The following is a 144,179-nucleotide window of genomic DNA, read 5'->3' on the forward strand; positions in this document are numbered from 1 at the left end:
TCAGACAGAGGTGTATATATATATATACATGCCTATATAGTCTATGTCGACATACATATAAAGGGACTGTATATCTGTTACCTAATATACAGATCTCTGTATATGGAGACTATATCTAAGCTACTTTTAGATAAATATATATAGAGACTATATAAGCACGTATGTATATGCATATACAAGCGTGTGCCTATCACGCAGAATGTGTTAACTCACACCATTGGTTTTTATGAATACATATCTATATATAAGTATGTGCGTCTATATGACCGCACACTAACCTCTTTTAAGGCACTTTGTAGAGGCAGGAGTACGCTCGGGCAGTGCCTGCAATTCGCAGGCCCATTCCCCTCCGTATGTACTGGGGGTAGGAGCCGGTGCCTGGGTGCCAGTGCACCCCTCGGCGCCGGCCCTCTCCCGGCCCGAGCACCTGCCTGCGGCTGAGACCCGGCCCGCGCCCTGCTCCCCGGCAGCCTCCGCCAGCGGCCGTTGACTGGCGGGGGGAGGCGGCGGGGCCGGTCCGCGGCTTTGCCCCGCGGGGGCGGCCCCGGGGGCGGCCCAGGGGGGAGCGGGACGCCGCGGGCGGCTGGCGGCGCCGGGCCCGGCCTCGCCCAGTCACCGGGGAGGAGGCGGAGCCGGCGGGGCCGCGGCGGCGACAGGTGCCCGCGGCGGCGGGATGGTGGCGGCGGCCGGCGCGGGGCCGTAGGGCAGCGGCGCGCCGGTCCCGGTAGCGGGGAGGCCATGGGCAGCCGCGGAGGCCCCCCGTGCCCTGCCGCGCCTCGGCCGCCGGCGCTGGCTCTGGTGCCGGTGCTAGCGGTGCTGGCGGCCGGGGCGGCAGAGGCGCGGGCCACCTCGGAGAGCCATCTGCCCGGCGCGTCGGCAGTGGGCACCGGCACCCCGCCGAGCCCCAGCGGCACCACTTTCGAGGAGACGCGGCTCCACGTCTTCACCCTGGACTACCCCCACGTGCAAATCCCCTTCGAAATCACGCTCTGGATCCTGCTGGCCTCCCTCGCCAAGATCGGTGAGCGGGACCGTCGGGCGACTCTCCTTCTTTTCCTCCCTCCCTGCTTCCCTCTACCCCCCGGCCGGCAGCCGCAGCCGGTCCGGTCCGGTCCGTGTCCGTGTGCGGGGCCTGAGTGTGATGCTCTGCGCGGGGCGGGATGCACGGGCGTGATTTGACTGGTAGGAAACCGGGTTTTCTCGGTTAGGGAACGCGCGGGGGAGAAAAGAAATTCCCTCCAGCCCTCTGCGGCAAGGCGTAAACCCCGGGCTATAAAAGACTGTACACCCCAGCGCTCACCCCGTGCGCCTCTGCCTTTTCCTTGTGCTGTCATTTGAGCACTGTCTTCTTTTTCTTAAAATAACGCCGGATATAATAATACTTTAAGAACAGAGGAAGCAGATCGATGCAAAGCAAATTATTTATGGGGATAGAGTAAGTCTCCCTGTCCTACTTTCCCACCATTCACTTATGTCCCGAAAAAGACAAAAAAGCACTGCATGAGTAAGGAAGGCCACCTCTTCCCTCATGTGGAAAATATTTGTATTGCATAGTTTCACTGTGTTTTGTGGAGCTTATATATAATGTTTTTAATTAGCTTTTTATGTTCCAAGCAGAAACGTGAGTACAATGTAATCATCTAAAGAATGGCAGGTAATGGCGTACTAGAGAGCTATTTAAAAATTGGCACATCTCTGTAAGTGATGTACTTTGTATCTTACCTAGAAGGTAATCTTAAGGTAAGAAATAAAGGCATGGGAGCCACAACAACAAAAAAGGTTTACTCATACTACAGTTGTTTGATTCGGGACTCTGATTTTGCAGTGAAGAGTAGAGTTCCATAAAAAGTTATGATCATGCTCATTCTGATAAAACAATTTCATAAAACATGCAACCTTGACTTCTGATGATAGTGATATTTAAATAGACTATGTCACGTTCTGGTTAGTGATCAGGTAATTAGGATTCTGCGAGAAGAAAGATTTGTACTAACCTCCCATCAAGGCTGGTGCTGTATTTGGGGGCCTGATGCTCTATCCAAACAGCACGCTATGGCTTTACTACTTTCTGCAGAAATGTTGCATGTTGCTCCCATTAAGGATACATGTATCTTGATACATGTATTATAACACATTGAAGATGCATGCTTAGTCCTGAGTATGTATTTAGGTGTTTGCAAATCAGAACATTATATACTCAAGTATACCATGGACTCCAGTAGCCAGAAAATACAGTTTGCTAAAGAACTTAACCAGCTGAGGATTGTAACATTGCTCTGGCTTCTGAGTATGGATCCAGCAAGAACATTTGAATAAGCTAAGACTAGTGAGAAAAATTTGTTTTATTAAAGATTACAGGGAAGCCATTTGAAACATGTAGACACACAGACATACACAGTAGTATATAATTTTCTGTAGGACTGTATTTTCTAACTATTATGATATTTCATAAGTGCATAGGCATCTAAGAAGTAAAAAAAAAAATAAGTTACTTTACAGCTTTAATTTTCTGATGGCTGCAATGCAGTAAACAAACAAACAGCACAGATGAGGGAAAAGTGCATGTAATGTTTAAATCCCTTCAGTTTCAAACTAAAGCTAATGTGGCTAATCTAGGGCATGGTGCTAGAAGTGTGCATGCGCTAACCAATGAGGGCTGGATCCAGGAGAGGCCCTAGGTGTGGCAGTGTTCGGCTTTGCCACACCTATCTGCAGGCACCCTAACTCCGGGACTGGAATTAGGAACATCCAGTTCTTTCTCCTGGAGCTGTGTCTGTGATTCCTTATCCAGTGAGTGCATCAGGTAAACCTTCCCAGGACAGACTTGTCGCTCCTAAGCCACATTCCTACAGCATCAATTTTTCACTCGCTTGTGCTTTCTTTTGTACTGCAGGTAGCCCGGATGGGCAGCTCTCTAACCACCAAGATGCAGAAATGTAAGCTCTGCCACCTCCTACTGTGTTACAAGGAGTGTGCCGTGTGTCTCAGTTCAGAGGGATGGAGGGGGGTTTTCCAGCCCATCTCACTGCCTATAGCCCCAAGAGAGAGGCCCTCTGAGAGAGGAAGCTCTCCAGTGCATTCCTTTCCCCAGCTTTTCCTGCTGGGCAGCACTGGCATCTCGCCCCTCATGCCAAGCAGCATGAAATCTACCTCGAGACTCATGCACTGCCCAGGAAACTTTGGTGCTTAATCTGGCATCGCAAATTCCTTTCTGGGGCTAGGCACTGAACGCTTACGCTTGGCACTGCCAAGTAGCAAACCTTTATGAGTGGAGCCCTAAGGTCTTTTCAGCTGCAAGAGCCCAGAAGATAGGGTCACATTTAGTAACAGCCCTCACAGTGCATGAAGGATCCCCAAAAAAACCTTTATCGTAGAACCCGCTTATTGCCTGAAGAGTCTTTTTGAACAAATGTGTTTTTGCAGAAGGGCAGTTTTACTTTAGCTGAAATGTTCCAGCATTTCCTAATTTTTATAGTGGGTTTATCTAAGAGGTTTCTCAGACTCTGGCTGTGATTGTGTCATTATAGGCTAGGTTTAGAGGGAGCAAGAAAGACAGCATGAGAAAGGAAAACCTGAAGCTGGCAAGCAGAACTTGAACATTTTGACAAGGTACATTTTCGTGAAGACATTAGAAACATGGTGCTTTTTATTCCAGCATAGAACAAGGGCATGTTTTGAAATCAATTTTCAAGAATTTGCCTTGAACAAAATTGTTATTTCCTGGCTACGTCTACTTATTATGTGTTGATACAGTATAGATGGTATGTTACTCCATGAGTATGTTAAGTGGGACCCAGTGCACCCAAAGTATGCTGCAGTGTCTAGGCAGTGAGACTAGTCTATTTACCTCCCAGTTTTGCTTAATTCTTGTGCTAACTGATCTAGCAGATCCAGATTCCCATCATTTCTACATTTAATCACAAATGCACAATTAGAAGTGTTTCTTCTGGGAACTGAGCTGATATCCTTCCAACACTTCTCTCCTTAAAAATGGCTTAAGCTGTTCAGAGGGCCCTTAGAAAACTCCCTTGTAATGAGAAGTACAGATCTGAGTGGCATTTCCAGCATCAGAGAGCACTGGATTTCACCCAAGAAGTAGGATACCAGGACTCTGCAGACTATTATCTTGAAGAATATTGAACTTGCATTTTAGGCAGATTGCCTTCTGCCCAAAGGCCTCAGGGTAAACATCTTCCATGCTGTTGAAGCTGGGCCACTGCATGGTCAGGAGCCCCAGAAAAGGGTCAGAAGAGGGGAAAGTAGTTGTAGTCCTGGGTTCAGCATAAAAGTCTAGTTTTCATGTACTGCAGGTGCTTGTGACCTAGGTGCTTGTGACCATGTGGCTGCTCCTAGGGCGCTTGTGAACGTGTGGCTATTGATCATTCAGAGCAGGGAAGATGTCCCTCATCTTGCAGGGCACCTGAGTCTGATGGATGTGCGCTGGATTCTAAATCCAGCTCTCTGCCCTTAAATAGGAAACCACAGCCTCTCCCTGATCACCTCTGAATGCTTTGTGTGTAGGCAGGCAGTCTTTCAGGAGTTTTAATGCTGCTTACATGGATAAAAAGCAGGTTTAAGTTAGTGGGAGCCTTTCCATTACCTTTAAAGATGAGGTGAAGTCACAAAAGTTCTGAGAGGGTATGAACGTTTCAAAGGGTGACTTGTAAAGAAGAAAAGAAAAATATTTTTATTTTTATATTCTCAATAGACATTTCATTGCCATTATGTTCCAACTGGATGGGACAGTGTTTGCTTACATTAAAAGCTGCTTTTACAAAAATCTCCTCCTTTTCAGTTTTTATGGCGAAAATGATTTAAGGTATTTTGAAAGGCTTAAAAACACTTTTGTCAAAATCTGTTTACTCAGGGGAAACATCAGTCACTGTATTGGAAATTTTGGCATCCTGCCACTGCAGAAACTAAGACAAACTATAAAATTTTTATGTGGAAGTGGTTGAAAGGTGAAGAGTCAAGTCTTCAACTCAAATTATTGTATTTCCAGGGTCATTGCCTGTTCTGCCAATATGCAATATTGGTGATTCTGGTTTCGAAGAATGACAGAGAATTTGGCAAAACTTCTGATGAGTCACATAGGCCATGTTTCAAGATACTGAAAAGCAGTCTGTGTTCATCCAGAAAGGAAAGAAATGCAGCTTGAACTGCTTACTTTTAAAAATAGCTTTAATAGTTACAGAATACACAAGTTAAAAACCTGTAGATTAAAACAGCTTTCCCCTTGGTCCTTCCTAACCATTTGTTTTGGCTCGTAGTAAGTTCAGACTTTCTTTTACTTGGAAAAAATCTGTGATGAAAGGAAAATTAACAAAATAGGTGTTACAAGATACAGAAGCCTGCAGTTGGGAAACTAGATGTCAACTATAGCAAACTTACACTGGTTTAACTGTTTCCACGACAGGTGTGATTTTTACTGAAATAGTTTTACTGAAATAGATGCCCGTTATTACCACACCCAGTGTTTCCATGCAGCTCTCATTTAAAATGATTTAAATGCTTTTTAGTTAGGCAGGAATTGTGGGATCTTGTGGGTGTGTATAGTTTTCTATATAATTATGTGGGCCAAATATAGATAAGGAGGAGCCTGGAAAAGATTGGCATCGCCAAGACCTGGAATGTGACCTTGGTGCATAAGGTTCATCATTCCATTAGATTGTCCAGAGTAAGTTCCTTCAAAACTTACCCCATTCGTTACCAAAATTATCCTTACAACAGCCAACTTTTACAAGTAACAAGAGTCTTTAAATCAAAACTGCATAGCTTTGAGAGTTTTAATAGGCTAAGGAACATTCAACCATTAAGTCCTCATTCAGAACCTTTTTTTCAATTCATTTTTTTCAGTACTTTGCACAGATTTTTATGAGAGCCTCCTGACACTTCTAGAATGAATATAATCCAGAAGAATGAGCATAATAACAAAGGCTACAGCTTATTGTCACTTTATGGAAAACATGCTGCTGCTTCTTGTGAAATTAATTTGGAGACGCCTCTAAAATTAAAATAATTGTGTCTGTAAATGCTTCCTCATGGTGGCTGGGGAAGTGACCATGGGTGACTGGGTGCAGGTCACATGTACTAGTTCCCCTCCCTAGCTTTGAGACTCTAAAAGACTTCTAAAAATGAAATGAATGTACTTTTTAAACTCCTTTGTGAAGCTGTGCAATGAGGAAGGGGTGGTTAGCATGAGTATTTTTTTCCTCTATCTAGATGTTGTCTGCCCTAGAAAAGTATTTGGATTGTGTTTCTGGAGGATGCCACATTACAAAATACCTACACTTACAGAAACAGAACACTTGCGCAGAGTTGCTGCAGCCAGCTTAGCTAATAACTGGAACGTTTATCTACTAAATTGTCTGTCCATCAAATTAACTGAATTAACTACCCTAGCCAACAGATTTGCCTTGACCTGTTGTGGCTGTCCAGTTCAGTCTTTGCAATTAAAATGAAATTGCTCTGTGATTGGTGCTTGCTTGCGATAGAAGCTAAGGTAGCAGAATCCAGAATAATCTTTTGGATTCTGTATAAATAACCATTCCACTTTCTTGTGTTTGAATTGTCTTTGAAGGCTTTCATCTTTATCACAAGTTGCCCTCAATTGTACCTGAAAGCTGTCTCCTAATTCTGGTTGGATTGCTTCTCGGTGGGATTATTTTTGGAGCAGAGGAGAAGTCCCCACCTGTAATGAACAGTGATGTTTTTTTCTTGTATCTTTTACCACCCATTGTACTTGATGCTGGATATTTTATGCCAACTCGTCTTTTCTTTGAGAACTTTGGTACCATATTCTGGTATGCTGTGGTGGGCACGCTCTGGAATGCCATCGGCATTGGGATGTCACTTTATGGAATTTGCCAGATCAGTGCATTTGGTTTGACTGATATTACACTGCTGCAGAATTTGCTCTTTGGCAGCCTCATTTCAGCTGTGGATCCCGTGGCGGTGTTAGCTGTTTTTGAAAATATTCATGTCAATGAGCAGCTTTACATCCTGGTGTTTGGAGAGTCTTTGCTGAACGATGCTATCACTGTGGTAAGTTACTTGATAAATGATTAGTTGATAAAAATGATAAATGATTGTTTGCATGCCACTCTATCTCTTTGAATCTGGTTATTACAGTTTGCTAATAGACAGAAGTCAAGGAGTGCTAATGTATTTATGTAATTCTCTAAACTTCAGATTTAGAAAGTATGGTAGTCTTACTACACCAGAGTAATGTGTAACAGTAACATTTACAGATTTTACTACCTGATCTCTTTAGTTTCTGTATCTTTGAATTCTCTCATTTGTGTAAAATGAAACTGGAGGTTTTCCTCACCTGCAGAAATGTCTTTGGACAATAGAGGGAAAAGGCACAATGTGGGGTGTCCCAGCATGTTCACAGGAGTGGGCAAATCATTGAGATGGCACAGAACAGTTTTGCATCTGCCCATCCAGTTGGAAGTACCCTGCACTTCTCACAGGCTATCGATGAGATAGGGCAGCCATCTGGAAGCAGTAATTTCTAATCATTAACTAGATGAACTTGGTTTTTGGTTCTGACCTAAGGGCATCAATCTTCACATTACATTAACACCCCAGTGCCCCTTACTTGTACCTGATGACAACATGTCTCGGACATTACTCCCATTTATCCATGCCTTACTTGAAAACCTGCCCATGACAGCTATGTCTTGGCATGCTTTCTGTTTTGTGGGACATGGAGATTCAGTTTTTCATATGCTAGAAGGATCAGAAAGATTATTAATTGGGCCTGCACCTTCTCTGTCTCTGGCGCTCACTTCTTAACCCTGTTCCGTTCTATGCACTGTTGTCCTTCAGTTTTCCCTCTTTCTAGGACTTTGCCTCATGTGCTTGACACGTGTATCTCATCCTTTAATTTGAGCCTTTGTACGGACCATTTCTTGTTTGCTCATGGGAGTCCTATTTGTTGGGAGTACTGTTTTTTTTCACTTAGGCTTCATGTTGTACCTGATTCTCTTGCTATCCAGTCATCTGAATCACCTTCTCTCTTATGGGCTTGCCTTAAAGCCTAGCTTTTCTCCCTAGCTTACAGCTGAAACTACCTGGTACTTAAGCCAGTCCTGAAAATTAGTGAATGTAAATACCAGGTTTCAAAACACTTACCAGTTCAGCCATGGCTGTGTCTTCTCACTCCTAATGGCCACTTCTGTGGTGGAACTCTACATGCATGTTTTTCTGGGGGAAGAAGGTCTGTTTTTATGTGAATGTAAAACTTTTTTTTTTTTTTTTTTTGTGCATGTGTGTATTTTTCCAACCAAAATAACCTTTTTCCAATCGCAAAAATCAGTCACATTTCCACTGGAGCAGTAGTTAATCCAGCAGGATTTGCTAGGAAAACACTTCATCTTGATGGTGGAATTATTTATGCATGCCATAATTCAATGGCAAATTACTCCAAAACACCATTTTTATAGGTGCTAGCATAGCAATTTAATAATCATGATTCATGGCTTTCCTGTAGGTGTTATTACTGCCTTCTTTGGAGGTAGTCCTTTCTGATGGCACGCTTGCCCAGATGCTCTAGCACAGGGGTGGTACTCTGAGGAGTCTGTAGAGCCAGCCCAGTAATGCACTGGCCATACATATATTCATGAGGGAGTGAAAGGAATTTAGAGTACCTTTGGTCTTACTTCCTAGCTATCGCTTAAAGGTAGCACTTGGCAGAAGATCAAGTGATGTCTACCTGCTAAGCAGTGGTCTGCTAATGGTTCCTTGTTATGATTTTGCACACCTGCAATCATGTGATTATACTTAGGACATGATCCAGGCTGTCACACAGATTGCCCATGGGGTGTCCTTAAAAGACCTGGAACCCCATGCCCATAGCAGTGTTGCCAGACCAGTCCTTGCTGACAGAGTTACTCAGTTACCTGCTCAAAGGAGATGCTGTTTTGTAAATACTGTCTCTTTATTTGCCCTTGTTGTGTTACTGGGACAGCTGATAAAACCAGCTAGAAGAAAGCGCAGAACCTTCCAGCTTTCATCTGCTGGAGCCCTTGAATTTCACCTGCCCTGCCAGGTGGCTCCAGTGGGGTGCAGAGGAAAAGCAGGAGCAGGGATGAATGCTGACCGGCCATCCACAGAAGCTGCATAATGCCTACAGCCACTGCAGTATCAAAAAACCCAGGGGCTGCACAGATGGGCAGTGCAGAACAGTGTGGCTTTAGTAAACATGCTTTCAAAATACTTTAAGCCCTTCTTCCTCCTATCCGCTTGCACTGTCTGGCTGCGCCTAGTAAAAGTGTTTATTAGGATAGCAGTGTCATCTATGCTTTCTCTTTTCAGAAAACATACTACCACATCTGCATTTTAGGTACAAAGTGAGATGTGTTTTCTTAGGAATCTCAGCTCTTCTGTGTTTCTCATGTGGTCTTTCATGCCTGGTAGTTTTTGTGATATGCCTGTGTGTTTGAATGATCCTTATTCCCCACTGATGGAATTTTGGAGCTTGAATTCAGATGAGGACAATGCTTGCTAGTTGGCTTCATGTTCAGAGTCGGTGTGTTAGCGAAAGACTGGATCAGTAATAACTAGCACAGTGATATTAAATGGCAAGATCATATTTGAAGTGGAGCGTTAGCAGTTCAAATTCCAGTCCTAGGTTTAAAATCACAAAGAAGGAGCCAGTGTAATTACAATAATATTATTCCCATGTTAGAAAACATTACAGCAGTGTGCTGTGTTCTGCCTTTGCTGAAAACATTACTTTAGAGTGCTTTAAAGTAATTTCAAAATGAAAAACTAATATCCAAGAGCTGATGAAAATAAGCAATTAGTCTCTAGGTAGAGCATAGCTAGTGTGAGACAAGATTAAAAAGTGCTTGTTGACTAATACTTCTTGGTGTAACCTTCAGTGAGTTCAGCTGAAGGATGATGAGTAAGTGCAAATCTTGAGCCTGGAAAAAAAACAATGTTCTCAGAACAAATGCACTTCAAATTGTGACCAGAGTTGATGTTAACTCACCTGAAAGTTTAGAGAGGGCTGTAAAACTGAACTTCCATAGAGTAAAAGGGAAGTGAACCTGATTTTTATCTCATTTACAGCAGTGTAAATAAAGAACAATAGGAGCGTGATTAAAATCATGTTCGTGACGTTCCATAGCCCTAGCTGCTGCTTCTATCATGGCGGCCTGGTTTTGATCCGAGGTACAAAAGAGAACATTGCTTTTCTTCTTTCAAATAATTTACAACAGCAGGTTTGAGATTTATGGAGATGTCTGGATTTGGACACAGTAGGCTCCATTCTGTTTGCAGGGTGAATACTATGCTGTGAGGTTGAAGTGATGTTATAGAAAGGCTATTGCTTGAGTAGATCAAAATTATGTGCTTCTTTACAAGCAGCTCTTAGTGTCCTTATTTTGAAGACTTGCCTTTATATATACTTAAATAGTTACTTTTTAAAATGTAAAAAAGGCTGTTTAAAACTCCACTTAAAGAAAATAATAATCTTCCATGATGCATACCAAGGAAGTATTCTGCCAGGTCAAATTCTGTAGATGTGTTGAAGAACAGCATAACTCTGGGGTGGTCCCAAGTTTCAGCGAGTAACTCAGGGGAACTCCTCTCATTCCAAACAATGCAACTCAGCAGCATTTTTTCTTTAGTCTATGATTCAAGGCATCCTGGGAGTCTGTGGACTGAGAGGTCCTTGTAGAGTGACCAACAAAGGCACACCTGTTGCCAGTAGGTTTAATTCTGGGATGATTAATGCAAATCCGTAAGGCCCACAAATCAAAACAAGGTGGAAAAAGGGCATAGCCTATGACATTACTTTCCTGTCCTGCATAGCATGTAGTAAGAAGGAACAGGGCAAAAAGACTGTGAGTCTGCCTCAGAACAGCAAGGTGAAGGGGTTTGTGCAGGTGAAAAAGGATACTACCTGCGCCTAGCTGCACTTGTCCTGAGGGCATCATTGTTATCAATTAAATAGTTCATGCTCCTGCTCTTGTCCTGTTTGTTGCTTTATAATGAAAATGACTGGTGGCCATGCTGCCTTTGATTTAACCTTTTTTCATGCTTGCTCTGGAGTATATTTTTTTCTTTTCTCTTTCAGTTCCTTCCTTTCACTTAGCCCAAAGGACCCATAATAGGCCATGCCTTTGCAGTAATCTATAGTGAGATCTTTTACCTCTATAAGACCAATTTTGGCCAAGAAGAGCCGCACAACTTACTTTCTGTCACGTGAGAGAGAACAAGACTGAAAACATAACAAATCCTTCCCAGTGACTGTTCAAACACCTACATTGTTGCCACAATGCAAGTACTGATAAAATATTGTTCTCTCAAATGCCATGTCTGATAAAGTAACTGATTAGGTTTACTAAGAAGTCCAGAAAGAAAGTGGAGGTTTAGCTCCTGCAAGCTGTCCAAGATGTTTAAAGTGTTTATTGTGACCACAGTGGCTTAGCCTGTGAGCCCACTGTAACATAAACTAGTGCCTACGACCAAGCTTAACTCTGTACAAGTGACCTGTGTGGCCCTCATAGTATCTCATGGCTAGGAGCATACATGCAGCACCAGGTGATGCTTAAATCTCCCAAATAAGTCTGCAGATGGGGAGACCCTTTAAGGTTTCTTTACGAATAACTGGTTCCATTGTTGTCTGTTTTGTAGTAACTGAAATACTTGATATTAGAGAAATGCGGACTTTGCACTGTTCTGTTTCCTGTGTAAACCATAAAGGCTGTCTGGCTAAGAAACTATGGTAATCCTATGGACTCTGTTTTGGAGGATGTTTGCAAACACTTTGAAAATTAAACTGGGGAAACATGCAGTAACAGGTCTTCTAATGGGAACTAAATCCCAATCTCTAGAAGTAATCTGAAGTTCGAAAAGTCTGAACTATTGGATTCCTAGTGGTTAATTAGGAATTAGTTAATTAATAAGAAATTAATTAGAGAAAGAGTACTTCATGGATGCCATGTTTCTTGTTTCATGTTTCTTGTACTCCTTGGGGTGATCACTGTCCATCATCTGTCTACCTCACCCCATGCCAGATGAATCTGTATGGTTCAGTGAAGTTCTGCAGCTCTCAATGTCTCATGTGGATCAGAATAATTTGGAAAGAACTTGATTTCTTGATTTTTCACTGATTATGGAACTGTATTTATTTTCTTTTTATTTTATTTTATTTTATTTTAATCTGGAGAAAATCTGAAATGGCCATTTGTGGAGAACTTAGAGGCTCTGCAAGTAAATGGATTTAAAGAAAGATTAGATAGATCTATGCTCCTGGCCGGCAGAATGGCACGGGTTAAGAAACCTGTGCCATTTGCAAAAACTGGGAATAATTATATTTACCCTTCTTTGTGGACAGAGCCTTGGGTGACATGGTTTAATGGGAGGTGTCACTGCCCATGGCAGGGGGGTTGGAACTAGATGCTATTGAGGTCCTTTCCAACCCTAACTATTCTATGGTTCTGTAATTCTATATGTCCCTGATGTTTGTGGTGGACAAGTAATATGCCAGAGGTAAACAACAGCCTATCTTAAAAGTAACCTCAAGATAGACAGAAAAATTCAAAATCTGACATTGAAGCAGAGGAATGTAAAAGCATAAAGAGAATGTAGAAGTTCAGAAACATAATGTGCTTTTTTTTTCCTCATAGGTCCTGTACAATTTGTTCAAGTCTTTCTGCCAGATGCACACAATTAAGGTTATTGACATATTCGCTGGGATTGCTAACTTCTTTATAGTGGGGATCGGTGGAGTATTGATTGGAATCCTTTTGGGATTTGTAGCAGCCTTTACCACCCGTTTCACCCATAAAATCCGAGTGATTGAGCCACTCTTTGTCTTCCTATACAGTTACTTGTCATACATAACAGCTGAAATGTTTCATCTCTCAGGCATCATGGCGTAAGTACCCCGAACTTCAGTACTAATAGTACTCAAGTAAGAACGTCAAAGGAAATTCCTGAATGGTCCAGGGTTTGTAAGCTTTGCCATATGGCATCATTCCACCATGCATAGCAGTGATGCTGGCTTGAGGATTTCCGGCCTGTCCCCTCCCGCTTTCATCCCATTTTCTTGGCTTGCCATCACACCAGCTGTGTCACTAAAACTGGTCATGGCATCACACCATAAACCATATCTTTGAAATGTTCCAAGTTAAAAATAATCCCTTGTATTTTCAGTGGAATTATTCTTAAATCAGTTTGGTGACCTGTGTCCTCATGTGACCTTACAACTAGTCACAAGGGCATGGCTGAGGGGTAGCCCACAGTGATGTAGGGGCAGCGATGACTGGGAGGGAGTGGGAGTGGTTGTTGGGAACTTTGTGAACTGGCTTCACTTCTGATGCCATTGTGAAACTACATATTGTGAAACTACGTCTTAACACTTAGTCATGTGAGCATCCAGTAAGTACCATTCAATGAAGACAGTACGTACATCATTAAGGCAAACTCCTGCTGGATTACAAGCACAATAAGGATTGAGTGAATGTAAAATTTTCAGAGTCTAGTCTTGTAGTGATATAACCCTTTAGTTTAGTATCTTGATACGTGTGCCTGTGTGTTACAATGCTCTCTCTACACATCATTATGTATAAAATAATATTATTCTTCCCACTTCCAACAGATAAAAATGTTTTCACTCCTGTTTTTTCACTCCTGGGCTTCAGTCAAGAGAGAACATAGCCTCTAGCTTGATGCTGTTTATACTGTAACAACCTCAACTTTAGAAAGAGCCTTTATGACATTTGATATACTTAAATGATTTGCTCTGATTCCAAGTAATATTTTTAAAGGCCAACCTTCTTCAACGACTTTGTACTGTTCTAGTGGCAAATATGAGTCATTCGGGAATTAGGAGCACAGCTTTTTATGAAAACTCAGATGCTACTTCTGAGTATCACTGTTAATACCTTATCTGATGATTATCTTTTAGGAAAGTGAATGACAGGTTTGGTATTATAGATGTGCCAGTATAAGGTTTTCTGGGACTGGGAAGCAATTTACATGGCCGTTTACAGCTGATGATTTCAGTGGTATAAAAATAGAGCTGTGCCATGAACCAAGAAGGGTTAGTACTTTAATATAAGAAGTAAAGATTGCATGGGTTTCTTTCTCTGATATAAGTCTAAATAAAGCAGCATATGCATCCACTTTGACCAAGTTCATAAATATGCCATCTCTTTCCCTAGCTTCTATTCATAGCATTTGTGTGGTTTCTAGTTTCCTCCGCTTCTGAAGTCAAATGTTCTTGACATCCTATGATCAAATACTTAAAGGGCTTCTAAACCAAAATGTGTGGCTAAACTGTACATGGAAAAGATTGTGGCAGTGTGCATGAAAATACTGATTTGGACATGCTGCACCCAGGATACAATGGAAAGGGCACACTGGGTCAGCTGGTGGCTCAGTGGACCCACTGCATGCCAGTGCCTGCAACCAGCAGGCCGGTGCTTCCAATGGCACCAAACAACCTAGTCGTTTTCATTTGTAATCCTGAGTGAGTGCAAAACTGAAAAGGAAACACAAAGTATTTCTTTTCCCTCCAACAGTGCAATAGAAAATGTTATCTTTAAAATGTCCTGTATGTTTTTTAACTCTAAATGTGTTTTGTAACAGCTAACAGAGCTGGATACATCCGTAATGCCTTAGGGGGGAGCAGGAAGGGCTCTCTGCAGCCACATAGTGTCTCAGCTGTCAAGAGACGTAAAGCGTGCCCCCTCCCAGCAGTGTTCCAAGCGCCTGTAATCTCTGCATCCACTTGGTGTAAATCTACCCCGTGCTTTTCACATTTCACTGGGCTTTGAACTGTAGAGAATATTTTGCTCTGTGTCACAGTACAGTATGCATCAGTATTGAGTTCCCTGTCGTTTTCTGCAGTGAGTCAGGATTGCTTGGGACTGACTTCAGAGTCAGCCCTCCTTTGAGCATGTAGTTGGACCAAATGACCTTGGAGCGTCCCTTACAACCCAGATTGTTTATTCGTTATATGCTTCTGTGGCCATTTATAGTTCAGCCTATAGGGAATAATTGCCTGATCTCCCCTTTCTCACCAATATTCACGTGAGTCTGTTAAACTACTGATTCCCACTTCCTGCATCAGCAGGTTTGTAAAGATACTCAGCAAGATCTTGTGGTTAGGTTTTCTACCATACTTTAGGGGAAGAATATGAGCAGGAATGTACAGTGTTACCTAATAAGAAAGATAGATACACCAAGTGCAAGTAGGAATTCACTGGCAGAGGAGCAGAGGGGAATGTAAGGTGCTTGTCCCTCTTCTGATAAGTCTATGTACTCATTCTGAGGACAAACAATTCCTGAAGCATCCCTGTATAACCCCAGCACCAGATTACCTGGCTGAAATAGTGAAGGGACTGAACCATGTCCCGATGAGCTGCAGGGAGAAAATCCTTTTCCAAAAGGGAGGAAAGAGCTTCTACTGTAATTAGAGCCAGGTCTGAATCAGGATCAGGGGTGTAAAACATACAGATGTGACTCTGAACTTTATTTGCTTGCTTCCATTTCTAATTACAATGCTGCATTTTCTGCTTACTAATTTCTCGTAAAGGCTGTGATGCAGCTGAACTAATCATATATGTGCCTTTTGTTTTGTTTTGTTTTTTTTTTGTTGTTTGCAACAGTGAATTAGCAGGCTGAAAGGAACGAACATTGAAACTACTGTAAGTTTAGTAGGTCAAGGAAACTTGAGGATTGAACCCAGTGGCCTAGTTTATTGCAGTCATGACAGAAACTGTACTGTTTGCACAGGAGGACTTTTATTCTTCAGAAGCACAGAAAGTTGAAGGTTAATTGCAACTAACTGTCCGTCTCCCCCCCATTCTTGACCAAGGCAACTACCTCAGGTCACAGAAGTAGAAGCCACAATTAATGTATGTGGTTAAGAAATGTAAAATAAAACACACCTAAGCTTTTGTTTTCATTATGGTGATAGTAAAAATTTAGTTTGGGAAGAATGCATTATAATAATGTGCATAAAATCTTGCATATTCAAAGAAATTGATTTTATATTAAACTCTAACACTACACTGCCATTTTATTTTAAAATTGAAGAGAATTCAACAGGGTTAGGTTTTTTTTTCTCATGTAAATTAGTACTCTGAGGAGATACCAGATTCATAAAGTGAGCAGTGATAGCTGTGGAATTTTACTTAACTGAAGAGTAACAAATACTGTACAGCACTATTTGTTATACTGCTGAACCAATTCATCAATTAGTTAACACTAATTTAATGAATGCAAAATGTGTCTGAAAATAATATTATCAGAGTGTTGTCCCTTTAAATTCTAGTGGTTAAGCATAGTAGATGTTTTAAGTTACAGCTTGCAAGGATCCTGATTAATCTGGTGGCAGATTCTTATCAGACATCTATTTACAGTGTCTCCATTACCTCAGGATCCAAAAACAAACCATGTCCAGAGCATGCTTCCCCATTCCCCAAGCTGCAGGGCTTTCCTAAGTGACTATAATAATGAAAACTATTTATTTAAAAAGCTAATTAGCGTTTTGCAGTGCCTTTGATGCAAACCTGACAGCCCTAAATGCTTTGGGCAGTGAGCTGCAGCTTTGAGACCCTGAAACTGCAGGTCTGGAAATGGCTGTTTTGCAGCCTACCCACTACATTCTTGCTACATTGCATTTGCTGCCCCTGCACTTGCCAGCTCCACTGTGTGCACAGTTGGCTGGAGGTAGCTGGGATGCATCAGACTTGTCATACTTGTGCAGATAAGCAGTGCATACACAGGAGAGCTGTCATGACATAAATGGAAATATTTGTAGGTCTATCAGTGCAACCTGTGGCTTGTGAAAAGCTGGTTTGCCACTGAATATGTGAGTTCTGGACAGTGAAAGTGTTAAGTAGATTTGAAACCCTTCTTTACGTATGCTTTTGAAGCTGGCCACCAGAGCTGTCTGTAAACTGAAGAACCTGGGAATGTTTGGCAGCTCCCGGGCTTGGGTGTATGTCCTGCCAAGTCGTCGGTCCTTCTCAGGACAAAATCCATGCATGGCCCAGGTCCTCTCCCACTTTCTTCCTGACATATGCAGGCACATATGTTTGCGGGATCTGTGACAAATACCCAGTTTGGGCAACTGTAAGACAAGAACAAGGAGGAGAGACATTGGCAGTCTGTCAGTATTTTCAAAAATGTAGGACCTCTTTTGTCCCAATCACATGCTCAAACTAGAAATATTACCTAAAGCCACTGAGTATTGCAGAGAGGAAGCTCACATGCTTATCTGATCTGCATCCTTTCTTCTCTGGTGGGACCCATATTAATATGATGAGCTCTGCTTCACATGCATCATGCTACTCTTGGGCCACAGAGGATGTGTGGTCTAAAAGGTCTTTTCCAACCTAAATGATTCTATGATTCTGTGAAATGCAGATGGGGCTCTGCGATAGGTGTAGTCAAGCTTTCCTTTTTCTTAGTCTTGGAGTTTGCCTAGGGTTGGAGCTAGGTTTTGCATGGCAATGGCCATTTTGTGCTGAGTAGATCTGCAGCCCTATGCAGAGGCAAAGCAAAGAGTGGCCTAAAGTGGCAGAGGATGACACAGTATCTGTAGCCTTGCTTCTTAGTTTGCCTGGGAAGAGGAGCTGACTACTGTCACTGTCACTGAGGAGAGGAATGGTTTAGTGAGACAGCTGCTAGTGGGAAGTGAGGGAAGCTCTGCCCCACGACATGCAATGTTGAGGAACATCCTGTCTGGTGTTCCTCAGCAGCAAGAGAAGCAGCACCCTGTTTTCCAGGGCTGCCCCTGGCTCTCCTCAGCTCTGCCTCATTCAAAATACAGAGTTTGTGTGACACCTGCACAGATATGTGGATTTACTATGGCAAAACTCCATACCTGATGCCTTCTCAGAAAACTCCCCACTGTGGAAAAAAACTCTTGTGCCCAAAACTGTAGGTTCAACACACCTATATATTTGAGATTGGTTATAGAATAAGTTATGCTTTTGTATTTTAAAGACAACTATGGAAAAGTGAATAATATTCTGTAGTTATAAGAAAGACAAAAAAAAACCCATTAAAACAGTGAAATAACAGGGTAATGTTTGCCTTTCAGTATTACAGCTTGTGCCATGACCATGAATAAATATGTGGAAGAAAATGTTTCTCAAAAATCCTATACAACAATAAAGTATTTCATGAAGATGCTGAGCAGTGTCAGTGAAACATTAATCTTCATCTTTATGGGAGTGTCTACAGTTGGAAAGAACCATGAGTGGAACTGGGCCTTCGTTAGCTTCACCCTCCTTTTCTGTTTAATCTGGAGGGCACTAGGTAAGCAATTACCAGTCCATGCATCAGTATTCTTTTCAAGTGAAACTTTTAACCTCTTGTCAAGTAGAAAATACAAAAAAATAGAGTCCCATCAACTTATAAGAATGGTTTTCTTATTGGCAATGTGTCCTAGACTGCAGGGTCAACTTCCACATTCTACCCGAAATGAAGCACCAAAATCAGTTTTGTTCTGACCCTGCCCATCTTAAGTGAGAGGCAGTCTGCTGTATTTTTACATGCATTAAGTACATGTACTTAAGTACGGTATATGAATTTAAGTATTTTTTTTAAATAAGCAAATTTGTCTTAAAATAATTAGCAGTTGTACAACAATTAAGGCTCATAGGTCTTAAACCTGCCCCTCACTCCAGTTTCATCTGTAATGATTCAGTCCCTCCATGTGTCAAGGCAGGTCATGTTCTGATCTGCCTCTGCACCCCTACTTCCAGCTCCCAAGTCTCCCTTCAGTGTGGAAATCTGGATTATTTTCCCTCCTGCACCTGCAACCCCACAATACCTTAGGCTGAAAAGCAGCCAAGGAGCCTGACTGCTCCCTTACTTCGTGGCCCCCAATCTTTACCTGCCTTTATACGTTTGCTCCATTCCACCACAACCTTGGAGTCTTTGCCTTCAGTACACCTGCATGCTCTGGCATCTTTTCCCTCCATTGCCAGTCCTGCATCCTTTTTGTCTATGCAAGTAAAATCAAATAAGTGAATAGAAGTTTTGAGGGTTCAAAGCACAGACTGATGGAGGTGACAAGCCAAAGGGTTCAAAAGCACCTCAAATCCTATTAAAAGAAAAAAAAAAAAAGAGTCTTGGTCTATACTGACACTGAGAATTATTGCTGTTCTAGAGGTGCAGTGTCTAGCAGATAGCTGTCTTGTGGGGATTAATTAGCCCCTTCAGGTCCTAAATCCAGCTTACCAAAAGTGGTTAGCTCACTAAATATGTTTAAGATGATGTTCTGTAGTCATTTTAGATTTTTCTTCCATGGTGTTTTCAAGCTTCTGAGTAATATTTCATTTCTTCAATAATACATAGGTAAAAAGCAAAGTGTTTAAAAACAAATATTAGCATTGTGGAGGCTTTCTTGTAATTTAATTTATTTTTCTGGTTTGTTTTTGTTTTTTTTCTTTCAGGTGTTTTTGTTCTGACTCAGATCATTAATGTGTTCCGGACAATTCCTCTCACTTTTAAGGACCAATTTATTATTGCCTATGGAGGCCTCCGAGGAGCTATTTGTTTTTCACTTGTATTTCTGCTTCCTTCTGCTGTGTTTCCCAGGAAGAAATTGTTCATCACTGCTGTTATTGTGGTGATATTCTTTACCGTTTTCATTCAGGTAATGCATTTTCTCTTACGTTCTTCTTGGACAGTTTGTAAATAAGCATTGCATAAAAATCCAGATGTACTGGAAGGAACATACTTGAAGGTACTCTTTGTGGTCATAGTTTAAAAGAAAATGCTATGCAGACCGCTGACAGGTAGCAAAGGAATGCCAGATATTAAGTACTTGTGCTAACGTGTAAGTAGCATTAAGCATTTAAGACCTAGTGAGGTTGGAGTAGAGATAAAGCATAATCTCGGTACAGCCCCAGCACTAATTCCTTGTTAGAATATTTAAAGTTGTGCATTTCTCAGGAGTTTGTGTTGGATATGGTGCACAGCGAGCAGGGGATTGAAGACACAGAGCACTGAGAGATGAACTGGAGTGTTTGAGTCTAGGTATTAGGCAGTGATACTGCAAACCAGCTGGACATCCATCCAAAAGTGCCAGGTGTGCAGAAGAAAGTAAGGAACTGGCCTCTGGTGTCAACGTGGCCATGGAGGCCTGGTCAAGGGTGACCAGGAGAGAGGGAAATGATTGAAACCAGCAAAACGTAGAGGAGGCAAAGCCCCTCAAATAAACATCTCAGGGTAGTCATTATCCAGAGAGGTGAAAGCGATGTGAGGGGCTAGTACATGGAAATACAGGTCTGTGGGAAAAAAATTTTTAGCCTTTTAAATGGATAAATGTGCCATGGGAAGTATCTGTGCTTATGCTTAGGAAAGAGGAAAAGGTGGCTGGAGCAGCTGTAAATCTGTTAGTTGACCTTAGCATGTAAGCTGTGAAACTTGATTTTAGAGGGTAGAATAATTTTAAATATAGACATAAATGGAATGCGTTATGAAATGTAACGTGGTTTACCAAAGGGAAGCCTGATATCATTCTTTAATAAGCCAGTTTATATTCTAGAGTAATCTCATCCAACTTCACTATTGTAAAATCTTTGGGGAAGGGGACTGCATCGGAGATTGTTAGTTTAACTACTCATTAAACTGAGGTTTTGACATTAGTATAATTGTAAAGTGAATGAGGAAGGGGCTGACAGTTTCTCCTTTAAAGGGAAAGAGAAGCACATGGTTCTTTGGGTCAGAAAGACCTCTGGGGATCTCTAGTCCAACCCTGTGCCCAGAACAAGGACACCTTCAAAGCTAAACCATGTGCTTGGGGCCACATCAAGTTGAGTTCTGAATATCTCTATGGTTGGAGATTGCCCAGCCTCTCTGGACATTTGCTCTAAAGTTCAACCTGGGTTCCTGGAGAAGGTTTAGTTTAATATTCTCATTACTAACCATAGCACATGAACACAGGAATTTTTTATTGTTCGTGTTTCTTGAGTACAGGCTTTGGAAGGTGTTCTTAGGATGCCAGTGAGATAGGGTGTTATGTAGAAAGAAGAGAATAACAGAGATAATATGGTAGAAACAGAATAAAATTTAGCAGTAATAAGTGCAAACATCTTGTTAGGACTCTCTTACTAGGGGTTTCTCATATGAAATGAGAACCTTTCATTTGGAAAAAAATAGGGAAAAAAACATTACTTGATAATGGGGTAGAGTTTAAGCCACCAATATCATGGGAGCAGAATAAAGGCATAGTTGATCTTAAGACGTACTGAGACATGTATTTCCATCAGAGAATAGTGTAATGTTCTAGAGTGATTGTGGGACTGGGAGGCCTGTCATGTGAAAGGAGACCAGAATGCCTTGGCCTTAGCAAATTGAAGAAGAGGCAATATAATTAATGTTTATATGAGGGAGTGAACACCCAAGGAGGAACACTGTTTAAACTAAAAAGACAAATGCTGGCACAAGAACAAAGTGGTTACAAAGTGACCATGACGCAATTAAGAAGCAGCTTTCTAATTATCAGAACAATGAAGTTCAGGATGAGTGTTCTAGTATGAGCAATGGGGCAGAGAAACCTAACTACTTTAAGATAAAGCTGGATTCAGTTATGAGAAGAAATATGTGACCTGGTTGTCTGGGACAGTAGGGACTGATCTTAACACCATGATGGATTCATTCCCCTCCCTTGTGCCAGTGCACCTATACGAATAAACAAATTATGTCAATTCTTCCACAAATAGTTATTAAACACCATTATATCATTCTGGGATAGCCAAAACATTCTGTTCCTTCTCTGAGAATAGTCAGACAAAGACAAAAGCATTAGTGTCATGATCTTGAATAGAAATTTTAGTGCTAATGTTGACACATCTTTGAGTACCTGTTTTGGAAGTAATCACTAAAACAGGGACTTCTATGCTTGTTTTGGAATGATGTGGGATCCATTTATTAATTCAGAAAAAAAGTGAGGGTTTTTCTAACACATAACAGAACTGAAAAAAGCCTCCAACAAACCAAGTTTAAAAATACTGTGTATGGGGCAAGTATATTCTGCACGGGGTTTGCCAAGTTGCCTTTATTGGACTTCTTAGCTCTAGAGAGCCCCATCCTTCCTTCTGTTGCATTGACGGAGTCTGTGTTACGACAAGGACTTCCTAGCTAAGTGCACACCTGATGATGACAAGAGTAAATTCATTGTTATAATTACTGTGTCAGGCTGGATTTTGGGGTTAGGAAGGTGAAAGTGTATCCAGAGCTAAAAAGCTATCTACAGCCATTTTCAGTGCGCTGGCAGAGATGGAAGAGACTGACAGGCTTATTTATTTATTTATTTATTTATTTTTATGGAAAAGCCGTGTATTTTTTTTCTCTTTACAGGGAATAACAATTCGCCCACTGGTGGAGTTTCTTGATGTCAAAAGGTCAAACAAAAAGCAGCCAGCTGTCAGTGAAGAAATTTATAACAGGGTACGTTGCAGCTCCAGTGTCATAGATGAAACCCTCTTACAGATGAAATTCCAGGTGTCTTTCAGTAAGACAAGGATTCAGTATACAGTATTACAGAGAAGCACATGCTCTTTTAGGTTTGCTAGCTGTTAATACGCACAAAACCTGTAAAGCTTATGTTTAACTTTTGACAATTACCAAAATTAGCATTACTGCGTATCACTGTTTTTGAATCTTCACTCTCTTAATTGTTCACTTCTTGAAGCACATTAAATTTCTGTAGTTTGTTTCACATTATGAGGTACATGTTGTTTTGGAAATTTGTTACACGAGGAAACATTTGCCAAGGCAACTACATTACATTGCATTTGGGTTAGTTTAACTAAACAAATGCAAACTGCTAAACACTCTTAGATGTAACTCTCCCATCATCAGCCTCTTTATGGATTTGTATTTGGTATGTGTACATCTCCAGTTATTGAGGTTTATTAGCTATGTATATTCTTGAATGTATGTCTCCTTGCAGCGTAACTGTGGCAGGTGGCTTGGAATTCCAAAAATGAGGAATAATAAGGGCTGCGTTCAGCAAAGAAGTTAATCTAGGCATCTAAAAGTGTTATTAGAATTTATCCTTTGGGCCTGTGTACCAGGATTTCCCCTGGAGTTTAAGAGATACTACTATAGTACTTGGATTAAGAGTAAATGAGCTGCCTCTGGGGATCAAGTAAGATCTTAGCTGAACTGATTCACTCTTTTGTAATTCGTAATAGGCTGAGGAACAATGTGTTTCTAATATTAGGTAATGAGGATGCTTTGAGGTGAGGCTAAACCATGGTTCCCTAAAATAAGAGCTCAGGACCTGAATGCTGGATGTCTCAGCCCTATTCTGTGCATCCCAATGGGCCGGTTCTGATGTGGGGAGCTGCTGCCCACTCAAGCTGTCTCCTCCACAAAGTCATACCTGGTTCACTTGCAGCCCTGGGGAAGTCCCTGGAGAGGTCCCAGGCATAGCCTTGAGGGGTTAGGGAACTTAAGTAAAAATATGGGAAAAACCTTCAGATTCAGACAAAAGCTCAGCAATATTGACATTGAGGATATTAGCAGCTCACTTCTGTCCTTTTGGGGCTGTGAACTAAAGGAAGCTCCAGGGGCAAAATCAAAGTCTGCCTGAGTTTGATTTGACTGCATTTAGTTAAATTGAAGTATTGTCCTGAATTCTGACCAGTTGCTTGTTTCGAAGTAAGTTAGAAATTAATAATGTCTGAGGGCAAGCCAGGTGATGTTTATAAATTTATGTAATGAACCAATGTTTCCCTTTAGTTCTTTGACCATGTGAAAGCTGGAATTGAAGATGTGTGTGGACACTGGGGTCACAACTTCTGGAGAGATAAGTAAGAATGGCATTTAAACCTCTGTTACACAAGAGAGGCTGAACTGGCTCAGCAGCATCAAATGAAGGCTTTTGGGCATCTTATTTCATTTTCAGCATTTTATTCTTGAAAGTGGATGGTTGTTTTTAGAACGTGTGGGTTACAAAGGAAAAGCAGCAAAACAATGTCCTTTACTAAACCACAAGCAAGTAGAACAAAGTCTCCGGCTGGGAAGAAAGGCAGCCCTCTGATCCCAGGGTGAAGTATGGTACCTCCTGAGGGTGTGTGTCCTTTCTATGTTTCTGACTGTTTCAGAGCATTTCCTGTATTTCTGTGGAGCCTTTCATCCCATCCAGCTTTCCTCCTACAAATTGTATGTCTTTGCAGTGTTAAGTGAGGGGTTAGTTTCCTGTTTGATGGGAAACATGCAAAAGATTTGGGACTTTCTCTAGGAAGATAAAGCAGTAGCTGGCATGAGGTACATGAGACATGCTAATGACAGGCAGCTCCACAGTTCTTGATGGTGTTATTTAAGACTTAGTTAAGAAGATTACTACTGTCAATACTTGAATTGTTCATGTTTCATTTTAGTTGCTGAATCATCATCATCATTGGTTTGGATCTAACTCCCTTTTCTCAGGAGCACACTCTTTTAACACCCAAATCCTTTAGACCCAAAGCGTGGGCATTACTCACCCACCTTCTAGTCACTGTTCCAACAAGAATTAAGTGGTTTATACACAGAGAAACAGCACCATCAGGAAGGATGGAGAAGAACCCTCTCCAAATGGCTTAAGGGCAGCACAGTGAGGACACTCCTGATAGGTGCAGGACATGGGTACAACTTTTCTTTACTCAGCCTTATTCTTCTTCAGTCTGTGTGAGATCTTTAATGAACAGATTATGGAGCAAAGTATTGCCCCACCTCTTCATGACCTTCAGATGCAAATTCAAGAATAATGTCAAAGTGGCCAGAGGGCAGAATACCTTCTGACATACAAAATCACCCTGGCTGTAATGAATGTTTTTTCTCTAAGCATCCAAGAGGGTTGCAGTTGCTTTGGAGAAAGGGAGAACTTCCAGAACAAGCTAAATTTCAAAGAAAAAGCAGCAATGCAAATTTAGACCTTCTATTTGTTATTACAGTAAATATTTAATGTTCTCTTTGTCTCCAAGAAAATGGAGAATTAAAATAATATTATCTAATAACACAGAATACCTGAAAGTTAGCTAGGGAGACTGTCCATTAATGTATTAACCAAAACACAGGTTAAGACTATCTGAAGCAAAGATGAATTTGATCCTTTTTTTATGTTACTTAGCTGTAGGTTGTTAATATGAACAGACACATTCCCAGGTAAGAAAAGCCTTCACGATTGCATTAGCTACAGTATATTGGCTTTGCTTAATATGCACATAAAAATTAAGTGGTTGGGTTGGTTTGCCTCACATACAGGTTTAAAAAGTTTGACAATAAATACCTGCGAAGACTTCTAATCCGGGAGAACCAGCCCAAATCCAGCATTGTTTCTTTATACAAGAAGCTGGAAATCAAACATGCCATTGAGATGGCAGAAAGTGGAATGATAAGTAAGGTCCCATCTTCAGTGTCTCTCAGGTAAGTAAGCAATGCCAGCATGGCCAAGCATTTCAGCTGGGTCATGTAATGTATTTCACAGCCCAGTCTGTAGGCAGAATAATCAATCACTTTAACTTGGGACACTTGTGTCCAAATGTCACCTGAAGATTAAGCGGATATGAAACGAGCATTTTGCCTGCAGCTCACACATGGAATGCTTGGTGAGCTGTGCTCGTCTGGAGTGTGTAATTTTACAAGGGCAGCTGCTTACGGGAACATTGATTTGCTGTGTTGAGCGGAGCTGGATTTGAACCAGTGCCTGCCCATCTGCTGTGAATAGCTACAAGGGAAGCCCGAGGGGCATTTGAAACGTACCTTATCAAATTTAGAATTGAATGTACTTTTTATCAAATCTTGGAGGCTGAGTTTTGAGCCTTACAACTGACTCAAATGAGATAAAGCTTTCATTCCTAGACATGTTATGTTTTCACCTGTTCCTCAGTTGCTTTGAAATGCTGTTTCCAAGTCTAACAAAGGAAATAGTTCAAATGTAGTTTTCAATCATAAAAATAAAATTCTTCCTCTCTCTCTTTCTGTCCCACTCTCCTCTATTTTCCCTTTTTTTTTAATCCTGCCACAGTGAATATCATGAAGGAAAGATAAAGCCACTTTCTCCCACTGAAATGGAAAATATGCGGGAAATACTAACAAAGAATCTCTACCAAATACGACATAGAGTAAGGATGAAGTTTTGCATACTTAAATATCCCACTATTCTTTGAATATACTGATTACGCTTCTAACGTATCTTTGGGCTGGTACCTCTGCTGTACCGTATCACAATAATTAGTGCTGTTACTTACTTTATTGCCTATGAATCCATATCCTTTCATATGTACAGAAACTATTCATACTCCTTTATGTAAATAGCTTACTTGATATTATACTCTTGATACACCTTAATTTTTTTGTCATATTATCTGCAATCTACTCACATTATTTAAAGAGAATCATAGGTTCAAATTCAACCCAACACTGTCTACTTACATCAGTATTTTGGGCACTTCATGATTTGGGATTAGATTTTCCATTTGCCTCCAGTGATGAAGTTGTTTTTATTAAGAGCAGAGGTGATGAGCTGGAAAAATAGTGAAATAAAAGCAAAAGGACATTTCACATTTATCCTCCTGGGGCTAAAGAGTTTGAATGCCTGAGCCCTTGGAAAACATTCAAAAGTGGAGCAAGCTTCAGTTTGCTGGAGGTAAAAATGACTTGCCCCTAGGTGACTCATCGCTTTCCGAAGTGCATCCGCTACTGACATACTGAATGAGCTAGTGAGAATAGGGGGTGAACACTGTATGAAGCCAGCTTTTTCATATTTCTGTTTCATTATAAAGATCAGCAGGTTAAAAAAAAGTGACAAACAAAAAAACTTGCTTGTGAATGGGATGACTAAAAAAATGCTGGTGTAATTACTGTTCTTGCTCTTAATCATCTGCAGTGTGATTTTGTTCACAAGGATTTATGATGCTTATTAAAGCATTAAAGCAAAAACCCTGTTTTGCACTGGGTACATAGCTCAATGCATTTGACATTATGCTTTTCAGAGTGTGACCACTGCTTTTATTTTTCAGACAATGTCATATAACCGACACAGTCTGGCTGCAGATGCAAATGAAAAGCAGGCCAAAGAAATCCTGATCCGGCGGCGGCACAGCCTGAGGGAGAGCCTGAGGAAAACGAACAGCCTGTCAAGAGAAAGACCGGTACTTGCATTTTGGTTGTTTCATAGAAAGCAGTTCTTTGTAGCTAAATGTCATACAGAAAGAAAATCTTCTGAAATGCAGAAAAAATAAATCCTGGATTTGGAAGACAACTGCACATATAATGTCACACTTACATTTTGAGTTGCACACATGGACTTCTTGTTGACCCCTTCAGCAAAGCTTCAGTCTTGTAGAATGTGATATGGGAGTGGGATCTGCTGACATAATTTTAACTCGGGGTTGCTGAACAGGCTCTGTACAGAGTGTACTTCTAAGGTATGGTCAGTATTCTCTATCAGTATTTTGATGAAGAGGGATGATCAAGGTCAAAAATGACTTTCAGATACACAAAGCTACTGCTCTAAAATACAGGAAAGGGAACTTTCAATTGAGTCAGAATGAGCTTTTCACTTGAAAAATGTTATGGGCTCTTTAGTATTCATAAAATGTAGTCAGGACTTCAGGTTTTGACAGAGAATAGGAAAACCTCTAGGAATGGTATCGTATGATAATATTTGGCTCTCTGAGGCAGTCATGCAATACCTTCACTGTAAACTTCAGACTATATTTGAGTGGAGCACACTGGTTCAGGAGGCAAGCTGATCCCTGAAATTATTTTCCCATTTTGTGTATCAGGGAAATTAACCATCCTATGAATATGTATTTTTGTGTTACAGAAGTACTTAGTGACTGTTGTCCTCATTGATACAGTTGCCCTTCAGCAGCTGAGGCTGCAATGATGTGCCCGATAGGCGCTATATCTCATTTGTGATCATTATCAGGGCTACTATGGTGTCAATTGTGACAATAAATTTATTCCTAAAGTATTTTTTATCTCTGAACCACAGTTACATATTTTGCCTTTGTCATACGAATAAATTATTTACTAGGTGGAATAATGAAGAGACTCAGCAGGATTGAGACGTTTTTGGGGCAGGGAGAGAAACAGGGTATCCATCAGCTTTTTAAAATGCACAGGCTGTAATTTTAAAAGTAATTATCCGTGTGTAAATCCACCACGGAGGGAAGCAGAGCGGTCTTGAGCAGCACAACAATATCCAAGGTGGAAAAATCTCTCATGGAAAATAACTTGCAGGTTCCCATTGATGTGCAACAAGCAGAGGAGAGCTGGTAGACTGTAAAGGTTTTTAAAAATCTTTGTAAGAAAGAATGCCCTTGAGAAACATTTGGCTTTAAAAAAAAATGCAGTCTGTCCTGGAAAGTACCTCTCATGTTCCAGGAAGTATGAGGTGTGCTCCCACAGCCTTTACAGCTTAGTCTGGGGAAAACAACAATTTTATGTCCTGAACTGGTAAATGGTCATGCTGGTACCCAACTTCCTCATCAACACCAGTGTGATTAGTCAACTGTATAAAGTCATTTATATGTATAAAGTGCTTGCAGGATCAGAATACAAACTAGTGCCTGAGCTTCAGCCTCAACCCGATTTTTGCAGCTGACTAATAAAAAGTTTCAAACTGGAACTGCATGAAGTAATGCCATGTTTGCTTCCTTAGGAAAACTGGTACATGTAAAGTTGAGGTTAGAGAGCATACATTTATAAACTTTGATCCCAGAGGGCATATCAGTAGGCTTTTCTTTGATTAAGATGTTTGAGATTATTCAGTCTTTACCTTAGTTAGCACAGATGTCAACCAGCAATCAGTGTTAACTTGAGTGTGTAGTAAAAGATCACATATTAGCTAATCTCCAACTCTTCAGCTACATAAACCTGCTCAAGCCTTAGTCATGTATTTTAACATGCATTATGCAGCTACTTCAGTCTGCAATAGCTTAACATTTCTTATATTTCTTTCCACACAGGCTGCTGCAAATACAAAAAGATTCCTTTCACTTCCTAAAAACACTAAACTCCCAGAGAAACTACGAGTGAGAAATAAAACATCTTCCAGAGGTAATGAAAAAATTTCTGCTGTCTCTTTTGCCTATTTAGAAGACAAGTTTTCCAGGGGTGACTTGGGGAAATCACCATATTAATTTTTCAAATAAATACAAAATATTTTATGTGTATATGTTTTCATTCTAATGCTAATACCTTCATAGCATATTTCTAGGTTTGGATGTTTAGCAGGGATCTTAGAATATTAGAAGTTATTCGTTCTAAACCAGGTATTTGAGTGTAGAGAAATGCCCAGCAAGCTGAGTTTTGCAGGGCTTTTCCAGTTCAAATGCTGTAGTCGTGTAGTCCTCCCAGCACATCTCCTCATATGAGCAGGCAGCAGCCTGACACACTTCAGCACCAGAAACAGTGCTATGGCTCATTCTCCTTGTCTTTATCCCATAATGTCCAGATCTCCCTTCTGGATTATAGGCTTATTTGGTTTCTTTTCTCACAGGGGTCAGGGTAAAGGACAGTGCTCTGAGAACCAAACCAGAGAGGAGAATGAGGACATGAGATCTGGTTTGTAGTTCTCATGAAGAACTTCTCAAAATGCTGTGGTTTACTACCAAAATGTTATATTATTTTTTCTGCCTAAACTCACAAATGCTTTATATTGGAGTTCTTGAATTCTAATAACAACAGCAAAAAAGAAAACTAAGGCAACCATTTGATGTGAAAACTTTGCACAGTTCTATATATTACTTTTGATTATTACTGGTTGCATTGCCGTGCACTCCTTAGGAGTGCTTCCTTTCATGACAAGCAACCATCAAGATCTCTTGCTGGGAAGATTAAATCTCTGCACAGTCACTAAAATTTCCTGATCCCCACCCCAATATTTTCCACTTTTCCAAATTAATCGAGCAATAACCATGCTTTTGTCTGTTAATAATTACATTTTTGCTCTCCTCGGGGTAGGATGCCTTTTATTCTGTAGTTATGTCTGCAGAGGTCACCTACTGTCACCTAGAATTAAAGAGGAAATGTGCCTCCAGGTTACTCAATTGTCAAAAAATACATTATTTGACATATTTAGGGGGGAAAAAGCCTGCAAAAACAATCTGACAAAGAACCTCCTTGATATATAATTATCTGGGTGAATGGACAATTATGTGGTGATACATTTTTTTGACCTCTTCCTCACCTTTCTAAAAGAAATAAAATGTAGGCTACCAATGGAAGATGTTCCTGTGACAGTTGCACAGTACACAAGTCTTTGCTTTGCTATATTTAAAACATCATATCTGACTTAAGTCTAAGAATAGATCTGAGGCAGTCATAAATGATTGTTAAAATGGATATCAAATGACTGAAGTGTGCAAGTTTTGATGAAGATATTTATCAATTTAAAATAAGTCTGATGTGCAAAACACGTACATGTGCGCATCCAGAAAGTTGTCAGCTTGGTTTACCCAATAGTGATCATTTTAGAGCCCTAGAGCCTTTATGCCAGCTTGTGATTATGCCAGCTTTCTCCTGACCATTTTCTACCCTGCTGTGAGGGGAGAAGGAGTCTGCAGCACTTTCAACTTGTGAGATTTGCCCTGTGGATTTTCTGTGATATAGTACATTCAGGAGTATTGTAGTGGTTTAAACCCAGACAGACAGCTTGTTCACTCACTCCCCCCAGTATTAACCAGTATAAACCACTACAAGTATTAAGGATGGGGTGTTTCCTCCCATCTGTACGCTGACCTTGGGAGATCCTTTGCTCAGTGGAGTATAGACACTCCTTTTCCAAATTCAGGTTTCTACATCCCCTGTACATGTTGTGCTCTGGAAAAGCCTCAGATTAGATTTCCTGGGATATGAGGGTGAGAAATCTGGATTTTGTATCCTGCTTGGACATAAGCAGGGACTAGAACCCAGGTAACTCAGAGAGAGACATGTCCAGTTTTTCCATGTTCAGAGCCAGAACTGGGGAAATGTCAACTCAAACAGGGAGAGGCACTTGGTGATTAAGGAGCAGCTGAGTAAGGGCTTTCTAAAGAGCACAGTTTTGAGGGGAAGGATATTTGGAAGTCAAATCTATCCTTTGTCTTGGCAAAGTTAACTGTCTATTACTAGTCTAATCAGAAAGCACTGAATTTAGTACATAGGGAATCATTCTTCTATGGATGCTAGTGCTCAGTATACTGTTTTTCAGATATTCCTGAAACAGTAATATTCTGCACCTAAAACTTTAATTTTGTTTTCAATTAACAGTGGGTGACAGCAGTGACTCTGAGATGGATGCTGCTACCACAGTGCTCAATCTAAGACCCAGAGCAGGGAAAATCTTGAGAGACCAGAGGCTGAGACAGCAGAGGCCACTGCCTGAGTTTAGGGTGGAGTGGAAGAATGAAGTTGATGGGAGCCAGGATGGACGAGGAGAGCAGCAGGAGCCAAGTGCCTTGCCTCAGCCATCCATTGGGTTCAGGCAGCCACTGCTGACAAGACCAAGATTTGGCACTTTGAGCAGGGAAGATTTGACTGCAGACCATGGGTCAGCAAGACCTGTGCCGCCACCACGATTAGTTAGGCAGGCATCGCAAGGGGAGAGGCAGAGAAACAAGCCTGAGAACCAGCCATACTGAACATGGCAAAGAGAAAACTATTGGTAATAAACCACGGATGTGTCAGATTAGAATTCTATCTGATCTGATTATGGGAGCCATTAAAAAAGAAAAAAAAGCCTCAATGTGGATCTGACCACTTCCATTGGGTAAAGTCAATGCCATCAACTAAGTGAAAGGATTACTGGAGCAACTGCAAAGCTGAAGATATAAAAACAATCTCTTTTATAAATAACTTACGGCAATGCTTTAATTACTTTATTTCCACTATTAAGACAGGATGGAAATGTGCCTTATCACATCATCTCTTGTGGAACCAAGTCGTGCTGTTCAATACCCAGTTATCCACTGAAAATCATTGTTGAAAGTCTGGTGATGAATGGATTCTTAAAAAAATTTTGTATCATTTCAGATTTTATTTATAATCAAATAATACTTGTTTTAACCAGAGCTTTATTATGAGTAACACTGAAAATTGCACAATGCACCTATCATATAGACTTTGCAAGAAGAATAAATATATTCCTGAAATGCAGTTTGTTTGAAGAGCTGTGATGCAGCAAAAGACGAAGAAGAGAAGGAATAAGCTGTAGGAGCAAGACTGCAAATACAGTTTATAGAAAAGAGCTGTAACAGAGACAAGACCTGAATAGCTTGAATTTTTACTTCCTGAATTTTTGGCAATATGTTACCTTTGAAAGGTACTGAGGATCACCAAAGGAAATCTGACCTTCAGTAATGTCAACAAGAGCTGAGAGCACCTAGCAGGGCACCAGAAGCCCTAAAAAGAGAAAACTTCAAGCGGATAAATAATGTACTTATTAAAAACAGCTTTTTGCACCTTAGTTTCTCGGTTGCAGTGCAAGCCCAGCAGTAGAATAGTTGCAAAGCACTGCATGTAGACAAAGTGAGCAGTCTGTTCGAGTCAGGGACCACTGAGGCTCAAGAAAGCTCTTAAACTCATGCTTGTGATCCTGGTCAACTTGTTTTACTTTTTGTTTTCTCATCTGTAAAAGGGAAAAGATAATCTTTTCTTTGTCTGAGCTGTACACTTTAAGGAACAAAAGTGTTCCATCTGATTTGTTTGTACAGAAAAGTAGCACAGTGGGGCCCTGGAATCAGTTGAAGTCACTGAGCACCTTAATCACACCCATAAGAAACATGGACTTCTTTATCCTAGTGTAAATGACTGCCATTTGAGTGAATATGGGAAGGGAGGGTGCATTAAAATAAATGATACTTAACTGTAGCTCTCAGGAATTTGCACTTTCTGTCCCACTTAATCTGTCTTAAGTTTTGAGCTTGCTTTAGTACAGATACACATTTCAGCACAATGCAGAAATCATTTTCATTCTATTTGTTATAAGACTGATAACTTTCATTGAAGAATGTACACTGTGAAATCATACGTTTTCTTTTTCATTAGCACATTTCTAAATCTGTGGGCAATAAGATTCTTTTTTTTATTTAAGCTTGTTTTGAAATAACTATTAAAAATCAGAATTTCCTTTTAAAATCACAGGGTAGATTTCTTTCAAACGTTTGTGGGTGGGATTGATGACTTAGTTTTATAATGTGCATTTAAGACTTTCCTTTTTCTAACAGCTTTTCCAGAATATTTATTTCATGTATGTATTTGAAATGTCAAAACTTCCTAAACTCTTTTATTGGCACAGGTCTTTTAGTCTTTTCCCTCTGTTCCAGCTATGGAAGTTTCTGCTGTGTGTCAAATGCAAAGTTTAAGCTGCAGAGGGATGTCTGTGTGAACCCTCGAAATCTCAGTCAAATGTTCATGCTCTTTTCAACAAATGATTTATATAGAAGGCAATATTCATCTCCTGTAGGGAAATAAAACTGGGTTCAAACAAAGCCAACAAGCCTTAAAAACAAATTTAATTTTGTCTTGCAACAGGAAAACATGCTTCATCAGTAAAATTGCCAGTGAGTACTCTCTCACTGCATTATCAGGATGATCTTATTTTCTGAATAAGAAAAAACCCTTGAGTTTGGATTTCAGTTTTGAAACCACATCCTCCTTGCATATCAGACTGTTTAGATGTTTTATATTAGGCCCATCTGGAATCTAACCAAATAAATAAATGTGTAATGTTGTACATCAACATTTGTTTTACTCCCTCTGGAGTTTTCTCATTCATATGCTGGCAATGACCAAGCAATTGGCTTATATCTGGGGAAAGCTGCCTTTTTTCAAATGGTTGTCATTTTTTATGGCACAGTTTTAAATAATGAATGTAGGTTTCAGCAACCTTACTGCTTTGCTGGTTGTCCATTAGTACACTGCATGCTCAGATCATTGGTACTTGAAGTGAATGTCCCATAGTACAAGCAGATCAAATTGGAGGTCGTTTTTATCAAATATGGTCATAAGTTCCTGGTGCTTCGAAACATACTAGCACATTGTTACCCTTACAGAGCACTTTGAGATCCACAGAATACAAGTATCAAGGCAGATCTCCAGCATGGTTATGCAGTGAAGCAGAATTACAAATCTCCTTGCAAGTGCTCTCTCCCTTCCCTACTCCTGCTCTTCCCACCGTTTTCAGGCTCTTTTCCTCTAGTGCTGGGTCAGACCCTCATCACCTCTGAGATCTGCTTTCCTGGGTGTTCTCCTTTTCAGTAGCAATGACAGCACCAGGTGATGCAGTCTGTGTCCAAGGTCACCCTCCTCATTCGACTCGTGCTCTGGTTTGAGTCAGGGGTTTGCCTTTTCCTATCCTGCAAAAGAAAAACAAGATCAATAGCACTTTCTGATCTTTCTAAAAGCCTATCTAACTTCAGCTCTCAGAGGAGACTTCCTTTCTGTTGTATTCATGAGTTTGTCTGCTGAAGAATAAAATGCCAAATAAATCTGTCCTCGAGCACCATCTGATGGGGAAAGTGATGTATTGACTGGAAACGTGTTTTTCAGGAAACCGCATCTCCAACAATGACAGGGAAACTTGCCAAATCCACATACAATTCTTTTTTGTTTCCAGATGGACTCGCCAATACACTGTGTAGTATTGATATTTTATTGCCTTTTGAAGGAAGCACAATGTCCAATTTTCCAGTTTTAGGGGCAGTAGGAATATATATGTTACACTGAAGTAGGGTTTTCTAAGAATTTCTTTCACCCTTTACCTGCTAAAAGGCCTATAAATTGAAATTTAATATAAATATACCTAAGAAAGTAGGTACAGGAAGGGCTACAGATCAGATGGACATCCAGTTATCTGTTTTGAGCAGATATTTGAAAATGAAAATGAGATAAAATGAGATGCCATAAAAGGCAAAGTTTACTAACTTGGTACTAAAGTATGCTGCAAACTCTACTGAAACCACAGGTGCTCAACAAAAGAAAACCATGCTGCATAGCAATTTAGAAACTTGATATTCTTCTCAACTGAAGCCACATAGAAATCACATGGAAAAACAAAGTTTAAAATTTGGCCAAAATAACATGCACGCTGTTATGAAGGGTATGTTAGCGTCTCTGCGAGCTAACACACTGCATCCTGCACTGCCTTTTTCAAGAGATGCCAAGTCCACCAAATCCAGACACCAGCGGCATTGTAAGGCTGACACTGCAAGAAATGCTTCAGCTGGTCACTATTTCCAAAACTGTCTAAGTTCTACCAACATCCCCTAATCTTGAAGAAAAGATGAAGTATTTTGAAATTGGCTGGAGGAATGCTTTTTGTACTACAAGAGCTCTGATCCTATAAAGATAGGCTTGTGAATGTGCTTAAAGCATGGTGTCTGCAATACATGGCCCCAGCCAGGCCAACAATAGATTGGAGGCTCAGGTCGGAAAACATGATGGAGGGGGCATCAAACCCAAGCATGAGAAGGAGAAACTGCTTCAGGACACAGTGGCAGAGGTCATGGACTACCTGATTCATGTTATGTTTAAATCTGGGAGAGATTTATTCCTCTCAGATGTTATCCCTCATTTCAGCAGTCATCCCACCATGTTTCCATGATGGCATCTGTAATAGTTTTCCACAGCTGCACAGTGACTTCCAGCTCCTCCTGTTTGTTGTGTATGCTGTGTGCATTGGTATGCATGCACTTCAGTTGGGCTATGGATCCCACCACCTTTTTATGGGGAGCTCTAATTCCTATATGACCATTCTCAGGCACTTCTGTGGTTTCTGACACATCAATAACCCTTGTGTTTTTGATGCCAGGTGGATCTCCATCCCCTACCTCCACTGGGACAGCAGTCCAAAGGACCTCGCTAGCATGTTGTCCCTCAAACATCTGTGTGGTGCCCCCAGGCTTATCTCTAGTGAGCCTGTTTTTATCCCTTTCCCCCTTTAAATCTAGTTTAAAGCTATTTCCATGAGCCCTGCAAACTCCTGTGCAAAGATCCTGTCCCCCCTTTGAGACAAGGAAGGTGTACCCCATCCTTCACCATCACCAGCAGGCCTGGTGTCATGCAAATTGACCCATGATCAAAAACCCCCAAATTCTGCCAGTGACACCAGGCTTGGAGCCAGGTATTGATCTGATGGCTCTTCTTGTTTCTTCCATCATCATTCCCTGCAACTGGAGGCATAGAAGAAAACACTACTTGTGCTCCTGATTCTTTAACCTGTTGTCCCAAGGCCACAAAGTCTTCTTGATTGCCCTCAGACTTCTTGTTGCAAGTCTTCATTGCTACCTACCTGAAAAATCTGATAATAATCTGAGGGCTGTCCCAAGGTAGGAAGCTTCCTCATCTCTCACCTTTAACCTGGGTCGCAGGGAGACAGCAGGCTTTCCAAAGAAGTGGATCAGTCTGAATTTTGGGCCTTCTGTTCTCCTCAGAAGGGAGTCTCCTATGACAATGACCTATCTTTTCTTTATGGGAGCAGGGTGTAGGCTGGCTTAACCTCGGTGACACCTCCACCCTAGATGAACCATTGTCCTCCTTGTTTTTCAGTTCCACTGGCAGAGCCTCATACCTATTGTGCAAGGGCACCTGGGAAGGTGGGGCAGTGACAGAGGAGATTCGCCTGATGCGCTGGGCAGGAACTTGTCACCACTGCCCCCTATCCCTTATGCCACTGTGCACAACCAGGCAGAGAAAAGACAGGGAACCCTCTGTATCGCATCCTGTGTGGCTGCTGGGACTGTCTCAGGGAAGGTAGAGTGTGATTCCAGTAGTCTCCCTGTCTCGTTCTCCCTAATAGTCCTCAACCTACTCACCTCCTCCTGCAGCTGTAAGGAGGAGTCACCACATGAAGTAGTTCCTGTACCTGTCACACCTCCTTATAGTTGTGCTCACTCCTGCCATCTGATAGCTCCATAGAGCACACACTGCAGCCAGGAACCTCCAGTTCCCACCAGAGCTCTGCCCAAGCAGCTGTGTTAGCTGTGGTGGGTGCAGAGCTCAGAGGTCATAGCTTTCTGCCAGGTTGATACCACTGCTCCCTGGTAGAGCTGGCAGGGCTTCCGCTGCCACCCAAACTGCTGCACCACACCTTTGCTGATGTGCCATGCCCTGTTTGCCCACCCTGTGGGTAGTGCTTCTGGTTGCTGGTGCTCCCAGTTGCTGGTGCTCCCTATGGGCTTTTTCTATATGTTTGGGGGGGGGGAGGGGCTGGCCACCATTGCCCTTGGCCCTGCCCAGGTTTCTAAGGCAAGCTCTTATAACTTTATAAGTCTAAGCTTTACTCACAGTCATTTGACTCTCAAAGTTCAGGCTCTAATATACTCCTTACAAGATTAATGAGCAGCTCTTTGTGAGTAAGTCTTTACAATTCTAGCAGTAACAGTACGGTTGAGTCATGGGTTTTCAGATCCCAAAGTGCCAGGATTTGAAGCATCATTTACAAAGGGGTAATTCCACCTGTGGTGAAATGGGGACTGGAAGCTCCTGACCATACCCACAGAGATTCCCATCAGCTGGAATGCGATAACATTATGGAGTGCCTCAAGTTACGAGCAAGCCTGTTAGTAAGCAACACTTGTCCTGTTTTGTTGCTGCATTATATGCTCACTAGTCAACTTGTTCTCAGAAAACAAGAATGGTACTGACCTCTGTGATGGTGCTACGGTGAGGAAATTCAGAGAAAACAGGACAAGACACAGGACAAGAATTGGTGTGTTTATAAAGGATCTCTTCAAATGTATGCAGCATACATCAACACAGAATAAACCTTACGTTTGCTTAATCATTTAAAAGCAACAAAATCAGTACATATCATATGCTACCACTGTTTTACAAAAACAAATCATTACATTGTATCCACAGCCTCTTTAACATCAGTTGATCATAAAGGTCAGAAAAGTAGTCACTGTTAAAAAAAGTGGAAATTTCCAAAGGTAAAAAGCAGAAATAACCCTAACAAGCCCAAGAAAACCAATCCAAAACCAACAGAAACAGCAAGCAAGAGAGAAACCTTTGTTTGCAGTGATTTGCAGATAGAAACGTTTTTCTTTAGTCCATATTCAGATCTGTTTTGTTAGTCTTCAGGTACCACAACCGGATTCAAGGAACTGCTGAGCAATTCAATAAAACCCACTAGACTGTAGCCAAAAATAGCTGCAACTGCTCCTCCCTCAATTTAAAAGGGGAAATCACATCTCCTCACCTCCAGGGATGTCATTTACTCATCACTCTCAGAGCTTGCACAGTTATGGCAACCAAGAGGCAGCACAAGGGATCCAAACAGCCAATAGAAAAGTAGTTTCAAGTACACTGTCTCAAAACTGGTAAGTTCTCTATTTTCTCCCACTTCTTCTTTTTCATATATTGTCAAACCACTTCTTGGTTGAATCCTTAACTCCTATGCCTTTTATGTGAAAAGCAGGCAGATTCAAAAGAGCATTTGAAGGAACAGCTTGAAGAAAAAAAATAAAACACCTGCATATCATACTGACTTGTACTGTAAATTCAGCAGAGGACAGGACAACAAACAGACACAAAATTATAGATGTGGAATGTCTTAGTTTTATTTCTATTCCTTAAAAGAATTATAAGAAAAAGAAAGTAGTGCAACTTCTCTGTAACTTAGGCTTAACAAAGAAGAAATGTTTCTGCAGCACTTCAGAAATCATTCTGGCCTACAAGAAAACACTTCTCTTCTGTAACATCAGTGGCAACATGTCCCTTAGACCAGCTTTCCATAGGTTTCTTAATTTCATTTTTAATTCAATTTTTAACTAGCTTGTCTGGAGAACTTTTTACAAAATAAAATAAAAATATCTGCAGATTGTGGAAAGCACATTTTTCACTTATGTATAAACAAAACCAGTGAAATTTTGAAGCTTTTATAAGCAATATTCAGGCGCTGTACATGGTACTACAAACTGAACTTTATGGTGTTTACAGAATTCAGCTTTAATCACTGCAGCAACTTAGAAGGGTAAATGTTACCTCATATAACCAACAAGTGTAAGGAAAATTAATCTTTCACATATATTATTTTTGAGGTTTTTTCCCCGTCCTTCTCCTTTAGCCCCTGCTGTAGTTTCAAAACAGAAGTCCCTGACTTACAGAAAGGTGGGTTTAGGTAAAAAAAAAAAAAAAAAAAAAAAAATTAGGAAATTTAGGGAAATAATGTCTTGGGGCATCTACCAAGCAAGAAGAAACAAGACACTTGAAAATGCCTCACATTCCTAGGGAGAAATGAAACACAGATTATCACAATGAGGAACTCTGAGAATGTGTACTAAAATCACAGCACTAATACGGCATACTCATTATGTCAATATATACAATTAAACCAACTCAAGAGTTCTGTATGTAGCCCTAAGGTTCTGCCACTGGTTTCACTGAGGTTTCAACAAGGGCTTAAATAATAACACACACTCAAAAAGGTAAAGAAAATAAAAATTAAAAAAATGCAAAACACCATCTATGACTGTTCTGAAGCAGCAACATTATTTACATGGATGCATTTAAGGACGTAACTGATTTTTAATAACAAAAAAACAACCCAACAAACCAAACCCAAAATTACACATAGTTGACTTCGTACTTTCATTGAGTAATAGTAGGGAAAGCATATGGAATGTTATCAGTGCAAAATACATTGTTTTGTACGTTTCAAATGAAACGCAAGCAGTGGTGACTGGTAAGTAATGTGAGCTTGAACATTAAACACAGGAGAGTGCCACAATTCATCACGGAGTAACCTCTCATTAGTCAAGTGGTGCAGACAAATGAAAACCATAATACCAACAATTATACAGTTTTTCTTGTCACTGAAATGTCACTTATGCTTCCAGAGGTATGAGAAAATGCATTCATCCAGTTCCACAAACTGCTGCTAGTTGCTTCAGTACACCTTTAACAGTCATAGCAAATTTATTCTTAAAATGAAGGTAGAAAAATTGCACAGGAAATACTAACAAATAATTGATGACAAAATTGTTTAGTAGAAGTTATTACTAAACAGGAACCACCAGTTCAAGTTTCAATAAAGCTTACATTTAGTCTCAGTTTCAGCCTGAATGGCCCCATATTATTCTAAAATTATCCATTTTAGGCCTTCTAATATATAAAGTTAGCATATACCCAGTTCTGTTACCTGTGAAAGAGCAGGCCTCGGCACAGTCAGATGGCCACTCCAAAGTGCCTAATCACACTGAGCAGCAAGTTTTGTAGACAAAGTATGCTTAATAAAATCACATAAACAAGCACGCTGGTAATTAAGCTACTGGCATGGCAGACAAATGGCAGCAGACCACCGCATAAGAAATTAAGGCTAACGAGCTGTATTAAAAGTTCTCCTTCTGATTAAATAATAAAAATTCTCCTCTGAGTAAATAATAGGAATCAATTTCTGTATTCCAACAATTATCAATACAAACACTGTTCCAAATGTGAGCTACAAGCAGGATTTGTGTATTTCATGTCATCCATTTTTTCCCTCCAAAAAGGTTAAAAATCCATAAAAAAAGTCCCAGCCAGTACAATACAGCAACACCTGTCCTCCTCACAAGTGTTGTAGTGGTACCAGTTAGAATAACATTTGTCTAGATTTAACATTCCTGCAGCAGAAATATTTGTAAGCACTTGCCTTCACATGAACATAATGTGCCCTCTTAAAAGATCCTGTTACTACTGTACAAGTCTGGCAAGTGTTAAGCACCACCTCAGGTTGATTCACTTTGCCTCCCCTTTGAGGTACATCTATGCAATCCAAATTTGCAACTACTGATTTTTTAACTTCACATTTCCATGGCTACAGTATTTTTGTTTGTTTGCATTCATTATCAAAATAGCTGCTAAAGCTAGTCCAACCCCTAGACTTGGAGGGCCACAGGGACTGAACTCTTGAGCAATTCCAGAAAGGAGTGGGGCAAGTATACGTCCCACTGATGTCACCGACTGTCCAACACCTAGGAGCGTGCCACTGGCCTCATTCCCACCAATGGTCAACTCAAGATCAATGATACAAGTACGACCTATAGTAGTTGAAAAGGCTAAGAATGTGGAAGACAAAATTACCATCCATATGCTCTGTGCTGAAGCATACAGGAGAACCAACGTGCAGGTAAGAGTGCTAGAGTGCAACAAAATTCTGTATGTGTTGTGCTGATAGAGTCTTGTTATTGGTCCAAGCAGACAACCAGCCAGGACTCCAAGTGCACTGCTATAGCTCATTAGGTATCCAGCGAACAACGGTTTCAGCCCAAATCTCTCCTCCAAGGCCAGGCTAAAATTACTGTAGTACAGCAGTATAGCAACAGACATCAGGAACCGCACTAAAAATATATCCCACAGATCAGAGCACGCAACTCCTTTAATCCTCTTCAGCACTGTTGTAACTTGGATCCATGGAGACTGGAAAAGACTGTTGCTTGCCATAGCTCCATTAGTTGCTGATTTCAAGTGCAGGTCATGATTTGCTTTTGCTGAGAAGCTGTCTGTTCCTTTTTTTCCTTGTTGACATTCCCTATTGCCAGTGTTTTCTTCACTCCAGGGTAACATCCAGACAAGACCTATACAGATCAAGAAATTAGCTGATTCTATTCAATTGCATTAATTTTACTTGGAAGACATTAGCTTGATTGTAACCATGTACTTAGTGTAAAGATCAAAGTTTAAAAATGACTTAACAGTCATTTCATTTTAAAAATTTTCAAAGATTAAGTCTAGTGCTATTCACAGTATCAGTTCAATTTTAAATGCAGGGCAAGCAAGGAAGAAGAACACCGAGATACCACACTCACAACATATACACAGATCTAAAGGCTAAAGCTGATTTCTGGTCTTCCTGTATCTGAATGTAAAAGTGATACAAAGGAGAAGCACCTGGAGGTTAACTGTTTCAAAACTGCCACCCTTCCGCATAGGTTCAAATTCAAAGGGTAATACTGATAGACAGAACATGTATGCCATATATGATAAACACACTACGAATACAAGGTATTAGAAATAGTGTAAAAACACAGAAGCAAGGAATGAAGGCACCCAAGATGCAAAATATGGCATACAACTTACCAGCATTCAGAAGGAAGATAAAGGCACAGAGGAAGGATGTTTGATAAAAGCCATCTTTCAGCTCTGTAAGGTAGCCACCAACAACAGGCCCCAGAATGAAGCCCACACTGGAGGCTGCATTGAAGCGTCCCATCACTAAAGGACGGTCTCGCTCAGAAACCAAGTCAGAAAGGAGGGCTTTAGAGATTGACAGCGTGTGTTTGAAGATACCTGCAATGTAATATAAACAAAATAAACATATATTGCTTAGTCCAAAAGATTAAAAATGACAGAAGCTATCTGAAATATCAGTGGTCAAAATCTACATGATTGGTATTTTTAAGACTCCATTAACCATAAATTCTTCAATGCTAGAGTCCTGCAGCTGCCATCCTGGCTGTTCAAGGATTCGACTTAGGTAATTTTGATCAAAGCAACCAGTTCATGCCTCCGCTCAAAGTTATGCTCCTACAGCCCTGCCGAAAGAAGTAACTAAGATGAGTGTTGAAGCACGCTAGGAATAAAATAGCCACTACAATAGCAACTTGTGGATGGTTAACGGTGAGGTAGGAACAGCTTGCCTGAATATGAACATAGCTCTGTACCAACTTTACTGAGTATGAAGATTTCCAGGACTGTAACACACCAATTTCTATGAGAAACTAGTGGGTGGCAGAAGAAGGGCACAGAAGGGTAAGCAGACTGCAGGAATATTAATAATGCCATCTTTTACATTCCTTCCCTCTGACCAGGGCAATGCTGCCACAGTGCTACTAGGATTTAGAGGTATTATTTCTACTAAGCAGTCAAATATCAATTAAATAATTCATTAGCAAATTGTCTTTAAATATTAACAGCTCCTGAATCAAAACTATGGGCCATAAAAGTGGCCTTTGGTAGATGTGTTCAAAGTAATAGCAATGCTTATTATGTCAGAATATAGGCAATAGGCGTTTGGTTAAGAACTCTGAAATGAACCCTGGCACAAACTTAGCTTCAGCGCTGCAAACATACACACTTTTGCAGAACATAAATATTCTGTTGAAGCAGTGACATAAAATTTCAGCCAAATATTGTAGTGTCACTTTGAGGTACATTTTCAGCAAGAGAAAAAACAGTAAGACATACAATTCTATTCTCTACTGCAAATGCAGGCCAAGATTTCCAGCAATTACCTGGTATGCTGTGTACCTGTTATAACTAAACTTACAATAGCCTCTTTCAAAGTACTGCTATACTCCTCATATAATTCAGCAATTCAAGGTGGCATAAAAGTTGTGACAGTTGCTGAATATACAATTGTCCTGGTTTCAGTTGGATAGAGTTCATTTTCTTCCTAGTAGCTGGTACAGTGCTGTATTTTGGATCTACAATGAGAATAATGTCGATGACACATTGAAGTTTTAGTTTACACTAAGTAAAGGACTCTTCAGCTTTTCACCCCACCTTGAGTGCCCCTCAGTGAATAGGCTGAGGAGCACACAAGAAGTTAGGAGGGAGCACAGCAAGGACAGCCGACCCCAACTGCCCAAAGGGATATTCCATAACATGTGGTGTCATGCTCAGGACATAAAGTAGGAAGAAAGCTGGCTAGGGACCACTGCTCATGAACTGGTTGGGCATCAGTCAGCTGGTTGTGAGCAATTGCATTGTGCATTACTTATTTTGTATATTATTTTCCTTCCTTTTCAGTCCTATTAAACTGTCTTTATCTCAACCCACAAATTTTACATTCTCCCTCCTCCCCCGCCCCCTCTCCCCCGCCTGATTTTCTCCCTTATCCCACTGTGTGTGTGAGTGGTTGAGTGGTGTTTTTAGCTGCCTGCTGGGTTAAACCACAACAACATTTCAACTTACTTTCAGGAAAATGTCATGAGAATACTTGATTTGTGGAGATTTTTCAGTTACTAAGGTTCAGGTGGTACAGCTGGGTGATGATGCTATGTAGCCTTCTACATACCATGTTTTCCCTAGCAGTAATTCTCAAGCTGCAACTGTGGGGAATTTAAACTCCAAAATCCCAAGTGTTTACTCACCTACAGGAACCCTAGAAATAGCAAACAGGAACACAGTGGTGGATGCGCCAAGAAGGAAGTAACCCAGTGCACTGAGAAGAATACAAGCAAGCAGGGAATACCGTCTTCCTACTATATCACTCCAGCAGCCCTTTCACAAATCAGGAAATTAAGATTAGCTTTTTAAAACACTTAACTATGTACGGTGAACAACCAATACTTCTAAATTAAACTGACAAAAGAGATGAAAGGACTGTCAGTGAAAGCTTAATAAGCTTATTACACAACATTCCCAAGAGCTTAAATTCCTGAAGTCACAAGCAGAGTTCTGTCCTGCCACCAGTGCACCTGCTGAAACTGTGATTCCATTTAAAGTCATGCACAGAGCTTTTTAAAAAATAATTTTCCTCTTTTAAAAGTACAATCCTGCAATATACATTGCGAAATATTAGTAGTAAGGACAATCTGAAAATGTTATTACAACCAACCACTAATATTTGTTTGCATTACTGGTTGCAATGTATTAGATACTTGTTAAGCATCCTAAAAAGAATGATCTTAGCCAGGAGGAGTTTGTCATCTGAGTGCAGACAGGGAGCAGTTATGAGAAGGGCAAACAGTAAACTTGCATTTAGCATTCTTATAAATCATCTTGATACCAAAAAGGAAACAGGGTTTTTGAGAAAGTAGGCAATGGTCTTGCAGTTCAAAAGAAAATGCCTTAAGATCATAGAAGCAAATTATTCCAGGTGGCATACCAAACAGCTTTTTCATGAGGTGCTCAAAATCTCCTCTCTTAAAAAGGCTAGGAGGTATTAGGGTAATATTAAAGGTGCTCCTGGCTAAGAAGGGATCTAAGGGATTGATAGGTAAAGCGTGCATTCAGGAGGTTTAGTCTCTGCACTCTTGCTTAGATTAGGATGTGAAAAATCAACAGCTAACAGAAAACAAAACCAAACAAAGCTCAAAGATGTAATACATTAATTTGAATGACAAATTACAAAGTACTGCTCATTAAGCAGGGAAAGCAAACTCTAGGTAATGACCTTATGAAGAGCTGACTTGTGAGACTGCTTTTTGGACAGGCTACCACACTGAAGGAAACTTCAGCCTTACTAGCACCAACACTGAAGAAGAACCCTGTGTGACTGCAACATACTCTGTAACGTATCTGAGACCAAATCTGGATTCTAGGTTTTGAACAAAGACCGTATTCTGTTTAGTTCTAAAACATCTGGCAATTTCCTAGAAATGAAACAAACATGTTCCATGCAAACTAAAACCCAGATCCTTCAAGCAAAAATGTATGAACACTATAAATGCTTTCAAAACATCAAGAAATGCTATTACTAACCCCACCCCATTTCCCTTTAAAATCCATAGAAATACCAACATGTTCAGAAATGCAGTGTTAGAACTCACCACAAACGTGCTGGAAAACAGTTGCATTATACCATACAGAGATCCTAAAACAATCAAGCAAAATACCAATGTTAAAAATTTAACTTCATTTTTTTAAGAAAATAAAAACCACACAAAATTTTAAATGAGGCAACATGAAAGACATTCTGGAAATAATTTACTAAAATAATAGGAAGAGGGAGCAGGACAAATCAAGGGTAGAATTTAGCACATAACCAAGGACTCTCACAGTTTAAGCTCAGATGGTAACTCAGAACCTTTCTGGGTAAGAGTCTGAGAGACCTGAGCATGACACGAGAATGACATGGTGGTTGCTTCCACCACTGTAAGCACATGGGACTTGCCTTGGCAGGTCGGTGGGAGTGTGATACAGTCAATCTGCCCAGCCTCCCCATATTTGTACTTCAGCCATTATCCTCCACACCAGAAAGGCTTTAACTGCTTGGCTTGCTTAATTACAGGACATTTCACACCCATGAATGACCTGGACCATACTGTCCATTAAGTCCACCCCTTGATCAGGAGCCCTATCTATATGTTACATCTCTGCCTTGATGCCCTGAAGTGTTATGGGCCCACCATGGGCTAAAAATAATTCACCCTTATGTTGCCGATCTAAATTCATTTGAGCCACTTTAATCTTAGCAGTGTTATCCACCTGTTGGTTGTTCTGATGTTCTTCAGTGGCCCAGCTCTTCGGTACATGAGCATCTTTGTGGCATACCTTCACCACCAGGTTCTCCATCCAGGCAGTGATATCTTGCCACAGTGCAGCAGCCCAGATGGGTTTACCTCTGCGTTGCCAGTTACACTGGTTCCATTGCTGTAGTCACCTCCATAGGTTATTTGCTACCATACATGAGTCAGTATAAAGCACTGGCCGTTTTTCTTGTTCAACAAAGTGTAAGCCCAACTGGATGGCTTTCACCTCTGCAAAATGACTTGACATACCTTCTCCTTCAGCAGTTTCTGCACTTGTCACTGGGGACACCATACAGCTACTTTCCATCTCTGCTGCTTTCTCACAATATGGCAAGACCCATCAGTAAACAAGGCATACTGTTTCTCACATCTCTGATTAACTGCTGCTTAAAATAATACTCAACTCAGCATAGAATCCGAATTATTCATAAAAAGTGCTAAGTTTTATCCAAAATAAAAAAGGATGGTAATAAAAAGCTGAATAACAGAGCCCATGTCAACCACATAGCTATAAAAAAATGTATCATTACAAACAATCAACAGAGCCATAAAATATAAACAAGAACTTCAAACCACAAAACTTATCAGTTATTTTTTAAGATAAAATCCCAAACTTTCAGAATTTACTTGTAAACACTTGTAAAGACATTAAATATTTTGCCAAAAGACAGCTGTAAGAAATTTAAGCAAACAGGGAGCAATCATGGGCTTCGTAAAGCTCAGGAGAACCAGCTACAGAAGTACTGTTTGCAAAGCCTGTAAATAACAATAAAATTAAAAACAACATCTCTGGCTCCCAAAGTTGCTGAGCTGTGAATTCTTGGATGCTGAAAAAGCACCTACACAAGTACCACTGCAAGACTTGCTTGTTCTTTCCAAGAGAGCTCTTTCCCAAGCACTGTCAGCATGCAAGTTTGGACAGGTCTTTGCATCCAACAAAGTATGGTGGTTTTATTGGGAAATTAGCCTTATTTTGTATTACGCTACTAGCAAGGAAGAATTATATGACAACTTCCAATTTGCAGGAAGGCATAATTCAGGTCACATTATCTTATTCTTCAGTAAATCAGCCAAGTACTGCAACTCACCTATTATACCACCAACTGTATGACTTGCTCCTAGAGATTTGATATGAAGGTTCATCAAAGGAACAACCATGCTCACACCAAATAAATCCTGAAAAGAAGGCAGGAAAAGTTTTAATAACTGATCACATTTACAAAGATGATGGCAACCTGGCTTAGTAACAGTCGATATTAAAAAAGTTCCATAGCAGTAGACGATAAAAAGAATTATTTTCATGGCCAATGTGGTATGTTCTAACCTTTAAAATGCATTCAGTATGTACAAAATTACAAAAACACATAAACTTAAAGGAGTTAAAACTATGGAAACAGCAATCTTCTTTCACCTGTCAGATATAGTAATTTTTAAGATATATATTTAAATATTCCTTGAATATATACTAAACTTTATCTGTTTCACAATAAAAGTACTTGGTACCAGTATTTTAAATTCAAAGTGGTTTGTAATTTCAACTGCCTAGAAATAGTTTTTATTTGGGCAAAGACAGTATACTTGTAAAATCTACAGTATTTTAGCTCTCATCCACAATGTGATGAAGCTATGGTAGACCTAAACCTACCTACTGACTGTCTTTGTGTATAAGTTAAGGAATGTACTAAAAAGACAGAAACATGGAGGTGGGGAAGGAAAGCTTAAGTCATAAATGTTTTGCAAGGGGAGGGCAAAGGTCACTGCCCATCCTTAACAGTAGAGGAATTCCTTACTCACTCCTTTTGATTTTTCATCTTTTGTTAAGCTAACCACATCAACTCAGGAGTTCTTTTGCTACTATTACCTGGCACAGTATATGGTATCCTAAATCAGAGCAAAACCTTACAGATCTAGCGGAGTAAGATTACCTTTTATCAAGGACTACCTGAGCTGAAAAAGTATGAAAGCTGAAAAGGCTTTATAGTATGCCCATAGCCTGAATAACTGTAACAATGTGCATTGCTACGTAAATTCTCACAGGCTGTCATTAAGTACTTTTTGATGGTTGAAATTGAGGCTTACAAGATTAGAATAATTATTAAATATATTAGCACCAGCAAACAGAGCACACAACTTATGGAGATCTTCAATAACACAATCTTAGGTGTCCTCTACAAACCTGAAGAGAGGTTCAATGATTTTGTCCAGGTCATCAATAGAGACATCCAAGTCTCCAAATACACCCTGGCAGTATTGGACTTTTATAAGCATACAGGTAGAGAAAGACCTACTAACCACTATCCTCTGATGGGTAGCTATTTCTCACTTCACCTATGATGTCTTAGGTCAAATAATAAATACCGTTTTTGCCTGGTTACAGGAAGCTTGCGTCACAGGCAACAGCTCTTCAGTATGATATTTCACCATAAACTGCACCCTCTAAAAGGATGCTCACCTCTTGATTGATTTCAGTGTGTACTCCAGGTCAGTGTCAGCACATTTATTACAGGATTGGAGAAACACAGTGCTTAAGTTAGGTAAGAAGCAAAGCTTATTCTAAATGGGCTCTTTCCTAGAATATTTGCTCCAGGACACAAATCAACTATACTGTTTCTATGGCCCAGCCTAAGGGTAGGCTGGGCAATATATCCACATTTCGCGGTGCACGGTCATACTCATTTTTCAAGTCAAAACTTTTAGTTTTAAATTCATTAAATAACATTTTCCTGAGGCTCATGGATCACTACAAAATACAAGCCTGCTCTAAAAATCGCCCCCTCCCCTCGCCAAAAAAGCATGGACTTTTTTACTTATTTTTGTTTACACCAGCCACTGGTTATTTCAAGGAAACAGAACAGCTCTGAGAAGCACAAGGCAAGACTTAGCTTTCAGGGTGCTGCACTACTCCATTGTATTTACAGGACGAAAACCATAACTTTGTATGAAGCTGCACGACTGTTTGCACGGATAAGACAACACAGTAGCAACCAACCCATACTGCTACCAACATTAGAACTGCAAGAAGGCAGATGAAGGGATGTACTTCAAACCCGAGCCTGATCTGGGGTGCAATGGGCCGGGGGTACCGCTACCAGCCGCGGTCCGAGGGTGCCGGCGAGATTCAGGTCGGCAGCAGCAAAGGCCACGGAGAGGAAACTACGGGGCCCTATGGGGACAGTCCTTGGGCTTTCCAGCATCTCCTGAGGGGACCTCTAGGCTCCGAAACAAGCTGCGAGCCCGTCCCCCTTGTCCCATCTCTAACACGGCCCCTGCCATGGGGCCGGGCAGCGGGCCCCGTGAGGTGGGGATGGGAGAATTTCCCTCCTCAAGCACAGCTGCCCGAGGCAGGCCTCGCCGGAAGGACACTCCTGCAGCCGCACCCCGCCTCCCCGCTTACCAGGAAGCCCACCGCGTAAAGGCACCGCACGAAGCGGCCGGACGTTGCAGCCGCCGTGCTCCCCGAGGCTCCCCGGCCCCCATCCTCATCCTCCTCTTCCATCCGGCCGAATGCGGCCGCGGACCGGCGCTCCGTAGCGGCGGCGCTGGGCATGCGCAGTGCGGGCTGCGAGGCGAGTGAACATGGAGGTGGTGGGGGTAGGGGGAAGTGGTGATGTGGTTCTGTTAATGAACGTGCTCTTCGTATTTCCTCTTTTTCAGGCGAGGAGGAAGAATAAGAATCCTTGCCCCCTCCTCTCCTACCCTGCAGGACTTTGTCCTTTTTGGCTCTTCTTATGTGGAGGGTTTTGCAACCTGTGAGCGCAGTGCCTGGAGCTCAAAGGAAAGCAGGAAAAGCTAGATAGGGTGGAGGGCCTTTGGAATGGAAGAGTGGTAACTGCCCCGTTGCACCTTTCTGTTAGTTACTATACAAATACAACTTTTGGACCTGTGCATTGCCCAACCTGCCTTATCCATGCGGAAAGTGGCTGTGCCTCACCGCTGCCTCTTGGGCCTCTCATGGGAATCAGCCAGGTGCCATGTGTTTCTGATGGCAGCGTTCTCCTGCCTTGTTGGGTGGTTGGTAGTTGTTGTACTGAGCCGGGGAAGGAGGGCATCCCTCTATCCTTGGCACATGCACAGCTGTGCTGCACTTTGTTAAAGTCAGGGGTAGCTGGATTGTGCAGAGCTATTATATTACGATGTATTAGCATCCAAAGCAGTAAAATAACATTCTTAAATCTCTGAGATGCACAGGTGGAGTAATTGTGACATGCAAAATACTGTGGCCAGCTTTGGAGTCCTCACTACAGGAAAGATACGGACCTGTTGGAGAGTGTACAGAGAAAGGCTGAGAGAATTGGGGTTGTTGAGTCTGAAGAAGACTCAGGAGATCTTACTGTGGCCTTTCAGTTCTTAAAAGGGATCTTTAAGGAAGATGGGGTGTCGTGGTTTAACCCCAGCCAGACAGGTTGTTCACTCCCTCCCTCCCCTCTTGACCTCCCTCTACTCGCGGAGGGACGGAGAGGAGAATCGAAAAGAATGCAACTACCACGGGTTGAGATAAGAACAGTTTAGTAACTAAGGTATAACACAAATCACTGCTGCTACCACCAATAATAATAACGATAAATGAAATAACAAGGGAAGAGAATACAACACCTCATCACCAGCCAACCAATAACTCACGCCCCCAGCCCGACCAAGCACTGACCGATACCTCCTCCAACCCTGCAGTCCTAGCCCTTCCGTGTAGCTCTCAGTTACATCCTGGGCATGACGAGCTGTGGTATGGAATACTTCTTTGGTCAGTTTGGGTCAGGTGTCCCGTCCCTTCTTCCTCCCGGCTTCCCTCCTTCCTGGCAGAGCATGAGTCTCACAAAATCCTTGGCCAAGCCAAAACATCATTGTTATCAGCTCTGTTCCCAGCCCGAAAGTCAAAACACAGCACTGCACCAGCTACCAAGAAGGAGAAAAAGTGACTGCTACTGCTGAACCCAGGACAAGGGGAGAGACTTTGTAGCAGGGCCTGTTTCAACACAACAAGGGGTAATGGTTTTATAAAAGAGGAGAGATTCAGGCTGGACATGAGGAAAAAAGTTTTTTACAGTGAGGGTGGTAAAACTGGCACAGGTTGCCCAGAGAAGTGGTGGATGTGCTGTCCTTGGAGATTTTCAAGGCCAGGATGGATCTGAGCATCTGGGCAGCCTGATTTAGTTGAAGATATCCCTGCTCATTGTAGGGGTTTGGATTAGATGACCTTTGAAGGTCCCTTCCAATCCAAACCTTTCTGTGATTCTGCAATTTATGTTGGAGGTAGAAGGGATTTTTTCCTTATATATAGCTGCTAAGCTGGGCATCAGTGAAGGGACTGCAGTTTTAAATACTTTTTAAAAAATAAAAGGAAACAGGAGGTGCTTTAATTTGCTTTTAATTATCAGAAAAGCTTTTGAAAAATTATAATGAATCACATTTTAAAAGTTACCACCAGTTGATAAAGTTTGAGAATGATTAATCAATGACTGGCAATAGGGTAACTTCACTTTTGTCTTCATGTTTTCAGAAGAAATAAATATTACATGATCAAGGGTCTTCAACAGATTTAGATCACCAAAAAATAGAAGGGAGTGTGGTTTTCCTTATGGTTATGAAGAATTAAGCTCAAGAAAACCCAACCAACCAAAAAATGTAGAAAGCAAGATGTATTCCTCTATATGCAGCTTTTATAAGACACTAAGGCAAAGTTTAGCCTAGCATATGCAGAGGGAAAAGATGTTTTCAGAATCTCTACAATGATTTAGTTATTATCCCAGTGGCTGTGATATTTTATAGTTGGCTTAACCAATGCATCCTATTAATTTAGCTTTCTGAGGCCACTTTGAATAACAAACCCTCTCAGTGAGAGAAGGCATTATGGGAATTGACCGTATATTGTCTTCTCAGTATTGTGCTATTTTTACTCATGGTCATTTTGTCTGATAAAAGAAGTGGAAAGGGCCTGATGATTTATCAGAGGAAACTTAAGGAGGTGGATGATTAAAAGATACTGCAAGAGTTCAGGTACTCTCCTTGCGGTATAAGGCAGATTGAATTTTGTGCAAACACTGAGCCCAGGTGAAATTTTTGAGGTTCTGTGTAAATGTCAGTCTGTGCTATAAGTCTCAGAAACCAGCTCTGGCAATTCTGCATTCTTCTTAGATACTGAAGATTAAAATGATCTAATATAATGGGGACAAATTATTGTAGGCAGAGATAATGGATTCCCTGATAGTGAAACTTCCTTAGTTTAGCCTATTATTTCAAGCAGTCTCCATGCAGAATGGCTTGTAAAGCAGAATAAATGGCTTTTAAAGAGAATAGCCCACTTTTGATGCTCCAGTAACAATGTCAGGGCAAACCGTGTGTCCAAGAACAAAAATAATTTAGAAAACATACAGATATCACTTCCTTTAACAGATCTTTTCCTGCTTTTATACTGGCAAGCTTGATCAGATCATTAAAGAATTGTGTATATTGCATGTTTAGTTTTGTATAATATGTGAGAAAAGCATTAATATATAGTAACATGGCAAATATCTCTTGCATTTGAACTGAAGGGAAATGGTTCCTGCAGCCTTGGAGGTTCTCATGATCTGTCACTGCAATTACAAAATTTAAGATAAAGGCTCCCAAATAAATCTGAAGATGAAGTTCCCAAAGAACGTGATGGTATGACTGATAAGGGAAACAAGTAATGAATGAAATACAGAAGAGAACTTATCACAGTCTTAAGGAAAATAGAACCAGTCTTCATATCTTTGGGGGCAGAATTTCATAGTTGGTTGATTAAAGTACTATCAGTACAGTACAGTTACATAGCTTTAAGGTATTTGATTTATTATGGTTTTAAGGTGTTTGACTTGCTACTGGATGATTCTTAAAGACAGTAGATCAATACATACTGAGAAATAGCAAACAGCATGTGGCTTCAGAATTGTTTGGTATGTCTCCAGACTGTATTTGTGAATGGATAATCTTCCCTAATGAAGGGGTAGATGTCTGCATAGTCTTCTAATATCTGACCCTTTTTCCATGACCTGGAAAAAGAGATAGAATCAAAATTATTGATTTTTATAGACAATCCTAGCACCAGGAAAATTAGGCAGACTACTGACACAAGAAAATCTGAGCATTTAGCTTCCGTGATACGTGTAAGTATTCTGACTGGAAAAGCGCAGTTACAAACAAAGAATGATGCACGCTTGGGAAGTGTACCCCTCTGTTGTGGCAGTTGGTGATTATGAGATGAACCTGGTAGTCATAGTGAATAACCAGGAACGAGAAGTTTTGTTGCTATTCTGTGGCCCAAAAAACAATTTTGGGCCACATCCATCCTTTGATAAGAAATAGAAGTAGCAGAAGTAAGCTAGGAAGACTTTTATTACATTTGCATCAGTTATTTGGTCTAAGTGTTAATGCAACATGGTATCTAGTTCATCTGTCCTAATTGAAGATCATTGTTGAATAAATGGAGAGGGTTGGGAAAAAACAGATGCTTTAATGGCAGCAAAAATTTTTCTTACAGTTTTGGGCAGCCAGAGATCAGACTGTCCTTAGCCTTGCTTAGCGGGCTATCCTTGCCTCAAATTATGAATGGGAGGAGAACTGGTTTGCTGGAGAATGTCTGAAGTTCAGTTTGCTAATGAGGAGAAGGTGTGAGGGATCTGCAGCCCTTTACTACAAACATCCACTGTGGTAAATGCCAAACAAGGGGATTGGGACAGCTCTGTGTCTGGGTGTGCTCCAAGTCATGACAAAGTGGAAGCACTGGTGAAAGTCATTTGAAATGTAACAGTTTTGGAAAAAAGATCCTTTCATTCCTTCAGTTTGGGAGAAAATGTTAAACCTTATAAATTCTTAAATAAAGTTTGTAAAATACTTTTGTAAGACAGATCTGTGAGAATTATAGCAATTTATTGCAGTAAATGGAATGTATTATTGGATCCCAGCATTACAAATGGGTAAGGTCAAGATCCCCAAAAGTACAATCTATCACCAAATTTACTGAACCTAACAATGACTTATTTCATTCTGGTTTACCACTTCAGACCATTAGGGTAACACTGAACAGTCATTGCAACTTTTCAAATACAAATTGAGCCCAGTAGAAAAGGTTACAATCCAGTGGTCCAGAACTTTTGAAGATGTACTGTAAATGAACTTGAGTTTGGAAACTGTTGTTAATCTTGAGGACATTTAAAGTGTAATCGCTCAGTAAAGGTCTGCAAAATTAAGGAATCTGGAAAGAAACCTTTTTACTCCACCCTCAAAGCTGTAAATACTGGTGGTCATGGCAGAGCGACTGCCAGGTTGGATGTGGTTCTGATCTACTTGAAGACGTCCCTGCTCATTGAAGGGGAACTGGACTACATTACTTTTCACACACACACATGCACCCTCGTCTGTCTCCCTCCCTCTCCATCTCTCTCTCTCTCTGTCATTTGGCTTGAATATCCAATAATTATAAGAAAAGTTTAGAGCACTCACTATGGATGTGAGGAACTCAGATGCACCTTTGATGGTTCTAGTTACTTTACCAGCTTGCAGGTACATGGATTCATCACACCTCGATGAACCAATGTTATGACTTAAACATATTGTGCCTTGCCCTATTTTTACCTAATTTATCCAATGTAACTTTAATGTAAGATATAATGCAGAATGGGGTACATGAAATGGTACTAAATTTTTGTCTTCCTGTCTTTGGCTGAATAAACCCGTGATGCTTTGTACAGTGTAGAAATTTCTGAGTATGAGAGGGTATGAGACAGTCCAAATAGGATATACACCCTGCAGTTTGTTCATCTGGGTGGCTGTAAATTTGTCACATGTTCATGCAGGTATGTAACAATGGATCCTGGGTACATAAAAATGTGGAGATATAATGCCTCATGAAGATTGTTGTTGGTTTGTTTATTAAAGTATCTGTTGGAGCTGTTGCTGGGATATGAGCTGCTTTTGTCCTTAGGTCAGAAGAAAGGTAGTTGCCATCATTATCTCTTCATGTGCTTAGTAGAGCTTGTGTGGAACGAATAACTCAGTGGTGCCTGTGTTCAGAATGGCTTGATTTCATCCATGTGTAGAGGACTTGTACTGTCTTAAATCTTTGCTGGGGTATTACATGAGTTGACAGTGTGCCCTTGCTGAAAGGAAGGCAAAGCGTATCCTAGTCTGCATTAGGCAAAGTGTTGCCAGCAAGTTCAGGGAGGTGATCCTTCCTCGCTACTCAGCATTGGTGAGGCCACACCTGAGTGGGGGCGGCAAGTCCAGTTCTGGGGTACCCAGTACAAAAGAGAAATGAACATACTGAACAGAGTTCAGTGAGGGGCCTCTAAGGTGATGGTCTAGAGCATGTGTTTTATTAGGAAAAGCTAAGAGAGCTGGAACTGTTCAGCCTGGAGAAGACAAGGCTCAGGAGGATCTTTTGAATGTGTATAAATACTTGAAGGGAGAGTATAAAGAGGACAAAGCTAGGTGTGTGGTGGTGCCCAGTGACAGGACCAGAAGCAATGAGAACAACCTGGAACACAAAAAGTTCCCTTTGAACATCAGGAAACAATTTTTTTACTATGAGGGTGACTGAACACTGACTAGTATGGGTTACCCAGAGAGGTTCTGGACTCTCCAGCCTTGGAGATATTAAAAAAGCTGTGGGGACATAGTCCTTGACAACCAGTTCTAGGTGGTCCTGCTTGAGCAGAGGGCTTTGGCAAGGTGATCTCCAGAGGTCCCTTCCAACCTCGATCTTTCTGTGATTTGTGGCCTGATTTACTGTAGTACTACGATTAAAGTGGTTTTATCTCAAACTAGTTATTCCAGGCCCCCTTTTAATCAGTGGAGGAAAAAAAACCCAAAGTAATTGCACTTTGAAGTAGTCATCCAAAAATAGATCAGATGGACTGTGCCAGAAAAGTGCTGATACGACTGTAACCAGAGGTGACCAGCTTAATTGGAGACAGCTACTCTGCAGCTGTCTAGTGTTAGGTAAAATGAATCCCAGCTAAAGATTTAATGGACAAAGTGTACTAGGTGGACTGTGTGTCTGCCCAGCACGCTGCTGACATTTGACTGTCAGCAATGGTGCACTAGGTGCACTAGGTGCAATGGATAACATACTACCCAGCTGGGGAAGATGGACAGGGTGAGGATTTGAATCAGTGGGTGAGATACTCTGTTGCTGTTCAGAATGTTTTTCTTAGACAGTAAATGGGCATTGAGGTCTCAGAAGGACTCAGCTCTGAGGCAGCTGCTGAAATTGTTTTTTGGTGTATAGTGAGACACGCAGCCAGTTCTAAAAGGCTGTTTTTAGATCATGGACATATCTGCCAGCATAGATAAGGAGCTGCCTGCCAATTCCAGACGTACACACAAGACATTTAATCAATCACACACAAACATAAACAAGCAAATAAACAACCTCCCCCTCCCATAAACTAATCAAGCTTTTTTTTCCCCTTCAGATGAAAAAAGAAGAAAGAAACAGCCTGATATTGTTTTGGTCTGTTTTTTCTTCCTATTGCTAAATAAAAGGAGGGGCACATGTACTATATTGGAGCTGGAGCTATTTAGATACATAAATAAAATATACAGATTTAGGAGTTAGTTTAGCCCTATTTATCTGGAAAATAAAACAGAAATAAAATCATAAAGCTTTTGGCAGCTTTGTTAAATGAAATTGGAATCCCTCCACTGTGGGGGGGCCTTCAATCTTCACACTGTGAATCAACAAAATCAATTAATATTGGGCTTAATTGGCCAAATTGATCATACATTAAAACTGATTTAATTACTTAATTGTCATTATAGTAGTGATAAATTTGGCTACATCACTTTGGTTTAAAACGCTAGTCCTTCTGTAGACATCTAGGAGGTTTGGAAGGAGTTGGGTCATGACCTTGTTTAAGATTCAGAGTAATGATTTTTTTTTTCTTGATAAGCCTGGCCCTGCTTTACCTCTGCTGGCCCTGAAACTTTCTTCTATTGAGGAACCTTCAGAATTTACTTTAACTGAAGAAAAAGTGCCCCAATACTTTCTGTGTATTCAAGCAGTGGATAACATGAATTTTTAAGCTGACATAACAACTCTTAACATGGCTTGTGATTCATTCCTAACATAGTCAGGCATAATACTAGAGATGTTAGAGTATTTAGAAGATAGCACTGCCAGTGAATGTGCCATAAATATAAAAGAGAATAATTGAGTCAGATTCTCTCAGGATGAACATGCTAAACTGGGACCAGAGTGCATGTACGGTATATTAAAAATAAATACATGTACTGCACAGGCGGTGGCTCAGCTGTCATTTGAATTTAGTGAAATTTTTTATGCAAGCTGATTTCAGTGAAGCTACTCATGAAAAGTAACTTACTCTCATGCAGAAATGGGCTCATGGCGTCACTGGCATATTGCTGACCTGAAGCCAGGTAGGTGCAATAAGACTGAAACCAGACATTTGATTTGATTATTTGTGGTTCAGTGACTGAGTCTGCTGGCTGGAGTTCTTTTACTTGTGATGTAATGTTTTAAAAGTCGTTTCACCACTGTGTGCCACAGTTTCCTTACCTATAGGTATGAATAGCAGTGCATAACCATCTTTGAAAAAGCTTTGGGAATTTTGAAGTGAAGCATGTCAGTGAAAAGTATTTGTATTATTTTAACTCTCAGTATTCACCAACTTCCAATTTGTCCCATTTTGTACGCATATATAGCTCTGTCCAACTTTTAGGTACTGTGAAGCTAGCTTGTAATTGTAATTTAAGAAAGGTGTGGGTCTCCTCTAAATCCTTTTGTCATACCTGTCTGCAGATATAGATGCCTTAGACATCCTGGAGCATCCAGTGGTGGGAAATGACAGTAAGGCAACTGTATCCCTCTGTCTAGGCATATTTCAGTCACCATCATGTAGGCTGCTAGTGCCATTTGAGGTGAAAAAAAGATACCTAAGACTCCTGTGTGGGGCTGGCAGGTGTGGTTAAAACTGGGAGAGAAATATGCCTTTCTGGATAAAGATGCCAGCAGGATAACTCGGGAAGTAACTAGAGCTAGGTGTCTGCTTGAGTGATTGAACTGAGCTTTCTGAGTCTTATTTAGGTTGTGCTGAACTGTTCTCCAGGCTCTTCTGACTGCACTGCTATTCATTATAATAGCATACAAATTGGAATACAAATTTGTGTGAAATTGTCTAAATTTGGGTGTTAGTCCTGAACATTTTTTTTCCTTATTTCCTTTGTTCTATTTTGGATAAGATAGGAGAGACTAGACGAGAATATTTCAATTGGTGAGGACCTGCAACAATCATGTAATCCACCTGCCTGACCACTTGAGGGCTGACCAAAAGTTAAAGCATTATTCTAAACTGCAAGTAATCCTTTCCTAAAATATGCCTTGTTTTCTTTTATAGCACATTCAGTGTGTTGTTCTTTTTCCTGAAGATATTTTTTCTTTAATAAAGAACAATAAAACATTACTTTCTAAAGTGATGTTTTGAAAGATCACTTTCTGCTATAGCAAAGGGATCTGCATCAATGAATGCAGGGAAAGTAAATATGGCAGAAAGAGTCTGTTTGACTGAAAAATCATTTACTGTTCTGCATACACTGAAAGTGTGCAGTGCAAAAAGGCCACAAAATGCTCCTATAGTGTAAGAAATTAGGATAGTGTCAGGTTTGAATGAAATATGACTCATAACAAAAGTGAATATGGTGTTAGGTAGATCATGTACAAACACCAAGGACGTATCTCTGGTTCATCTATCTGTCTGGAAGTGAGGCGAGGTCTTTTCCTTGCTCTCCTTCAGCACACTGCTGCACTCTCCAAAGAAATACTGGGATACTGGAAGGACTCCCTCTGGAGACCTAAGTCGGTTGTTATAAAATTACATGGCAAATGTTTTCTGGAGTAAACTGACTTCATCCTTCTCTTGATCCCAGCACTTCCCAGCGCAGGATGTTCGTGGAATATTTTCTACTTTGGGTAAGGACTGCAGAATAAGGCGCATAGTATAAACTCAACAAGTATCTACAGAAGCATGTAATCCACTAGATATGTTTGGGAAGGCTTGTTTTACATAAATAGAAGTTGTTGAAAAGCCTTTTTGGGGGGGGGAGTCCTTGGAATTTAAATGTGTTACCTGATCGCCTTCCAAAATGGCCAAAGCACATGCATGGGAAAGAGTCTTCTTTTTTAAAAAGATTGACGTTTTCTTACCAGGTGTTGGGAGGAATTTTTGATTGCATGCTTTTCTGATGTATGCAAATAAGATGCATATGAATAAATAAAGCAGTTAAATGCTTAGTTTAGTGTTGTCAAAGTTATTACATTAACAGTAGGATGGAAATTTTTATAGCTACCTGCAGTTATAATAAAGTTTAGAGTTTTCAAAGGCATCTCTTCAACTTGGCTGCCATAAAAAATTCTCAGCCTTCATTTACTAACACGAGATAGTAACTTCTGAAGTGTTGCATGTGTTTCATTCCCTGATAGCGACTAAGGAAACATTCACCACCAAGCCTGAACTTTGGAAGTCCTTTCTGCTGTTACATGCTCTGTTCACGTGGATGGACAGAGCCATTGCACCTCCATCTCCACTGATGTTGATGCACCAACTGCAATAATATTTCAAGTCAATCCCCGATTAGTTAGGGGAAGGTCAGCTATTTCTGACTGGCCACGCCCAGACAGAGAAACAGAATGAAGCTCTGCCATCAGTGTCCTAAAATAGAAGGCCCTTTTCATCTGTCAGGCTTGAGCCAGCCACATGGAACACAAATTAGGAAACGCAAACCGAATCACAGGGCATTAAGGAGTAAAGGCACAGGCAGAAAGTCAAGTGTAGAGAAACTTCTTCAGATATGAGCTGTATTCTCCAAGCAGCTTATTAGTCACTTTCCCAATAGCTTTATTTATTTTACTAAAGTACTTAAGGAGGCTTTTTATAAGATAACTTTGATAATGAAACTAAGTGTGGGGGTATTTTTTGGAGGCTTCTTTGCAGCTCTAGGGGTTTTGCTTTTTTTGGTGGCATTTGGAACTGATTATTGGCTTCTTGCTACAGAAATAGGAACGTGTTCAAAAGCACCTGAAGATGCTGGGGTTAGTATGGATGTTTTCATTTATAATGAGAATTAAATATATAGGCTTCTTGGATGTTTATTTTGTAAGAATTTATTTCTGTATGAACTTTTGAATATTCTCATCTTGACCTTCTGGAGACTCCTAAGCCTGCTTTAAACCCTCTTGTAACCAGGTATAATTAACTCTAAAATGCATTTGTATTTTGTGATGCTACTTTTGCAACATGAGATCCTTTCAAATGAAGTACAACTGTTTTGACATGCTATAGCTAACCTCTACTCAGATAGGCTGAGTTTCCTTATGAGGGTGGTGTTTTTTGCCTCAACATCTAATTTCAGTTGTATGATAATGCCTTTTTTTGTATATATTTTTTTCCTGCCTATAGGGAGAGAAGGCCACTTTCCATCATGAAGGTTTCTTCTGGAGGTGCTGGTTTAGTGGAAATGTAGGAGAGAATAATGCCAGCATGTGGAATTTCTGGTATAGTAAGTAACTTTTTCATTTTACATTATCTACAGTAGCTTGTTCTCAAAATTGCTGTGGTTTTGGTGTTTTTTTTTTTTTTTCCCCATCTTATGAATCACTGGGTTTCTTATGGCTTCTTCAGTGATCAGGTTCTCTAGCTACACTAAAAGAAATTCTTGACACATTTTTGTATGTTAAAGGAAACCCTGGGACAAAACGATACGTGTTTAGCTGTCAACTTACTCTGTGAGTGTTGTGGCTGCTCTGTTAACCTGAGTTCATTCTTATCAGGACAGTCTCTTGCCACTTAGGTTAAACAGACTGTTTGTTTCTGCAATGTGGGGAAAAAAAGCTTAGTGGTTAGGATGGTCCATGAATTTTGTCTGGAGAGTTTTTCCAACTAGTGCTACAAGCGGGTTGAGGGCATGGGTATTTTCCCTGTGAAAACAGTGGAACTATGCACATCATCTCCACAAGAATTTCTCTACTAAACTCACAGATGGCCCTTCACTTTCTTTCACTACATGCAGATAGTATTTTACAACCAAAATCTCCCATGAAGAGAGGTCAAGCAAAACATCTTCTCCTGTTTTTGACCCTATCTCTGTGGTACAGAGCTCCCTCTCCTTATTGCAAGTTTTACACAATCCTTGTGAAAAGCAGATGCCATCATACAAATTTGAGTTAAATAACCCATGTTTTCCTAACTATATTGCTTGGTCTTAGGTGGCAAATGTAATATTCACTGTAGTTAATTTTCCTTTGTTACTTATCTGGAGAATTCTGTGGTCAGGTATCTGAAATTTAAATGTGATTTAGTCTATAGTCAGCTTTTATCTTTCACAAGGAAGAAGGTGATGTTTTTATAAGCATTTAATATAAAGGGTGAAATTACCCTTCTCTGGGGATATTGATTCTGTAAACTAAACTCATATGTAAACTTTCTGAAGATGCTTGATATTTTTCATTTTTCTTTCACATGAGAAAAAGTAATTTCCTGGGATTTTTTTATTTTTTTTTTTGTGGGACATGCAATAATGAGATGCACATAATTAACCCTCACAAGTGAAAGGTATATATGCATGTGAAAGCATACATATGCATTGCATATAAATTGCAGTGTGCCTTCAGCAAGGCTGCTTTACTGTTCTCAAAATCTGTGGTGCCCTTTAAAGAATATCCTTGGCTGGATAACAAGGCTGGTATCTCCTATCAAACTAAATCCACTGTAAGTTATTGCCTGAGAAAAAAAACTGGAATTTTGACCTGTGGAACTCAGTTTGCCCATTTGAAGAACAGGCTTAAAAAATTTTATTTTTAAGGCAATAAATTATTGATCTTAATCTTTCTTTCACTTTTAGCTAACCAGTCGCCTTCTAAGAATTGTACACATGCTTACCTGTCACCATTTCCTCTTATTCGAGATGAACACAACTCAACCTCCTATGATTCTGCAATCAGTAAGTATTTTTTTGGCTGCAAATGAATTCAATGCCTATAGTTTCAAGAAAACCATTTGTATGCTTCAGTATAAAACATCCTTATCAGTCCACACAGTTTAATTAATAGCTTTGGTGTTTCATACTTCTCATTATTTTACAACATACAAATTTAAGCCACTAAGTAGCAAAGTAGTTAAATGAATGCTTAGCTTTAAGCGTAATGGCAGAATGATGGTAATTTTTTATTATTTTTTTTAAAGAGATATTTCCTTTTGAAGTGCTTTATTTTCTCGCATAAAAAGTATCTTCCTTGAACAAGTATTTCTCATGCATTCCAGTAAACCTGCTTTTTTTGTTAAATAATCACATGTGGAAATATATTGCAGTTTTACTTTATGAGGAAGGAGTAGAGGGGCCTTAGTACTGTCTAAGTTTATTCAACTAATTCAGATATACTGCACTGACTGCTGGATGTGCCAGTTTCTCTACACTGACACTATAGGGAGCTGAGGCTCTGAAATTACTCTCAACAGTGTATGCCTAAGATTGTAGCAATGGACAGTTTTGTTTTGTCATTTCTGTTGATTTCATATGACTTTTTAAAATAACCCACAATGTGTGGATGCTGCATGTCTCTGAGCTCACTCAGTGATCCTTTCCTGTCCTGAAGCTGTAATTATGCCTTTGCTAACGTTAAAGTGTCTTCAGGATCCATTTTTTGTGCTGCAGACATGAAAAAGAAAGTAAGTTGAACTGATAATGATTCTGTTAATCTTTAGAAATTATGAGCTGTTTGTCCAGGAAGAATTCAGACCTCACCATTCAGAGATCTAATCTGTAATTTTACAGCACATCTAGCACAGTTTATCTTTCCATTTGGAAATGACAGAGTCATCAGGTCCCAATAATCTAGACAGAGTTTATATTCCACCATTCACTCATACATTCACAAAGGATCCTCTATTCATATTACATGATTACACAGAAGTCGACAAATGAATAAAGAAAGAAGGAATATCATCAAAAGTTTAATTAATTTTAGTTATGTTTGCAAAAAGAACCAGTGCTCAAATATAATTTTCTTATCTATATACTTCATATAAGGAGATTAAAAATAGACAGAACTATAGTAGGGATGCTGGCCCAGGTAGGGTGTACTCAAAGCCATTCCTGCTATATAAATAGATACTGTTGGATTGCTTTCAAGCTCATTAAAACTGAAGGGGATTTTTTTTATGCCTTCAGCTCGTTTTCAGCATCCAAGCCAAGTTATTTACTAGAGCAGGTATGCTTGTTCAAGAATCTTTCACAACTTTTTTATGAAAAAGTTTATGTCTTCATTTCTTCTGTTAGTTTAAAACTTTCTCCTTTTGTCTAGTTTGACGGTCCTGCCCATGATATTTGGCAAACAAGTTTATAAACCTCTCTGCAACTGCAGTTGCTAAATTAAGAAATGCTAGAAGGTTATCCTCTTCTTGATTCACAGTGGAGGAAATGCTTCTCCGTAAAAGCCAGTGGCAAAAGGCCTCAGTTTGATTTCATGAAAAGCAAGATTTCATGAACTATTTTATATCCAGTTGGCTGCATCAAATACATTGCATAAGCTAAACACAGAACAAAAAGCCACTACCAGAAGACTGAAGTTATTGTCCCTTTTTTGGTTCTGCTACTGTTTCTTGATAGAATATTACCATTTTCATATACTTTCTCAACTTCTCATAACTTTCTCAACGTATTTGCTTTTCGGGATAAAAAAAAAGAAATCTCTCACACAGGTTTATAGCTGTAATTTTAGTGAGACTCTCAAATCCTATTTTAATTAGGTGTGTATAAGAAGAAATATTCTGAAAAACAGCTTGCTCTTTTCTAGAAAAATAAACAGCTGAATAAAAAGCTTTACACTTCATTAGAACAGTAAAATATGTATGTACCACACATCTTTATAAAAATCGCTAACTTTTCTGTTAACAGGACTGTTAGTTTTCTGAGCAAGTGAAGGCACGTGACTTGTTTTACAAACTGTTTGGCTTAAGAGACTTTGGAACCTTACCAGAGGAATTTGGATTTAACTGTAGCCCCCAGTGGAAACAAAAGTGTGGTTTGTTTGTGGAGTTCCTTGTTACCATCCAGTTAGAAGGGCTCAGGCAAAGATAAGTTTCCTGAGGGACATAAAATCTCTGGTGATTTTTGAGTGCAGTGTCTGGACCAAGTTCTCTGTTGACACAGCTCCTTTGGCGTTAGTGTCAGTATGAATTAGGCTCAGAGGCTTCCTGTGCCAGAATTCAAAAGAAGCCCGATTTATCCCCTCTTAGCTGGTTTACATCTTTTTGTATGTTGGTTTTATACTTTTTGTATTATAGTTCCCAAAAGACTCAAAACATTGAGGACCTTGAAGTTCTGTGTTACAGTGCACCTTACACGGCTTTAGACCAAAAGCTTGGTTCATCCTGCTGTACAAACCTAGGCTATGAGCTCTTGGTGTCAAGAATTTTAGCCTTAGATGGAAACATAAAGGCAGAAAAGCCTTCAGTGATGCTTATAGTGGAAATCTGAATGCATGTCTTAATGTTTCAGATTTCTTTTTATCATTACCGTCAGATACATGATCAGCTTTGAAGGGTTAAGTAGCACTGCACTGAAATTACAGCTTGCTGTATCTTTTAATCACAGTTACAATGTTTTTGTTCATTCACCAGTTTTGTTTATTATCTTGGCACAGTGGTGAGGACTTCACCCACCTGCAGTGTGTGGTATCCACAGCTGTGCTAGCCATCATTTGTGGTTAAAGTGCTTTAAAGAAATTTATGCCATGTCATTTATCTTAACCTGTAACAGGTATCTAAATGAACTCGAGGAAGCCTGACTCTAGCAACTTCTGTGATGGTACAGCGGTTTATAGTGGCAGCTATTATAGTGTGCAGCTCTTAAGTAGACTTAGACAGCACTTCATTGTGTTGCCAGCAGATTCATTTATATGATGACTCACAAATATATGTGCAACAAACTACAACCTAGGAATAAATAAATATGAAGTTACCCCGTAGAATAAAAGTGACAGAGTAGTGAACTCTGCATCCTTAAATAAACATGCATTTGTGTAATCGTAATCAGAGTGGTTATCCTGTCAGGCTATTTTGAAATCATGATAATGTAGTATTTAAATAATAATTAGTTGCTAGCTAGATTACTGCATGGTATCATGGCATTAGATTACTTAACAGTGACATTCAAGGACTATCACACTTTTATAAAACTCTTTTACTACAGGACAATACTAGGCCTGTTTTTGAAAAATGTACAAAGTACTTATTTGTACAGAGAGTCCCATTGGATGCAGTGGGATTATTCCTAAGACAAAGAAGTGCAAAATTTAGCACTTAGCTAAATCATTAATCTTATTCTTGAGTTTTGGTTTGGAGGTGTTTTTTTTTTTTTTGTTGTTGTTTTTTTAATTTTACTTGGAAATGAACAGTAGTTCCTTAACTGTTGTAAATTGCCCCAGAGCCTTCTGAAGCTAAATTGGAAGACATTTAATGGGGCTGCACTGACACATTAGTTTAATACTCTGATTTGTAGCTGCTAATACTTTTTTTCCTGACTATTAGTACCTTATTTAGTCTAGTACCAGGCACATTGCCAGGATTTGAAGTAATGCCTAATAAAATGTAGAATACACAACATTTATAGGACTGAAGCGAAATTCTGGTTCAGCAACTGTTAAATCTAAAATGGTGTGATCAACTTTATTGGCAGGTTTGTTACTGGGTTGAAATTAACCTAAACTAAACTAAAAAATATCAGCAATGAAATCTGAGAATAAAAATTGTACAGTGAAATGTTAGCAGTAGCTTATTTCTAGGGCAAAAATAATTCTGTTATGCAATACAGTCACATAATTGCCCATGAAGGATTGTAATACAGTACATTTACTAAGGGAGAACACCCCAGCCACTAAGCAGTGATAAAGTAAGAAGTATTTAAAAAAAGTAATGTATTCCTACTGTGGCTATTGTATTTATTTTACCATTAAGGTTATTAAAAAAAAAAACCACAACGGTTTATTACTGCTAAGGGGTATTAACAGGTATTGAGTGAAACTGAGAAAAGTCTTGCAAGGTTTACTGTGCTGCCAGGTGTGTCTCCTGTGTACTGATGAGATCTCTGACCTCATTCATAGTTGTTTATCTGCGGAGAAGATAGATACTCCTGATTTAGAGCAGTTCAGGCACTTTACCTTTTACAGTATTTTATGCTGTGAGTGGCAATGCTCATGTCAGATGAATTTTGATATCTCTTACATGAAATAGAGAGGTAAAAAAGACATATTCTAAATTGCAGCCCACAGTTAAATCACAGGAAAAGTTGAATTTAGGAGGTAAGCTTGTGGGTGAAAATTCAAGGCAATGTTCCCAAGGCATTTTGCCTGTCCTTAGCAATGTTTATGCAACACTGTACTCACACATGCTTCAGAAGTTTTTCAGCATTTTTAGTGCTTAACAATTTGTGTTGATATTAAATTTAAGTGTCTGGGTTTTGAGTTCTTTTTTTTTTATAAGTCATAGAAAATATATGGGCTGATGCCTGAAATTTTAAAACACTTGAAGTCAGCAAGGACAATAAGATACGTAATATGGTTTCATGAGGTTGATGTTAACATCTCCAATAGTAGATGTGTGTCACATTGTCATTTTAGCTAACCTGTTCCTGAATTATGGAGCTTCAGAGGTGTATATGTGTAGCTGCTACAGAAGTGTGTGTTATAGGTGACACAGCTGTGGAACTTTGCCGAAACACATTATTGCTTCTCTTTCATACCATGCAGCAGTAACTTCTTAAAATATAAATCTCTGTCTTAGTTTATAATCAGTGCTGGGATTTACTGTACTAGATAATTTTCAGACATTTCTCAAAAATTTGGCTCCTTATTCACAACCAGATAATACTTCTAGATTTCAAATGATGCAAAAGTCTCCAGAGGGACCCAAATTAGCATCTTTAGGGAGAAAAGCAAGTAGCAAGGGAAAGCTACAAGTCATGCAATTTTAAAGGAATATACTGGTTATAATGTTCCCATAGTATGGAGGCCAAACGGTGCAGAACTCAAAAGACAAGCATACCGTGTGTACTCCTGTTTTCCTCTAAGTACTATTTTATTTTTAGGCCTGCATGTCACTGCCAAGGCAAATGTACCCGACAAAGGGGCAGCTTACCAAGACAAGTTACAGAACCTTCTGTTTAGCACTCTTGCAACACAGAGCAATGGTATCAAAGATTAACACTGCAGATAGGTTTACCTTGGACTCTGCGTTAGTGCTTGTACTTTATTTCTTCTGTTGTAAGAAATACTTTGATTAATGCATGTATTTGAGGTAGCTATCAAACGTATCTGTGAAGTACCTTGCAGAGACAAGTGTGCTCTTTGTCATCTGGACCGGAATATGGGCTACCTTAAGAACTGCCTCAGTGAGACTTTAACTGATGCAAACTTATGTTAACACTTTGCATAAGTGTGCTGAACCATTATTTCTTGAAACAGGCTGCTTGGATCACAGTGTCAGCCCTTTTCATGGGATATAAAGAAGCATAATTCAGAGCAGCATCTTCTGTTGCATTTTAGTTGTCATGGTTTACCTCAGTCTCAGAGCAGCAAAGTCTTTGACTTGAAGAGTAAGTTCATTCTTAGGAAGGTTTAATTTCAACCGGCTCTTTTGCATCCATCTGTAGATGCCAGCTAAGGTAAATGACAGTAGGGCTGCATTGTAATTTTGACTTATTAGCCATGTAGGAACTGATCTTGCCCATCTGGGCAGAGAAGATGGGAAATGTCTGAGCAAAAATAGGCCTTTGCAGAAAAATGGCTTCTTGCTAACAAAAAAGTCTAAATGTTCTTCGGATGTTTCTCAGACCTGTGCCACAAATTATCCAAATGACTTACTGTCTTGCAAATTAGAGGGGGTAGTCTTTTGCTTGAAAAGTTGCAGATCTGGGAGCATTGCAGACTTTTTACCTGCCAACTATACTGTGTTTTCTAACTGATGTTTAAGGACAGAGTTAGCTGGATAAACAAGCATTAGGGTCATCAGAATTTATCTGTGAATCTCTAGAGTAAATAATTATTTCTAGAGAAATAGAATGGAAGCTTATTTTAGGTGATAGCCAGGTCAAATCAGTATTTCATGTATCATGTATAAAATCGTTATGCTGTTGGATCATAGAAAAATCTTTTGTCTTGTATAGCTACAGAGAGGTTTAAACAAATTTTCATCAGTTACATATGTACTCTGATTTTGTGTTATGTTTCCAGGAATATTTGAACAAATAAAGCTTTTCTGGTAAAATTTCACTAAAAGCAGACTTCAGAGTTTCTTGTATGAAGAACAGATAATGAAACTGAATACTGATTTTGTAATGCTGGAGAGTCTTGTATCCTCATCCATTCAGAAAATAGAAACAATGCTGTATGATTTAGGTGACTGACTATAATGGTATTGAAGAAACCTTTTTCAAGGTCCGTTTTGGCCAATGTGTCCTATTATGTAGCATGACTTTGAAGTACCTTGGGCCATCCATGTAAAGGAGTTGGGTGGTTATAGACTGATTTAGTGGTATTAGGTTTTAAATGAGGAAGTATAATGTCCCATGGACTTGGGGACTGCGATGAAGCTTAGCAAAGTAGTCCCATGAGTAAAATAATATGAAATTGCTTCAGAAACCCAAGACTGAAGGACTTGAGAGATTTACCTCTCTAGGTCTCCATTCACTGTCCATTTGCTTTAAGTGAATCATTTAACTATGAGTTTAACTTCAAACAGGTGCCTAAATCCCGTAAGAGATTGAGTACTTAGAGCAGAACATACACTTAACTGCTTTGCTGAACCACAACCTTATTTCTTACCTATTATTTCCATATTCTTTTTGTTTATGTGGAAAGAAGAGTTGTATTGGATATGAACCAAAACACAGTTTTAACCCTTCTGCCAGCTTATTTCAGATACAGTCATCCTTTCATCCCCAAATCTGCTGACCAGTGTGGCAGAAAATTATGTCTCTGAATGTTTGCATGGATTAAAAAGGATGTTATTTAAAAAGTGTGGCTAATGTGATGTGAATGTGATCTAGCTAACATAGAAGCAAGAGGATATATACTTTAGCATGAGTTAAGCTAGTCAAGTTAAAAACTATAGATTTTTGGAACACAATAATGGGAAGCACAAGCTGATAATGTGTAGTGCACCTCCGGATTTCAGATGAGGGCAAACCCAAATTTTTCCAGAAGCTGGCTCTAACAAGCTGTATGAATGGGAAACTTTAAGTATATGAACCAGCATAATAGTTTCTTGGTTGTGTTTTGCCATAACAGTAAGTAGGTGCTGTCAAAAGATAACTGGCAGTTTCTTTTGTGACTCACTTTTCCTGACTTGCCAGCTGGCTTATATGCTTTCCCTCAGTTGGGTGGAAATGTTTTTCACTGACTGAATTGTCAGTGCTTCAAGATTTTCAGATCTGACGATGGAGATCTTTGCAACTCATAATTTTACTAATGGGTTGTGTTAATGTACCAATTTTTAAATTCATGGGAGAAATGTATGTCACTCTTGTATCATTTCTAAAATGATGACTTTATTAAATGGATGTGCAATTAGCCAGCTAAAAAATAATTGTTAGAAAGACTCTTTTGGCCAGGGTATGTCACAAAACTCTCGGCTCATTTATCACCAGCTGCATCCATTAATTCAGCGCTGCTTGGCACTAACAGGGCTTCTGAAACATCATGTTTTAAATTTAATAAAATACAGAGAGCTTTAGAGCAGGAATAGGCTGGCTTAAAATACTTAACCATTTTTCAGAAAGCTTGGTTACATTTTTTGAGTTTCTTCCCCCTCCTGCTTTAGATTTTCATCTATTGAATATAACTGTATGTAAGGGGAATTATCCAGTTGTAGACTGTAGAGAACTTGCAGATTGCTATTGGTGATATGGTCTGAGCACTAAGAATGTCAAGATGGTGCAGCTTTCTGCTTCTCCCAGGCAATTGGGTTAAAACAATTGCATCCTTTCAGTCTAGTCATTTATCCCAAAGAAACATTGCTACAGCTTTGGTGTACCGTTTTCTAAAGAGCATAAATTTGGTCAAGTTGTTATCTTACAAGTGACTGCTAAATATTAAGCAGACAGATTTTATTCATGGTAATTTATAACCTATTTTCCTTGATCATCAGATAAGGACTGACATTCAAACCTAATTTAGTCCACATGATATGTAACTTGTAGGCGCAATAGAATGAATGTTTCATTTGTTAATAAGGCAAGTAAGAAGGGGAAATTAAATGTCTTTGTTAGCCAAATATGCCACTTGTTTAAGTTCTAAAAAGTGTTGTGTTGTTTTTTCCTCCTTCCCTTTCTCCAGTTTATCGAGGTTTCTGGACAGTTCTTATGCTGCTGGGAGTAGTCACTATTGTGATGGCTAGTTTCTTCATCATCTGTGCAGCTCCTTTTGCCAGTCACATTCTGTACAAAGCAGGAGGAGGCTTTTTCATCATTGCTGGTGGGTATACTGTTTGCTCAGTCAATTAAAGAATAGAAAAGATGAGGTATTGCTTCCATTTTCCTTGACCAAAAATTGTATTATTCATGGCTAAAAGAACGAAAAAGCATATGCTTCTATCCTTTGGCTTGTGGAATGCCTGCCATGGAGACAATTCTTTCCACAGTTACTTAGTCATGAAATTATTCTAAAAGCAGCTTTTGGATTTAAAAAAAATAATAATACAGGACAAATCATGGGATTACACTGCAATTTCAATCTACTCTTTTAACAGGAAAAAGAATGCATATTTAGGGGTGCTGCCTTATAGGATTCTCAAAGGCCAAAGAGAGGTGCTTTTTTAGTAAGTGACAGAAAAGATCATTATGGTTCAAGGAATCTGGCTCAAGGAATTTGGAAGACAGGGAACAGTAGAGTACAAAAAATAGTTGTCACATATGAATAAGTGGGAGCTCTAAACCTCTGTGAAGGAAAGATAACAAATAACCTAACTTCCTCCTTCCTCATAACCCAAATGCACTGTGGAGGATGCACTCTGCCATGATTCAGGTGATATGGGCAGCTCTCTGGGATACTGTTCAGTTAACCTTGCAAAGTCTGGGAAGATGTCACACTGGTGTGTAAGATACAGTTGTGCAGGATGTAAATGATATCATGTGCTCAGTCGTTATTCTCCTTTGTATATAGCCTGGTGAGAGGCAGCCCTGTGAGAGCAATATTTTGTTACAGGTTAGAGCCACTCATGTCAGGACCAAAAGGCCCGGGCTCTTTTTCTGCTTCTGTTACTGACCTGCTGACCTTGCTTACCAACTTCACCTCTCAGCTCTTCATGCACAGCAAGTGATCATTATTCCATTTTAAAGTATCCTCAGTGAAGTGTGGGAAGTATTTTATAATATTTTTGCTGAAAATCCTCCTGCATACTTGAATTTGATCCCTTGAGAATTACTCCTCCACACTTTTAAAAGACATACAAAATATATTCATAGTCTGATGGAAATCACAAGATATTTCAATGCTTTTTGTCACTAATTTGCAGGGTAAGAGCCCATGTGAGTCCTACTCTTTCTGCATTTGTAATCTGTAAAAAACCTCAGCTGTGACTAGAAAGTAGCAGAGGCTGTTACAGAGGAAAAGGGCACTTGAAACACAGCAGGAACTGATGGGCAGAGGTGCAAAGGGACATGTCTGTTCTCTCTGGGTTACTTCATCTGCCCTCCTCTATGCAGGGGAAAGTTAGATCCCCAAGTTTGCAGTAGTCTCCTTTGTCTTCCCTAGGAGGCCTGCAAGAGGCAATAAAAGAGGCATCTGCAGTAAAAACGGTACATAAGAAGTTCCCCTAGCTGCGGATTCATTTTGTCCTGAAAGAGGGGCCTAATTCCTTATGGAGGAACCCTACACCTCTGTTTTCTTTACTGAGGGAATGTAGAGAGGCTATTTTTTTAGACGTGTGAAGTTAAGTGAGCTTTGTTAAACTAGTATGTGACTTTGGGCCTGTCTCTTTGCCCCTCTCACCCTCTGTCTCTTTAGAGCAGATATTATTCAAGGGAAATCATGACTTCCTACTCTGTATGTAGTATTTTTTGACTTAAGAACTGTTCTCAATCAGCAGTTCAGAGAAGAGCTGTGTTCTATTTATTATTGCATTATTGCTGTTGAAAGGCAAAGATATTTAACAAAATCCTGCTATAATTTGCCAAAAGGTAGTGATGACAGCACAGTTTAGGACCCTGGAGCCATTCAGCTTGCACGGGAAATTTTGGCTTGGGTAGGGGAACATGGTTCCTGACCAAGCTCTTCTGTATCTACTGCCAGTCTCACCAGTAGGTCGGGGTTGCCCAGGGAAGGTACTCACTATAAACATCATGATCCTACCCAACACTGAAGATCACCCACAAAGACACTGAAAAAAGCTTGTTGCTCTCAGCTCTTCTCAGAAGTACTCATATTACCAAGGTGAAGGCTTAATTATATCATGACTTAAAGTCATGCTGTGGGAGTGACCATGCTGACGTAAGAATTGCTTATAAATCCTTTGCATTTGATATAATTTAAGCTATATCCTGTGACAAGTTTTGGGCACAAGTCAGTTTCCCAACTAACTATGGTATTACTGATCAATGGCCCATTAATGGAGTTAAATGGGGAGTAAGAGGGATTCTCTGACCCAAAGGTATGACACCATGAAATTGCTATATTTCTTTCTCTCCCAGTAGGAAATCTTCACAGTAGTTAATACCTTAAATGTGTGATAACTTGTGGGGAGAACTAAGGTAGAACCTGATGCAGAAGAGGCAGGTTTTAGCCTGCCTCTAGAAGGCAGGGTGGTGTGCTCTACTGTGTGCCCTGCTGCCCTGATCTGTTCCTCTATCCATCTCCTTCAGAACTGTTTTCCTTCTCTTCCCGAGCTTATTCAGCCTCTCCTTATCCTCCATTCCCCTACTCATCATGGTGGTCATCATCTCAGTTTATCAGTATGTCTCTGTGTCCCAAACTGGACACAGTTTTCCAGATCTGATGTCAAAAAATGCTGAGGAAAGAGAAATAACAGTATTTTCAAACCTGATGATTGTGTTCTTCCTCATGCAGCTCTTGTCATGCTTGAACTCTTGTCCACTGAGAGGGACCATTCTTGTGCTTTAAGGAAGTTTCCTGTGAGGAACAAGATATTTTAGGCACCTTTGTCCTTCAGAGCATCCTTTGTCCTTCAGAGAAGCCTTCCTTGGGATCCTGCTTACCCGTTTCTTAACAGGCTAAAGTCTGTTCTCCCAAAGTTCTGGGTCTTTAATCTCCTGCTCACCTTCTGTATTCCTCCTAGGATATTAAACATTACCATTTCATGGCCATTGTAGCCACAGTGAACACCATCTATTGTATTCTTGACCAGTTTTTCCTTATTTGTGAATAGCAGGTCAGGCAAAGCACTTCCATTATTAGTTTGTCTGTTCCATACCTGTTTCAAAAAGTTATCATTGATTCTAGAAGATATTGGGGTGGCTGAGTCCCTAGTAAGATCCAGAAATCATTACTATTTTTCCAGTCCACTACTTCTTCTTGTTTGGGTGGCCTGTAGCAGGTGCTCACCATAATCACACCATTTTTGTCCACCTTATTGATCTTAACCCATAAGCTCCCATGACTTAAATCTCCATCCATTCAAGACAGGCTGCAGCCATCCCACCACATCTTAACTGCTTGTTCTTAAAGAGTCTGTATGCATTCAGCAAAGCATTCCAGTCAAGCAAACTGTCTTACCATGTCTGCAGCTGAAATGGCATCATCCACTAGAATTCCTCCTATGTTATTCCAACAGCAGGTTTATTTATGTACACACATTTGAGATGGGCTTTCAGCTGTGCTGCTTTCTTAGTGAATTGTATGGTCCTCCCTTATTGCTCTGTCCCATTCTCTTCCCCCTGCTTATCTGGAGGCTTTAATATCTGTCTGCTGACGGTCCTTGCTTTCATCTTTTCTCAGGGTTACTGAACTTACTGTTCTTTTCCCACCTTGTCTGATGGATCTCACCTCTCTCCAGCAATCCTCAAATCTCAGAGAAAGTCTTACGGTCACAGAAGCCCAAGTCCTGCTTGCAAGACTAGCTACAAAGCTAGGAGCTGATGCAGAGTGTAAACCAACATTTGTATAGTTTTTATTGTTTGGGCAGCAGGTTTGAGACCATCATCACCAGAGCCTCATACCCTTGTCTATAACCCTTAGAGCCCTGCAGTTACTCACTCAAGGTCTCTCTGCCAGCTTCACTGGTGCCCACATGGAACCACAAAGGGTCTCCAATGGCCAAAGAGACCTCAGAAGCCTCTCCACAGCATCACATATCTGGGGTTCAGAATAGCAGCAAACCTACCCACAGAGCAATTATGATGTCTGATCTGTGGCAGAGTCACACACCTACCTTTTCTTCATTCCGATCTTTAAGAAAGGCTGCCCACTTCTCTTGTTGAGTGCTGCAGCTGAACTCAATGGAGTACAAATGGAGAGGCATACACAGTTATTGGTGTTTGTGGCAGCTTATTGACTAGCAACTTCCTCTGTTAAGCTTTGTAGCCACATTATCTCCCTGAGGCTGCAGATAAAACTGCAGGTGCTACACCTGTGAGGGAAAGAGCATATCAGTTCAAAAATATTATAGTCAGTGACTTGAGTGCTGTGTTTGCAGCCTCACCTCCATGTCTACAATATCAGATGGACCAAGAGCAGCTAAAGTAATGCAAACTGTAAGAAGCCTTATAGTTGCTTCAAAGGTCATAGGAAATGAAGGGAAAGCTGTCCTAAAATAATAACTTAAGACAGCCTTCAGTAAAGTCCATAATTACCTTGGGCCTGGCTAGTGGTGAAAACTGCCCTGTTGTACTGATGTCAAACAGTCAAGCCCCCAGGATGTGCACAGAGCCTTACAGAATCGCACCCTCATGAAGAAGCAAGATTAGAAGTACCAGTGTGACTTCTGCTTCCTGCCAAAAGAGTGAAAAAGCTGATATTTTAATTCTAACTCCTAGATAAGGACAAAAATCTGTCTTCAGAGATATGTGCCAACTCCCATAACACTTAAGTGGGATCTTCTGCATGTACTTCAGAGTGGAATGTCAACCCTACTTTTTAGATAAAGGTCACAAGAGGCCAAGGTAGGTGTCAGAATCTGTAATAAGCAAAAGGACATAAAAATGCAACTGAAAAAGAAAATATATATATATGCACACACACAAGTTTTCCTCAAGTGAGATAAAAAGTTCTAAACTTCTAGGCACAAGTAAAAGGCTCACATCATTCTTTACAGCACCTGTTGTCTTCGTGTCTGCATAGTAAAAGATTCATGCCATAAACAGCCATTCACCATTGACAAGTGAAAGGCATTTCTACGTGGGAAGAATAAGTACTAAAGGCCAGCAAACTGCTTCTTGAATTCATAGACGTTTCTAAAGGTTCTGTATTCTTCTCTGCAATATGCACAAGTGTTTGTTTGAAAGAAATTCAAAAGAATGAATGCAAAAGACAGAAAGAGTGACCTCAGAGAAGTCCGTGTCTTATCACACTGCACAGAGCTGTGTATCAAACATGTGTGTTCTTAAAAAAAATGCAAAATGACATAAAGGAGAAAAAAAGGAGGAGGAGGGAAGTATTTATTTGTCTTAATCTCTCTCAGACATATTTCATGTTCTAGGAATAATTTCTCTCATCATTCCTGATTCATGCAACTGCTGTTTTATTTTATATTCACTAAAAGACAAGGGCAAATGGACACCAGCACACTGTGTAAAAGGTCTAAATGCCAAAAGTGTAGAAATACGTCATAGCACATTGTTCCTAAAAATATTTGCTTCATGAAATTATGGATTTTTATTTTTTTTTTTCAGTCTCGGTAATTTTGCCCTAGAGCTTGGCTATGCGAGTTCGTAACATTCAAAATAGATAGTGCAAAATTGCAGGAGCAGATTTCCCAGAATAAATGTATATTCAGGATGCTCCTAAGTGCTTAACTCCTATGAAATTACGACTCTGAAAATCAGACAAAAGGGGCACTGATGAAAGAAATGCTGTTGGAGGTAATAGGACATGGTCAGTTTTTTCTTAGCCTGATATTGGTGTTCAAGATGTTTCTTGAACACACTAGGCAATATACCTACTAATTAGCTTCCATTAACAGATACTGAGAACCCTTAAATACTCCTTTAGTGCTTTAATTAAATAAGAGGGTTTACATATTGTCCCTTTCCTTTTCTTCTCTTTTAAAAACTGACATTTATCTCTGCTTGACATACATTTCTTCAGCAAATTTCCATACCCAATAGTTTGCCACACACAGGTATTAGCAGCTTGCTGTGAAATCACCCGATGGATTTTAGCTTCCCTGAAGTCGCTTTACCACTGGCAGCACTTCCTTGCTATTTTGTACCTACATAGTGCTGCCTCTGTTTTAACCAGCTAGCTATTGTTTCATACTGCCCAAAGAGCAAGGGGTGCCCATTCTGAGATTTAAGCACTCTTAACAGATTCTTGTTTTCATGGCAGATGTTTCTGACTAACTGAGCTATTTAGTGTTGTGCCTGCCTAGGGTGCCAGAGGTCATGTCGGATGTGCAAAGCTCAGTTATAGTTCCCTAGTACCATAGTAAGGGAATATGCATCATCACTTTTTGTAATTATTGTTTTGGAATAAGTTTGCCTCAAGAATAAATAGAAGACTACAGATATTTGAAAACGACACAGCACCTGAAGAGGTAAATTCCAATATTCATATGGATTTTGTCATATTATTAATGTATATTTCAAAATCTTTGGGCTATAATTTTTTTTCTGTTTTTGACCTTTTGAAACATTGGACAAACTCTGTTTTTCTAATGACTCTGTTTATAAATTTGGCCCTGAATCTTTTTGCATCAAAATTTACTAGCTCTGTTTGCTTCTAATTTTCCTATGTTGCCTTCATTACCTGTTATCATTAGATGTTCTGTTATAGGAATCTTCCTCTCAATTTGACTTATATTTGGAGTGCCTTCAATTTAATTTCTCAGTCTTCATGTCTGGCCCTAAGGTGATCCTTTTCTCTGATTGTTTCACTGGTTTTATGTTTAACACAAGTACAGTATTAAATTACATCAAAATTGAATTTTACTTAGGTAAAATACTTTCTAAATTAATTTATGCCTTTTAGAGCTGAGTGTTGGGTTTTTTCAGACTTTGTTAGGAATTTGAGCCCTAGCAAAAAATGTAATCCTGACAGTATATTTCATAGACAGGAAATGTGTATGCCTCCTTTATTTCGTTTTTCCACTTTCTTTCAGCCTCATAAAAGTTGTAGATCCTTTGGGATTTTCAGTCACATTTTGATTATGCCTTAGGTTAACTACTTCAGCTCATGTTTTGGTAGGCTTCAAAAGGTCGTGTTCACTAGGACTGAGCTGTGAGCTCTCATCTGTCAGATGTTCAGGATGTCCACAATGTAAAGCTATTTCATTTTGACCATAAAGCGCTAACAAGAACACCAGCAGATCACTGGAAGGGCAGGCAAAGAAGGTGGTGAAGCAGCATCTCAAGGTGGGGATGGAGAAAGGTAACAATGAAAGATTCACAGGACAGATGGAAGCAAATGCTAGTCCATGGGTGCTTACAAAGTACACTTGTGGATTTTGCCACAAGTGTCACATTTGTTCATGGCTGCACTGCAAATATTTAGCAGGGTGGGGAAGAGACCACAAATACCTTTGACTTCTGCTCTGCAGCTTTACAGCCTGTAGACTCAGGTTTCGCAAGAACTGTTCCCAGAAGTATGCAATGGTTTATGGTTCTAATGAGGCATGTAAGCATCCTTGGGTAAAAAAATGATGGGGTGGTGTCCTTCAAATATTTTAATATTGGCATAGATGGTTTTGCCGCTGCAACTGTGCTGTGACAGCTGGACCTAAGGGGGCAAGTGGGTACAGGATGGAGCACGCAAAATATTCAGACTTGTGCCCTCAGTCTTCTAGCAGACCTTCTGCTGGAGCATCTGTGCTGCAGGCTTGCATTTCTCAAGTGTCCACATTCCTCTAAAGAGAAATGAAATATTAGGAATGCAACTGATACTCTGGAAAGTACTTTCTTCTTATATCTCCTTCTGGTGTGTAGTAACAGAAAGATTAACAAAGTTTGTAAGGACATGTGCTCCTATTACTATCATGTATAAACAAACCAAAGGCCTTTCAGAGGAGAGGTTGGGAAAAGGCTGTGAATTATGTGGTGGATTAATTCCAGGAAACTGTTGTATCCAATCTGAGGCTAATACTAGTAGCTTGCTTCATACCTATTATTTTGTTATTGTTGGTTTTGTTACTACAACGGGAACTTCTTTTCTAATGTGGAGGATCTTCAATTAAATATTTGAGTAAAATACACTGAAGGTAGTACGTTCCAAACAAAGCCCTTTTCATAAGAAAAAAGTAGCAAATGTAGATAGGTGAAGATGATAGAATGTTTTTTCTGCCCTTTCCCCCTTTTCATATCATCCAAAAAACTGCAATAGAAACAATGTCAGAGTTTGGAAAACGGAAAATAAAAGTAGGTATTTTTTCCAGGTCATCCTGTTCCATCCTCCCTTGGCTCCTGAATTCAGAACAGTAAATACCTGCCTGAATTTCGTCCCTAAACACACCTGGGTTTCAGTCTGCCTACCAAAGTCAGATAAATCCTTTATTATGGGAGTATGCCTTTCAGTGCAAATCAGAAGCAAGATTGAGATAGGGCTTGTTAGAGGAAGCCAAGGCAAAAAAACACCTGGGTGGTGGGTGACTGTGTCTTGCAGATGGGACCTGAAGTACTGACAGATTTCTAAGTATTACAGTGAATGCACCCAGCATTTGTCTCACACTCTGTTGTTAAAACCTGGTGTTTCTTTTCCAGGTGTCTTTTTTTCGCTGGTAGTCATGATGTATGTCATCTGGGTCCAGGCGATGGCTGATCTGGAAAGCTACAAAGACATGAAAAAAATGGATTGCCCAGACTTTGCTGTTTATGTGCATTATGGCTGGTCTTTTATGCTGGCTCCTATAGGAGTATTTTTTGCTTTATTAGCAGGGATGCTGTTTTTGTTGGTAGGGCGTTCCATTTATTTACACTCAGACTAGATGTACACTGCTTAAGGCAATACAGTAGGAAAGGAATCCTAGTGAAGCTTCATCACAATTGTAAACTGGAACACAATTTTATACATTACCTTTATGGCAACCCTAAGTGTGCAGGCAGACTTTTGGAAGTTTTTCCGCAGAGTTCTGGAAGTTCTTCTGTTACTTATTTAAGAGTAAAGGACACAAAACTCATTACAGGAGGAAACCACCTTTAGCCTCAACTAGTTGTTTTTAATTCTTTAGTAAGTACACTTGTGGTTCTCCATATTGTACTATTAGCAACATATTTGCAGTTTTGCAACTAGAGAAAGGCAAAAATTTTCTGCAACCTAAAGCCCAACATGAAGTGGGCCAAATCAGCATTTTATACATCTTTTAACATTTATTTTGTGCTTCTACTTGTGGAAAATTGTACAAGGTAGAGGAGACAACAAACATTCACACACAGTAATTCAATCTGCCCTCTCTTCTCTTTTCCACTTCTTGCCTTAGCTTTAGTATAAGCAAACATGTCTGCACTTTATAAAAATAGAGTGCAGTTGTTCGTACAGCATCCGTGCAAAGATGACGAGAGAGAAGACAATTGTCGTGAACAGCGACCTGGTGCTAGTCTGTACATGTAGAAGCCTGACTGCTTCCATTACACGTTTCTCTTTTCTGTATGCATTTGAAAGCTGTATACTTCTGTGTTCTGAAATCCACGTATTTTGCATGATTCTATAAGCCAAAATGCCGTAGTTAAATCACTAGCTAAAGTTATGCCAAAATTGTACTTTGCATTATAACATTAATATTTTAACCAAGTTTTAACCCTTTTATTTTTGTCTGGAATAGTCGTCTTCTTCACAAACATTTTCCTGGTTGTGTAAAATTACTTTTTTATTAAAAAAGGTTTATTATGAAGACAATATCTAGGACATGAAAATGTATATTTCATGTAGCCTTCATTTTCCCAGATATTAAAAATCCACATTGAAGACCAAATCCAACTCATCTACTAGTCATCCCAGGGAAAGCAGTGAGCCTAGCAGAGGAGATGGATTTGGTTCTGTATTGATTGTAGGAGTGGCTGGTTCTCTGTGTATATCTATGTGCACATATATTTGGAAGATGGGGTAAGGATGGGACTGTATGCATGTCATGAAAAAGATGGGGTGGGGGTTTAACAATGGGGAAACTGTCTGGCATTGGGCCCAAGTTGAAATTAAATCCATCTGAAAGTCTGTTGGTTTTCACTTTGTAACTCAATGAGGAATAGTTTAGGACTGATGGGGAAAAGTAAAGACTGCATGTTGGTTTCTTCTTGTTCATAATGCTTAATTCCACAGCTGTTATGAATACTGAAAGCATCACTAAAAGGCAGGAAAGGAGTACCCACCTAGAAGATGTGGTGGGCCAGATTGGATGTTGCTTCCATTTTGGGAGTTTTTGTGACTGGAAACTTTCCAGCCTTCCCTGCTACTTATTTAGTTTTCCATCATCAAGATTAGCTTTATACATTTTAGAACAGGAAGACAACAAGGGCAGGGGGTAGGCGAGCTGGGACTATGAGATCTGGAATAATTACCAAATCAAAAAAAATATTTTTATTGGCAGCTAACATGGTGTTTTTAATTACTGTGTCAAAGAGTATGATGGGTGAATTTTAACCAAATATTCATAAGCATATATATGAACTCCATATAAATGATAGCCATCCGGAGAACATTAGGCTTACACCATAATGCCGTTGGTTACTCAGGAAATGCTGAAATTAACCCTGACCCTTGTGCATATGGTATTATATTCCTGCCCTTAATTACACAATCACATACTGTTTCTCAAATAATACAATCTGTTGGTATTTACCCTCTTTACAGTCTAGGATACTCACTGGTAATTGTGGAGGTAAATTCAATAATCAAGAGTTATTTGACTAGGTGCCCTTCCCAAACCCTGTCTGCTTTTCTGCAGGGGAGAGTCCTTCTCCTCAAGAGCTTAGAGGGGGCAACACAGAGCCAGTTTCTTGCAACTTTTAGAAGCTGAAGGAATTGAGAGGTGCCTCAGAGCTGGACTTCTTCCAGCAAACCTAACCATGTGTGCAGCAGCAACTAATAAACTCTGCAAGGAATGAGCCAAAGGCTCCTGTGGAGACTTTAATTCAGCCCATGTGCATCTTTAGAACTCTCTCCATTATGCAGCTAAATTAGTTACACTCTTGTGTGCAAGGCAGCCTGTCTTGGAGAGAACTCTTCGGGCCAGGCTGTGGATGTAATGGCCATTGAAGATCCAAGGTGTTTTGAGAAGAAACTTCAGGAGACCTTTCTGGTGTCAGTAGAAATTGCTTGAATACTCAATTCTTTACTCAAACTTAGAGTCTTGGTAATAGTCTGTAGCTTCATCAGTTTGCCTCAATTGGATGCCACCTTCTAATAGCAGAACTAAGAGTCAGATTCCTTCTGAAAGAGCTGGGACAGGTTGCTTGTTCCCTCCAAAACACACGACGCATAGTAAGTAGCTGCTGCAGACCAGGGAATGGTGTTGAGGGTGGTGGGAAGGCATGATATTACCTAAAAGCACAGTCTATCTCTGTTCTTCTGAACTATGTGCAGGAGAATGGGTTTGTAAGAACTTGAGGAAAGCAGACCATCTAAGGAGACTCACTCCGTGGCATTCTTCCAGATATGCTTTTGTCTAGCAAATCCTTGGTGGCGATGCAGGGATTTTCATGATTACAGCTGAATAAAAGATTGTAAAGGGATTAAATACTGTAATCAAAATATTCTGTGAAATTGGTAAAAAAAACATGTTCCTCACAAATCTGTGGGCTTTTTGAGCTTGTTTTTGGTTGATTGGGGTCTTCTTTTTAAATTGCCTGGCCACTTAATAGCCTGCGGTCATACTGGAAAAAAAAAGGTTTTTTTAATTTATTTTTTAAGTAATACGTGTGGAAAAATGATGGTAAGAAACAAGTAGGTGAGAAGCATTTTCTGATTACTTCCAATCTGACATTTGTCTGCTTGTCCAGTGCAAACACAGGAAGGACTGTGACTACCAACAAAGGAGGCAGTGAGAAAACAAGGGGATGGAGGTGAGAAAGGAGGGTGAGTGTCCCTCTGATGCCTCTGCCAGCCCGCTGTGCAGCTGTTGTGCATTCCTGGGGGATGCGCTGACACAACATGGCAAAGGCAACTGCGGACAAAAGCAGTCAGAGAAGGATTTACCCCTAGTTTATCCTTGTTACTGACTGGAGTGGCAGATGGACTTTTCACTGGAAATGAGCTTCATGAAATATGTGGCTGTTCATTGACACTTACATTATTGCGGTAAAGCAATGTTCTCCTTTGAGGAAATGCAAAATAAAGCCTACTTTATTTCTCTGGAGGGTGCCTAGCTGTTGCAACTGAAACTGTACTCTATAGGGTGCTAGTAAACTGCTAGTAGGTCAATTGTTAAGTAGGGTCTGTATTGCTGTCTCCATTACGGCAAAATCCTAACTTGCTACAAAGTATGTTGTGCTCAGTATCTTTTTTAAGAAGTCATATTTAACCTCGTAAATGAGCTATTTACCTTCTGATGCAGCAGCTGGGTTTTCCCCTGGCTCTCCTATTCCTGCCTGTCCTTTCAGCAGTGTGATTTCCCAGCAGTGAAGACTAGATAAAGTATGTTCACGTTAAATTCTGCTGTGTTAACTTAAAGTAAGTCTGGATTGCTACTGCTGCTTTTGGTGGAGACACTGAAATTGAAAACAGAAGTTGGTCATCTATAATCAAAAGTGACAGAAGGGATGAAGAATCACAAGTATTTACAGTACTGCATTTCCCTCCATGTCTCTTACTCACAATACCAGTTTTGACTGGTCTATCTTTCCAGTCCACAGTGTGACTCATCTGCACAGGAGACATGTTGACAATAGGGATCAGGAGAACCATTTGTCATGAAGGTAAGAAGGAATGGAGGGCTGGCAGCATCTCCTGTATCTGACATTCCCAAACTCTGCACCTGATTTTTCCCTAGATCCCAAAGAGACCAGAGGGGTCTCACGGGGTGCTGCAAGACTCCACATTTTGCTGTGAGCATAAGGGGAGGGCCAGGAGCAGAAGTCACCCCATGTTACTTGCTGTAGATCTGTTCCTATCTGTTCCGAAAAACTGCCAAGCATGTATTTGGTGCAAACTAAAGGGAGCCTTTGGACAGGGAAGGTGCTTTTCACAGCGGGAGACAGCCACCCTCAACTGGGTTACAGCAAGGGAATGGTTTCAGTGGTGGTGCTTCACATTTGGCACACTGTCCCCCTCCACCTTGTGCCTGGGTGCCCAAGGAGATGTTCTCTGAAATGACCTGCACGTTATTCAGGTTTTAAAATGGTTAAGAAAAAAACCTTAAACTAATGCATCTTTAAGATGGAAACACTTTTTAAACAGAAAGAAACCCAGAAAGATAATGAAAAATGTTCCCCCCTCCTTTTCTGTACCACATCATATTGACTCTGTTATGTGGCTTTACTTTGAAACAGATCATTCTCATTGCAACACGTTTAATGCTGCCAGCCACCACATGGTTATTTGGCAGCTATTTAAAGCTCAGATCATATTACTCTGTCGCAGTGCTAGGCACCCATGTTCCAACTGGTATACAACTGATCTAAAGAGAAATCAGCTTCAGGTTTTGTTCTCCGAAATTAAATGTGACGGCATGATCTCTATGATCCCTTTTTTCCACTTTTCTCTCTTTTTTTTTTTTTTTGTATGCATTATTAGTTTTTGGAACAGCATTTTGCTAGCAGCTCAGGGGAAATTTAGTTAGGTTGTCAGCCTGATATAGTGTATTATCAGATGCGTTAGCTTTTCCTCCCTCTTACATTTGCTTAAGAGCTTATAAACCACAGAGAATAAAAAGTGCTAAATAGAATGAAATGACCTGTCAAGGGTAGATATAGTATTTGTGAATGACTTAAAAAATTCCACCAGCTCCAAGCACTCCAGTCTCATTGACAGTCTGCGCTATCTTGAAATTTGGCCTCTTTCTTTTTTCCCCCGAGTAAAACACTTTGATGGTCATTGATCTTTGATGATTGCTTCTTGAAAAGGACTAATTTTGTCTTCCCATATTCAGTCCAGGGTGAGATTTTATAGCAGGAGAGGATGCCATTATGAGATTTGAAATAGATTTGAATCCTGCTCTTCATATGATAAGCCTAATCTTGAATTTTACAAAACATTGAACAAAGTCAAGACAAGCGACTCCCAGGAAGGCTTAACCAATAAATACCCTGCAGGGAATTGAATTTTTTTATTAATGGAGAATAGGAGAATCTTCCATAGTGAATAAAGTGCCTGATCTCATATGCAGGTCATTTTTAATCCTGATAGATATCTTAAATCGAGGTGCTGAGATGACCAGTGATCATAAATAGGAAATATAGGATAGTGCTTACCCAGAAGTTCTGGTGGGTATTGATTAGGAAACTGAAGTTTTGTATGTAATCCTTCTTTCACTTCTTTTTTCTGAAGTCCTGTCTGTGTCGTGTCATTGTCCCTGTCCCCCCCAAGTCCAGCAATTACATCAAAACCTTTTCAGGGTTTAAAGCTTTGCCTTGACCTTTAAATAGCAACTTGCTAGTCAACGCAGTATGAACAGCATATCTATATATTCCAGGACTAATGCTAAGTTTATAACATAACTTTTTTCTTTGGCACATAGATCACATAATCCAATACAATAGCACCTTTACAATCTTCCTCAAGGAGCAGGCTTTAGGGAAAGAAATGTTAAGGCTCCCTTGGAGCACCACATGCTTCAAGGCACCAGTGTGGTGCTGCCATGTTGCGCACTTGGTGCCGAGATGAGCCTCCACAGCTATGTGAGCTGCTCCAGGACCCACACCAGGGTCCAGGCATGGGAGGATACAGCATAAATGCAGTCTCCAGAGACGTCTATGTATCAAGGTAGCATGGTCGTACCAACTAGCTCTAAAAAGTTAGCTTGAGTACTGTCAGCTGATGGCGACTATGCTGTGGTATCAAGACAGTCAAAGAGAGAGGAGGAACTGTAACCTGAACATAACATAAAAAGGACATGGAACTGTTGGAACAAGTCCAGAGGGCCATGAGGATGATCAGGGGACTGGAGCACCTCCCATATGAAGATAGGTTGAGAAAGTTGGGGCTGTTCAGCCTGCAGAAGAGAAGGCTGCGTGGAGACCTCATAGCTCCAGTATCTGAAGGGGGCCTATAAGGATGCTGGGGATGGACTCTTCATTAGGACTGTAGTGATAGGACAAGGGGTAATGGGTTAAAACTTAAACAGGGGAAGTTTAGATTGGATACAAGGAGGAAATTCTTTCCTGTTAGGGTGGTGAGGCACTGGAATAGGTTGCCCAGGGAGGTTGTGAATGCTCCATCCCTGGCAGTGTTCAAGGCCAGGTTGGGCGAGGCCTTGGGTGATATGGTTTAGAGCAAGGTGTCCCTGCCCATGGCAGGGGGGTTGGAACTTGATGATCTTAAGGTCCTTTCCAACCCTAACTATTCTATGATTCTAACTATACTCTCTACCTTTCCCACAGAAACAAGGCCCAGACTGCCAGTACTGTGGTTGAATCACTGCAGCTTCAAATGCTTGTTTTGCTGTTGAAGTTGCCCAATACACCATTAATTTGTGGGATTCCCAAATGTTAGATGTGTCTGAAGAAATGAGCCTGGTGGGATTCAGACAAGAACGTGGTATATAGTATAGGCTGTGGATCCTCTGCTGAATCTGTACAGTACTGTATAGAAGCTGTGCAAGAGCTTCATATTCCCTTGGAAGATGTTTCTGATGATAGGCTACTAACTCAGTATCTACAGAGAATGCAGTCCACAGGAGGCACTTGCTTCTAGTTGCCATCAGAAAAAAAAGCTCTAGCCTGAAAAAAAAAAATAAAATAAAAGAAATCCCTAACTCCTGTCAGCTTAGTTTTAATAGTCCTGATGAAAACCTAGTAGTACCTTATTGCGCAAACAGTCACGTAGAAATCTGTCACAAGGCAATGACGTACACACTCAAAGACGGGGTGGTGACAGCTGGTTCTAGTACATAAGACTGTTTTACAAGTCTTAAGCTGTGATTCACCCAGTAGGAAAATATTTGGGTAACCTTTCTGCAGTAAGAAACATTACTTGGTAATTCAGATGTATGGGAATATTAAGTAATTATATTCCAATTATTAATTGCTATACAAAAGTATATCTGACTTTTTTCCCTGAAGAAAAGAACCCCAACAAATTCTATGCATATTTCAATGACTATGAAATCACCTTCAGATGACCTTGGTAATCTGGGCCCATATCTTTGCTGCTGCAGTAGTGAAATGAGCACATCCCTTAAAGGCTCTGCATGAATCAGCCATGGGATCTTTAATTTAATAAGGAGCTTCTGCACTCAGAATAGGAGGAAATTCATGAACTAGAGAGACCAAAGAAAAAGCCCCAGTTAGAAGCTAATGCCCTACATCTTGATATCTGAAACTCTTTGATCAGTCATATGCTTGGGTTATTTGGTCAGATCCTTATTCCAGCACAAACACACTGCCATTTCAGTTATCACCTGTATGTCTAGATACAGGGATACCTTTAGATGTAAGAGTACCTAAGAAACTGCTCAATAATAGAAAAAGAGAGGGCCCTGAGAGAGAATGATTTAACAAAAACCATTTTGCCCATGCCAGCTTTTCAGTGAACCTGGATTCTACTGAATGAAGAATGCTGAAGGTGTGGTTTTAAGTCTGAAAAGGACACTTGTGCTACATGAGCTTCTGATCTACCTGTTCTTCCAGCATTAAGACAGAATTGGCAAAACCAATCTCACCTCACAAGACATGGATGCTCGTCAACTTCTTTCTCCGTGAAAGAAGAGCTGCAACCTGCATCATAGTTACAGAGATTTATATTTGCTGTTCAGTTTAACAGGGTACACAAGTAATAGCCATGTCACCCCTGTGCAAGCTGCAACCCGTATGTTACAAGGATGGAAATTCCCTCAGCTGATGCTTACATCTGTCAGCCTACTGCTGTTTATTCTCACTCAGTGACGCATAAAAGTGGGCTGAAGGAAGAAGACTGTGAGGACAAAACTTTTGCAGAGGGGGTCATATAATCACAGGATGGTTTGGGTTGGAAAGGACCTTTAGGATCATCTATTTCTAGCCCCCCATCGATGGACAGGGACACCTCCCGCTAAACCAGGTTGCTCAAAGCCCGGTTCAGCCTGGCTTGGATTCTTGGGCAGGGGTGTGTTACTGTGGCGCGGTCTGCCCCGCACCGAGGGGCCGGCTGGGCTGCTGCACCCATCGCGGACTTCCCAGCAGGGCTGCGGGGCAGCTGGGCAGAAGCGCAGGAGCCAGGGAGCTCTGCGGGACCGGAGCGGGGACGTAGAGGGCTGCTGCAAGGCGCTCGGCTGCCACCGGGGGGCTTCATTTCCCCTCGAAAGTAGATCTGCCGGGAGCTCCTTCCAGAGCAAGCGGCTTGCTAGCGCTAATGAGAATCTGGCTTTTCTCTCCCCGTGGTGAAGCATTTGCTGTTGGCTCAGGTTTATCCATCTAAAGGTATCTCGACCTCCCTGTTTATTTTGGGGGGTTTCAAGGCTGTCGGCCTTCGCAAGAGTTGAGGTTAATACGCTTCAGCACGTTTCACCCTTCACAGGAGTCTTGCGTTACTTTAATAACAACAAAGGCCATTTCTGGGCCAGGACAGCCCTAGATGTTGTGCTAAAAGCTCTTTATAGGCTACCAGACTCCTGTTCCTGCAGTGCTGCTCTACTTCTTGCTATAAACGGGTGCTTCAATAATTTCTTGCTTAAATAACTAGCCGTGAGAGTAATACATATTAATAACTATAATAGAGGGGTTTTTAAAAACACTTATATTCATTCATAAGATCTCGAAGTGCTTTTTAAATGAGGTCAGCACAATTAACCCTATCGAACGACTGCTGTGAAGAATTTCCAGACATGCTTATAACTGATGCTGTCACTGTTCATCAGCCGGTCAAATGCTCCTGTTTCCAACACCTTCAAGCCGAGGCTGGAACCAAAACCAAACCAGCAGGAAGCCTTCGGATTAGATAAGGTTTTTGGTCACAGAAGCTGCTGTTGCCTTGATGCAGGGAAGAAAACAGCTGGGAAGGACTTGGAAACTGACCCTCTGTGGTTAATGTGGTTGGGGATGATTGAAGAGCTGAAATGAGGAGGAGCAGCAATTGGCAGAAACTGGAAGAGGTAGCAGTGAGAAGGAGAGTGAAGTTTTTTAAGTAACATGTAGCTTAGAGAGCTGTCACAGTTTTTGAGATAGGCTTCTGCCCTTCCTTGAAGAAAAACGTTCCCAGTGATCTGGAAGACTGAGGGGGCTAAAGCCCTAAAATGAGGCCTCCAGTTTTAGAAATGTCTCTCCTTTCTGTAATCCCTTCCACTTTCATAACATTTTCTACGTATGACATTATACAAACTGCATAACTGACAAATCTTCCGTTTGCATTAGGTTTAAGTGCCTTCCCTCCCATCACTCCTCACTGTTAAAAATACATTACAGAAATTACTATCCTGCCTAGGAAAATGTGTGATGACTCTGGTGTCTGTCATTTATTTCTAAAACATTTTGGCACTTTTTCTGCCAGGTTGTCTTTTCCCTTCAGCTTCGAGTGGGGGAAAGGGAAGTGCAAGGTTAGGGCAAGATTTTTCAGTTTCCCTGGTTATTGCATGCATGCATTGCAGCCCACATGCCAGGCATAACAGGTTCTAAATGCTGAGCAGGAGCAGTGAAATCCTCAGGAGGAAAGGAGAATAGAAAGCACAGGGAAGCCACACTTTGGGCTGCCATCAGAATGGCCATATCGAATCAGAACAAAGGTACTGGCTCAGGGTATTGTCCTCCCTTCAGTGGCCAATATCTGCAGAAAGACTGTCAGCAAACAGCAAGTGTAATGTGTCCTTTCAGATTCTGCAAAGGGGACAAATTCACCCCTTCTTTCACCTCCTTGCCACATGGGCTACATTTGGCCCTCTTCATCCAAACAACCCTCTGATCTCCTTCTCTCTCCTGCAGGCCCCTGGTTTATGCTCCACCACTGCTTTTCAGGGGCTGCTCACGCGGGGCATTTCTGAGCATTAATCATGCTGCAGAGATCCATTTTCCCTCTGATAAGAGCCTGTCTCAATCTGCAAGGAAAGGAGGGGAATCAATCTGCCTGATTGCTGTGGGCCCTTCGTTTTGCACTCCATAGCCCCTCGCCAAACAGAGCAGCGGGAGAGTCTCTGCTCAGTTCTTCCCAGCAGGTGTCACTATGGAATGGGAAAATGCAATTCCAGGGCCGGGAAAAGAGCTTGGCTGCAGGCAGAGCATCCTCTGACACTGCCACCACCACCGAGGTAGCATGACACTGTGTCTGGGAAACTTTCATCACTAGATCTGAAACAGATGTGCTGCCGCCCTCTGCTTTCCCCATCTTTTCCCTCTCCATCACAACAACCCTAATAGTGGGTCAGAAGAGTTTTCTGGCTTTCTTTAAACATTGCCTAGCAAAGAACAAAGAGACACCCATCCTTATGGATCACTACTTTGTGTAGTAACACAGCACAATAACGTGTAAATTTTCCAGAACTGTTGGTAATTACTGATAAGCCCAGTTCAGCTCTCAGTTACATACAAAGCTGGGTAAACAATGGGAGGAAAAAATTAATTAGAGCCCATGTTTGCTGAAGCTGGCTAGCGACTCCATCTGATCACGTTCCTGCTCCTTTTATTCCCTTTGCACAAACATTTGGGTGGTCAGGTTTTGCTGGCACCTAGGTGTGCAGGAGGAGCTTTTGACTGTGCAAATAGTACGTCTCTCCCAGGGCATAGGCCCTTTTGGTTTGCCCGTGCTCTGCCCTTTTGTTTGCAGCCGGGGAGGTGTTTGGAAGCCCGAGAAGGTGGAAGCTAAATGGTCACCTCTCCCAAGCAATTCTGGCAGTTTATACATCAGCAAGGGCAATAGCGGAAGAGAGAAGAAAGGTGGAAATAGGACACAGTGGGAAGGACACTCATCTGGAGATAATTCACATGTGTTTTGACCCCTGAATACCCTTGTGCAGTATGTCTTACAGCAAGCACAGCCTATATGGAGAGGCAGAGGGGAATTCAGCATCTTACACATGCTCTGAACACACTGGTTGCACAAACGTTGGGCCTAGCTTGGATTGCCTCTCTTGCTGGGAAATCTGGGTTGGGCCCAGTTCTTACGGTTTGGGCCCAGTCAAATGCTAAAGCTTGATGAGTGCTACAAGGCAACTTGAACACCACCTGGGACACTTGTCCTTCCCTGGTTCTTCCTCAAGGGAACTTCTGTCTGTTCCAGGGGACTGAGGGTGTCAGAGTGTTATCAGGGCTCTAGAAAGCCTATTCTGCACAGAGACCTCATTGCAGCCTTCCAATACCTGAAGGGTGCTGGAGAGGGACTCTTCATCAGGACCGTACTAATAGAATGGGAGGTAATGGGCTTAAGCTTAAACAGGGGAAGTTTATATTAGATATAAGGAAGGAGTTCATTACAGTTAGCATGATGAGACGCTGGAACAGGTTGCCCAAAGAAGTGGTAAATGCTCCATCCCTGGCAGCGCTCAAGGCCAGCTCATGGCAGAGGGTTGGAACTTGATGATCTTAAGGTCCTTTCCAAACCTAACCATTCTATGATTCTATGAGGTTGGTCACAACAACGAAGAAAAAGGCTGATAGCTGTTACATGAGATCAACTTTTGCCATTCTGTGATTCTATGATTCTGTGACTGATTGAAACCCCTCACTATGGTAAGACTGATTTATTAACATCAAAACTAGGTCAGTCTTGAGAAGGTGATCAGACCAGATGACCCCCAAATGTCCCTTCCAACTAAAATAACTCTATGAATTCTATGAATGTGGAGTCACATTTACTTATCCATGTTCTTGTGCAGCACCTTTATGTTTTCCCCATGCCATTTACCAGTTTTATGCAGTGGCAATGACTGTTCTTCTGCTCTGCCTTTTTCAGAGATCAGGAAGGCTGAATGTGATATCCCCTCAACTGATTATAAATCTGGTATACATCTTTCCCTCTCCTTCTTCCTAGGAGGAACTCAGAAAGCTGCAGGTGAGGACCATGACTGGCCCAGGGGTGAACAGAGAAAATACTTCAGTGTCCTCAGCATCATCTCCTGTCAGGCTTCATGCCCCAAAGTGCTTCTTCAGAGTCAGGACCTCAGTGATTTCTTCAGATTCAGTTCCAAAATGTAGGAACCAGGTCAGGCAAACATGGGTATGGCTTGATGTTTTGCTGGCAACGAACAGTTTAGCGAGACCTGGCATCTGCTTAAACTCATAGTGTATTTCTCCTCTTGTGGAAAAATGTTTGGCAGATGGGTTCATAAAACCCTGCCCTTAAATGCACCCATTTACTGATGTTGTTTTCCCTGGTGTGCAAAGCTGTGTTTTATGGGGTGCTGGGAAAGGCTCAGATCAAAGCTAATGCGATTTAGCCATGATACTTTCAGCAAGAAGAGGAGTTCAAAAGATAGGAAATAAACTATGAAGACAGTCAGGCTTCACATACGCTTTCCTGTACTTGATGATGAGTCAGCACCACAAAAAGAGGGGTTCTGGGCAGGGGCCTAATATAGGTCCCTCCCTTTTCCCGCTGTCACGTTGGACAACATGCACCTCATCTAACTTAGCCTGCGGCATCTCCCCTTGGCCACCAACCACAAGCATCTGCTCTGGCAGTGTGCTTCTAAAACAGACTCGAACTATGTGGATGTAATTAAATTCTCCCCTCTCCCTATTTAAGCTACCATTAGGGGGAAAAAAAATGATCCCTATGCTCTAATTTTTGTTTATTCTGAATGCACTTGCTGGATGTAAGCCATTCTAATTAATCTGCAAACTTCTTTTATAGAGATCTCAGATGTTGCTGACATTGATGTTAAGCGTTATACATGTCTGTATCGTTTCCACTGATCTTTCTAAATTTCAAATTCAGAATTCTAAATTCCTAATTTGGCATAAAGAAGGAGTAGCAAAAAAAAAACAACAAACCCCAGCAAACCTATCAAAGCCCCAGCCAAGCCCCGAGATCTATCTACTGTTGCACTTGGTTGTCCTTGGGGTCTCCCTGGAATTTACAAAACCAGGAGCAGCGCCTGAAGCAGGGCGTCAGCTGGCAAATGTGGGTGGTACTTGGGTGTCAGATAAAGATTCATTTAGAAATGAAGCCAAAGAGAAGAAAGCCTCCTTCCATATCCAGCCCTTGCAAATCAGGGCTCAAATTTGGCATCATGCAGTGAGCAAGTGCTTTGCAAGTGATTCCCCATGCATAGCTGACAGAGGTGATGCTACTGTAACCTACACAGTTGCACCGGGTGTCCAGCAGAAGACCCTGAGACCCTTTGCTAGCAGTGCAGGAGGGTCTGGGACATCCACCAGCTGAGCTGTATACACTTGCTCGTACTCAATTAGCAGGTTCAGGCTGTGTATGCAATCCACACCATCTACACTGCCAAGCCACCAGTTGCCCTCAACAGCTAGTAATATAGAACTGCAAAGTACAGTTAAATAAGTAGGTACAATTTATTCCATAGTATGTTCTCTACATAAAAAATGGTGTGTAGTTCTCTGCTAGTGATGTAAGATGTTGCTTCCAGAGTTGTCCCTCGTGGTCCTTGTCTGAAGTACTGATTCTTTCTCACATGCTCTGTGTGAGATCATGGCCTGCACCCAGGGTTGTGGAGGCAATGATTGTCACCAAAAATGCTGAGTATTCTTTTGAACTTGGGGTCTGGACTTGTGATGGTTTTTCTTTGCTTATCTTTGCCATCTCTTACCTTGTAAACTAGGATCCCAAAGAAGATCTACAATCATAGCTCTTTGCACAGTTCAAAGTTCCAGCTCCATGTAGTTGAAAAGTAACAGTGGGGAGGGCAGGGGACAGGATGAGGAAGGTAACTTTTCAAGCCTAGCATCAGGATTTCTGTAGAATCTTCATGCCAACTGCTCATGGTCATCCCCACCAGTGTTCCTTCCATGCACTGAAACACTATCCAGCTGTCTCATGCATGGGTTCTGGGTCAGCTTCCATCATGCACAGAGGCAGAGGGCTATGACTTCTATGTAGAGAAGATGTGTGGGAAATGCTTCACAAATAGAAAGGGGCTTGTTTTATAAGCTGCCAGTGAGTCCCCTTTCAGAAAGAAACATATGTTTCAGGCTGTGTATCATGTTTGAAGGCAGATTTCTTACAACTGCCTTGTTAAGAGAAGGGTGAAGAGGGCTGCAGTGAAACTTTATGAGGACACTAAAAATCATTAAAGGAAAACCGAAACAACACAGAAGTTATTTACAAATCACTAAGAGTAATCTGGGGGCTACTGTAAGAGTGAAACTTTGCTTTTTCCTCTGTCTCTGCTTGCTACAGAGAGCTTTTGGCAGCATCTGCCATTTGTCTAGGTCAAGGTGAAATATCCATTTGGTTTTTAGAAGGAATCAAACATTTTTACAGTGCATCTCATCTTACTTAAAGTGTTGGTCTTGGGTTGCAAGGAAAGCTTTGCTACCACAGTGAAAATGAGGTGTAAGTCCAGTGAAATAAACTCATACCAGTTTAAGCAGAGACCAGAAAACAGTACCACATGTTTCTTTGAAAAGGAAAGAAAGAAAAAACCAACAAACAACCCAAACAGCAAAAAAGCTGGAAGAGAGTGAAAGATAAAGATGTATTTGAATGATCTGGTAATTATACCTACACCAAAAGCCATTCATTCGTTTATCTATTCTTCCTTTGCCAGCATTGGCGAGCAGGCAGGAACGAAACTCTTCCAACCTTCTCTGTCATTTGCTGCTTCTTTCATCTGCTTTCCAATTGTGAAACCAAACAGCTCTCCTAGTGCTATGGAAATTTGGAAGGTTTCTGTTGTGTTTCCTTACGTGAGTTGGCCTCCAGTTATCATAGCACTGGATGGGCCCAGTATGAAAGGTCAAATGATTAGCCTGTAAAACTGCATTACTTCCAGGAGAAAATAGAAGTCCGTGAGCACTGCATTCTGAGAATGTCACTCACAGTGACAGGAAGGCATCTGGGTGTTAGGGAGGGCTGATAGACATGTAATGGACACAGCTCTGTGCCACCTCCATACTACTGGTATAGGGGTAATTGCCTTACACACACATTTCAGACATATAGGAAGGCAAAGTGCCTGTAACAGCCTATGGTTTGACTTAAAGGACAACAGCTGGGAGGGGAAAGAACAAGTATTAAGAGAGTAGTAATAAGATCACACAGTAAGTAACTACCTACATGCACAATTAGACAGTTCCAAGCCATTTTAAAGTTCTGTGAATTAGGGTTGTATGAATAATTGATTTTTCCATTCATTGGTCAAACTGAAGAAAAAAAACCATTCATTTTGGTCTGACTTGAACCATAAAATTTTATTGGGTTATTTGGCAAAATGAAAAAATGTTTCAGAAAGTGGCTTGGGGTTGAAGTCAAATGATTCATTTAGTTGGGGGAACTGAAATGCTCGTTAAGCACTTTTTTTATTTAGAGAATTTTAAAAATAATAACTTTTGAACAAAATGTTGAAATACTATGAAAATATGAAAAACATTTTCTTTAAGTAATCTTTTTTTTTCTGTCAAAATTATTAGCCACATTAAGCTGGAGTCAGGAACAATTTTGGCCTGATCTATTTGTCTGGTACCTAATGCTCCTGGTTCCCTCTATCCTTCCACTTTGCTTTCACACAATGATAGTACATTTGTTGAAAGAAGGGTTGCAAACAACTTCTGAGGGAAATGATTTAATTTTTAAATTAAGATTTTTTATCTCACTTCTGTTGGAGACAAAGGACATAATTCTAAACCAAGTCTCTGTTATAAAGCTAAGATTTACAGACAAAATGTTCAAGTGAAGCAATTCTTTAGGTTTTGGGGTTTCTTTAAGTAATATGCAAATAAATAAATAAGGCTTGACAAATGAAGCAAGTAGCTCTTCTTCAGTCCATCAAAACCACTACTGGTAAAATTACCAATTACCAGTCCTGAGAAATAAACCAGAATAAAATATCATGCTCTGTCAGAATATGCACTGACAAGTGTCACAGATTTGCACTGGATTTACAAGCCATCATTCCTGCAGCAAACTGGTGGTTTCCCTGGGTGCAGAGCACTACTCTGGGGTCCCATGTAGATGCATGGACAGGCGAGATCAGAGTCTAGTCAGGCTGGCTGCCTGGGTGTCAGTTCCAAAGGCCGGATCCCTCATTTCCACTCATGAGGGAGAAGCTGGCATGCCTCCTGTGGGCTGTGCTTTCAGGCTTGCTCTTCTTCCAGGAACAGTTCAAAGAGCAAAGACAGAGCAGATGCTATTTCCCGGGATCCTGAAAGATACCCATTACATGGGCCCTGTGGGAAGTGCCTGGCAAAGAAACAGGATTTATTTGTCATTTTGGTTAGTAGCTGGTTCCTTCCCACCCTTAATTTTCCTTATGTTGAAAATATTTTCTCTCTTATGAATGCCATCTACTCTTTACTGGTACTCTCTTTTAAGATGTGTGCTGTATTTCTGCACATCATACTTCATACATACTTAAAAAAAAAAAATCCTGAATGGATTACTTCTTTCTTGCATTAGCTGAGTAACTTTGAACAAGGAAAGAAATTGTCAAACATGATCACCCTTCCCCATGTCTGCCTCTCAGTGTCACTGACTGGTATATTTGGTGTACAGGGCCTCTGCCAGCCTCAGGGAAGAGATCTTCACTTGTGGGGGACTGTATTGACCTCTCCACACATGGGCTCAGCACAAGAGTACAGACAGGTATTTATGGCTCTGAAGCCTAAGCAGCTATTTGAAATGAAGACACCTTTATTGTTAGGTTACGAAAAATAATGGGCACTATGCATGTGCTTTGATACGTTTGCTTTTCTTTTGATTTGGCTGAAAGCCTCTCATACTCTGTCTTTCCTCTCTCTATTGTCATTTCCCTTTTTTCTCTTTCCATTCCCATTTCAAACCTGACTTAAAGAGTTTATGAAGGAGAACCAGACTCCAGCACAGCCATTGATCTTAAGGGGAGCAGGTTTATTCCTGTATCAGTCCATCCTTTGGGTGTTGCTGAAGCAATCAGATATTTCACTTATTTTCTATTAAAGCTTTATTAGGGACAACCAATCTTATTTTTCTTTATGTGTTTCTCTATTCTCCAGAAAACTGGGAAAAAAAAGTCACCCTAAGATGTATTCATAAAGCAATTAATAATGATAAAAATAACATCATCACTGTCATTAATGACCACACTCAGATACTCTTTTTCAGGCAATAGATCACCTTATCATCACTTCTGTGGCTCTCTGTGCAAAAGTGAAAAAAAAAAAATGCTTCTCATGGTGTATAAGGAAATGGAAACCTGTTTATTTATGACTGGATAAGAATGAGCTGCCTCATTAATGTGGTATAAAATGGGTGTAATTCAGCATTCCATACAGCCCTCCATGACGTGTTGACAGGTGCTGTCATGCACTATCACTTTTAGGTTATTGCACTCTAATAGACTACAATTATAGCTCATTTAATATGATATGACAGTGAGGAAGCACGTGTGAGGCTACAAGCAGTTACACTTACAAAACAAGCCTGTAGCAATGGGTACAGCTACAGGTAAATATTGCAGGGAGCAAATCCCCTTTCCCCCATCACAGAACCTAAATCTCTGCGGCTACAGGTCTTATGAATACAGTTCTTACAATGAAACATTTGTGTCTAGCCACTTCCTTGCATTTTTTCTTATTTTCCCCACAAATGCCAATATTACTGCTTTCAGTTGTGCCTCCTAATGTTGCTCCAACAGTCGAAACCACAGCAGGGGGTGGAGTAGGCTTGAAGAAAAGCCGAAGCTGTAAGTAGCACAAGATTTATAACAGTTGGCAGCCCAACATCTCATCTCGTACAAACAACTCAGTTTCTTTTTGGCGACCTGCTGTGCCACTAACAAGGCAGGCTACAAAATTCACCCACTGGGTGATGGGGGAAGGCAGTGCGAAGCACATGCCAGCATCATTTTCATATGGTAGGCAAGTGGCAGAAAAGTTGGGCCCTATGCTTTGGTTTCCCTCATTAAAGGGGAAAATTGCAGAACTGATGCTGGATAGAAATATTTTTAGCTGGTTATAAAAACGTCCACTTGGGAAGGTTAAAGATTTCTCAACATTTGCAACCGGAGTATTGCAGGGTTTTGTCAGGGCAAGAATCACACTGCGGCCATGTAGGTGGTATTATATGCCAACAAGATGACAGCTAGTCTGTATTTTTCTTTAAGCCAAGGTGAATGACTTTGCTGCTTTCTTGCTTAAAGTGTATTTCAGGTACTGTTTTAAATGCTAAGGTTGTAGCTGTAACTGCACACTGAGCAACTTGCAGGATATAGTCCTGGGAGCTGCCACACACTTTAATTCAAAAGTTTAAATATAAAAGCCCAGAAGCTGACTCTGCTATGTTTTCAGAGAACCAGCTTTCTGGCTCGTGCAGCCATGGTGCCTCAGCAGCTGGGTCACGCCATATGGGTCAGGATGCTGCCTCTCCTTTTCTTGCATCCAAGGAGCTGGAGTTATGCTCCTCAACCAGTTCGTAATGAAACAGCTCCTTTGCATTACAAAGGATGTGCTTGTTCACTGAAGCTCTTTCCCTGTCAGCAGCAATCATATGCTTGGCATGCCTACTGGAAGAGTACACTCTCAGCCTCTTCTGCTCCTCCTCAGCAGCTCAGAAGTCTCAGCCTGGTGAGCTGTCACCTTCCTCCCTCCCTTCCTGAGCAGCCACCTCTCTTCTGCACAGTTCAGTTTCCCAAACCTCTAGCTCCCACCATGTCCTCAATGTGCCTGTTCCAGCTCCTACCAGCAGCTCAGCAAAGGCAAAGGGAAGTAACTTTCACGCTGGGAGCATGACTGGGCTGCTGCTTCTCTACCAGTGTGAAACAATTTTCAGCCAGCCCTATGTGCCCTACAAAGCAGGTATTCTGCCCACAGCTACCTTTTTTCAGGGGAGATGCCTATGTCCACTTCATCTTGATAATACCAAGTGGTTGCTATATCCCATGGACTTGCCCAAAGGGTGCATACTGGAGCCATTGTCACACGCAAACCCCTTTAAACTAACTGTGCCCTCTGGTTCTTAAGGAGATTGCAGTGCTATGGAGAACAGCATAAATAAGCCCCCTCTGCTAAAAATGGTATCCTGTTTTGCATCTTTTTATGCTATTTTATGCCTCCATCCCAAGGGAAAAATTAAATTAATATTGCATACTGGGGTGCTGGAGAGAAAATACAAGAAGTGCTGATATGATCAAGAAACACTCGCCTTTAAAGTTGTTGCTAATTTGAAGAAGTACTCTGAAAAGCTCCTGCTGCTCTTTGGGAAAGAATTTCCTCTGCAGAGCAGTGACACTTGGGATCCAAATTTCTTGTTTCCTTCTGACAATCTCCCATTTGACATTGTTGTTTTTAGGAGCAGCACTAGAGAGAGCATTAAATACAGAGGTTTTATTTTCCTTCTGACTGGTTGCAAAAAAGTACCAACAACAGAGCAAACCCTTCTGTGTTACAAACTTCAGTGATTTTGTCATGTCTTTCAATATTCAATGCTTATAAAAAGCTCCTTTCACTTTCATAGTCCTGGGAAAGTAATTTATTTAGCCCCCTTTGCTATGGACAGAAGCTTCGATTGTGGCTGTGTGGTTTTAGTCAGGTTGTCAGGAGTAAAGCAGTGTGCTTCACCCAGCTACTACAGAGTGATTTCTAACACATTTCATAAATTTCATTCTGAAAGAAAAATGCTAAGTAGAGAATTCAAAGTTCTCTTTTTAGTGCCTGTCTTCAGGAACTGCTCACAGTGGATAATGCCATAACCTCTACTGGTAACATGCAGTATTATCAAAGCCAGGCATTCACAAATCAGCAGGGAGGTAGAGACCTGAAAGGCTTTTTGTTAGTCAAAACAAAGTCTGATAGTCAGATCTTTTCAGGTATCTCTTGTTTTTAGGCTTCATACTGGTTTTGGCTTGACTAAAACCATGCTAAAGTGGTAAGCATTATCTTTCCCTTCTTTGTTCCTAAGAGTTGTGACCTGTAGTTTTTGTGTGAAACAAATAGTCAGACCTATGCATATGTGATAAAAAGGAAGTCTGGTATATTAGTACGAGGTTTTTTCACTACATGCAGTATTCTCTTATTTTACTCTTACATAAGGGATATTTTTTGGTGGTAACAAGGTAACAGAGTCAATTTTTAAAAAGAGTCTAAGGTTATCGAACACTTCTAAAATCAGATTCCTGTAAAACCAACATTTTTATTTCTTCACATACACAAAAAACCTTGATGTCTTTATTGTAGGACACATTTCTCCTTTCTCCTTTCTCTCTCTCTTAATTCTTTCAATATCTCTATTTCTTTACCCTGTCATTTTGCTTGCTTCCTCATTCCCTTCTCCCCTCCTTCCCTCCCCCCCTTCTTTTCTTTCCTTCCTTCCTTTCATCCATCCATCCATCCATCCATCCATCCATCCATCCATCCATCCATCCATCCATTCTTCCATCTGTCCATCCTTCCATCTGTCCTTCCCTCTTAGCTCTCTTTCCCTTTCATTTTCCCTTTCTTTCTCCCTCTCCCTTTCCTTTTCCTTTCCCTCTCCCTTTCCGTCTCCCTTTCCCTTTTCCTTTCCTTTTCCTTTTCCCTTTCCTTTCTTCCCCTTTCCCTTTCCTTTCTTCCCCTTTCCCCTCTTCCCCTTCCCCTTTCCTTTTCCCTTTCCCTTTCCCTTTTCCTTTCCCTTTCACTTTCCCTTTTCCTTTCCCTTTCACTTTCCCTTTCCCCTCTTAGAATCATAGAATAGTTCAGGTTGGAAAGGACCTTAAGATCATCAAGTTCCAACTCCTCTGCCATGGGCAGGGACACCTCGCTCTAAACCATATCACCCAAGGCCTCGTCCAACCTGGCCTTGAACACTGCCAGGGATGGAGCATTCACAACCTCCCTGGGCAACCTATTGCAGTGCCTCACCACCCTAACAGGAAAGAATTTCCTCCTTATATCCAATCTAAACTTCACCTGTTTAGGTTTTAACCCATTACCCCTTGTCCTATCACTACAGTTCCTAATGAAGCATCCCCAGCATCCCTATAGGCCCCCTTCAGATACTGGAAGTCTGCTATGAGGTCTCCATGCAGCCTTCTCCCCTCCAGGCTGAACAGTCCCAACTTTCTCATCCTGTCTTCATACAGGAGGTGCTCCAGTCCCCTGATCATTCTCGTGGCCCTCCTCTAGACTTGTTCCAACAGTTCCATGTCCTTTTTATGTTGAGGACACCAGAACTGCATGCAATACTCCAGGTGAGGTCTCACGAGAGCAGAATAAAGGGGCAGGATCACCTCCTTGGACCTGCTGGTCACACTCCTTTTGATGCAGCCCAGGATACAGTTGGCTTTCTGGGCTGCAAGCGCACACTGCTGGCTCATGTTGATTTTCTCATCGACCAGCATCCCCAAGTCCTTCTCTGCAGGGCTGCTCTGAATCTCTTCTCTGCCCAACCTGTAGCTGTGTCTGGGATTGCTGCGACCCAGGTGTAGAGCCTTGCACTTGTCATGGTTAAACTTCAAAAGGTTGGCATCAGCCCACCTCACAAGCGTGTCAAGGTCCCTCTGGATGGCATTCCTTCCCTCCAGCGTATCAACCGAACCACACAGCTTGGTGTCACTGGCAAACTTGCTGAGGGTGTACTCAATCCCACTGTCCATGTCACCAACAAAGATGTTAAACAAGACTGGTCCCAGCACAGATCCCTGAGGGACACCACTCGTTACAGATCTCCAGCCGGACATTGAGCCATTGACCACAACTCTTTGTGTGCGGCCATCCAGCCAGTTCTTTATCCACTGAGTGGTCCATTCATCAAATTGATGTCTCTCTAATTTAGAGACAAGGATGTTGTGTGGGAAAGTGTTGAATGCTTTACACAAATCCAGGTAGATGTTGTCAACTGCTCTGCCCCTGTCCATCAGTTCTGTAGCCCCATCATAGAAGGCCACCAAATTGGTCAGACAGGATTTCCCCTTAGTGAAGCCATGCTGGCTGTCACCAAGCACCTTGTTGTTTTTCATGTGCCTTAGCATGCCTTCGAGGAGAATTTGCTCCAAGATTTTGCCAGGCACAGAGGTGAGACTGACTGGTCTGTAATTCCCTGGGTCATCCATTTTCCCCTTCTTGAAAATGGGGGTTATATTTCCCTTTTTCCAGTCATCGGGAACTTCACCTGACTGCCATGATTTCTCAAATATGATGACCAGTGGCTTAGCAACTTCATTTGCCAGCTCCTTCAGGACCCGCAGATGGATTTCATCAGGACCCATGGACTTGTGCACATTCAGATTTTCAAGATGGTCTCAAACCAATTCCTCTCCTACAGTGGGCCCAAGGTCTTCATTCTCACAGTCCTTGCCTCTGCCTTACAAGACTTGGGTGGTGTGGTCAGAGCCTTTGCCAGAGAAGACCGAGGCAAAGAAGTCATTCAGAACCTCAGCCTTCTCCAAATCCTGTGTGGCTAGTTCACCCGAGAGCTTCCTGAGGGGGCCTATGTTCTCCCTAATCTGTTTTTTATTTGCTATGTACCTGTAGAATCCCTTCCTGTTATCCTTAATATCTCTAGCCAAGTTTAATTCTAACTGGGCCTTAGCTTTCCTAACCTGGTCCCTAGCTTCCTGGACAACATCCCTGTACTCTTCCCAGGCCGCCTGTCCTTGCTTCCACTTTCTATAAGACTCTTTTCATTTGAATTTGAACTTTCTCGTTCCTCTCTTCCCCTTTTCCTTTTCCTTTCCCCTCTTCCCCTTTCCCTTTCCCTTTCCCTTTCCCTCTCCCTTCCCCTTTCCCTTTCCCTTTCCTTTCCTCTTTCCCTTTTCCTTTCCCTTTCCTTTTCCCTTTCCCCTTTCCCTTTCCCTCTTCCTTCCCACTTCCCTCTCCCTTTCACTTTCACTTTCTTTCCTTTTCCCTTTCTCTCTCCCTTTCCTTTTCCTTTTCCTTTTCCTTTTCCTTTTCCTTTTCCTTTTCCTTTTCCTTTTCCTTTTCCTTTTCCTTTTCCTTTTCTCTCTCCCTTTCCTTTTCCTTTTCCTTTTTCTTTTCCCTTTCCTTTTTCTTTTCCCCTTTTCCCTTTTCCCTCTTGCCCTTTTCCCTCTTGCCCTTTCTCCTTTTCACTTTCCCTTTCTCTTTCCCCTTTTCCCTTTCCTATTTCCCATTCTCCCTTTCCCCTTTCTCTTCTCCCCTTTCCTTTCCTTCTCCCTCACCGTCTCCATTTCTTCCCCCCCCCATATCTCTCCTTCAGCTATTTTCAAGATAAATCCTATCCTTGTAAATTCATAACTGACAGGGCTGAAAGCTAGAATATTTACTGGAAAAATAAGAATGCACAGCAAGACTTCTTGATTTTCTCTCTCATATATATTTCTTTATAGGGTGCATTCCGCAGTATTTGGTGCATGTGTCAGTGGAGATGAAAAGATGCTTTACAGGGAAACTGAAATCTATTTCCAATGACATTGCTATAGCACAAAATGGAATACTATGAATGACAGTCACTCAGATTTCCATAAATGCAGTTCCTCTATAAGTGAAATTCTGAAGTGATTTTTATTTCTAATGTCACCCTTGGAGGCTCTGAAATGTCATCCCCATTTTTGCCAGAATAATTATATTTAATTTTTGGGTTTGGTCTATCACAGGTCTACAAATTTGTCTCATTCTTTAACATTACTTGTTTGTCTAAAGCAGGCAAGAAGCAATGATTTCCCTGTTTCACTTCTATACTGTATGGGCATTCTTCAGTGGTTAAAATGGTATCATTAGGGGAGGAAAAGAGAAAACACTTTTTATAGGTGTTTCCCACTGAACACAACAGTCTTTTTCTGCCTAGTGTGATAGGCCAGTTGAACCTTGTGTCGCATGAAGACCTGAATACGTCCCAGTCAAAAAGAAGCAGTTTCCCCAGTGAAAGCACAGTAGTCTTGTAAGTCTGAAGTATGTATGTGGGAAGCTAGATTTAGGAAGTTTTCTTTACCAGCAAGTTATGAAGTTTCAAAATGGAATTAGTCACATGAACCTTCCAAGTCCATTTTGGGCTTTCTTTTTATTATTTTTTTCTCTTTGGACATAAAACACTTCAAATAAAAGTTCTATTAATAAAGCTCTAACCACAGATTAAATATTTCTGCTGACATTATTTGACTGATAATATCAATTTCAAAGTTCAAATTTTAATAAGGTATTACAAAGCATAGGAAGAAACAAACTAATCAAGCCAAGTTTCACATTTCCCCTCTTTGTATAAAATGATAAGTGAATTTAAAGCTATGCTTTGTCTCTTTAATATCTGCTAAATATGGATGAATTACTGAATATATATTTATTCTTAGCCTCATTTGAAGGCAAATATTTACAAGGCTTTTCTCTTGTAATCTGATTTTAATATCTCAACTGAAAATGATTCATAACATGTGCCTTCAAATACCCTGTAGTTAAAGAGGCCAAAAATTAATTAGCTGATTCTAGCAAGGGCTTCTTGGAACTGACCTTGAAAGAGGAAAAAAAGCAGTACTGTTTATCAGATCATTGTACATTGTTGTTGCTTGTGCAAAGAATTTCAGGAGTAAGTAACAGAGACTGGCAATAACTTGTGTCTGATCCTTGGTGCTGATGTATGTGTACGTCCTCTAGTTTTCTGTAGCTCTTCTAGTAGGTCTTCAGGGGCCACGTATCTTCTGTACTTTTGGCATGGAAATTTCTCAGACAGGCATCGGTTATGTGAAGTGGGTTAGCAACAGTTATACACGCAATGGGAAGAATCTCCCTTTAATCCCTTGTCCAGATTAAAATGCAGTGAGTGCGGAAATACTTGCAGGTCCTTTTTTTTGCGTCTTATAAATATACTCAGGAAGCCATCTGGGAACAGAAATACTCCCTAAGTACCGCTGACCTGAAACACAAGTGTCTTTGTGAAGTCAGTTTCTCTCCTTCCTTTGAAAGACAATCTTGCTGATGCTGACTGCTAAAAATAAGGACGCAAAATCTTATCCAGCATCTGGACTTTTCTGTGCCTTAATCCGTTCATTTCCTTATGTATTGTTATATAGGTATTTCTGTGCACACTCTGATTAATGTACAAATATATATTTTACTCAGTAGGATTAGAGTCAAGTGGGCCTGATTCTCCACTTCCTTGCATCATTAGCTATAAGTGTAGGTACAGCCCTTTTAAGAACTGTCATTTTATAAGGAGCTTTAGGAATTAGATTAACTCTCACTTTGCCACTTCACAAATAGTATCCATCTATTGTGAGCTGAAAACAATATTTTTTTTTTCCAAGTTTTCATCTTTTTTTTTTTTTTTCTAGAAACCTCAGCTGTGTGTTGCCTTCCGTCCCATTAAAAGCAGCTGTTTCCAAAGGGTACTATATAGTGTTGGGGCAAGAGTATTCCTGTAAGAGTGTAGAGGTATGTGTTTAGTTATTAGGTATTTATGCCATCTAATTACCAGGCATAAAGGTGCAAATAAGCTGTTTAACAGCCCTTACACAAACCACCTCAGAAAGCCCTTTTTTAGTTCCTGTCATGGGTGGTTAGCAATGCATTTGGGGAGGTCTCCATATTAGGAGGGTATGTTGACTGTATTTGTATTATTTTCATGTATATGTTCTGAGCAATGGTTCATTCAGCTTTGCAGTAAAGCACACATTTGCTTTGTTTATGTCCATTTTCTTCTCCTATGAAACTGTGTACTATGGTAGCTGTGGTGTCCTTGGTTGCTACAGTCACATTATCTCAAAGACACTGTGTCAGTGGCAAACTCTGTGATAGTAGGTACTTTCATATCATCCTGTGTTAGGATTTAAATGTGTATAATCTGTGTATTTCTGATACTCCCACTTGCACATTAGGTTGACGGTAATCATCCTTAAAAGAGTCAAACAGTAAAAACTATTTCACATTATTTCTTCTGCAGTGATGAGCCTTGGTTTGCCACGAAAAAAAGGTCTTCATGGTCTTTCTGGGTATTGCAGAGATCTGGTACCAGAACAGTGATTCAGTTATAATTTCATCAATGTGAACCAGGTCAGGAAGACTTTCAAGATTTCAGTTTTTCACAGAAAGGAAAATGGAACAAGATTTGTACACTTAGACAAACAGGAGTGTAGCCTCAACTCCAGGGTTTGGATTTTCGTAGTAATTTAGTATCTGCTTTGGTTTTGATATCTTTAATTCATTTCAAAAAAGCTGATGGGATTTACTGAATATTAAAGTGTGGGAATTTAATATGTGCATTTCTACTCTGTGGGATTTTGTCTTTCCACATGAGTGTGTATGCACACGTGTGTGTGTTGTGTCTCATACAGCCTCAAATGTCCCATCTGCAGGCTCGTAGGCGGGTGTGCCAACAATGCAATGATACTGATGAAGCTGAGGTGATGTGCACTCTCCCGGTATCTGTCCCAGAGTGTCATGCATCCTTTTATGTTCCTGTGATAAAAATCTTTATTTGTCTATGAGCAGCCTTTCATATGAGGCTTGAAAGTTTAGGTGTTCTTGTGGGACCTTGCTAGCTCGGTGTTGTTCAGTGCTGCACTATTACTCCCTGAATTAATGCATTTAACAGAAGTTCTTCTGTCAATGATGGAAAAAGTCAAGTTGCTGGTGCCCCTGACTTATTGAAGGTCTTACTTTTCAAGAAACATGAGGCATTGTAAACCCACACTTCACACTTTGGATCAAGTTGCACTGAACAGGAGTAATTGTGTTTTTATCAGTGAATAGGTTCACTTTATATAGTTTTTCCTTCTTCCACAAGGTTAGCTTTTTCTCGGTATAATTGGTAACTTTTCATCTTTATTTAAACTCTTTCTGGAAATTCAGCATAGATTTTCGTTGAAAATGAAGTTGAGGCACAGTTTTAGGCAGTTGCATATAGTTAGTTAAAGGTGGTACAGTCTGCTATTTAAAAGCTTCTACTGTATTTAGCTCCATATCTTGCATTTTATCAATGTGATGTGATCTAACAGGCACAGGAAAGACAGAATATCCTGAGTAACCAGCAACTGCTACAGGGCAGTATGATTTGGCAGAATCCTACTTGTAATTTACAATTTTGAGCTGAGGAAATATAGATAGAAAAAAATAAAATAAATACAAAATTATTTATGCCTTGCTTTTTTGCAAAAATGAGAGGCATTGCTTGAGAAGTCTAGAGTACTGATTTTTCACTTTTTCTGCTTTTACAAAACCAAAAGAAGTAATGTTTTGAGTGACCCTTTCTGTGTACATACTATCTATGGTTTTGATATCTTCTCCTCATTACAGTAGCCACATCCTTCCCTTCTCATAATAGCTCTTTTGCTCTCATCCGTGGTGTCGCTGCTTATTTCCTCCCTCTTCATTATCTTGTGTAGTGGACTTATAAAGACTGCTTCTTTAACATACAGCTAGATGACCTAGTCTGGGCTTGCAATAAAAAGCATGTGCTATGGGAATACCAGAGAGCTTGCTGTGATCTTTGTACAGTACATTTTTTTGGTGTTTGCTGTTGTATAGTTCTTTTTTCCATAACACATCCCTGTCTATTATCATTACCACTGTCATTAAAAAAAGAAGAAAGAAAAAAGAATGTATTTAATTGCGATGCTTTGAAAATCAAGTTTAGAAGCTAAGGATGTAGACACAGGACTCCAGGGAGCTAGATAAACACACTACTGAATTAGCAGATCAAGCCAAAGAACTTGCACAAGTTTGTTTATGGCTTCTTGAATGCTGCTAGTCATTGGGTATGAACAAGTTATGCTACAGAGTTTACAACATAGCATATACACTTCACAGCCTGTTATAGCCATAATCCATATTTTAATGCTTTATGTCAGGCATTCCTGCTGCCCTCTAACCATTCTTTAATAATAAGACAAAAATGATATTTTAGGGTAACAGTTAATAAATAATGTGACTTATCCAATCACACCTTTCACTAAAATATTATTATCTTTTGACAGGTTCATTACTGTAGAGACATCAGGGACTGATGAAACATTGTCTAATTCTACCACTAGTACATTTTCTGTAGTTGTCTTTCTTTTAATTTAATTCTCTTACTCTGAAAGCATACTGTCCATTGCAATTATCGAATGAGCATTTAATCTAGCATAACTAAGGCATTTTAATCTTTTCTTATGGAAAAACGATTAAATGGTCATAACATTGCTATGACGTGCATTCATCTACTCCTGACTTAGGGAATCAAAGTTTTCTCCTTTCTGATAACTAAACCTCAAGTAAGATTTTAGCTTTAGTGCAGAGGGTTGACTGCCTGAGAAAGATGAAGTCTGTCACTTATTTCATGATATCGCAGAGTCAGGAAAACAATTTGTGGTTATCAGTTACTTCTGGTAGGATTGTTTCTGGGCAAATTCTGCATATGCCAGTGCCTTTTGCTGGGTAACATTTTTTTTTAAACTATTTTTCTTGAGCCAGAGATGTGTAAATAGAACAGACCCAAAATCTAACAGATTTAAAAAACGCAAAAGGAAAAAAAGTATTCCAAACCTACTTTCTGCATACTGCTGTGATCACATTTCAAGAAATCGAGTTCTTATAGTCTGATATATCCTTCTTGCCTTATGTTGCATGTATAAATTCAATTTAAAGTGAATCTGAAACTCACAAACATACATATCAAAAATAAAATACTGGGTTTAAAGTTTGCCTTCAGAAGTTGGCTAGAAGCAAAGACCATCCCTAACAAAAAGGTGACTGAATAAGAAACTCAAATTAACTATCCCAGAACTGAACAGTAGCTCTCAATCTTTTTTCTTACTGAGATCTGGCTGCTGTCACTGTAGGACAGCATTACCTGTTGACAGCAAGGAGAGGGGCAGTGCATTCATTGCTCTTTCAGAACATTCTGTAATCTCCAAATTATCCTGGAAAGATTGTATCAGATATCCACAAAACTCTGCTTCAAACCAATTCAGAGACTTTAAAGGGTATTTTAATAATAAGTAGAATTGTGAAAAAGAAAGCTAAATTTATCAGATGGATTCATTGCTTATTGCCCCAGACCATTTTAAATGGATCATTATTTTGCTGTTAAATAACTAAATCTGTACACATTTTTTTAAAAGATTATTTAGAAGTCATATTTCTAAATTCAAGGAAAAGGTGCTGGTACATATGTGTACCCTGCAGCATGCTTTAGCACATACTAAACATATGACTTCATCAGGTTAGCATTCTGGTTGTCACCATTCAGTAACTCCCTATCCCAAGCAAAGATGAAAAAGGTCTTAACTCACCCTCACAGGAAAATAGGTCTACAAAAAGTGCCTCATATTAAGGCTTTTTGTCCAGTTACTGTGAATTTTGTTTTGATAATATCAGTGCAGGACCTTGTAACTCCCATATGCATTGCAGATGGATACCTTATAGCTGTTGGGTCTTCTAAAGATCCTTTGGCTAATTCTCCTTCTTCATGCTTCACGTTCATAACTTTCATGAAGCTGAAGTGTTTCACTGTGAGAGCCTCTGGCTTTAATAACCATGTTCATTTATTTTTTGTTTTCTTGTTCGACATCTTTGTCGATGACATGGACAGTGGGATTGAGTGCGCCCTCAGCAAGTTTGCCAATGACACCAAGCTGTGTGGTTCGGTTGATACACCGGAGGGAAGGAATGCCATCCAGAGGGACCTTGACACACCTGTGAGATGGGCTGATGCCAACCTCATGAAGTTTAACCATGCCAAGTGCAAAGTCCTACACCTGAGTCGGAGCAATCCCAGGCACAGCTACATGTTGGGCAGAGAAGAGATTTCAGAGCAGTCCTGTGCAGAGCAACTTGGAGGTGGTGGTTGATGAGAAAGTTAACAGGAGCTGGCTTCAGTGTGCACTTGCAGCCCAGAAAGCCAACTGTATCCTGGGCTGCATCAAAAGGAGCACGACCAGAAGGTTAAAAGAAGTGATCCTGCCATGTCCTGGGTTCTACTTTGCTCTCGTGAGACCTTACTTGGAGTATTGTGTGCAGTTCTGGTGTCCTCAACATAAAAAGGACATGGAATTGTTGGAACAAGTCCAGAGGAGGGCCATGAGGATGATCAGGGTAATGGAGCACCTCCCATATGAAGACAGGCTGAGAAAGTTGGGGCTGTTCAGCCTGAAGAAGAGAAGGCTGCGTGGAGACCTCATAGCAGCATTCCAGTATTTGAAGGGGGCCTACAAACTTGCCAGGGAGGGACTATTAATCAGGGAATGTAGTGATAGGACAAGGGGTAATGGATTTAAACAGGGGAAGTTCAGGTTAGATATAAGGAAGAGGTTCTTTACTGTGAGGGTATGTTGGGCAACTGGAACAGGTTGCCCAAAGAAGTGGTAAATGCTTTGTCCTTGGCAGTGTTCAAGACCAGGCTGGACAAAACCTTGGATGGCATGGTCTAGTGTGAGGTGTTTCTGCCCATGGCAAGGGGGGGTGGAACTAGATGATCCTAAAGGGTGCTTCCAACCCTAACCATTCTATGATTCTATGATTTTATGGTGTAGGTCTGCAGTGAGAAAATGGACAACGTGAGGCAAATAACTAGTCTAGAATGAGACCAGCTACCCATTTAGTGAACAGCGACATTGCAAGTGGCAGCAGCAGAGGTAATAATGACCAAATACAGCAGAGGTAATAATGACCAAACTGCATCAGCTCCTACTTCCCTTAAATGTCTTTTAAATTATCCCTGAATTCTTAGCTTATGCTTTTGAGGACAAAAGTCTTTCTTTCCCAAGATGCTTCCTGAGCAAATTTCCTACCCTGATAGGCAGAAAAAGGGGTAAATTCCTGTTTATCATTGAAGGATTAATCTTTCTCTTCCCAGACAGATACTGACAAGAACTGTTTGTCCTGAACACAGCAGCTTTCTCTGAGGGCAGCTGCATGGCAAAACTGGTAAAATTTAGCTTTAGCAGCAGCTGTAGAAAAGCTCTTCTTTAATTTAAAGGTAAATAATAATGGACATCTTCTTCCATGCTGACAGGGCAAAGAAGACTCCTCTATTCCTGCTAGTAATGAATGGAAAAGACTTCTTTTGTTCAGTTTAGAACCTGCTCAGTCATTAGAGGTTTGCAAGTTCAATTCAGACTTAAATGTTATAGGGCCTGCTTGCTACCAGAAAAAGATCAAAGCAAGGAAGGGAACAAACCCAAGCCATGTCACTGAGGAAGGACACTTTGGATCTTGAACTTTTACTATGGTATTAGTTCATACTTTTGATCTTTTAAAGAAAAGGACAGATGACCTTTAAAAATAACAGGAAAAACATGCATTAACTTTGCATTAACTGAGTTCTTAAAACCTAGAATGATTATGAAATATACATAATTGCCCATATTTTTTCTCTCACTGATACAGAGAATGCCTCTGCTTTTAGATCAATGTTGAAGGTTTAAACAGTATGAGGTCTCTCTTTCTAAGGACACTTCAGGAATGGGCAGACTTGCTAAAACAAGAGCAAGCCCTCTCTGCCCCTTCAGCTGTGGCAAGGTGAACTTCCCGTGTGTCTCCTTTCTTAACATGGAATAACTGTGGTTTGGAATGTCTGACTGGGAAAAGTGTACAGTATCGAATCATGTAGCTGTGTGTTGTGGTTTAACCTCAGCCGTAAATCACACAGTCGCTCTCTCATCCTCCCCTCTTTCCTTTTCCCATTCCTGGAGGGATTGGAAGGAGAATTGAAAGAATGCAACTCCCATGGGTTGAGATAAGAACAGTCCAGTAACTAAGGTATAACACAAACCACTGCTGCTACCACCAATAATAACAATGATAAGGGAGATAACAGGGAGAGAATAAAACTACTCACCACCCGCCAACCGAAGATATCCATCCTGACCCCAGCAGTGCACTAGCACTTCCGGGTAACTCTCAGTTCTACATCCTGGGCATGACGTGCTGTGGTATGGAATACCTCTTTGGCTAGTTTGGGTCAGGTGTCCTGTCTCTGCTTCCTCCCAGCTTCCCGTCCTCCCTGTCAGAGCATGAAACTCAGAAAGTCCTTGGTCAGACTAAACATTTGAGCAGTAATTACAAACATTGGTGTTATCAGGACTGTTCCCAGGCTGAAACTCAAAAGCACAGCACTGCACCAGCTACTAAGAAGGAGAAAACCTGACTGCTCCTGCTGAACCCAGGACACTGGGGAATGTGCTTCCTAGCCATCGGCACTGGAAAGCAGGACTGCTTGCTGCATTCTGCCCCAAAACATGGCAGAGAAACAGCATCTCTGTCTTGCAATATGAAGATAATTTCCCCTTTTTTATCCTGTCCTTACCCTCCAGTTCATCAGTGGTGTTGATCTCTCTTTCATGCTTCCAATTATGGGCATGAAGCGTTAACAATTTTGGTTTTCCAGCCTTTGGCTTTTCTTAGTAGTTTGGTTCACATCATAGGGCAGTCTCAGGGTATGTGAAACTGTTCCTTTTAGCTGAAACTAAACCAGGAGATAGCACTCCAAGAATCGACCCTGTGTGCTATATGTAGTAATGGGTGTTGAAACCACAGGCACAGTTTAATATTCTCTCATGACCACAGGGTTTCATCATCCCATCTTGACTCAAAACCAAAATAAGGGTAACAATTTGCTTAAATCATAGCTAGGTTAATGAGAAAGTGAGTACTTCACATTTTCTCTTCTTTTATCTTTACCAAAGGTCCCTTACCTTTCATGTTCTGTGCTTTGCCATTCCCCATGTATTTGCTCATTGTTTTTTTTGCTTCTTCCTGTGTCCCATTCCATGCCTGATTTGAAACCTCTGATCTTCTTCAAAATCTATCTCTGTCTGCCTTCCCTCTCCCATTTTCATGTTTCCCTAAGTCACTTCCTGCCCTAAACCAAAGCTTATTGGCTTCTTTTAAAATCACAAAACATGCATTGTATGTATTTGGAGATGATTGGAAAAAATGTTCAACTTAAATAGTGTTTATTTACTAAATTTGCTGATTCATTCATAACTCAAATTTTTCAAAATCCTGATAAATTATCATTCTGTTCTGACCTCTGTATAAAAATCCCTATTTTCAGCTCAAAATAACTGATTGCTTTGTAAGCCAGAGTAATTATATTATAATTTTTTTTATAAAAGTCTGAAAAATATTTAAACTGCTTTGATACAATTTTCTCCACTGATTCTTAATATGGGAAAAATTTCAAAATGCTGACATTTGTCCCAGCTTGAGGATGAAAAAATAGAAATCTAGAAATATTTTGCTTAGCAATAAAGCCATATGGTTAAGAAGAGCAAAATGTACATATGGCAATAAGATCATTTCCTGTAATTCAACCCAATAATGCAATAAATTTGTTCAGACAGGTATGGAGTTTGATTCTCATTTATGTTACTGTCACCTTATTCTTATTTGGCCATAAAAAATGCCCTGAAATGCTAAAGGTAAATAGTGCATATGCTTCCACTAAAAGGTGTCAGAATATTCTTGTGTCCATAGACCTGATTGGGTTCTGGTGTGTCTGTAATGCATGTGTGGTTGAAAGCCCAATCCTTTTTTTTTTTTTTTCCTTAGTCTGAAATTAAACAACTGTAAAAAATCCACATGAGGATTGCAGTATTTTTACACCAAGACAGAATGAAAACCAATGTATTCTCTAATTTCTGCATACTCCCCTTTCCCTACCATGCAATCCCTGTTTAGACAATTCTTTATCATACAGAATTGATACCACTGTCTGTGGAGAGACTTCTTCACGGTGAAGCATAAATGCAACCACAGATTAGCATCCTTAGTTTCAAAGGGGGTTTCGTAGGGTGCTCAGTAGTGGGTAAAAAAAAAAAAAGATAGTCGCATAATAATCCTGTATATCTAACTCCCACTGCTGGCTTTGAGGACATTTCAACATCTTCAGCGTCATTTCTGCATTTATCCCAGTTTCCTGGAAAACTGCTTACAGTGTACCTGGACGAAGCCTTGTTATTTCAACTGTCAGGTTGCTGAACACTGTGTATAGGGAACTCCTTTCAACTTTCTGTGCTTTAGATACTGTGATAATATCTGCCTCTCTGAAGCACTTTCAAAGGTGGATAGTATTAATAGAGAACTTTAAGAACAGCTGATACAAAGTCATGGTCCTTAAAGATGTCAACAACTCACTTTAACACAGCAGTATTTTTTCCCCAAATGTATTTTCGAACAAAGTTGTACAGACTTCTGTTCTGATTTAAATGCTGCTTGCTTACATCGGGAAATACTTGTCTCCAAGGAAACTCCCATAGATTATAGTTTCTACATACTTTGTCTCCCAGCTTCTGTAAAGCCCTGTCTTCCAACTTCTGCACAGCCAAGTTAAATAGAGCTTTTACTGTTAAGAGTGTAATACTAGCATGTGTTAGCTAACTTTATTGCAGAGTAGTCAAATGGGAGAAGATACAGCACTTGACAAAGTCAGAAATGGAGAGAACAAGTAGTACATGATGCTACCAGCCCCCTCTCACTGTTTATTATTATCATATAGAAAATATTCAAATTAATAAATTATGATAAAATTCAACAGCAATTATCATACTCTGATATTGTGAAGAAGAATGGAATGGCAACTGAACTGTTGGTTAGTTGTAGAAACTGTAAATCTTTGTGTATTTAGATCCAAAGACTAAGCCCGCTCCTTACTTTCTATTATCTATAGTACTCTTCCTGGCCACTGAAAAATTGAAGGCTGAGTTGAAAATAATACACCTTCCTAAGCTCTTGCTGAGAAAATTCTCCATCTAACATAGCCATTTTATTAAAAAAGTAGCTGTGAAAGATCAGAACAAAAGCATTTAAACACGCTGCCAAATTATTCCATAGATATATCTAATTTTCTTTTGTTTGTTATTTATTTTTACGTTCAACAGCTTACTATCATTCAGTCTTTGCCCTCAGGTATGTTTGGGAACAGGGATTAAGGAGACTGTCTCAGGAGCAGATTTTACTGTCAAAACCTGTGTAAATCCATTGCATGTATTTTAGGGGACAAATTAACAGTAATATCTAAGTTTTTTGATAATACAGTAGGTAGCAGGTATGCATAAAGAAGACTTAAAGCAGCATCTGACATGATTCACTATCAGCAAATGACTATTTAAACATAAGAAAGTGATTCCAAATTTTAGATGATCTTAAAACCTAAATCCACAGGACAGCTGAGTGAGTCAAATTGCACTGAATGTAATTCTTCTGGACAAAATACATATATTTTCTGTCATATAGAAATAAAAAATACAGATATATTAAACTGCTGCACCCTAAATATTTTCCACTTGGTGACTGTGAAAATTATCATACTATTTCCTGATTCAGATATGCCTGATGAAACCTAGTATTAGTGGTATGTGACTGTATGTATAGTAACTTCTGGGTAGGTAGGACTGGCATGAAATACCTTAATGATAGAATTCACATACATACCTGCATTAATGCACCTGATCTCACATTTTTTTCTTCTCTGTCATTTAACCAGTTCTGCAGCCTTAGCAGCAAAATGTCCAAAACAACCATAGGATAAGATCTTTTGGAAGCGACTTTTCCCAATTATCAGTGACATGGTTTTCCTGGCATACAGTGAATTGATTGTGCCCTCAAATTATTGAACTTACTGCCTAAACTGTTCATGATGACAATGCATTGGTGCCACAGAAGCTCTACAAACCCATGCTGACTGCATTTATCCCCCTGTCTGTCATCAAAATACAACTGTTTTGGTAGCTATGGTCTTTTCCCTGAAATGACAGATATTCCAGTGTTAAAGCATGGTCTTTTCTTATAGCACGTAGGAGTTGTATAGAAGCAGTGACACAGATATACAGAAAAATCACTTTTTTCCTGTCAACAAATTGAATTTACTATCTGGATACTCTGCCAATATTATTTGCTGTAGCTGTTGGCCTCAGTCTAGCTATACTGATTTATACTAGTGGTGAGTTAAGATTTAAAAAGCAAATGGCTGTTTAAATGTAAGAAAATGATCCCAAATTTTGGCTGATCTTAAAACTTAAATCCACAGGACAGCTGAGAGAGTTAAATTTCACAGAATGCAATTTTTCTGCACAGAATACGTGTATTTTCTGTCATAGTATAAGATTTGAACTGCTTTTACCTTGCTTATCCTTCCACCTCTACTTTTGCCCTAATGCAGTGTTTGGGTTGTTGTGTGCCTTAAGATGTCAAAAGGTTGTCTGCAAAAATGCTTGTGAAAAGACTCCCCACTAAAATGCTTTCAAATATGTTCACCACATGCAATCATGCAAGAGAGAGAAAATGACCACAGAGCATTCAGTGTTTACCCTAATTTTGATTTTTATGTAAACAAAAACCCTTCTGACTAAGAATGTCAAAAAATATTGCCTTTAGTCCTATGATAAGTCACTCCAAAGGTATTTATATAACACAGGTCTCTGACTCCTGCTCTAGCCCCTGGACTATGCCAGTTCAATGTTGTACTGCTTTCTGTTGTTTTCAGAGAGCATCAACTGTGTTTTGGCTTGCTTCCCAGACAATGTTCCAGAGCAGAGAGTTTGACCCTCACTAGAGACAAAGACATATGAATCAAAAGTAAAAAAAAGGGGTAACAAATAAAATGCTAGAGCTGCAGGCATGTGAAGAAAATCATTGGCAGATTGAGTGGTAGACCTTGCCATTGGTGGGACCTCTAAACTTAGGTTTCACTTGCATATCTCCAAAATTACATTTGCTTTTCATGGTCTCCGCTTACCTTTGGGGTGTGTCGGCTTTGAACACCAAACATTCTTGAATGACAAAAATCTTTTCTGGCTTCTCCATAAAGGTCACTTGTGTTAATGGTAAAGGCACCTATTGTAGTAGGTTAGTGGCACTGTGATGCGTCTACTGAGTCTATCATAGCTAGACCTAACTTAACCACAAATGTGCCTATGTTTTCAAGTGCCTGTCTTTGGAAAGACAATTTGTCAGACCCTTTGGGAGCTTTTCAGTTCAAGCTGTAATGTGTTTTAATTTACCTGTCTGGAAGCCTAAAATAGTCTGGGATTGAGGTGGAAGTGCCTTCCACCTACAATTTCTGGTCTAAATTATATGGTTTTCTAAAGGATTAAATGTGTCCCTTTTATACCATGAAGCAACAGAGAACAACGCAATCCAGTGAAAAATGCTGACTAGGCAGCCCCTCAGACAAGAAAAGGTGTGATAACTGGTGTGAGAGATGGTCTTCCAATGACTTCTAATGGAAGCCGTAACTGATCCCAGGACTCTAAGTAGCAACGTACAGCTTAAAGCATTTTATTTAACCTATAAAGGTATTGTATGTAAATGTCTCTATCAATTGCAATCTCCATCAAAAGATGCCTGCTGGTGCTGCCAACATTTTGAAGCATGCACATCGAGATCAGAGACTTCCAGGCCTTTGCCTTTTGCTTCTGTGACATTGGTATTAGGAATATGAAAGGAGGGGTTGGTGTAGAACAGTGCAGTATATGGACTACTCAAACACACACTCTGTCTACTATCATGTTTATTGGTGCTGAAAGATTGGAGTCAGACCAGGATCTCTACATTTCTAATTACTGGATACCAGTGTGGCATAGAAAGGCATTCGGTGTCCTGTCATTGTTTCTTCATTAGGGAAGAGCCTTTTATCTTTAAATGGATATCAGCAGGAGACTGAATGTTGTGAAAATTATCCTTTTTGTAGGGTAGGCAAAGGCCTTTGGTTAAAAGAGAACAGCTACAGACTGGAGAATGGGCTTGCCGAAGGGTGTGATAGCCTGCAAGCCATGGTGCTGTTGGTTCTCTTCACAAGCCGTGCTGTCAGACCTTCATTTTCCACCTCTCCCTTTTTGTTCATTTCAGTTGTCTAATTTTTCTCTTCGTCTGTGTCTTGAGTCAGGCACATTGGTTCCCTTTTGCAGCCTTTTGTGCTCACTGATCGGATGCTGTCATCTTCTTGACTACCCTTATCTGTAACAGAACCCTCCAAACCTGCGCCTCTCTGCCCTCCTTCTCCACGAACCCCTTGCTACCCCTTACCCTGGGCTGTCAGCATAATGAAGGCTTGATTTCAATACTTCCCCTCATTTCTCTGTTCACTGCTCTGCAGGTTAATGCAGATTCCAAACTTCAACAAGCAGCTGTTAAACATGTCATTAACACTGCTTCGGCTGCAAATGAAACTCTGCTATTGGGATTATTCCGGGAGCTATAGTTTTGTGATGAGCTTTGTCAATCACAGCTGACCTGCTGTGTACAGAATGAAACTCAGATTATCTTCTTTCTTCCTCAGACTCTTGTCATTTTTTTCACAAAGAATTACTATTCTACTCCCTGAAAGATTGATTACTTGCACAAATAAGAGAGTCTGAGACATTAATACAAAATTCACAGGCTTTTCTTTATCTCAAACCTGCAACTCCCTCTACATTTCCTCCTGGTAATTATATTAGAATTGTGTACACTAGGAATTGCCATCTGATTATTATGAAACTAGTTTTGTCATGACAAAAATGAGCTTAAGTCTTGTTTTTTTGGAAAATGATCAGTACAGTGCACTGGATGAGAGAGAAGGAGATTAAATCCAACTTGCTTTCATCCATGAATGCTTTCATCTCTTTTTCAAACACAGGAAATGATTACCAGTGCTATAAGCTGCAGTTCATATGAGTGAAAAAGGATAAGAAAATATTGAAAATTCTGTAACCAACAGTAGGACATAATACAGGTCTCTGGTACCCACTGAGAGACATGTACTTTATTTTTCTATGCTGGCAGTGTCAAGGGTTTCACATTTTAAGAGTTGCCTTCTACTGAGGTGTCGTTAAGTACTGGAGAATATGTTAATTAATTTGCCATTTCTTCGGGTTAGGATTTTCTTTCATTGTAAGAAAGCAAAATATGCTAGATTTTTTTCACTCAAATAGCCTGTCCTCATCAGTCATTTAATGAACCTTATTCTTGTTTCTTCCTTTAATTCTGGAATTGTTGAATAACCCAAAACTGAACTCAAGCTTTCCTTTGTTCATAATGCTTGGAGAATATTTGAAATAAAGTAGGAAGCATTTACATTTGTTTGACAGGCTGACTTCAGTTCATGTCCAGTTTAATACATAGATCTAAACACTGGTTTGATTTGGTTTTAATTCTAAAGATGAGGAAATTGCTTGACCTCTTGCACAGCGCTTTTAGTGAAACATCAATCCCAATAAGCCTTGCTACCTGTGATATAAAACTCAGGTTTTTATTTGGAATCAGCTACACCTTTGGGCAAGTAATGTATTTAAATTTGAGCTCACTTCCTCTAATACTGCAATCCAGTAAACAAAACCATTTCAAGTTTCATTGTCTTTGTTCAATGTATTTTCCCTTTACAAGGCCTATCAAGCTTGTGCTGAAAAGTAAGTCATGGTATCATTTCCTCCAAAACGCCATTCAAAGTATTTGGGTTTGTTAAATGGTGTGCCCAAGTCGGTAAGAAAATCAGACTCTCCCAGGCATCTAACCCAACAGAGCTGCTAAATGTAAGGTCATGTTCAAAGTCAGATCATCGCCTCATGAATCATGATCACACTCTGCACAAGTGAAAAAGAAAGACTGAGAGTGTGTTTCAGTGAGAGAAGGAAGGAGAAAGAGAGGAAGCAGCAACCATAAGGTATGAATCAAAGGGAGAGACCAGGATGACAAGCAGCAAAGGGCTGGAGAAACATGGGTTCTTCTCCTTTAACCCTTCTGTCTAGCAGGGAAAGCAAGGGGAAGGATGTGAAGTGTGGAGTAAGTGACAAAACACTCACCAAACAAAACCCCACAATTATTAGTAATTGAATATTTCATATTTTGAGTCATTCAAGCTCTGTGAGCCCCAAATAACACTTTTAAGTATTCAATTTTTTTCTCCATTGACTTTAATTAAGCTTGCCCCAGGCTGGCAATCCTGATGAACGTGGAAAAGGTTTTTTTATAAAGGAGTAAGCTTTCTAACAGTGCAGTTTTTTTCTTCCTCCTGAAATCATCCAGTTGTTATTTAAACTCAAACTCTTATTATGTCATCAGGTACAATCTTAGAAATATAAAATACAGATATATTAAACTGCTGCACCATAAATATTTTCCACTTGGTGACTGTGAAAATTATCATATTATTTCCTGATTCAGATATGCCTGATGAAACCTAGTATTAGTGGTATGTGACTGTATGTATAGTAACTTCTGGGTAGGTAGGACTGGCATGAAATACCTTAATGATAGGATTCACATACATACCTGCATTAATGCACCTGATCTCACATTTTCTTCTTCTCTGTCATTTAACCAATTCTGCAGCCTTAGCAGCAAAATGTCCAAAACAACCATAGGATAAGATCTTTTGGAAGCGACTTTTCCCAATTATCAGTGACATGCTTTTCCTGGCATACAGTGAATTGATTGTGCCCTCAAATTATTGAACTCACTGCCTAAACTGTTCATGATGGCAATGCATTGGTGTCACAGAAGCTCTACAAACCCATGCTGACTGCATTTATCCCCCTGTCTGTCACCAAAATACAACTGTTTTGGTAGCTATGGTCTTTTCCCTGAAATGACAGATATTCCAGTGTTAAAGCATGGTCTTTTCTTATAGCACATAGGAGCCGTGTAGAAGCAGTGACACAGATATTTAGAAAAATCACTTTTTTTCCTGTCAGTAAGTTGGATTTACTGTCTGGATACTCTGTCAATATTATTTGCTGTAGCTGTTGGCCTCAGTCTAGCTATACTGATGTATACTAGTGGTGAGTTAAGATTTAAAAAGCACACTCATCTGGAGTGCTACCAAAACTACAGTTGTGACAGAATGAGACATCATGGGAGAAATAATGCCTGCAGTCGTGCCCGGTGCAGAGACTAAGGGCAGGCTGTCATGCAGTTGCTGAGACTGTGCCAAGCCCAATGTCTGTTAAGTAAATAAGTGGACTCTCATTGGGGCTCACAGAAAACTGAAGGTCCCCATGAGATCAGTAGTAGTGATGTTGAGGTATATTTTAGAAACGAAGTCTTTGGATGCTTGAACAGTTCCAGGGACATTGTCATATACTGAGGGCTTCAAAGGTGGTCATGGTGATGTCTTATTCTGATGACTGTTCTGTAGTGGGACTTTCAGGTAAGCCTCAGAATTTTGCAACACAGAAGACTTGCTATGAAGAACTGATTTCCCTCACAGTCTCCAAAATTGTTCTTGTTTTACCTAGTTTTATTTTGAGGTAGCTCCTATAGTACCACCACAAACAAAAACATATGCTAGCCTCCTCATGAGATCTTGAACATTACAGATAATAGTAAGTTAAGTTAAATAACTCTGCCCTTTTTCTCCTTCGTATCAGTCCATCTGCTGCAAACTTTCAGCCTTTTCCAGTTAAATCGCACAACATGTTAGCAAACAGTTCCGCTGGAGACCAACCTCAAATCAAACTCACTTCATTTGCAACCATATTGAGTAGCTTCCCTGTGGGCTTCTGAGGCTATGGATGTTTTCTAGCCCTCTCTTACAAAGCTGGACTTGCTTTCGCTATTTTTCAGCACAACTGTTTTGGCCAGATTTATGCTTGACTATGTCTAGGAACTAACCTGAAAAGGGAAATGTGTATTTGCACATAGCCTAGCAGGACTATCTGCAGTAGCCCTACTCACTGAGAGAATACTGAATCACTGACTCCTCCAGCAATTACCAAAGATTTTGCAGCCAGACCATCATTACAACGGGTCAGGAAATAAGGCACTGGGCTTCCAAAATGTGTAAAGTGGTTACACCAAGCCCAGTTTTGGACTGCCTTGTTTTGTGCTTGTTTATGCAAGTCTGTCAGTGTTTTCCTCAGCTACAGAGTCCTTGAGCATGAAAGTGCTAAAGGTGACTATGAAAAGTGAGTATGAAAGTCTTACCTACCATATCTTTCTGAATGTTTTTTTTTCAGACTTTATTCATCAAAGTAATAGAATCACAGAATGGTTTGGGTTGGATAAGATCGTCTAGTTCCACTCCTGCTGCCATAGTCAGGGACACCTCACATTAGACCATGTCTCCCAAGACTCTGTCCAAGAGAACCTTGAACACTGCAGGGATAGAGCATTTACCACTTCTTTGGGCAACCTGTTCCAGTGCCTGTTGGGCTAGTTTCCTGTAACCAAAACAGGATAAGTGTTTGATCACCCAGCCCTTCTTACCCCTTCTCTGAAGCATTCAGGAGTCTGAACACTCAATTTCCCATCTTCACCAGCCTGCAAACTTTTGAGATTGAGTGGCATAGTCAGCAGCAACAGAAGTCATCTCCTGTATACTAAGGGGGAGGCCAACATAAGGGTTTGAATTTCTGTTGAGCAAGCAGAATTTAAATGGCCCTGTCCAGGCTGAGGACAAAAATAGATACAAATACATTCAGCATGAGAAAAGATGAGGGGTTTTTTGCTATTGCCCCTGTACTAGTGTGGGGTTACCCACACTCACAGATCTTATCATACTAAAATTATAAAATACAAAATCCTTTGACTGTTTTCTATGTCAAAAGGACAATGTATTAAAAACAAGTCACAGACAGTTCTTTTCCTGTAAAGGTTAGGGATTCTCAATGTACATTCAGAGCCATACACACAAGTGCAAATAAGTCAACTACCACAGCTATTTAATCAGGAGCGTTTGTTGATTTGAGCAGAGCCCCTATGCTGTGAAATGAAAAAAGAAAACCAAATTTTCTTGAGCAATCTTGCTGTTCCTGCTTCAGGTGCTAGGCCATTTCACTAAAGCAGCTCAGACGAGAATGTCATTAGTTCCTAAGCCCCAGGTGAATTTGCCACTGTTCCACATGATTAAGCCAGATAATTGTGTGTTGATAGCGAATGTGGTTGGTGAAATACAATTTCTAGGACCTTCCTAAACAAACACAATGTAGAAGTGAGTCAAAGTGCTGTCATTTCAGTCCTTTGTCACAGGCTTTGCACTTGCAGACATCTCTGGTGAGGACTGGCGAATAATTCTGTGGCATGTCACTGTGCTCTTAAAGGTGACCCAGCTCAGAAAGTGGATCATACATCTTTTGGCATGTAGTTTAGGGGAGGAGAGGGGGGAAAAGCCTTGTTAATGTGACTGTGAACAATGCAGGCTTCTAACATTAGCCCATTTTAAACTACGCATGCTGGAGTTTGCCTTGTCTTCAAATAACTTTACAATTCCAGACAGCACTTTCAGAAGTGATTAAAATGCCACAAGTAATGTGCAATTATATATCCTGAGAAGCAAGTCACTGAAAACTTTTTAAGAGCTATTTTAAAGAGGGTTTCTCTGTCAGGGCAATGCAGAGCCAGTAAGCAGACTTCTGGGACCGTATCCTCTTCCTGCTGATGTTCTCTGTGACCTTGAGGGGGTAACTAAAGATCTGACTTTTGATCCTGATCAGAGAAGAGGCAGGACCCTAGATCTTAATTTTATTTTTTAGGTTACAGACAGATATTCAATGGCAGTGATAGCTTCAGCAGTCACAGTACTGCCTTTCTGTTCTTGTTTCTACTTGTTTCTGCCCGCTTCTACTGTGGTGCTGAACTGGCATGGACGTGTATTTGATGAGTCACAGCTGGGGACACACTTGGCTGAAACATAGGCTTCTCTGCCCCCAAGGAAAGGTATTTTTACAGCACATTTAGTTCTCTGATCCTGTCTACCGCATGGTTCACCAACATTTGTGCTGGACTAGTGCAAGATGTAGAGATGGGAACAAAGAAACATGTTTAGTGCCTTGGAAAGGGAGAAAGGGATATCAAGCGGGTTGATTATATTGACACTGCTGCCAAAACTCAATTGTGATTTTACTAATAAAAAAGAGCTGATAATATTCAGCAGGCTGTCATTGTGGGGATTATATACTGTAGTATCATGCTCTGAGATCTTTTGATGAATGTCACAGTGAAAATGGAGTAGACTGATTCTACTCACTGAATGCAGGTTGTGAGATATGCAAAGTGATTGATCCTTAACAAAGGAATCCATTTTTACAAAACCAAACAAACAGAAAGAGAAAGACATAAGAGAAGTTGGTTTTCCTGACTTACCTACATTATGCCTTCTGTGTCTGGCAGTACCAGGAAAATCTGACCTTTGATTTTTATGCTGCAGAATTTTTCCTAGTTACCATATATATTGGAAGCAAAGAAAGGTAGAATTGTTTCTTGGAGAAAGTAGTTCCTCCGAAATGGTACATGTGTATTTACCCTGGAGATGCATGTTATGAGTCCACCAGACTTTGCACAGCAGCCTTTAAAACAAGCATCAGTTGAAGAATGTGAACATGCATGCGTTTGTGTGCTTGCTCACTTGTGGCTGTATCTCACCTGCAAAGCTGTGTTTTTTCAACCAGAAGCAGGAGAATATGGGCAGGCAGGGAAAGGACTAGAGGTGTAGGAAAAAAAGGATGTCCCTTGCCTTTTTGAGTACTTTGGAAATATTTATATGATTATTATTTCTAACTCTCTTGCTTCATCCAATAAACTGGCATATATTATGTACAATCAGTATCCCGTAGTATTATCTAGTAGTCCTTGGGTAGGACAAGGAAAGGAGTTTTGCCTCGTGATTTATGATGCCATTAGATGTTGGTTGTTTATCTGTGCAAGCTAAACATTTCCAGTGTGCATTCTTCTTTCCTGTGTCTGTCTTCCACTTCCCTTTTCCTACACACTCACTTTCTTAAATCACACTGATCATGTTTCTCCCAAGACACTGAAGGAGGAGTCTCTCAAAAGACCATTTCAGCTTCATTTCATGGCCTGGCTAGGGTCTCCGAGTATTATGACTCCTGTTTTATCTTCTGAAAGCTTTTTTCACCAAAAGACTAATCATGGACTGAGAAAACTGTTCTCACCTGCCTTCTGGGTAGTTTATTAATATTCAAAGATGAATGAAGAAGCCAGAACGTGTGTACCTTTAGCAAGCAGGTATGGTTTTATCTAGAATAAGACAAACTGATTACGTTGACAGTTTGGCAAACTGGCTTAAAGCATGTGCTTTCAATTAATTTTAATTAGATTGGATTAAAAGGAAAGTTTAATTTTGATGGCTGTTGCAGGCTGAATCAGAGAGGAGTAATGGAAACTTTGTTCTTTCTATGTTTAACTGTGTTGCTTGATTCAGGAAAAATGAGATTTGGAGGAAAACATCGCTGCATAGGTTTCTTTCTGTGAAGGTGCTCAGAACTGCTACAGGGACTGATACAGCACTATAAAACATAAACTATATTATGTAGCAAACTGAATATATGGTTAATTAATTTTGGGGGAAAAAAGGAAAAAGAAATTGTTAGATTTTACCAGGATCTAAACTTTGTGATCATCCCTCCTGCTGAGGAGAAAAAAAATCGTGCTAACACCAAGTCTTTTTAAAAACAGCTTTTTGGTTGGTAAGAGTCGGGAATGTAGGTATGTAAGTATCAGTGTCAAAAGATAAATAATTTTCTGATTCTTCACAATTTACTACTAATAATATCTGTTTCTCAAGGGAACAAGACAGATGAGTATACAAATGGCCAGAGTAGTCCTTAAAGCAACTTCAAACAATATAAAAAAAAAGGGAGGGAGAAAAACATCCATTGTTTACACTCCTGTCAGTGCTGCCCTAATGGCATCACAATGTGGATTTTAGAAGAAGGAGAGGCAGCTTTTAACAATTTCAAATAATTGTGTGAAAATAGCCTTGATCTCTCCTTAAACTGCTAAATCTTTTTAATGCTTCTCAAAAAAAAAAAAAAAAAAAAAAAAGAAGCTCCAAATGGGTTTAAACAGCTTTGATGAATGTGAAACTTATCTCTCTGCTTGTAGTATTTCCAGAAATAGTGCTATTAAGTTGATTTGCGCATGGACACAAATCATTAGCAAATTGAACCCTTTATGTGAAAAAGGTTTTAGTCAGTGTTTAACTATTAGGGTGAAACCCATGTTCTAAGCAGGCTTTTAGAGTACAAACCTTGAGTTCTATAAAATGAGGCATTGATCTCTCTTACGCTTAATATTCAGTGTCATGGGTATTGCATGTCAGGAACTATGTTGGTCACTGACACAAACTTGCCTTTTGCTTATGCCTGAAGGCAGTTAGGATCTGTGCACTGAACTGTCTTCTGACACCTCCTGGGGCAGGCAGAGAGGATTTTTCCATCTATCACTGACAGTCTTTTCCACTTATTGGAGGTGATCACATTCCTTGAATTCGCATGGGATCCTGCCATAGGACCATCCATGGCTATCATACGCAAGTCCAAAGATCCAGCCCACAGACACAGTTCAGAGCAGCCATCTACTCCTCTTCCCTCTTGCCTTTATTTTAGTGAGATGGTTTTAACTTTGGGCACTCAGAAACCTACTTTTCCCCTTCTGTGCCTCCTTTTGAATTCCCAGAAGAGAGGCTATTTCAACGCCCATCCATATCTAGGGACCAAAGAATAACACAGTCCACAGCTGCCATGTCATTCTTTTTTATTCCTGTTTAATTACACTTGCTTGCCTTTTCTTTTTTCTCACAAAGAAAAACAATAATTTGGCTTCCATAATATTTCAACAGTGTTCCATACTGAAGGCTAATGTCACAGTTTCTTGCATATAAACTAAATGAGCTAGAAGTCTGCTACCCTTTTGTCTAGCAGAATCAGACAGATAGTATCAACCACTTGGAACACTCTTATTTATAAGCCATTAAGATGAGCAGTGGGTCAGAGCCTTAAAAAATAGGTAAGTATGTATTTGCTTATAAAATGAGTTTCTAACTACTGAACAGTATAATTTAGTAAAATAGAGGCAAACCAATTTCTGTTATGAAACTGTTGGAATACCAATTTCTGACTCTGGTGATCAGAACTCTTCTTATTTTCAGTTAGCTTTATTGTAACACTGAGTGAATTAGCAGAAAATTCTTTCCTTTCATTTACAGTATGATCTTCCTCAGACATCTGGGTAACAGGAGCTCAGTTTTTAAAAGCATACTCCAAAATCTTCACAGATTTCAAGAGGTTTTGATTTTGTCTTAAGTGCCCAACCCTACTGCAGGTTTTCTTGGGTTTGAAGGGAAAGCAAAAAGAAGAGACTCTTACAAGCAAAAAGAATTTTGTAAAGATATACTTTCCTCTAGATCTGTATTATTTTAATTCAAGCTCTTCAGGACAAGGACTATCTTTTCTTATCTGTCTGCAATGTGCACACAACCAAGGAAGTCCTGTGCTTGACTGGGTCTCCAGCTTCTGTTATAAGGCAAATAACGAATCCTGCTTGCTTTAGATGCTTAACACATCTTGACTTTCTTGTTCTTGCATTTTAAACTGCAGGATCCTTGAGGCAAGGGTTGACTTTATTTATGACAGATAACATGGTATACACTGTTGGAGGTTAATTATATAAAAGAAACCCAAAATGTAACAAAACCATTTGTAGCAAGGAGACAATTCCAAGGAAAATTTTGCAACAGTTTTAAATACTGCATGGTATTATCAGTATTAACAGCTTTATTAGAGACTTGTATTAACAAGTCTTAGTACTGTATATTAGTAGCAGCTGGCTCTGCATTAATTATCTACTAGTTTAAATGTGACAGCAATATGTATTTATAGTGGTCAGAAAACTTGTCATTATCTTAGCTAACTTTATCTCAGTAAAATAACAGAGTATTCTAAGCTATAATGATAAAGCGGTACAAGTCATCAATATAGCTGCTCAATAGTACATATTGTTTTAACCCAGTGAAGTCCAGTGTATCTTTAAGAGTGAGCACTGCACAGATACGTCATTCAGTGATGACGTATATCTGATCAATAATGTTGAACAAGTACATCACCAGCCTTTAGAAATATGGAAAAGAGTGTCTTGCTTGGGGTTGGATCAACAAAATTTAAAGCCCTTCAAAACAACCTGAAAACTTCTTTAAATATTTGTTTCATATCTGTGCTACCCTGGAGTGTCATTGTGCCTGACATCCTGGTGACCAAGATCTATACAGAAACATCTCCTTAGTGGATTACATTTTACAAGATGCAACTGGATGTCTTATTTAGGGTGAACTTGGGGATGTGAATGAGGGATGATGTACCTTGTGGCACACTCAAAAAATCTGTCTGTAGTGAAAATTTTATAGTTCAAGGCATCTAGACTCTAGCTTTTGTGAGGTACCAAGATCATCTCAGGGAGACTTAGATTAGTATTGAACTGATCTAAAATGAAATGCTTTGGTTTCATTCAAAAAATTATATTCAGCATTGCAGTTTTCTAATCTTCAACATTTCCTTTAGATCAGAAATACTAAAATGGCATGTTTTGACATTTCTGAACTTTGCGATTTTCAGATGTTTCAGTAGTCAATGTTTTACTTTCTGCTCCAAACTGGGATAAAAGCAAATATGAAGACAGTGAAATTTTCAGTGGGACTGAAAACACATGTTCTTTCAGCCCTAGCTGTATCTTCATTCCACATAAAAAGAGTTTCAGATATTTGCCAGGGATACTTAATTTTGAGTAGTTTCACTTTATTTCCTGACAGTAAAAAACAGCCGGCATGCAACATTTGTAAGTCTGTAATAGATGACTTTGTTTATTAGCTGGTTTTCTCAGATGTGGAAATTTAAGCATGAGAAAATGAAAACTCAGCCTATGTTTGAGTTTTTCTGGAGATGTATAAACTTGAGCCTTTCTTCATGCAATGATTCTGTCTTATTTTCCCCAGGGGATTCAGTGGTTGTTTGATGTGTCCCAGTCCCTGCATGCTCCTTAAGCGGAAAAAAAAGAGTGGAAGCAAACAGTTCTGCTGGGAATTCTTGTGCAATGTGAGGATATACCATCTCTAGGCCTCTTTCTTGACAACATCCTTGGGAAGAGTTGAGGCACAGGGATTCCTGCAGAGACTCAGGCAACTGAAAATAATATTTTAAGTCTTTAGGATCTCTGTCATGCTCAGGTGAGGTGTATAATCTGGTCTTTAGTGTCTTCTATCATTATGGAAATGTGTATACTGGAAAAAAGTGGAGGTTAAATGTCTGTCCTCTGTCTTATGTGAACAGCAAAGGGAAATTAACTCATTGCAGCCCATCTGTGTGGTGTGTCCTATCTATGAGGCATGTTTGCAAATAGTCAAAGCATTGCTGTAGATGAGAATGAACTTCTTCATGTGCCTGCTCAAAAGGTTTGAAACTTTACCTTACTCCTGTAGAAAGAAGCGTGAGTACAATATAATACCAGTGAGCTGTTACCTGTAACGTCCTCCATATCGTAACACCAAGACACCAAAAAACCAAAAACAGTATCACCTCTCTTACAACCCCGAAACCATGCATAACACTTCAAGATACACTCTGTTATTTTTCATCTCACATGTAGTATAGGGTCTCAAAGCACCAAGGGACCTACAGTAATGTGCAGCGTTTCACAGTGTGTTGGGGAAATCCATGTGATTTCTGTGCAAACACCTCATTTCCCCCTGGGGCTTTGCTATCTGGGACCAATTCAGACTCCAGTGCACCAGGCAAGGAGACTTCTTCTACAATGGGGACGCTTCCTTGTCCATCATGCTCTTTGTTATGTGAATTCTCTCTCCAGAGTAATGGGTAGACTTCCTATGTGCAGACAGCTCTCAAACTGCAGGTGGGACTGTCCAAGGGATAAGCCAGCTAAAGCAAAATACAAGCAGACAAATGAGGCTGCTCTCAGTTTACCAGATGCCTTTATCTTTGAAAGGCTGGAAGACTTCTTTCTGAGGAGAACAGAGGCAACTTCAACCAGCTTTGAGCTGTGTTGGTCCTGGTGATGTGAGCAATGTCCTTTCTGTATCACACACTTTGTACCTCTGTGCTGAAGCTGAAGATATTGGAGGAAAGCCCCGCAATGCAGTCAACACATACATGCATAGATGAAATGTACTTTAGTTACCCAATGCTTTTTGTGTTGGGTTTTTTGTTCTGTTTCTTTGTTTGTTTTAATGATTTTTTTTTTTTAATACACAGGTATTTTCAGGACCAATGCTTACAGACAAAAATGGGAGTCTGACCAACTCGGGAAACAGTCAGCTGTGTTCCCAGCTTCCCAGGGTGGGAGCTTCCTGCACAACTTATACCATGTGCGCATCTCCTAAATATATGTCCAGTGAAAAGTGCTGGTGGCCTGAACACCTTAATGAATCTTGGTGGTGGTGATATACTGAGCTGCTGTGATCCTCTTAGCACACACTTCACGTCTCCCATAAACCAGGTGCTAAAGACACATCCTCCCTGCAGAAGTTGAACATGCAAGCATTGCCGTTATGGAAATTCCACCCCCCCCACTATGACCCCTCCTGTAGGGCCTGGGCAGTTTGCTTTGCTCTGTGAATACCTGAGAGGTTCACCACATAAGCCAGTGGCATGTGGCTGTTGCAGGGTGACCATTTTTATTTTATTTTATATTATTTTAACTGAATTTTAAGTACCAGAAGGGCTCTCCCATGGTGTAGATTTAGCCAAACCTCATTCTTGTTTGGAAAGTAGTTTTTAATACCCATCTGGAGTGTGGGTGAAGGTGAAAGTTGTCAGGTGTGAAAAATAGAATTGGTGTTGGCTGACCTGAAATAGGCCGTAAAGTTCTATTCCTCACAAAGGCAAGATATATTATTGCTGTAACGCCATTATTCCGCTCCATCACTTTTAAACCTTGTTCCCATTATCTGCAAGTTAAATATAACCCTATGTAAAAACAGGAAGGACAGTGCTAAGTTGTCCAGCTTAACAGCACACACTTAAAACATAATAGAGCACTTGTTACTGTATTTTATGGAACGGAAACTCCAAATGTAAAGATGTATTAAGGAAATATCTCAAAGTTATTAGGGAAGGATATTTACAATTACAGATTGCTTTATATTATGCTTTTATGAACATCTCAGGAAATGAAATAGCCCTCAGCTGTAGAGAGTGAAGAGGGAGGTAATTTTCCTTAATACGGGTGATAAAATTAATCTGATTGAAATCGCTAGCGATTATTTCGCAGAATACTGAGTGGCAGTACAATCACTTACACTCTTTTATATTTTTTTAGTCAAAGCTCGTGTAGATGAAAGCTAATTACAAAGTAGTGATGTGAAGCGCTAAGGAAATAGTTTGTATAGCATAGAACAGGCACAGCTAATTGGGGTTTGTGATTACACAGATTGTTGTTAGGGAGAATTAACTACCAGCAGTCTCTCCTGCAAAGCTTCTCATCAAGGGAAAGTAAAAATAGACACTGGATCTGTTATTTATCTAATTATGCTATGAATATTTTCACAAGCATGTTGCACACTCTCAAATGGTTTGTTGTTCAAAAACTTTCAGTCTCATGTTGCTTCTGATCAAAGTATCAATATGAAGTTTCTGACATTTGATTTTTTCACTTAGTATTACACACCCAGTCCTTCCACTTCACAAAACTATGCCTGGGAACAGGATTCAGGCATCTATACAAAATGCTGTGGCAGCAGGAATGCATCAAAATAATTCTTAGAAAGGTGACTGGACAGAGAAGATTGCAAGCAAGTGACCAAAGTAAGGAAAAACACTATAGGCTTGAAATGGCACTAAGAAATATTTTCTTAGCTATTATTGTTTAAATCATTCTACAAGCCTACTGACAACTAAAACCTTGCAAATATGCAAAAAGGCAGGCTTTGTTTTACACTGCTCTATACAGAAAGGGAAGGGGTGGAGGGAGGAGATGCTCCATATGGAGACCCTGATCTTGTAAACTAATCTGCATGGGAGACTCCTTATGCTACATGGAGCCTCACTGAAATCATTAGGACTCTGTGTGGTGCAGTGTGTAATCAGGCTGATAATAGATGCTCATTGAATTTGTTACATTTTTGTTTTGCTTTGTTACTGCCTTTTACTTGCTGACATGAAGTAGCTCACTGAGATTGAAAGCTGTCATGTGATAGAGTTTCAGAAGTATCCATAAGAGCTAATATAGATAACTGCTTAGAATCCTAATTTCTGGTGGTTTATTTAATTAATGGATATTACATATTAACAGATTCAGCAAACTTTGGTCATCACCAGGGTGGCTGCTAGTATTTTAGAGGAAGGCCCCTGAAGATCTTACTGGTAGGTTGTAAAAGTATGTATTAGTAGCCCTGGCATATCAGCCTCCATTGATGTTTTCAGGGAAGGGGAAAGCAATCATGAAATTCTTAGGCAGTGGCATTCAAACAAGTTAGCAAGCATTAATATCACTGCTTAAAGGATCACCACACCTTCCTGTGAACATTGCTTCCTGGAATTACTGCCTCTTGGTGGAAAACTCAGATACTCCTATCTCCACGCATATAACATCTCACTGTACCATCCCTCAAGAAGTATTTTAGTAACACCCAGCTGCATTCTGTGCAGGAGCTAGATGCTCTGCATTTGTAAGGCATCTTAGGAAAAAACTGCAGCAGAGAGGTATTTTCCATCTGCATAATCTTGGTTTTGTGTATTATAAAGAATGTACAGTCTTTCAGTTTAGAATTTGAAGATGAATGGGTAATTCATAGCAGTTTAATAATTCATGCACAGAATAACAGCAAAAATTCTCAGAAGCTGCTTCTGACTTTGGGTGGTCAATTTGAAACACTTGGGTTCGGGTTTGCTTTTGCTTTGTAAAAATTCTGAGTTCCCACAATCTCCACTCCACAGAGTTAAAACTGAAATGCCCCAAGTCAGAAGACCACTTCAGCATATGCTCATATGCTTTTATTTTGCTCTCCTTTTTTCTTCTATTTTTCTGAAAAATCCTCAAGCAACAGCTTGCTAAACCACAAGTTGTCCTATAAGCCAGCAGTCTCCAAACTTATTTGAACTAACAACAGTGAAAACTTTTGCCAGTGCTGCCAAATTTAGTTCTCCTGTGGAAATTGCCCAGTAGCCAGAGGTACTTCCATCTGGCTGGAGACTGTGGTGGGAGACAGACCCTATATCTTACTGTAGGCTCCAGGGATGGGCGGTAACCAAGGCTAACTATGGGTTTAGGACCAGGTGACTTTGAACCATCCATGTACCAACCCTCACTGACAAGTCTCATCCTCACCATAGCCTTACTGACTGTGCTTCCGCAGAGCACAGTGGGAAAATCCCAGGACAGGTGATTTATGTTACATCCATGCAAATAAGGTCAGAAAATTTGAGATGTAACAAAAGTTATTAACTAGCAATACAAAAACCAGTATTCCATATTCACAGAAACAATAGATGTACCGAAAATTACTGTAGTGGGAAAGTGCTGTTACACCTTTAAATAAATAAAAAAAAAAATACCCCCCTCCCCCCCAAAAAAAACCCAACAACTTGACAAGAAAATGTCTATACAGCAGTGGAGTAATTTTTTTCCATAGAGGCTTTTTCGCTCTGGGTAATTCATTTAAGACAAGCTGACTCTGATTTTCCAATGTGCTGAATTTCTGCAGCTTTCAATGACTTCACACTGAGAAGCCCAAAATCAAACCAATGTTTCTAATGGTGCTGGTTCTCTAGCCACCCCATCTGAGGAGCAGGACCACTGTCCCAGTGGAGACCTCTTGAGATGAAGGCTGGATACCTATACTTTGTAACCTGTACCCTCATCTTAATACTGGAGTACATCTTCCTTTTGGGTTTCCTGTCTGGGTCCACATTCTCACTGGGGTAGAGGAAAGAAGTGTATCGTATGTGTGACAGCCTATGTAGATCATGTCTACATATAGTACTACTGGGGAACATACTGTATATTTTCCATGTCTAAAAAGCCCACATAAAGCAAGTTGCATGAACACTTGAAAAGCAGAGACTGACCTCTCCTGAGGCAGTGGACTTGTAGCTTCTGCCCAAACCCTCTGAAATGTCCCCCTCTGATGGGGTTCACGTAATGATTTTTGTCATTTTAATTACAACCACCGTCTCACGGAAAATCAATGCAATCATATGCATCAGGCAAGTGAAGAGGAGTCTCAGGTGTGTCACCCAGTGCTAGGGGGAAAACTTAGCAGGGACATGAAGCTGATCACTTTTTCTCTTGCTATGGTACTGCCAACTGTCCTGAGGACACTCTGTTAAGATAAAGGTACCATTTCCCAGACATGATATTTGCCTGCAGTGTAAGGAAATGGCATTTTACAGTCCTCTGCAATGGGGATAGCAATAGCAAGAAGGGAAGGCATATAGAAAAGGAAACCTTATTCAGAAGCTGGTTTATTTTACATTTGGAGAAGTATCAAGAAGAAGTGTTACAACAGACAAAACTGCTCATAGTAGGCATAATATAACAGGCTCTCATTTTTCATGTGAGTACAAAAAGGACATACTGGATGAGACAAGTTGTCCACTTTCTTCAGTAAACCATTTATAAAATTAAATAGCTTCAGATGAGCATGCCAGAAACTGCAGCAGGTTGTTAAATACAACTTGCTCACAGGGAAAATTTCTTCATAATCCACAGACTCTTTTATGCCCTAAGGCATATGATTTTACATCCTTTCCCAAAAGTCTTGGAATCTTTTTTGCTTTGTTTTTCTGCTCTTTATTACAATAACTGTGGATATTTATTGCTCATGAAAGTTCAGTATTACAATATTATGTAAAAGACTTGTACATAAATATTTGCTATTAATTTTATCCAGAAAATGAGTACAGGTATAACGTAAAATGATGTATTTGTTCATCCTATTAATGGTCTGACACTATCAATACACTGTATTCTTATTCTATACATGTTAGAGTTTCACTGCCATTCTGTATAAGCAGAAGATAAAAATTATATGTATGTATGCAAATGATGAAGGGTCTGGACCTGTGCTAAGTAATTTTTCTGTGCTCCTTTACTTTGTCCACTTCAAGTGACAGCCACTGAAAATTAAATGGTTTTCAATAAAACAATCTGTAACCTAAAATGAATCCCTACAAGATAATTAGAGCATCTTGCACATTAAAAATAATTGAGTGTCCCCCACTCATGAAGAATCCTCCACAGTTAATCTGCATCCCTGGAGAGGCAGGTCAAGCTAGATCTTTAATGCCCATGAGATGTAATGTTCAGCTGAGAGGCATCAGCATGTCACACTGCTCAGGTATATGTCCTTCTTCAAGCAGTTTGGTTTACTGCTCTATGTAAATTGTGCTGTACTACTTTTTGCACTCCTGCTCTTCATGGAACCGACTCCAGCATGCCTCCTGTCCATGCAGTCCACCCCTCCTCAGCAGTACTTGGTCTAGGGCAAAGTGTGACTTCCCTTATCTGACAATCTGCATTAAAAGTTCTATCTTCACTAAGGCTTTTAGTGCTCATTTGGTGTAGACAGAATTTTGTTCCAGGCAACTCAAGTCCTAAGTATTTCCAGACCTTCTTAAATGTTTAACTTACACAATAGCCTTTAGAGAAACATAACCCTTATTACTAGGCCTTGAATCTAGTAGGAAACTGGGCTTTCCTGTTCCAAAAGCCACATGCTCATAAAAGTAATACAGTGAGCATGTATCAGGGTATCTTAACTCCGTGCCACTTATACCTTGGGCTCAAATCTGTCCCATCACAATCACGGGAGTTTCAGCTCAGATCATGAGCCAGACAAACACAAGTCTTCCCTTGGTCTACATTGTAAAAATGCCCCAAAAGAAACAACCAAAATCACAATAAAAAATAACTTTGAGTTTGCATTCTCAATGACACTCTTTCCTATCAACTAATGGTCCAGAACTCATCAAATCTAATGAATTGTGATATTGATATTAATGTTGTTATTCCTACTTATTATATAGACACCTAATTAGGACTGCCTTCACAATATAGTAAAGACTAAACAATAAGAGACTTATAATCCACAAAGGACACACATGAAGGATAAGGGAGATCAAAAAAGATATTGCTATCTATCTCATTGATTTTAAGATCATGAACTGAGGTAGAGGACTGAAATACTTGTTTGTTTGAGCCACTGACTTGGGTAGTCAGTTTTCACACCCGATGATACACATCGAGCTCAACATGTGGTACAAAACCTGAGGATCATTGTTTTCATTTGTTTTCATGTTCACTTCAGGATCAGCATTTCTCAGACACTTCAATACTGGGGAATGATTTTCCTATCCTATGTAAAGTTGTGTTTCAGCTTCACATGGATGTGACTGTGAGCCCAGCTGAAAGTTTTCATCAAAATTAGGAAGAGAAAGCCCCAGAGTCACTGCTTAGTTATTTGTTAGCCATGCAAGAGGTGGGGGTTCCTGCCAAATCAAGCCTAAAGGGACTGTTAGTCCTGAAGGGACTAACACATATGGATGGGATTAATTCCTCTTTGCTAGTCAAAAATGCTTCCTCAGTGCAGAGGTACGTACCACTGGAGCTCGGCTTACCCCGTCCTGAGGGAAACATGTAATCATCCTCTGGAATAGCCTAATATCTTGACCTAATGCATTTTATCTGTCTGTTTTATTTTATTTTTTTTGTGCTAACTGCCCTCTCCCCATAACAACTGCTCATATGTCTAGGGTGGTTCAGGGAACCTTCTTGTACCAAAACCCACCCATTCCAAGGCTGGGGATTCCAAAGTTAAGAAAACATAAACTGCTTCCTCACTTCCTGGAAGGTAGGTGCAGTTTTGCTGTAGCTACTTTACAGCTAGTAACTGAGCTATTGTGAGCATGATAAGAAACTGACATATATACTTAGAGGATGACAGAATATTTCTTAATGTAGACTTTTTTATGATGCAAAATACTAACTCCATGAGAACATGAAGCTGCAATTTATTTGTGTCTTTAGTTTGTTTGTAAAAAATACCTTATGCGTATACTTTACAGCAGTACCACTTTTAGTCCACACATATAAATTATCTACTAACCAGCATGCACCCACAAACTTGATGACATCCGTGTTAATGATAACAAATATTACAAATTGCATCCTCTGCAGGTTTGGGTTCACAACAGGCTCAGTCCTGAGGTTTTTTCATGATGCTTCTAATACCATAAATATTCAGTAAAGAGGAATAAAAAGGGAAAAACTGTCAGTGTCTTGTGGGAGTCTCTCTTCAATTCTTTGCCTGTACGGCATTTTGCTTGAACATTGCTGTAGCAAGTTTTATCTACATGTTTATCTATCTGCCTACACCAGAGGATATATTGACCAGGATAGTATTCCCTACCTACATCTAGCTTTTTCCTGGCTCTTAAATCTTCATTGTTACCTAATCCCCTGACAAGCTCTACTGTGTTCAACTCCTAGGTGCCTCAGTACCACAGTACACAGATTTGCATATAGCTAAATCACCCCATGAAAAATTCCCTTGGTGCCCATTTCCTGCTTAAACTGGTGATTAAGTACCTCTATCTACTACAATTTGAAAAGCATCAGCATGTTCCTGGGTGTCTATTTCAGCTGTTGAAGAAGTAATTTGGTTTTCATGGGAAACGTCAAAATTTTATTGTTTTTCCCCTCTGATGTTCCCCATGCTGTTTTGTTTTTTCTGGAATAAAAGAGAGCAAAACCATTTATTTCAAATGACACTAACAAGAGCAATAAAAAAGGAGGGGGGGGCGCTGCCCCTTCTTTTGGAAAAAAAAGAAAAATTGCACACCACAATTAGCAAAAGAATGTGTGTGGGTGTTGTTTTTTGTTTGGTTTTTTGGTTGTATTTTGGGGGGGAGGATTGTTGGGTGTTTTGTTTTTTTTGGTTTGGGTGTTTGGTTTTTTTTGTGGGGCTTTTTGGGTTTTTTTGTTTGTTTGTTTTTTAATTTTTTGCTATCTGTTTCTGATTTTCTCATCAATACCTGGCACATTTATAGGAAATCTGTATCTTGTTTGAATTATCTTCCAAGAAAAATTTTTCAGCAGCCCAAGAGCAGATATACAGGTATATAAAGAGACATAGTCTTTAAAATCCACATATATAAAATGTTAAGTTCATAATTAAAAATGTTGAACCATCTGAATGCTAAAGCTAAGACTGCACATGGATCTTAATTTAATTTTTTTATGTATTTGCCTAGGAAGACAGACTTAAGTTCATGCACACTTGCTGGAACAAAACAGCAGTAACTGTGATAGATCTGGGGAGATGAACATTTTCTTTGCCTTCAGGGAAACAGAGTCACTGTTCACAGCTGCTTCTACCTCACTTCCCTTTCTGGCTGACAGCACGGACAGTGTGGCTGCACAAATGGGCAGCATCTGGGCTTTTCCTCAGTTGGTAGCAGTGGGCAGGTCAGCCAGTATGAGAATGGCTGTCAGAATTCTGAGATGGAGATGTGCATACCTGACTCTGGATAGGACCATAGAAAAACATTTCCATCATATCTCCATGCCCCTACCTGTTTTTAAGAATGGTACAAAATAAGACACCAATGTTTGTTTGCTTGCTTATTTATTTATTTGTTTGTTTGTTTTATTTTTCCGTTTTCTTTTTTGCCAGGTAATGTCTCCACTCATATATGGGCTTTTCTGAAAAATGAGCTAACTGTCCCAAGTATAAGTGCTAATCCTAATGTCATTATCATGCTTTTAGTACCTGAGCTAGCACCCAGCATGGCTCTAGCATCCAAGTCTATACCAATAAAATGAGAAGAGGCTGCTTTATGAGAGCAAGTAGGTAGCACCTGGAGACTGTCCATACTCCAACCTGTTCCTTGAACAATACCTGGGAGACTACTAGTAGGCATATACCCAAAATATGTCAAGGAGCATATTGACATCTGAGCAGCATGAATGATTATAAGCCTGGTCCAACCTGCTGATTAATTCAGCAGAGAGGTAGCTGTCATGAGCCGTGCAAAGCAGCGGCCAGCTCACATGTGGCTTGTAGCTCTCTGATCTGTCTTCCATGCATTTTGCACATTCCCAGACCTCAGTAATAAAAAAAACACCCAGGATTATGACAGCAAATGAAAACAAGGAATTAAAGTCATCTGCAATCTGACCGATAACCCTGGTTTCTACCTCAGGTTTTGAAAATAAATGGCTTTTGTCCCATGTGTTGGCCTTCTTTAGATATGAACCATTTCCAGTCAAGGAAAGTGGAACCAAAGAGACTGCCCCCATTTAAGAACTAGAGGACCCATATATGGGCCTGATCAGCAGTGCCTGTTGCAGTATCAAATGCATACAGAAAAAGGTGGTGTCTTGGTTGTTTGGATTTCAAAACAATTGCAGTTAGTGAGGCAATAACTCAGACTCCCCTCAGGATGTGGCAAGCAGACAGTTTGAGACATTGACTAGCTGGCACATTCTGAGCTGTTGATTTTTTTGTGAGTAGATATCCATAAAAGGTTTCCCATTTTCCCCCACGTTTTATGCAGCTGTACAGTCTCTTTTATCCGCTTACTACCCACTTCCTCCTAGTGATTTTTGAACCTGTTAAGTTCAACCAGGTTTTTGAATCAAACAGATTTGAAAGACAAAGATGTCTCAAAGCCTGTGAAATACTTAACATTTTCATAAATATTGGTAGCTGAGTAAAATAACCCCTATAACCTCCTGTAAGAGTAAGACAGGTAGAGTTCAGTCCACATATCCCATTTGTCAGCAGCTTGCAGCTGATCAGCAATGATATATTGTCTAGCAGCTTTGCTGTCTTTTCTGGGATGGTGTTGTAGAGACTGTGAGGGAAAACTGGGTTACTCCAGGCAGAAGCTTAAAGAACCAAAAGACTCAAATCTATAGGAAAACTCATTTCATTAGTCTGTCTGTCTTGGACAACCTCTAGTCTAAACTGTAGAGATGCTTGTCAGGGGACAACCAGGCTATGCTGGGCATACAGGTTTCTGATGCATTACTGAATTTCATAATGTCAATGCAGTGGCCTAAGTGGCTTCATCACAGAATATGTATTTCAATAGTTTCTCAGGAAACACATATCTTTCTTCCCACTAGCTTTGAAGAACTGCCTTGTGCACACTCGCTAGTCATGCCTCCAATGCAAGTAAGCGTCATGTTAGCTTCAACTACGCTTGATTTTTCGTTAGGATGAAGCTCAGCCCTGACAAGTCAGAGTAAAGCAGCTACAGCTTGGAGCTTGGGAGGTTGCAGAGCAACAGGTCTGAACAGAAAGAACTTGACTTCCTTTCTGCAGTCCTCCTCATGGCTACAGGGTGTTTGGCTGCTTCAGATCTGCTACCTGTGGGGATTGAACCACTGCTGCTCTCTGTATGAGACTACTTGCATGCCAGCTCTGTTTATGTAAATGAAAACTGGAATTAAAAGTCATGTGTAGATCCCTGGGTGCCTCTTAGTGTGACTAGTACAGGCCAGGATCCAAAATTGTCATGGTACCACAGGCACACAAGAGCAGACTTCCCAGTTTATGATGGCTTACATTTTGTTGGGTTTATATATGCCTCTACCATAACTATATAAAATGTAAACACTGAGCTTGCTTTTTAGAGGTGCAATAGACCTATCACATGTAAAATCATAGCTTGGAGACATGCCTGTGATGATTGTTCGTTATCAATATGAAATGCCCTGTTTGCCTGTGGTCAGAGAGAACACACATTCAAATAGGTTTCTGTTTCTGCTAAAGCACTTCTTTAAATAATTTCTGGTTTAGCCTTCATTTTTATTTTTTATGTTCCAGCCTTGGATGGCAGGCTTCGAACTTAGATCACCCATGCACATCCTGAGAAATGGTGTGTCTGTCGGGATATTTATAGTCCAGCTCTAAATGAACTATTTAGGGTTTTGCTGTGGCTCTACACTCTTATTACTTATTTTACAACCTGTTATGTCAGTTCCCATATCTACTGTGGCCAAAGAATATCCTTCTGGTAATGTATTATTAACAGCTATGCACTAATAATAATAATAATAAATAGCAGAAACTGTAGGGTTTATCTTTAGATATTCATGCACCAATAAGGTAGAAACTAATTTTGGAATTAATATGGGAATGTTTCAAGCAAATGTAAATAATTATACAGACACACAATGTCAAAACATAAGTTCTTTTGGTACATGCAGAATTTAGTTACAACCTGTTTTATTCATTGCTTTAATTTTTTTTAATACCAGAATTCTGAGTTTGTATGCCCACTCATTTTAACAAATAAGTTGCTGAGGATTACCTCATATATTCTGTGCTGACTAGTATCCAGAAAAAAATCAGGAACAACAGGTGCCAGTTTTGCATGTTAGTACTGTGTGTCACACAGTGTTAAATGCAGAGGTTTCATACAAAGAAAATGAGGAATAATAGTGCTTCTAAAAAGATGAAAATGATCATATTTTGCTCTTTCAAATGAGAAAAAAAAACAGGCCATAATGAAAAAAACTGCATATCACAGAATTACTTTTTATCAGCCGACCTAACCCACAGTTCACTTCATCATAAATTACAGCCCAGGTCATTGCTTCAGAAATAAAAGGAAAATTTTTTGGCTGTGAAATGAAGTATCCTGGTTTACCTTGGTACACTGCCTCTTGGGAGCAACTGTTTCAAGAAATTTGTGGGTCAGGTTGAACTGGCTTCGACACGGTTATGGTTTTACTATGCTTGTGGAAATTAGCCCGATTAGGTCAGGATCTTAACAGACATTTTTGGTCTACTTTTCAGGACATAGGTCTGACTTTTATAATCAAATAATAACTTCCACCTTAACTACATTTGACAAATAAACATGTAAATGAGAACATAATGCTTTGAAAATATGTCCTGTGTTACACCATTAAGAATTTTGACAAAGTAAGAAGGGTTCTGCAGGGAGAGCATTGCTATGCTGTTTTTTTCCAGGGTTCACATTAAAAAACAGAATTCTTGGCACTCTGAAGTAGGACATGAGCCTGTACTCACCCCATCAATATGAATAAAAGCACATGAAACCCATGTCAGATGGGCTAATTAGAAAAATTAAGAGTTACAGGAAAGCTAAAGTGCCCATACGAAACAATTGTACCACTGCCTACTGGAAACTTGAAATGAGTTATTTATTAATGATGAACTGCACTGATAAACTAGTTAATGTACTAAAGAGAAGACTAATTAAAGATTACTTGCTCATAATATATGAAGAGAAATACCATTGTATGTCATTGCAAATTGCACAAATGAGAAAAGAAATGGTTAAAAAGAGCAAGCAGCTCCTTAGTTGAGGGGAAAAAAAAGTAAAAAAAAATCTTCATTTCTGTTATATCCAGGAGGGATATTTGTGTTTAGGATTGCATGAAATGAATATGCATAATATTTAGCTTTATTCTTGTCATTGTGTAAAGTATATGCTGCCTCTGTATTGGCAAACCATATTTCCCACTTGGGATAAAGCACAATGGATACCACAGAAAGAAGGGAGCCAGTCTGGGTTTACCATTACATTTAGATCAGGAAATCCCATGATCCAACTCTTTTTTTGCAGCCTCTTTGTGTCTTCTACCAGGCAGCAAATTAAATTAAGCCAGGTAAAGAATTTGAAGGAAATCCTCTGCTCCTCTGGCACCAAGCTCAAGTTGCTGGCTGGGTCTAGGGAATGTTATGGGGATTGAAAGGGAACTCCCTTTGGAAGCTTTCCATCTACTTGTGTATCTGCATGTGTACAGATGGTGGGAGCTCTGGAGATCTCCAGATATTCACTGATTCTCACACTAAGGCAGCTCTGCTGTGGCTTGGCCCTCCTTAGGCTACATCTGGAGAAGGCAAGGTTTCTCTTGTACTGACCTCAATGTCCATATTTTAGTAAGGTGCAAAATACATCCCTAGGTGAGCCCTGCAGTTCAGGTGGGGGAAGAAGCACTTTGGCAGAGGGAAGTCTTCTAAGCAACCTTTTAAACTGCTGGAACTTTACTTCAAACCCTTGCAAGTTGGGGCATCCCATCACAGGGGCAATACCACACTAATTCAGCCACTGCACCACCTGCTTCAGAACACTGGGGATTTTATAAACCCATGGAGAGAGAATAAGCTTGAGCTCCAACAAAAAACCTTCTAATCCAACCAAGCAAAATCAACAGAGATTGCAGTGCTAACAGAATCAATTTTCTCCAGAGTTACACTGCTGGTCTACACAAAGGCAGAGAGATCTTAGAGTGGCTAAGACAATCCCACTTGCTTGTGCAAGAAGTGACCACATTTACAACCCAGTCTATCAGAAGTATATTATTGCCCTTACACTATTTAAGTAATAATATTTTGCCTACCTTTTAAGAAGCTGAGGAATTTGCAGCCAGATATTTCTGGTATGGATAGCTAAATAAACAGATTAAAATTCTATCTTTTTTTTTTTTTAAATACATCTTTTCCAAAGTTTTCAGAAGAGGTAGTTGGTATAGTCTGGAAATTATTGCTCAAGAAAGACATGTACTCTGAAGAAACATGCTGTTCTTCTGATGGGATTATACTATAAGGGACCAGTGTTCCTTGCAGCTCACTTATGTGCTTACACCCTCACTGTTTCTGCAAGTTGGATGTCTGCAACCAAAAGCAAATAATGAAGTGACAATTCCATTCTCATTAAACAATTATATGTTTTGAATAGGTAAAATTGACTTATTAAGAGTCCTCCATATCCTCCACTGGAAAGGAAGATGACCTTGTGAAAGCACATAGATACATTATACAAAAGGGCTGAATTTGTCTCCTTTTTCCTCACATATTTCAGTGGAAAAATACAAACTGCTGTAATGAGGGTTATAAACTACCATTGCTGAAATCTGACTTTAAAATTTGGTTTATTTAGAACATAGAAATACACATGAAATTTAATCAGCATCTCAAGTCACATTATGTACTCTCTGTTCGACAGGAACCGAGCACATAAATTAGCTGAACTGGGAGCTAGTCCCAGATCCATCCCTACTTGGCTACAGCACCTTTTGCTAGGAACTTCCAGCAGGGGAAGCTCTTAGCACATCAGTATCTTCACACTTCTTTAGAAGAGAGCAAAGTTTAGTCAAGAGGGAGCAGGGGATGGTGTGTGGAGGGGGGCAAAGGAAGGGAACAAAAAATCAACACTGGCATAAATAGTCACATTAGAAAATTAGAGAAAAAATATTATTCTGGACCGATGCCTTTTCTGCACCTTAGAAGTTTAAATCCCATGTAGGCATGTTATGTAAGAACAGGGAGACAGAGTATTTTTGTATGAAACTTTGTGGTTCACAATACTTCTTCTGTGAGGAAACCGCGTCCAGTTTGGGACTGACAGGCAGCCTACAAGCTTTGTGCTGGCACACTAATCCCTTGTCTGTGGGTTACTGAAAAACTACTTGCATTTTTGTTCCCAGTTCACCTTGGTGAAAAAAACCAATTCCACATATGATAAATCCAGTGTCTGCAGAAAGGCAGTCACCTAATTGCACAGTGAAGCAGAAGAAAGCCTTGCAAATGGTATACAATTTTCAAAGTGTTCCAAGCCTTAGGCAAAAGCCTTTCAACTATGTCTAAAACTGAATGATAAAATATGTTGTACAAATTATCTGTGAACAGGAAACATGTGGTAGTGGCAGGGGACTGAAATGTAACACTTGTAAAGAAATGGGAACTGCCAGTCATTTATACCCTTTTACTTTTCTCAGTCACAAGTTCCATCATATTTTTTTCACCATCAGTTGATGTTCAAGTTTATAATAAGATATTTATCACTAGGCCAATTACAGCTTTGTAGCAAAAACAACAAGAATAATACCCCCATATGAAGCTGAAGGTTTAGTTTTGTCCCTTTCTTCGTACTTTTATAGAGTTTCTGTTGTATTGTGAGGACGTGTGTGGATGGAATTTTGAAAGAGCTTCAGTACTGCAGAAGTGCCTGGCATGCCAGTCATTTGCACTTAGACTAAAATAATCATAAGTTGACAAGACTTTCTCAAGCCCTGTCTATAAAACAGTATTAAAAATGAAATGGAGAGAACAAGAGGAAGAAAAGAGAA

The 144,179-nt window shown here is 40.2% G+C and overlaps 3 protein-coding genes across 7 annotated transcripts; 2 read left to right on the top strand and 1 right to left on the bottom strand.

Moving 5' to 3' along the window:
• Positions 1 to 621: 621 nt before the first annotated feature.
• LOC133225470 (sodium/hydrogen exchanger 2-like) lies at positions 622 to 33,709 on the top strand. Its single transcript, XM_061377875.1, has 12 exons — positions 622 to 1,021; positions 6,581 to 7,044; positions 12,645 to 12,895; positions 18,077 to 18,294; positions 19,437 to 19,639; positions 22,348 to 22,437; positions 23,737 to 23,807; positions 25,243 to 25,404; positions 26,006 to 26,102; positions 27,000 to 27,131; positions 28,956 to 29,046; positions 31,240 to 33,709. Exons 1-12 carry the CDS (start codon positions 739 to 741, stop codon positions 31,608 to 31,610), a joined length of 2,433 nt encoding a protein of 810 aa, XP_061233859.1. The 5' UTR covers positions 622 to 738; the 3' UTR covers positions 31,611 to 33,709.
• A 6,006-nt stretch (positions 33,710 to 39,715) lies between these two features.
• On the bottom strand, positions 39,716 to 49,699 carry MFSD9 (major facilitator superfamily domain containing 9). Of its 4 annotated transcripts, none has more exons than XM_061377701.1 (6): positions 49,543 to 49,699; positions 47,237 to 47,324; positions 45,447 to 45,490; positions 44,046 to 44,175; positions 42,031 to 42,240; positions 39,716 to 41,528 (listed from the first exon to the last, which is right to left on the bottom strand). In XM_061377701.1, exons 1-6 carry the CDS (start codon positions 49,693 to 49,695, stop codon positions 40,738 to 40,740), a joined length of 1,416 nt encoding a protein of 471 aa, XP_061233685.1. In that variant the 5' UTR covers positions 49,696 to 49,699; the 3' UTR covers positions 39,716 to 40,737. The 4 variants fall into 4 exon arrangements, with proteins under 4 accessions (XP_061233685.1, XP_061233688.1, XP_061233687.1 ...); XM_061377704.1 differs by lacking the exon at positions 49,543 to 49,699 and adding an exon at positions 49,189 to 49,210; XM_061377703.1 differs by lacking the exon at positions 49,543 to 49,699 and adding an exon at positions 48,601 to 48,814.
• TMEM182 (transmembrane protein 182) lies at positions 42,690 to 80,481 on the top strand. 2 transcript variants are annotated; one of them, XM_061377706.1, is made up of 6 exons: positions 42,690 to 42,702; positions 59,940 to 60,210; positions 60,578 to 60,677; positions 62,019 to 62,117; positions 70,507 to 70,644; positions 79,035 to 80,481. In XM_061377706.1, exons 2-6 carry the CDS (start codon positions 60,070 to 60,072, stop codon positions 79,256 to 79,258), a joined length of 702 nt encoding a protein of 233 aa, XP_061233690.1. In that variant the 5' UTR covers positions 42,690 to 42,702; positions 59,940 to 60,069; the 3' UTR covers positions 79,259 to 80,481. The 2 variants fall into 2 exon arrangements, with proteins under 2 accessions (XP_061233690.1, XP_061233689.1); XM_061377705.1 differs by lacking the exon at positions 42,690 to 42,702 and having other exon boundaries at positions 59,901 to 60,210.
• Positions 80,482 to 144,179: the final 63,698 nt, after the last annotated feature.

The sequence above is a fragment of the Neopsephotus bourkii genome, unplaced genomic scaffold (genome assembly GCF_033783945.1).
Source record: "Neopsephotus bourkii isolate Nb327-2 ecotype Australia unplaced genomic scaffold, CSIRO-AGI_Nbou_v1 NB_1760, whole genome shotgun sequence".
In the NCBI taxonomy this organism is placed as follows: Eukaryota; Metazoa; Chordata; class Aves; order Psittaciformes; family Psittacidae; genus Neopsephotus; species Neopsephotus bourkii.

What these genes read in the sequence shown, in the direction of transcription:
- LOC133225470 (XM_061377875.1), top strand. Translation starts at nt 739, where the DNA reads ATGGGCAGCCGCGGAGGCCCCCCGTGCCCTGCCGCGCCTCGGCCGCCG. An exon ending in CACAACTTCTGGAGAGATAA is followed by an intron (nt 23,808 to 25,242) that starts GTAAGAATGGCA and finishes CCTCACATACAG; the next exon opens with GTTTAAAAAGTTTGACAATA. An exon ending in AAATAAAACATCTTCCAGAG is followed by an intron (nt 29,047 to 31,239) that starts GTAATGAAAAAA and finishes TTCAATTAACAG; the next exon opens with TGGGTGACAGCAGTGACTCT.
- MFSD9 (XM_061377701.1), bottom strand. Translation starts at nt 49,695, where the DNA reads ATGCCCAGCGCCGCCGCTACGGAGCGCCGGTCCGCGGCCGCATTCGGC. An exon ending in TTTACGCGGTGGGCTTCCTG is followed by an intron (nt 47,325 to 49,542) that starts GTAAGCGGGGAG and finishes CCTTCTTTTCAG; the next exon opens with GATTTATTTGGTGTGAGCAT. An exon ending in TATCTTCCTTCTGAATGCTG is followed by an intron (nt 41,529 to 42,030) that starts GTAAGTTGTATG and finishes TGATCTGTATAG; the next exon opens with GTCTTGTCTGGATGTTACCC.
- TMEM182 (XM_061377706.1), top strand. Translation starts at nt 60,070, where the DNA reads ATGAAACTAAGTGTGGGGGTATTTTTTGGAGGCTTCTTTGCAGCTCTA. An exon ending in AAGCACCTGAAGATGCTGGG is followed by an intron (nt 60,211 to 60,577) that starts GTTAGTATGGAT and finishes TCCTGCCTATAG; the next exon opens with GGAGAGAAGGCCACTTTCCA. An exon ending in AGGCTTTTTCATCATTGCTG is followed by an intron (nt 70,645 to 79,034) that starts GTGGGTATACTG and finishes TTTCTTTTCCAG; the next exon opens with GTGTCTTTTTTTCGCTGGTA.